Source organism: Silene latifolia, chromosome 5 (assembly GCF_048544455.1).
Source record: "Silene latifolia isolate original U9 population chromosome 5, ASM4854445v1, whole genome shotgun sequence".
In the NCBI taxonomy this organism is placed as follows: domain Eukaryota; kingdom Viridiplantae; phylum Streptophyta; class Magnoliopsida; order Caryophyllales; family Caryophyllaceae; genus Silene; species Silene latifolia.
Window position 1 is genome coordinate 6,228,031 of NC_133530.1, and position 144,179 is coordinate 6,372,209.

Genomic DNA, 144,179 nt, shown 5'->3' on the forward strand with positions numbered 1-144,179 from the left:
CATGCCAAAGACAACTTCCAGGCTCTAGAGATCTAAAACCAGGCATTACTCCAAGATTGACGGGCATTAAGCGGGAGTTGATTAAAGACAAAGCGAAATAACCAAAGCGGCTGAAAAAGATAAAGCACCAGGCCATTGCAGGCAACAAACAAGCAGTCTCATATGTTCCCTACAAAAAAGGGAAGACCAATTCCAGAAGGCAAAAATATAGGGAGCAGTCAAAGCAACGGCTAAGAAAGAAGCAACCATCTCCGGGTAAATAGGGGACATTCCCTATTTACCAGGAAAACCTAAACGGCACAAAGGGATTGAAAGCAACCACCTATAAATAGAAAGTGGGGGAAGACAAGAAGGATCATCTGAAATACCATCACTTTTACTCATATACTTTGTATTCTTAAGCAATATATTCGACTGTCACGCCTGATACAACAATACTCGTCGGGCTATACAAAATCATAGTAACAATCACTCCCGGCTTGGTGCCCGTGGTTTTTTCCCTTATTCCTGTGGTTTTTCCACGTATAAAATCCTTGTGTCTTTATTTATTAGTTTGTTTTACATTTAATTACACCAATCAGGCAAGTTATTCGAGTTAGATCACCCTACATATAAATCCCTGGCAGGACGCTCTAGATCACTGAAAATCCTGCTAAAACACTATCATTAATGAAGAAGTAGACAAACTATTGGACATGGGGATGATAAGAGAAGTCATGTACCCTAGCTGGCTAGCCAACGTAGTGGTGGTACAAAAGAAGAATGGCAAGTGGAGAGTTTGTGTAGATTACACAGACCTCAATAAAGCCTGCCCAAAAGACCCATTTCCACTCCCACACATAGACGCAATGGTGGATGCTAAAGCAGGACATGAGCTCCTGACATTCATGGACGCCTCAAGTGGATTCAATCAAATCAAGATGCACCCATCTGATCAGGAACATACTGCATTTATCACGGAAAGGGGCATATCTTGCACACAAAGAATGCCCTTTGGCCGAAAAATGCGGGGGCAACATACCAACGCCTGGTCAATACAATGTTTAAAGACCAAATAGGGGACACCATGGAAGTCTATATTGATGACATGGTAGTTAAATCAAAGAAAGCTGAAGATCATGTCAGGGACTTGGAAACAGCCTTTAAGATCCTAGAAGAATTCAATATGAAACTTAACCCATCCAAATGCCATTTTAGTGTATCCTCAGGAAAATTCCTGGGGTACATGGTGACCAAAAGGGGAATAGAAGCCAGCCCAGAACAAATAAGAGCCATACTAGAACTGGAATCCCCCAAGTCAGTCAAAGATATTCAAAAACTGACAGGGCGAGTTGCAGCCCTGAATAGATTTATTTCCAGATCATCAGTAAGGTGCAAGGCATTCTATGACCTACTCAGGAAGAACAAAGCATTCAAATGGTTGCCTGAACACGAGTCAGCCTTCCAGGAGCTCAAAACATACCTAACTACACCTCCGCTACTTGCCAAACCAAACAAAGGAGAACCCCTGACGGTCTACCTATCTCATCACGTAAAACAAGAATAAGTGGAGTCGACCAAAGAAATTGATGGCCAACAAACATCCAGTCTACTATGTAAGTAAAAGTCTCCTAGACGCAGAAACCAGGTATGGCCTACTTGAAAAATATGTACTTGCTTTAGTAATGTCCTGCACTAAACTTCGACCTTATTTTGAAAGTCACCCAATCATTGTAAGAACCAACTTGCCTATCAAATCTGTCCTGAGAAAGCCTGAGTTGTCAGGCAGAATGGCAAAATGGTCAGTACAAATCAGCACCTATGATATAACCTTTGAACCCAGAACGGCAATTAAATCTCAGGCACTAGCAGACTTCGTGGCTGAATTCAGTCCTACCCTAGAACCAGACCTCATAAAAGAGGTCAATCTTCTTGACACCCAAAAAACAGACCAGGAATGGACTCTCCATGTAGATGGGGCAACAAATATGAAAGGCACTGGCCTAGGACTAGTCCTAAAGTCACCACAGGGAGACCTGATTGCACAGGCTATTAATTGTGAATTCAAAGCCACGAATAATGAGGCTGAATATGAAGCCCGATTCTTTGGATTAAAGGTATGTATAGAACTCGGTGTAGCAAATCTCAAGGTAAAAACCGACTCCCTCTTAATTTTCAATCAAATCAAAGGAGTATATCTTTGCAAAAGATTCAAAGATGATACTCTATTTGGAATATGTCAAAAACCTTTGCAAAAATTCAGAACCTTTGACATTGACCAAATACCAAGGGACTTAAATACCCAGGCGGATGCCCTAGCCGACCAGGATCAAACTTCACCTTTGTGTTTGACAAAATACCCATCGTCCACCTGCTGGAACCAACCATAGAAAGGCCTGAACAAATTTGCCCTATCCAGGAAGATACAACCTCCTGGACTAAACCTTACTATGATTGGTTCCTACAGGGGATACTCCCTACAAATAAAAACGAAGCAAGGGCCCTGAAAATCAGAGCATCCACTTATACCATTATAAATAACACCTTGTTTAAAAAGTCTCAGGCTGGACCTTACTTACGTTGCCTGGAACCAAATGAAGCCAGCCAGGTCATAGAAGACATACATAATGGATACTGCGGAAATCATAAAGGTGGAAGGAGCCCGGCAAGCAAAATTCTCAGACAGGCTACTTCGCCAACCCCGAGAGTCGATCGCATAGCATATAGCTCAAAATGTGAAGCTGTCAAATCCATTCCCCTTATATCCATCAACCATCGAGCTACTACATTCCATCTCGGCCCCCTGGCCATTCATGAAATGGGGCATGGACATAGTAGGGAAGCTACCCCTGCACTGGACAAAAAGTCTTCATGCTAGCAATGACCGACTACTTTTCCAAATGGATAGAGGCGGACTCTTACAGGCAAGTCAAAGAAAAAGATGTCATATCATTCATCAAAAGGAATATCATATGTAGATATGGAATACCTTGAGAAATAGTCGTGATAATGGTACACAATTTGTGGGAAAAAGAACTAACTAACTCGTGCACAATGGAATATCAATCTAGTCACATCTACACCAGGCTACCCTAAAGCCAACGGCCAAGCGAGTAATCAAGTAACAAAATAGTAATCGGTTGCACTGAAGAAAAAGTGAAAAGAAGGAAAGGAAGATGGGCAGAAGAGCTTCCCCTAGTCCTATGGGCTGACAGGACCACACCCAAAACACCCACAAGGCCGGACACCATATTCCCTGGGTCTATGGTCGCAAGCGATAATACAAAGCAAAAATTCATGTGCCAACTACCGAAGCGGCCTGAACACAATAGAAGAGAACATGCCCCTATTACGGGATAACCTACTCTTAACGAGAAGAACTAAGGGATGCACCAAAGTCGGGATAGCCGCCTACCAACAGCGATCGCCGAAGTTACAACAAAAATGTCAACATCGAGTATTCAAAGAAGGAGACCTGGTACTAAGGAAAGTTTTCCCAAACACCAGAGAAAAGAACGCAGGCAAACTAGCCCCTACATGGGAAGGCCCATACTTAATTGATTCAATAGTGGGACAAGGAGCTTACAGGCTACAAACTTTGGAAGGAGAAATGATCCCAGATCTTGGAACATTTCCCACTTAAAACTATTTCATATCTGAGAAGCAGGTAAAACTACATATCCTATATACATGTCAATAGAACTTCCTGCTATGTGCTAAAGTTGCTTGCCTGTTATTCTTAGCTTCACCTAAAACTTTATTTTAAATCCTGAAAACTTGTTTTACGCCTTCTTTTCACTTATTATATGTTACACTTTAGGCTTAAACAAATGTTCAGGATTGAGGGCCACTCCACCCAACCTGAACAGCATTTCTAAAAATGCTCTAATTTGGCACCGCCCTGCCGACCGAAAATTAAACCGAGCTCAAGTACATAAAAGGACAAGTACAAAGGTGGAATAGACCATAGTACTTGTCAAAGAAGCCCTCTGACAGGTGAGGGCCATAAGCCCTCCCGACCGGCAACCACCCTCATTCTTAAAAGCCCTCCCGACAGGCAGATAGAGCCACCATTTCCCATAAACACAGGAATGAGGGCCATAAGCCCTCCCGATGGCATTACTCTAACAAAAAAATATCACATGAATGTACGGTACAAATTCCAGTCAAACACAACAAGAAAATCAAGAAAAGAAAGGATATATATATTAAAACCTACCCAGGAATACACCCTTCCCAGGCAGAAAGAACACACCGTTTATCCAGGCAAAGCCAACAAAAACCAAAACAAATCCTAAATTATTTGTTCAGGGAACATCCCCCCCTGAATAGGCCAAAACAACACAAAATCCCACAAACAGAAAAAATGAAACTAGCCCACCTTGGACACGGTAGCAGAGCCAACCCCCTCATCGCCATGACCTCCTCTTCTTCATCTCCATCCCCTTCAAACATCACTATTTTTCCTTTGGATGGAGGTGAGTCCACCTCCTCGTCGGCATGCAACTTACAAAGCTCGGGATAAGTGGTATTGAGATCAGCCAACTCCTGATCAGGATTCCAAAAAGGCGACTTGGCAGGCTCTTTCATAGCATCCACACGGCCCTTGCAAAAAAGAAATACGGCAAACATCTTTGTACCTGGCCTGGACCTCATCCCTCTCTACAGCCAATTCTTCATTTACCTTTAACTGCTCCTGCATAGCCTGCTTTTCAGCCTTCAACTCTTCCTGAGCAATATCAAACTTAGCCTGAAGAGCTTTCAGGGCATCCTGAGCAGATTTCAGCTTAGAAGACTCCACCAGCAACCGAGCCTTCCCTGCCTCATTATCCTCCTTCAAAGAATGATTCTCAGCCTTGGACACCTCCAACTCAGCTTTAAACTTGTCAGCATCTTTTTTCAAGATTTGTACCTCCCAATCCAAGGCATTCTTTAGACCACGGACTGATTCCAGTTGACAGGCGCTCCTCAGCACATCATTAACATTCTGAAACAAAAGAAAAATGTCTATCTAAGCCATAAAAAAGAAAACACACAAAAATCCACAATAAACAAAGACAATATATACCTCCTGAAGCATGGTAACCAAGTTGGCAGCATAGTCCCTGGAACGATACATAGCAGCCAAAGCACGAGCAGAAGCTTCCCTCCGCTCGATACTTGAAATAAGGATCATCAACCACAAAAGCCTGAGCCTGAATTTGATCCTTAGCAAACTGGACCTCATCCATACGAGCCCTGACCCCCCTGACCTCATGAACTCCCCCAAACTCATCCACTCTCTTCCTCTTCTCAGGACGATCACCATCATCCACAATCTTTTCAGGAGACACCAACTGAGCCCCCTGCACAGGTTCCTGAATTTGAACAGCACTATCACTTCCCGTTGCCTCACTGCTCTTTGACTTTTCCCCTGTAATTTGAGAAACCCTTGCCTTCACCAGAGACAAACCAAAGCTAGCAATTCTGGCAGAAGCCCTGGTGGCTGCACGACGAGTATCTAAAATCAGCAATATAAGCATGAATCCAATACAGGAAACAGAATGACAAAACAAGCAAAAGAACTTACTTCCTGACGAAGATGCCCTTGGAACCTTAGTGCTCTTCACAGGCTTATACGTGCTCAACTTAGCCTTCTTAAAACGAGGCATAGAAGCTTGCCCCAGACAGGCAGGCCAAGCCCTCTCCTCTTCAGGCAACGCCATAAACGCTGCTATCCGGTCAGCCGACCCCTCAGCATCAGGATCATTCACCCAATCATTTACTAAAAGAAAGCACGGGCAAAGTAAGTAAACTCTCCAAAAAATATTATTACCAAACCAAAAATAATGCAGGAAAGAAAGATTACCTCCTTCAATTTGGGTAATTGAGATAGTCCAGTCGGGGCAATTGAATCACCTTGATAAACATATAAGTTTGAGCCCGACCTTTATCATCCCCTGAATCAAAATTGGTGATCGGGTGAGCCATCTTTGACTCGACTCGAAAATTAAACCTCCCAAAGAGAATGACTCTTCGGGTGATAGACATTCTTAAAATCATCCAGGGTAATAACCAACTTATGCTTAGAACATAAATACTCAATAGAATGGACAATCTTCCAAACCATTGGCATGAGTTGAAACGGAGGAACCCTAATAGCCCTAATCACCTCAGTCATAAAAGGAGAAAGGGGAAGTTGACCACCACCCCTGAACGCCCACTCAAAAATACAGAACCAACCCGGGCTACTCCAATTAGCCCCGACAGACCATTCTCGGGAATCCAAACCTCCCCATGAGGAATAAGGCCCCCGCCCTTTATATAATGCTCAAAAGCGGGTTTGATTGATTGACCTCATGAAAAGAAACCGCCAAAGCCTTATTAGGAGAATATTCAACCCCCTTATAAGACATAGACAGAATCTCTGGAGGAGCAACAACCTCCACCACATCATCCTCAGGGATGATATCAGGGACCCCCTCAACTTCCCGGTTAGAAACCATTTCAACTTCAACAGAACTTTTTCGGCCTCGGCAGAGCTTTTGAAGTCTTTGTCTTTCCCGCCACCAGACCATATATTATTTTTTACGGAAGATGAATTTTTCAAAGAGAGAATTTTTAGAAAGGGAAAGAAGAAATTTGGAGATTGAGATATGGAAACAAACACGGCAAAGGAAGGGTATTTATAACCGCAAATCCTAAACGGCTAGAAAAGCAAGTGGTAGAGACTAATCATGACTCTCCTAGGGTTTTGTGAACCTACCCTATTAATGACAAATAACCGTTACAAGAAGTTGAACCAAACACCAATTCTAAATCCGATAGAAAGTCCCTGCACAAATCACTTGCCTGGCCCAAATTTTTATCTCCTCATTCCTGGCCAGACCCAATAAAGGAATAAGCAGATAAGGGGCAATTGTTGGGCCCTAAATTATCTGCGACCGATATGATATAGGCCAGGCAAAGCCAAGGACAACTTCCGGACAAAAGATATCTAAAATCGGGCATTACTTCAACACGGACGGGCACCAAGCAGGAGTTGATAAAAGATAAAAGCGAAAGATAACCAGCTGACCTAAAAAGGAGAAGCACCTGTGCCACCGCAGCGACAAATGGGCGATTGATATATGTTCCCTACAAAAAGGAAGACCAATTTAAAGCTATGATAAAGGAAGCCGTCAAAACAACGGCTAAGAGAGAGGCAACCACCTCCGGGTAAATAGGGCACATTCCCTATTTACCAGGAAAACCTAAACGGCCTAAGAGGAAGGAAGAAATCACCTATAAATAGAAAAGAGGAGAAGATGAGAAAGATCATCAGAGAGACACTCACTTTTACTTATATTCTTTGTATTCTTAAGCTATATATTCGCCTGTCACGCCTGATATAACAATACTCTGTCAGGCTATCTAAAACCATAGTAACAATCACTCCTGGCTTGGTGCCCGTGGTTTTTTCCCTTATTCCCAGGGTTTTTCCACGTATAAATTTCTTTGTGTCATTGTTTATTAGTTCGTTTTACACTTAATTATACCAATCAGGCAAGTTATTCGAGTTAGATCACCCTATATATAAATCCCTGGCAGGACACTCTAGATCAGTAAGAAGCCTGCCAAAACAGTTACCAATCTTCTTTAACACGCTACTTGGCGGAATGCCAATCGACGTATCTTCTTCAACACGCTCCTTATCCACTTGCCAAACGGCCAGCTGATCCACCAAACTTGGCAGCACCGACCGGGGGCAATCAAAGCATCCGGCACTCTCAACCTTGGACCCGCCGGCCAGCGACATCTTCTTTTCCACATTTGATGTCCATTGCACATCCATGCGGAGGGGGGATATAGTACGGTACGGTCAGGAGAAAGCCGAGGAAGAAGAAGCCGGGGAAGAAATCTCAACTTGCGTAGAATACGCTCAACACTCATCGAAGGTCCATACCACGGCATAGACTACGCTGGGGGCAAATTGATGGGGCATATTCTGCACCCGCTGACCGAGTCAACATATTGAGCAAGGTCAAAGATCAAGAGACAAAGAAGTCAACATGTTAGACCGCTTTAACCGACGCGCACTGTCGGCCGGTCACTGGGTCTCTACGGGCAACCGCCACCGGGAGACATATCCGCGTACTCATATCCAAGACCCCTCGGCATGGAGTCAACAGGGCCCGCCGGCCTGCCATGGGTCCCTCGACCGAGGGTAGAACAGACTTTCCACCTGCTACGCCACTTGGCCCACTTGGCCACTACGTGACAAAAGGTGAAAGTCTATAAATACTCCTCAACCCTCATTGAGGAAAGGATCCACAATCTAACCTAAAACTCACTATTCATCTGGTATAAACTCCTTATCTCTACAATATACTTTGTCAAGAACACACAACTTAATCCCTTTAAGTTCACCGACTTGAGCGTCGGAGTGAGTACGCTCGGTACCAAGCCGAGCCCTCGGTTGTTCATCGTTTCAGGAGAGACCGAGAGGAAGAGTCAAAGCAAGGAAAGACATCCATTCACCAAGCTTACGTGGTAAAACAATACTGCTCTGGAATTACACCCGGAACAATTGTAATTTTTTTAGTTTTATTTTTAAAAGAATGAATTCAAAAACTTTCTAATAAAACTCATAATTTTTAAAACAAAACTCAAAAACTTTATCTTAATGTTCAAAAATTATACCATCTGATGTAGTGTATCAGATGTATATATTAAATGTATAGTCTACTTACTGCAATCGATCTTAGTTGCTGGTGTGTCTTTATCAAACAACAAAGCTGTGGAAAATGATGAAATTACTTGTGCGTTTCCTTGTTAATAACCGGGAACAAACTATGTCCCACTTTTTTTGTTGCGTTTTATTGTCTCATTACATGTCTTTGTGGCATGCTTCAGCATGGAATTGATAGAAACTTGGACAAACTATGTTGAGACCGTCATGTGAGGGGTCCTTTACCCCATGTTAGGGGTCTCTCAATAACGCTATTGAAAGACCGTCTCTCCGGAGTTTTTGTGTTAAATTTATTACTAAGTATCGAATTATCAATTACAGTTCTCTCCTTTATACTGTATGAGTACTTTCTTTTTTTAAATAAAATAAGGTTAACGGTGTGTTTTGAAATTACTACCACTTTATTTATAGTATAAAAAGTCAAAACTGTTTTTTGATACAAAAATCCATTTCTGAAGAATAAAAATTGCCATTTCAATTTGAATAATTTGCTTATCGTTATTAAAATATTTTCATAAAGAATTACTCGTAATTAATTAATCGATACGGGTAAATTGCAAGGTAAGGCTCAAAAATAAAATAGTTTATTTGACACTTGTCCTAAGTCCTAAGTGATGAAATTCAAGTCTAAGTCGGCCACTAACCAGTCCCGCAACAAGTTGACTTAATGTATGTACTAGTGTAGATCCCGCGCAAATGCGCGGTAAATATATATAGGCCATTTAATTTTTAGTGTATTAGTTATAGATTTTAGATTTATATCTCGCAAATTTTTATAAAAAATAACTAATATTAAAATTAATGAAAAGAATTGAATAATTCCATGAATTGTGTTTTTTATAAAAATATTTTAACTACATCAAATTTTTTTAAAAAATCTTTTTTCGTCATGAAGTTAATAATAGGAGATACAGTTTTTATGTATAGATTATTTTAAATGGAAAATTAGTTTAATAAATGAAAATCTAATTTGTTTCCATATTTAAGTTTGAGCACTTTGGAGGAAAAACTTTAGAGAAGTTGTATTCTCTTAGTGTATAGGACTTAGGAGGATTTATACTTTTAAAATTTGCACCTTATTAATATTTATCAGTTCACTCCATTATATTTTGATATGAAACAAAAAAATTGAAATGGAAAACTAATAAAAAAAATTATTTAAGTTGTAAATTTTTTTAGTGAATGTTTTTTGTCACGAAGTTAATAGAGTAGTAAGCATGTGTCAAGTTATTCTCTACAGTAATAATTATTGCATTACTGAAAAATTTAGCAACTTATACTTTATAATTTAATATCAATTTTATTTTATTTTAATGAAAAAATCATAATTATTAATTTATTTAAAAAAAATTAGAGTTTATTTATAAGAATACGTCATTGCTCATTCATGTACAACTTTTACTCATTCATGTACTTTTTATCATTATTTTTCCTTTCTTTGTCCTTCTAAAAAAAAATACCAAATTCACTCCACTTCTCTTCCTCTCAAAACTCATCAAATTCGATTCAAAAGATTCAATTATAGATGATTATCTTTCATGTTGGTTAAGTAAAAATGCCAAATTCACTCCATTATGCATGAACAATATTAAATTAGGGGAATTTAATTAGTTAGGGCTAAAAAAATTAGGGTTTGTAGAATTTTGTAAAATGTTAACAAAATTAGGGAACACAGGAAGGGAGTTGTGGCCGGCGGTGAGGGAGAAGACAGTAGGGAGACAGTACTTGTGACAACAAATTAAAGTTATTGCCGGCGTTCAGGAGGCGAGGGCGGCGTTCATGGTTGTTGGCGTTCAGGAGGAGGCTGCAGTGATGGTGTGGTGCGGTCGTGCGGATGCCTTGACTCCCTTAGGGATGCGACGGGAAGGGATTCAGGGACGGCAGGGAGACGATGTTGTTGGGGCGTGTAGGTATGCTGCGGGTTTGTGGGGTCGGGGATGGTGCGGCGGTATTGAAGTGGGCCGATATGGCTGTGGTGGACGTTGCTGGTGGGTGGTGGTGGTTGTATGTGGTGGTTTTTTGGTGGTTTTGGAGTGAGTAATTTGAGTAGTTTGACAAGGGTATAATGGTCATTCATGTCCATGATTGAGTAAATCATGTCCATGAATGAGCATGACCCTAAGAATATACTCATTGAAAACATAATAATGTAATGAAAGAAAATTTTATTTATTACCTTATTTAGTTAGATGCTTTTTGGAGGGAAAACTAAGAGAATTTTTATTCTCTTATTAGTAGTAGGGGGGATTGTTCGTCGTTTATTAAGTCAACTGTTTGTAAATTAGAAAGAAGAAACAAGTGAGTTACACTCCTAATTACTTGTAAATGTCACTGATTTCGTCCAATTAGAAAGAAGCAACAAGTTGACTTAATGTATGTATTGTTCGTCGTTGATTAATCAACTGTTTTGTAAATTAGAAAGAAGAAACAAGTTGACTTAATGTATGTATTGTTCGTCGTTGTTTTTCTTTTCTTTTTTTGACAGCAGAAAAAATAAGTTCCTTACGCAGTACCTACCTGACTCTTGAAGTCGAATTTTATTAATACATTATTAGGATAAGAAATTAAACTACAGATGAGGTTGACAACGAATATTAATACTCCGAGTATGTTGAGAGAATGGTAACCGAAAGTCTGATCTTCTTATTAGAATAAGCCAACTATATATAATACAAGAGTTTCCTTAATATTCGGGATATTCCCCTATCAATATAAGGCATATTCCTAAACAAGATAATATGATTACGATCCTATTGCTAAATACAATATTACATCTAATACCCCCTCAAGCTGGAGCATGGAGATCAAGAATGCCCAGCTTGCGAAGAAGATAATTAAATTGAGTAACACCCAAAGCTTTAGTAAAAAGATCAACAATTTGCTCAGTCGTAGGAACATGAGATGGCGAAACCAGTCCTTCCGTAACAGCATCACGCACAAAATGGCAATCAATTTCAATGTGTTTTGTTCTCTCGTGAAAAACGGGGTTCTGGGAAAGGTGAAGAGCCGACTGGCTATCAGAGAATAGACGCAGAGGGGAAGATAAAGTCACGTCCAAGCTCACACAAGAAGACCCCGAAGCCATTTTAGCTCACATACAACACAAGCCACGGAGCGATATTCGGCATCAGCTGAAGAAAGGGAGACCGTATGTTGCTTTTTAGTCTTCCAGGAGACGGGAGAACCACCCAGAAAAACAAACCACCATGTGACCGAGCGACGACGTGTGAAGGGACAAGTACCCCAATCAGAATGACACCAACCAGACACAGTAAAATTACTGTCACATCGTAATAAAATGCCTTGACCTGGACTCCCCTTAAGATATTGAACCACACATAAGGCAGCCTCCAAATGTGCCTCACGCGGCTGAGTAAGAAATTGAGATAAAATGTGAACAACATAAGACAATTCAGGACGAGTGACAACATGATATACTAAACGGCCAACAAGTCGTGGATAGCATTCCGGATCAGAAATAGGCGGACAGGTATCATTACTAAGCTGATGATTCTGCTCAATAGGTGTCACTGTTGGCTTTGCACCTAATAAACCGGTTTCAGTTATAATATCGAGGGCATATTTGCGCTGACTAAGGTAAATACCCTCAGCGCGCGACTTCTAGGCCTAAGAATAATTCATAGGACCCAAATCTTTCATGTGAAAACAACGACTTAAATAATCCTTAAATGTAGCGATAGCTTGCGAATCATTATCCGCAATAACAAGATCGTCAACATAAACTAGAACATGTAGACGTACCTCATCACGCGAGTAAGTAAAAAGGGAATAATCAGAGTAAGATTGATGAAACCCGTAATCACGTAAGGCTCCCGCAAGCTTGGCAAACCAACAACGAGGAGCTTGTCGTAGGCCATATAATGATTTTTTAAGCCTACAAACCTTGTCCTCGTGACCGATGAACCTGGGAAGTTTCATATAAACTTCTTCAGCTAAGTCTCCATGTAAAAACGCATTGTGCACATCCATTTGGTGCAATTCCACTTTTTACAGGTTGCTTGACTAAAAATGTTCGTATGGTCACCATCTTGACCACAGGCGTAAAAGTTTCGCCATAGTCCAACCCTTCGACTTGGTGATTACCAAATGCAACGAGGCGAGCCTTGAGTCTTCCAATGGAACCATCCGACTTATATTTAATTTTGTATACCCACCTGCAACCAAAAGCCTTTTTGCGGAAGGAAGTGTGCATAGCTCCCATGTACCGTTATTCCCAAGAGCATTAATCTTATCTTGCATTGCACGACACCACGCGTCATCATGTATTGCAAACTTAAATGACGGTGGCTCAACTTGTCCTGTAATATTTGCAAAAAAAACTTACGTGTCGATCGAAAAATTATCGCAATTAACGTAATTAGCTAAAGTATAAGGAGTACCGAGGCGATGAGGGCGGACTCGGTGAGCTAGAGGGAGATGGACTCTTAGTAGTGTCAAGCACATAACCGCGCAATCGGGAGTTTTGAAATTTTATCCTGGCCGAAGATCAGGCGCCATGGATTCGAGAGGCGTGGCATCGAAACATCGCGGAGGAAGAAGGTTGTTCAATGTTGGCAGCAGTAGTGAAAGGCGAGGAGAGCGTAGAATCAGAAGAAGCAGTAGTAGGAGAAGGCGTGGTGGCTGCTCCCGTACTACCAGGATCCCCATCGTCATAAGGACAGAACCCATCTTCGAGGGTACCGTAACCAAGAGAATTAGACGCACGCAGAATTAACTGTAGTGGCAAAGACAAATGGAAAAATATCCTCATAGAAGATAACATCACGGGAAACAATCAGTTGCCCGGTCTCAATATTGTAAACCTTCCACCGCTTCTTATTATGTGGATAACCCAAAAAACCACACTTACGGCTTCGTTGTTCAAATTTGTTACCTCGAGTCTTTTGGTTGTGAACAAAGCATAGACACCCAAAAACCCGTAAATTCTTGTAGGAAGGGGTAATATCCAACAAAGTCTCATAGGGTGTCTTATTATGAAGAAGAGCAGACGGTGTGCGATTTATCAAATAAGCAGCAATAAAAATACATTCGCCCCAAAACGTTTTAGGAAGATGAGCCTGAAAACGTAAAACGCGAGAAACATTGAGTATGTGACGATGCTTACGTTTGACATGCCCATTTTGTTGTGGCGTACCGACGCAAGATGTCTAAAATGAATCCCATGCTTGAAAAAATACCCTGCCATGTTATTAAACTCATTCCCATTATCACTAAGGACGGTCTTCACATTTTTAGAAAATTGCGTTTTAACCATATTCAGAAAATTCATAAACATGTCTGTAACTTCTGTTTTATCAAGTAATAAATAAACCCACACAGAACGAGAACAATCATCGACAATAGTTAAAAAGTATTTAGCATCACAAGATGAGGAAATACGGTACGGGACCCCATAAGTCACAATGTATTAAATCAAAAACTTCGGTAGCAATATTGTCACTCAAATCAAAATTATGACGATGTTGTTTCTCAAGATGGCACACATCGCACACCGAGCCTTTATTCAAACTATTAGAACGATCTAAATTAAGGAATTTAACAACTTTATCACGCGGATGTCCAAGCCGACGATGCCACAAATCGTATGTCCCTCCCACTCCTACTGTATGCACCAGCGAAAACTGTTCACCCGAATGAAGAAAATAGAGTCCAACTCGATGCTCACCGCTTACTCCAATCATCGTCCTCGAGCAACGGTCCTGTATAAGACGAGAATCTTTAGCAAATTGCACAATGTAATCGTTATCAATAGTTAATTGGGACACAGAAATTAAGCTACATGTCAGGCTCAGAACAAATTAAACCCGACGTAGAGTAATATGTTGATTAACGCGTATGGTGCTATGCATGATAGTAGCCATGACACGCTGCCCATTTGGCAGTCCAAAAGGCCGCGGTGCTATCTCGATATATTCCCCGAAAATTGATAAATCACCTGTAACATGATTAGAAGCGGCAGTATCAATTATCCAAGTACATATACCAGATAGCCGTCCAGAGGAAGCGAGAGAGTGAGTATTAATAGGCGGATTCAAGCCCACACTTGCACCAGTCACGACATTAGCATGGACCACCTGTTCACCTGACCCTTTCGTCCCCTGACGCGAACCGCATGCCCCTGTACTTGTCCGTTTTCCACGGTGAAGCTCAGCCAAGGTACGAGGCCGATCGCCCCACCAATCTGGGAATCTGGTTTGCTTAATAAAACATCAATTAAGATCATGGCTGTGTATAGTACAATGAGAACAATATAATTTGTGGTGCTCAAGTTTTTCCTTTTCACGAATAGCTTTCCAATTAGCAGAAGTACGGGACATTCCGGGTACTGCAAATGCAACAACATCATGGCTAACCGGTGGCGTTGAGGCCTCCCCAAAGAGACGTTCGGCTTGCAACGCCGCGTGGTAACCACGTTTAAGGGTAGGAAGAGGATCAAGTTGAAACTGTTGAGTTCGAAGAGTACCATATAGCATGCTATCAAGACCCATGAGAAATTGATGAAGGCGTTCATTGTCAAGGCGTTTAATCCCTGAGAAGCGATTTCACATTTACAAAGCCCATACTTACACACGAATGGAGGTTCATGAACAGCAAGAGCGTTCCATAAGGACTTTAATTTGCCATAATAGGTAGTGACGGACATACCTTTAGCATGTTTGCAATTACAAAATTCGGTTTTTAAAGCATGGATCGAAGTGCCGTCAACCACCGCGAATCGTTCCTCCAAATCCTTCCATAATATGGCGGCATCTTCAACATACGGGACGCTTTCAAGAAGAGACGGAGCAATTGTCTTCGGCGATCGACTTTTACTCAAATCCTCACTTGTAGGCCAAATCTTGGCTCACTCACTAGCCAATTAGTCTCACTATAAACGGATATATTCATCTAAAGTGGAAGACGGGTCAAATATGCTTAAAGTTGTGATATTTTGTGGCCCCACCATGCAACTTGTTGCTTGTCTTATGCTTAGAGTGGGTGGATATTTGACCCGTCTATAACTATAGACGGATATCTCTCGTGTATTGTGAGAATTTGTGCCCACTAGGTTGTTTTCTTCCTAATCCATCCGGGTTGCATTTCATGGAAGGATAGTAAATTAGCAATAGGGTATATTTAGGGTGTTACCCTAAGCGCACATGTACAGATTAATAACTTATACTTCCTCCGTTTTCATATGATCTACCCATAATTTTAATAAAATGGGTAGATCATATGAAAACGGAGGAACTACTATACTTATATCGTAAGATGCACAAGAGTACAAGACATAAAAAGAAAAAATATATTCTTAATAATGATGCTAAAAATGAGTTTCTACTTAAATATCTCATGAGAATATATCTTATGAAGATTTCCACATTTAGGTTATCAATGTGTGTCCTAAGAAATATCGGTTTTATAATCCCATTGAAGTGAATTTATGTATTTGGATTTTTGCCTTAAGAAAATTGAATTTACTAAAATAAGTTATGCTAATATATGGAAAAGTGTATGGAATTCACCTAAACGGAGAGGTAACTAAAAATAGAAAAGTGAACAATAATTTCGTTTTTGCGCTAAATCAACAAGGATAAAAAAGTAATTTGTCAATGATGTTAATTAGGATGAATTTATCAAAGGGGAATTCCCAATGCATGGCGGATCTTGAAGTAAACGGTAAAGGGGGCTGAGGTTTAAACTACTAACTTCGTGGGTGATAGTTTATCCCGGCATAACTAAGGTTCTCCACTAGGAATTCCCTAGTCGTTCTTCCAACAGTCCAACTCATTTACGAAAAAGAAAGTGTAGAAAATGATGCAGGGGTGGTGTCTAGTGTTAAAACTTGGGTGAAATTCCCAGGAAATCCACGTTTAAACCTCTCTAAGAGCAAAATTTTGTGGAGCATTCTTGGCCTGAGTCCATGCTTTATAGACTTCTTCGAGCTTGTCACACTCGGGTGACTTACCAAGTATATATACGTGGTTTACAGGCTATCACATATACCCGAGGGTTTACCCAGTATGCACCGAAGGGTAGCGGCTGCGATTTCCCTCGTCACCAAAAAAAAAAACGGCGGGAGAAATAAGTAGATTACATGCATAATTCAACAATGATTCATCGAGGACATGGTCTACAATTGAGTGATGTTATCATGAATCCAACGTAAATTGTATTGTGATTAGTTGTTAACTTCTTAAATAACAACTAGTATAGAGCCCGTGCAAATGCACGGTAATTTTAGATTGTCGTGTGTAGAGAACTTAATAATTAGAGCTAATAATAATATATAAATGAACTTTGAATTTTATTTTTAATTATCTACGATTGTTAGTGTGTAAAAATACTAAGAATTAAAATAGAGCGAAATTTACATTTTTACTCGCAATAAGTTTATGATTAAAAAAATAAGATTGTTAGTTTAATTACAAAAACTTATGCTTATTTTTAAGCATTTGAAGCATATAACTATTTTTGTAATTTTTGTTACAATATACAGAGTAACAATTTAAATAGAGTAAAAAATTTAAAGATTAGAAAAGTGAAAGACACACATTGACTTTAATAATATGAGTAAAATCTGCATACGTTTTAGATATAATATTTACGACATTTAAGATACATATATTGGACTAATGAGATAATAATGAATAAAATACATTTAGCCCAACTATAAAAGCTACCGTGTTTGATAAGTTACTATGACACATAAAGGCCATATATTAGGTCCAATACATATCTAGATAAAGTTAGGCCCAATTTCTAGCTAAAAGCATTTAGGCGGGAAAATTTTTCAGTTTTCTTATTCTTTTAGTATAAGGGGGATTATTTTAATTATTTATTTTGGGTGATGTTATCCGTTCTATCTTCCAGGGAAAATTACAATCACCCACTATTGAGAAAGACATCTATCTTGTACGACAATTTATCTATATTGTACTTTTAGATGTTCATAACTAATTAATTGTTTCCCATAGTAACTCTTTTATTTTGTTTTTTCGTACCTTTTATCATAATAAGCGTGACTATTTTACCTTTGATTCACTGTAAACATAATTTCAATTACACCACTTTAATTTCTATAACTGGTATATATATGTATCTATTTTACAACTTTTGGTACAACTTTTATTTAAATAGTGATACCGTCTCTTAGTAGATTTAAGAGATCCCTACAATTTGTCGATTCACATTTATTAAGAAAAAAATAGCTGTTGTTTTTTTTTTTTTTTCCTACAAGGCCGTGTAATGGAAAAGTAATGTAAACGGACCTATTAAAACAAGTAATGTGATCCATTTAATAAGAAATTTACAAATTTTTGTACATCCATCAAAAGCTTAAGACAGCTCAAGTAGTAAGAATAAGATAAAAACGGAATGCATGAAGAAAAACAAAAGATTTGTATACGCTCAAGTAATATGATATTTGACTCGTTTTATAATGTAAATCAAATTAGTCATTTAAAAGATCGTTGTACAAACTTCTTGTATAACACCGTCTTACCCAAGAATTTGTAAGTTTATAACCAAGTGGTGTTAGTCCAGTGGTAGCCGGGTTAAACCTTGAAGCTTGCAGAAGTACAGGAGTTGAGAGGTCCCGGGTTCGACTACCAGCTGGGGCGATGATCACTTACACATAGCCCCCGGGGGTGGCTTACATGGTCCATGTGGTGGTGCGGGAATGCATGGACCCGGGGGGATTCAACCCCTCGTCATCAAAAAAAAAAAAAAAAAAAAAAAGAATTTGTAAGTTTAAAGGAAAAAACAATGGGAGCAACGACATTTTTGCACAGTATAAAGAGAGTAGCATGGTTCATGGAATATTCACAAAATTCTCTTTTCTCCCTCCAAAACTCAAATATTTTCCTAGTGTTTTCACAACGCATTTGCTTCTCCCTTTGCTTAAGTTTCGATATCTGGTACGTTACTTTGCATCCATTTTGTTGATCGAATCCTAAACGAAAATTTTACGACAAAAAAATAGCGATATATTATATTATATTTATTACAGTAGTATTTATTTATATTGATGAAGTTTTAAGAATTTTGTATGGTTTATTAAACAGTTTTATTGTTACAAATGGAGCAAGTATTATTTGATCAAGGAAGCAAACATGCGTTGAGTTACAATTATGATTGCCTATTGTTTGGTAAACATTTTCTGCATTGTAATTTTCAATCTTATTTTTAGCATATTTAATGTTCCAATTTGTTAGGTTATTGTGGATCGAAAAGTATGCATGTCTACGAAAAACATGAAATGCCATATTAAAGTGTTTTGGTGAATTGTTATAGATACGTAATTAATTGAAGCGGTTTTTCAGGTGTGATATATATCCCATTTTACCTAAAGAGATTCATTGATAAGCTCGAATAATCTTAAAAGGTTATATTATTAAATAATACAGTCGGCATTTTTAAACATAAAGTCAACCTTTTTAAACATAAAGTCAACCTCCTCCGATCTCATACAAGTTACTACAACACAAAGGTATCGACTTATCGTACCAAACAATTGTGTAAAACGGTATTATAAGAATATACGGTAAAACGGATTAGTATTTTTAATTACTTTTGCACTAATTAATATGGATCATGATTTCTTGATGGTTGTAATCCCGTATACACTACAGTAAATTAAATTAAACCTACATCCGAAAAACATGCATATTTCAAGTATATGTAGTTTTACTATATGTCTTGGAGAAAAAGGAACATACAGCGGAGGTATTACCTCCAACTTTTTTGTTTTTGAGCATATATCTATATTTTTTGAGCTTATTTCCACAAACTTTATTTGTTTTTGAGTATATGTACGTTTTTTTTGAGCTTATTAAATTTATAAGTTAGATTTTAATTTTTTTCCGTCAAAACTCAAATTTTACTAAACTTATATGTAATGTTTTTGAGTATTATTGCAATTTTTTAGAGTTTAATGTTTAAGTAAATAAACTCAAAAAATTTATATTAAAACTCAAAAATTTTAAAACAAAGCTCAAAAAAATTATTATAATGCTCAGAAACTATGAATTGGTGGTAATACATCAGATGTATAATGCACTTACTGTATATCTTGGTAATTATTCAAATTTTCGATTTTATGTATAATTTCAGATCTTGATGATACCCTTTATCCATATAGCTCTGGCATTGCTGCTCATTGCATGAAACACATTCAAGGTACACTACTTCTACTTCTACTTCTATTTCTAATTTTTAAGTAATAATGCATTTAGTATTTTGTTTAAAACATTATTTCCCTATTTTTGTAGAATACATGATTCACCAACTTGGGATAGAAGAGAGTAAAGTTCCGGACATGTGCTATAAATTGTACAAGTATTATGGAACTACCATGTCTGGTCTTAGGGTATGTATGGCCTCAAATCCTTTATTAATTCCAATAAACTTTGCTTTCGAAGATATATACGACGACTCTACTATGTAAATCCTAGTTAGATAATTAAGTACATTATTACGCATAATTAATGTGTTGATTTGCGTTTTTTCATCGACAGGCCATCGGTTATGAGTTGGACTATGATCACTTTCATAGGTACACACTTCTCCTTTTCTTTTACGTTTCAAATATAGTAACTAAACCGACTAAATATAATCAAACTCAGTTGTTTTTTCAACCAAGTCTCAACCTGAAATAAATCTTATATAAGTATAATTACGGACAATGATAGGGTGTGACCAGACATACACAATGAGGACCCCACATCAGGGAAAGTGAAATGTGTATATGGAGTCTACAATTCCACATTTTACATGTGAGAAGATGATGATACTGAAACTCAATATCACCAGATGACGCTAGCTAGCTTATTGGTTGTATATTGACTATCACATACATAGATTAATTAATGGGGAGTGTTAGGGCGACACCGGGTGTTACCGAATCTCGGTAACACCAAAGTAAAATAATATACTAAAATAACTAATAAAAAATTCTTTTAAAACTTTTAATCAAAAATGCAAAGGGCAAAACTGTATATTACCATTTAACAATCCATGTTCTATCGTTCCGGCGTCATTTGTCAGCAACAATGTAGCCGTCACACTAATAAATACTTTTCAAATGTTGAATTTAATCCAACAAATGTTTAGCGAAGAACTATATTACTCTTGTTTGGAAAATCAATCCAAAATGCTCACACCTATATGATGAATTTCGAACTTCAAGAACAACGTGGCTATTGCATTCTATTGTACCTTTGTTTTGGCTGCAAATTACATTCATATACATCCATTGGTGTGAAATCTTGACGGTTTGTGCATAAACGTGTATCCTCTCCCGTCGACCGGCGTTTCTCGTGGCTTTCGTAGTTTTAGGTTAATTTTGTGTTTACAAATTAATTACATTTCCACTTTTACCCCTAATTAATGAATTAATCTGTTTTTTTAGAAAAAAATTAGAAATTAAAATTATAGATTATTTTTACTAAAATACCCTCGGTGTTACTGACTTTGGGTAACACCGGGTGTCGCTATCTCATTTTCCTTAATTAATTAATTGATGATCCAACAGTTTAGTACATGGAAAGCTACCTTATGATCATTTGCTGAAACCTGATTTAGCTCTGAGAAACAAGTTGCTCAGTCTTCCTATTCAAAAAGTGGTAAGCTCATGCCTTCAAAGATCCAAGCATTTAACCACTTAATTTGTAATACTGCCATCGTCCCAATCATTTGCTTACTTTTTTTATTTTTTGTAGTATTTTTAACAAAGATAAACAAATTAATTGGGACGAACGTGAATAACTTATTAGAAGTTTAATTATGCATGTTATTAATTAACATATTACATCGTTTACAGATTTTTACTAATGCTGACAAGCGTCACACGTCCGAGGTTCTAAAAAGGCTTGAATTAGAAGATTGTTTCGAAAGTATTATTTGTTTTGAGACATTGAATCCTACTAACATCGACGGTGGAGATGAAATGAAGGCTTCTAATGATCACTCTGGAATATTCGACATTTTAGAGTATCAACCTAGTTCTGGTGTAATCCTTCCTGAAACACCCGTTGTGTGCAAACCTTTTGAATTGGCTTTTGAACAAGCCTTCAAGATAGCAAAAATCGACCCTACAAGAACGGTATAAAAATCGCACTTAACTTACTTGGTATCTCACTCTGTCTAACACAAGATAATGTTGATAATAACGTAACATGCATTATCTTGTGTTAGACATAGTGGTATACTAATAAGTAAGCTATGTTTTTATTTTGTACTCGTATTTTACATTGGCTAAGAATTTTAGTCAATCTAAAATACGATTTTGTCTAACACAAGATCGATGATGATGTTGTGGCATGCAGTTATTCTTTGATGACAGCGTTCAAAATGTGAGCATGGGCAAAAGTTTAGGTCTTCGTACTGTGCTGGTAAATTTATATATCTTGATATTTTGGAGGCGTTTTTCACCAATTAATTATCAAAATGGGTCGATTTTGAATTTATTACCTAAAATAGGTCCACGTAGGATCAGATTCATCAAATCTAGGCTGAGGAATCAAATCGCCACCTCGCTTGGCGACTTGATGTAGGGCTAAAAACAGAGCTTAATCCTCCCATTCCCTGTGTTCATCATTCAAAAATAAAATAAAAACCAAGTCGCCAGCCCCCTTGGCATTTTGTGTCCGGAAACTGCAAAACTCAGGTTTGGTTACTCTTTGGGTTAGGTCGCTGACCGACATGGCGATTTGGATCCAAGCCTAGCTTCGGTGTTGACGTGGATCCATTTTGGGTAATAAATTTCAAAATCGACCAATTTTGATAATTAATTGGTGAAAAACGCCTATTTTGGCAAAGAACTCAATATTTTGCAAGACTTTAAAAGACTACAATACAAAACAACGACCTTAGTGAAATTAAGTCTGCTTTCTAATATTTGTATTGTCATTTGTCACTTGTTTGTTTGGAACAGGTAGGAAAGTCCGAGGTTGTTCCTAGGAAAGCAGAAACCAGCATGTCGATGTCAGCCAGGCATTTCAATAAGAGTCGTTGGACTTTGAACAATAGAGAACCAGGAATGTTGGGTCATAGTCATAAAATTAGGTCGTCGCAATTCATGCCTAGTAACTTACCCTCACTCTGTCCCCATATATAGTTTACGTTTGGATCCGTATTTGTTTTACTATAAAAAGTTCGAATGTACTATATATGTATAAGGAAGGAATTATTGTGTGTCTTACTTTTATGTCATATTATGTAATTTAAATAAAAGTTATGGATTTTATATAAATGCGTCATAAGGTATTATAAATAGAGAAGGGAGGAATTCATAAAGCGATTATGTATTATTGATAGTTCGTTGTTGTGCCCAATAAGAGATCAGACATTTATATAGCATTCGAAATAACCTAAATCTCGACCTAGAATATTCTAAAGTAGGCCACTACAGATATTCATCATATCATTATAATATTATTACGATTACGGTATAATACCGTTATATTCTCCAACACAAAGACGGGATGCTTGCACATAAGATTGGATATAAGATGAAACAAATGATCTCAACTCTTACATAAGTGAGCTAGAAATCTCAATTAGACAATAACATGAGTTTTATTTCTTTATTATCACTCTCGAAAATTACTATTTTTAATATGTTGATGTTAGGACGACTTTCTTAACTATTTTTGGAAAATCGTTGTCCCAGACAACGACTTGGCTAGAAACTGGAGAAAAAAACATAACGCAATGATGAGGTACACCCATTTATTGTAATTAGTTTAAAATTAGCCTCATTTTTAAATTTGAATTTCGACAAAAAACTCATAAAATATACGCTATTATTTTTGCCAAAGTGATATACTAGGACTCAACACGATACTCCCTCCACTTCAATCAATTCTATACACTTGATTAAAATATAACTCACATGTATTTCACAAGGTTTTTCTTGTCATGGAGTACCTAATTTTTAGGGTCGTTTGCACCAAGGTACCTAATATATTTGTTTTTTTGCTCAGGAATACCTAATATTTATGTTTTGGTTGTCGCATGGTACCCAAGGCACTTTGGGGTTAAAAAAAAGTCAAATTTCGTCACTTGTAACGGAACTTTATAATTAATTGTTACTTTCCTCTTTTTTTCCCCTTCTTTTTTACATTTCCATCCAAAAAAACTAATTTACTTTAGCTTTTCTCTTATCCACCCACTTTCATCCTCCCTCCATTCTCTATAACCAATATCATTAACTTCCAATTAATATCCCCTTCCTCCCCAAACCAATCAATCATCATCAACCACCCCCAACCACAATCAATCTATCACGACTTAGGTTGATTAAGAGGAGATGATGGGTTGACTGTAAAGGTGAAGATGAAGTTGGTGGTTGTGGAGGAGTGGTGTTGATTAGGAGGTAATGCGGTTGTGGCGGGGTGGATGTTGGGTTGATTCAAAGTAAGAGGTTGTTTGAGGTGAAAGTGGAGAAGAAAAAGGGGTTAAGTTGAGTAACTGGAGATATGGATGTTGGATTGGAGGTGGATGTGGAGAAGAGGAGATTATGTTTAATGACTATTTAGTTTGAAATAAGTTATTAAAGAGGGAAATTAGAATAACTAGTTTTGTGGCTCGTGAAAATTCACCGGATATTTTGTTTCTAGTGTGATGTTTTTAGTGTTTCTAGTAATTGAAATTTTATAAAATATCAAAATGCATAGTAAAATCACCTCATGAATAATTCATGATAGAACGTGTACTAAAATTACAGACATAGAACATGTTAATATAAAGACCAAAGTCGGAAAAATTAAATAAGTTAGGTAGGTGAAGTGTGTGATTTATTCAAAGGTAAAATGATGAAAAAAAAGAACAAATACGAAAATAAAACATACCCTAGTTTTAAACCCGTGAAATTCACGGTCTGTTTTAAAATTTGTTGATATTTACACCATTTTTTTTCTTTTCATTTGTTTTTTGAAGGTTAAAGTTTCTGAACTTTAATCGTAAATATGTTGAAAATAAAATATTTACTTATTATCAAAATATTTTTTGCTGAATATTTTTTCAAAAAAAAAAAAAAATAGAAGTCGGAAAAAATGGTCAAATTAAAGTTCTATCTTGGAGACTATAATAAAGCAAATGAGAAGATACAAAAATGGAGGAAGTATTAAATAACGCGAATAACAATTTTGCAATTAATGTTGTCTTTTGTACAATAATTAGAAAATATAGGAGTCGTTTGGTTCATGTAGGAATTTAATTCATGTAGTAAGTTACAATTCACATGAATTGAGTTCCTATATGTAATTCATGGGAAATAACCTAAACTTGTTTGGTTGCCATTAAGTAATTCACATTTCCCATGAATTAAGTTCCTATATGTTGTTTGGTTGGAGCACCTTAATTCCCATGATTTTTGATAATAAATACTGTTTTATCCTTCGTAACATTAATTATTCTAAAATATAAAAAATAAATAAATGGTTTGAACAAGGGTAGAATAGTAATTCTCAAATATAAAGCATGTAGGCATTGGGAATGACCAAGAGGGGGCTAGGTAAGCCAATTCCGGAATTAAGTTTATGTAGGAAGTTTCAATTCCTCCATTTTAGTTAAAAAAAAGGCAACCAAACAAGTGGCTAAAATCCTAATTCATGGGATTTTCAAGTTTCCATCTTTTTAAGAGGCAACCAAACAACTCCATAGAATTTAAAGTTTGATCTTCCTCATTAACAAATTAAACGTTTGGTCTACATGGTATTATGTAGATTTGTTAAATTGACCAGAACCTAAATCATTTTTTCATCGTCATAAACCTTAAATCTTCACCTGCTACTGTAGATACCTCATTTCTACACCTCCCGCCAACCAGTGATGATTGGGCCGCATGTTTGATACGCGGAACGATTTTATGACAGTCCATAAGTTCATCGACAAGTGATAGCTCAAACAGTACTCGATTCAACCCCTTGTCGTCATCTACGCACCGATACGGTCGTTTTGACAGTAATTAAAGTTCATTTAGAGTCCGGGTCAAAAACCGCTTCATTTTCTAAAAACCGTTTAAATGCTGAGTCGGAATATTCCGGAATGTTCTAGAATTCTATGGATATTTATTCCTAATTAAAATTAATATTTTTCAAGTAAATATCTTCCGTATATTGTGTTTTATAGAATAAGGAAGTGTATATCTACCGAAATTCCATAATAAAACGCGGAAATCTTTCTTGCTGAGGAGGAAACCTCTGGGGAAATGACGCAGCAGGTGTTGTGCCTCTTCTCCAGCCCTCTTTTCACGCTTTTCAGAATATTTCCGTGATTTGTTTCCATATCCATGTCATTCCTACCGTATGTTTAGTATAAATAGAGACCTCCGACCTTCATATTTGGCACGTGAGTGTTCCGCCCCTTCTTTATCTCTCTTTGCATTCTAGACTACGCTATTGCTTTCGACGCCTACGTGCTTGATAAATCGACCACGTAAGCTCAGATCTTTCTGAGTCCCAGTCACGTTGCATAGACCGACCAATTTGACCAACTCCACACTTTTAATCAATCTAATCAATTTACTAAATCCTCTAATAATAAGTTAGATGGGCTGGTTTAGGCCCGTCTTATATTTGTATTGTATTAGTCGTACGAATGCAACCCTATTGTTGGCATAGTACTATAAGTACCGTTCTAAATATCAATAAAGAGGCAGATCGTTTTCCCGTATCTACGTTGTAATTCTAGCATGGTATCAGAGAAACCTAAAAACACAAAATAAAAATCATCAAAAACCTAAGCTCAGCCGCCATGGCAGGCGACGAGCCTCCTCCCCCTCCGTCCAAAATCGAGCCTAATTCTCCTTACTATATCGGTAACCACGATAAACCTGGTGACCATATCACTGGCACCCGTCTCAACCTAAACAATTTTGATGAATGGGAATATGCTGTTCGTACTGCACTCAAGGCGCGTCGTAAGTTTGGCTTTCTTGATGGTACCTACAATACGCCGCAGCCGCCGTGTACAAAGGAGGACTGGGAGACGATCCATTCGATGCTTATATCTTGGCTCATGAACATCATCGAACCCGAGGTAAAACGTCTCTTATCTAACAAATATGATAATGCAAAGCGGTTGTGGGACGATCTTCATGACCGTTTTAGCATCATTGATGGTCCACGCATCCAACAAATTAAGGGTGCGTTGCGAGATTGTAAACAAACCGAAACAATGACTGTTGCGGTGTATTATGGTACTTTAAATCAATTGTGGGATGAGTTAGACAAATATGAACCGATTATTTCTTGGAAGTGCGAATCTGATGTTGGAAAGCAACACTTAGCGCGCAGAGAGTCAGACCGTCTTCATCAGTTTCTACTTGGTTTGCTCTCTGATCCTTATGCGACATTGCGCTCTGTTTTGCTATCCCAAACTCCGCTACCAGCTGTCAGTCGTGCGTTCCAATTAATCAGTCAGGAAGAACGTGTGAAGGGCCTTAATAAGACTAGTGACAATATGTCCCACTCTGAAATAGCTTCCTTTGCTGTACGGTCAGCTAACCCACGACAAGGGATTGTTGCTTCTCGCCCTCCGTCGCAGTTACCACGGTCCGAACGACAGAAGTTGAAGTGTGATAATTGCAATCGGATGGGACATGATCGTAGCATGTGCTTTGATCTTATGGAAGAATTACCTGATTGGTGGTACGAACTTCAAGCCAGTCGCTCTAAAGCTTCTCGTGGTGGCAATTCGAATAAGGGGCGAGGTGGTGATCGTACTGGTGGTCAACCTCGGTCTGAAAACACTGTAGGTACCACTAAATCTGAGAGTAGCAATGACGTCCGTACTGGTTCACGTGAAGGGGATGCTGCACAGCCGCCTGTAACCGTGTATGGCACTCCCTCTCACACTTTCTCTGGTAAGTGGCTTATTGATACGGGCTGTTCGCATCATGTCACCGGAAATTTTGATTGTTTGTTCAATATTCGTACCATACCCAACCGAACAGTTGGACTCCCGGATGACACGCAAGTACAAGCTTCTCATGTTGGATGTGTTAAATTGACTCCGACTCTCTCTCTCGATCCTGTTCTATTTGTACCTCAATTGCGTTGCAATTTAATATCCGCCTCGCAATTATGTGATGCCGTCAATTGTGAATTTGTGACTAATGCTACAACTTGTCTTATTCAGGACCGTCGTACGAGGATGGTGATTGGCACGGGTGATCGGCTGGATGGACTTTACTACCTCAGACAGGAGCCGCGTATAATCACGAGTGCAGTCGGAGTTGATTCTAGCATTAATTTATGGCATCAACGGTTGGGTCACCCTTCCGAAAAAGTAGTTAAATTACTTCCGTTTGTCAGTAATAATAAGGGTGCATTGATTACACCATGTGAGATTTGTCATCGAGCAAAACATGCCCGTAGTACTTTTCCGTTAAGCAATAATAAAAGTGATGCTATTTTTGACCTTGTGCATTGTGATTTATGGGGGCCTTACGAGTCACCGTCTACTAGTGGCGCACGTTACTTTCTTACCATTGTCGATGACTATTCACGCGGTGTCTGGATCTATCTCTTGACTACTAAAACTGAAGTACATGAAAAATTCATGAATTTTATCACTATGATTAATCGTCAATTCTCCGCCATAATTAAAATTGTTCGGAGCGATAACGGAACTGAATTCCACTCTCTACAACCATATTTTGCTCAGCAAGGAATTATTTTTCAAAGTTCGTGTGTCGGTACACCTCAGCAAAATGGTCGAGTAGAGCGTAAGCACCAACATATACTTAACGTGGCCCGTGCTCTGCGGTTCCAAGCCGGGCTGCCCATCACGTTTTGGGCCGAATGTGCTCTCGCTGCAGCTTACCTTATCAATCGTACACCGTCTGTTCTATTAGGAGGGATTACGCCTTATGAAGCTCTCTTTGGTAAACCACCGCCGTTCTCGCATTTGCGTGTTTTTGGGTCACTATGTTATGCCCATAATCAGCGTGCCAAGGGAGATAAATTCGCAAGTCGGAGTAGAAAATGTGTGTTCTTGGGCTATCCTTCCGGGAAAAAAGGGTGGTATGTGTATGATTTGGATCGACAAGAATTTTTCGTGTCTCGCGATGTCATCTTCTACGAGTCACAGTTCCCGTACTTACCTCAGTCACGGTCTGTTCCAGGGGGGGTCTTAGACGAGCCCTATGATGACAGTAATGGTGAGGAGTTACCTCCGGGTCAGGCCGTGAAATCCGTAGGGCCGCATGCTGCTCAGAGTGCCCCTGATCAGACAGCAATGTCCCCGAGTAGTGACATACCCATTGGTAACTCGCCATCTACTGAAGAGGCTGTTATAGAGCCTAGTCCGTCTGCACAGCTGCAACTGGGACGCGGACATCGTCCTAAAATACCGTCTACTGCACTTCGTGATTATGTTGTTGAGAAAACTGTTAAAGGTAGTCGTTCATCCGCTTCTCATATCGCTACGCCATCACCATCCTCAGGTATTCTATATCCGCTAATTAATTATGTAAATTGTGACAAGTTTTCTGTCGAGTATCGTACTTTCTTGGCAGCTATTATGACTCACAAAGAACCCCGCTCCTTTAAAGAGGCTGTATTGGATGAGGGCTGGCGCAATGCTATGGATGCGGAAATGAAAGCTCTTTCTGATAATGGCACCTGGACACTTGAGCCACTTCCATCAGATAAGCGAGCTCTTGGCAGTAAATGGTTATATAAAATAAAGTACAAGTCAGATGGCACGATTGAGCGTTTGAAAGCACGCCTGGTCATCCTTGGGAATCATCAGACCCACGGCATAGACTACGAAGAGACCTTTGCCCCGGTCGCTAAAATGACTACTGTTCGCACATTCTTGGCAGTTGCCGCAGCTAAGAAGTGGATTCTGCATCAGATGGATGTTCATAATGCCTTTTTGCACGGAGACCTCCATGAAGAAGTATATATGAAGCTTCCTCCCGGGTTTCGGTCTGATGTACCAGGGATGGTCTGTCGCTTGCGAAAATCTTTGTATGGTCTAAAACAAGCTCCGCGGTGTTGGTTTGCCAAATTTGGTAATGCTTTGAAGAAATACGGGTTTGTTCAAAGCCTCTCTGATTATTCTCTTTTCACCTATACTAAGGACGTTGTGCAATTACATGTTCTTTTATATGTTGATGATTTAATTATTGCCTCCAACGATTCCGCTGCAATTACCACGTTTAAAACGTATCTTCACTCTTGCTTTCACATGAAAGACCTGGGTGTCTTACAATATTTTCTTGGGTTGGAAGTGGCACTGAATGATAGTGGAATTTTTGTTTGTCAACGTAAGTATGCACTCGATATTATTGCTGAGTGTGGTCTTCTAGGCTGCAAACCGAGCTCTACACCTCTTGAGCAAAATCATCATCTCGGGCTGTCCACGAGTGCACTTCTCACTGATGTGGAACGTTATCGACGGCTTGTGGGCCGTCTTGTGTATCTTGTTGTGACTCGTCCTGATCTTACTTATGCAGTCCATATCTTATCTCAGTTTATGCATGCTCCGCGCCAAGCTCATTGGGAAGCGGCACTTCGTACTGTACGCTACTTGAAGGGTACTCTTGGGCAAGGTATCCTGTTTCGTTCTGATGCTGAATTATCCCTCACGGGTTGGTGTGACTCGGACTATGCAGCATGTCCCCTTACTCGTCGCTCTCTCACTGGCTGGGTTGTCTTTCTTGGTTCTTCGCCAGTGTCTTGGAAGACCAAAAAGCAACCTACTGTGTCTCTTTCGTCTACAGAAGCTGAGTATCGATCTATGGCTGCTATTACCTGTGAGTTGAAATGGCTCAAAAGCCTTCTGTTATGTTTGGGTGTTGTTCAACCGACGGCTATCCCACTGCTTTGTGATAGTCAGTCGGCCTTACACATAGCTAATAATCCCGTCTTTCACGAGCGCACGAAGCACATTGAGATCGACTGTCACTTTGTTCGTGATGCTATTCAAGCAGGTCTCATTGCTCCGTCTCATGTTTCTACTGTGAACCAACTTGCTGATATTCTCACCAAGGCCCTTGGTTCGTCTCGTTTTCTCTCCTTGGTAGGCAAGTTGGGCATTCTTAATCCGTATGCTCCAACTTGAGGGGGGGTAATAAGTTAGATGGGCTGGTTTAGGCCCGTCTTATATTTGTATTGTATTAGTCGTACGAATGCAACCCTATTGTTGGCATAGTACTATAAGTACCGTTCTAAATATCAATAAAGAGGCAGATCGTTTTCCCGTATCTACGTTGTAATTCTAGCATCTAACGAGGGCACTTTCCACGCATATTCGAGTCGAGCAATCACTAAACGATAACTTTAGTCAATCTCGTTTCGTCAAACATGTAAGTTTGAGGGTGTAAAATCCTATTTTATTATTGTACTTTTTATTTTGTATCAATTAATGTAGATCTATATCAAAAGCACGTTCAAAAACCGATTTAAAATCCATCTTTTAAAACCGTTTTTATAAAACAGCGGAAGTCAGATGTCGAGAAGAAACGCAGCAGCAGCTGGGCCTCTTCGAAAGATCGCAACATCTGTTGCGCCTCTTCCAGACGTTGCTTGCTGCTCCTGCTCTTCTTCTTCTTCCTCGACTTCCTGCAAGTTTCTCTTTTTCTTATTTCTTTCGTTTTTCTTTGTTGTTTTAGTGTATAAATTGTATCTTTACTAATCCCTTTTAATTACAATGCTTAAATCTTCCTTAATCCCGAGTAATTTAATACTTGCGGGTTTTCACCGTTTTAATTCAAATCGATTCTTCGGGGTTTCGACTTGTTCATGTCGAGGTTCTGGAATCCTAATTTGATACATAAGTTTTCTTACTTGTCCAGTTTCGTTAATCTAACCTCAATTTTGTTCTTTTGAATTTCCGACAAGAGTTCATCATTAATCCTATCAACTGCTGTAATTTCTCGTTTTTAATTCGTTTTATGACTTGCCCAGATGGATATAATCGGTTAAAGCACTTCAATTCGAGTCTAAAATTGATAATCGATCCTAAATCTACCAATGAACGATAACAATGTTGCGGTTCTGACTTCACAGCCAGAGCCCAGCTCTAGAACAGACGCAGAAAGTGTTGCGCCTCTTCCAGAGGACGTAGCAGATGCTGCGCCTGTTCTGGGTTGGCTTCTGTTGTCTCTGAACTCTTTCTCGTTCTGACATAGCTTCTAATTACGGTTTAGATCGACTATTATTCGTATTATCGCCTCTAATCTGACATATTTTCATATTTTAATTCTAATTTTATTTTCTCTCTTTTCTTCTTCGAAATCCCGTTTTTGAGCGTGCTTCTGACGTAGGTCAAATAAACCTTGTAATCCTTGTAATTTTAATTATTTTATCATTATTCGTATTTATTATTATTTATGATTTAATTGTATGATTCTCACATGTAATTTAATCTAAACATCTACTTCGACCACATTGTTTGCTAAAATACGTGTTAACCGACATAGTCCAATTTCACATGCTAGGATTAATCAATGTTTGTTGCATTGCATGCATTACATCGACGACATCTCAAATATGAACAACTTCCCTAATCATTAGTAGAGGCCGCTATCGAGGCGGGCGGGATTAGGTGTTCGAATTAAAGAGCTTCCTAATACGTACCCTCACCCCTTACTCCAGTTATCTGTGGACATCCGTGGCATCTTCGAGAGTCATTCTAGACCTAGAATGCTAAGGGTAACGAGTTCTTGGTGTTCATGTCACTACTTCCTGTCTTGACATGACGCGAAGTATTCGAACGGTTTCCAATTTTTCCACAATAAATTGGTGGCGACTCCACAAATGCAGGCTTTTTCAACCTTTCACCGGTTTCAATGCCTCACCAATCGGTAACGGCCCATGACGTGCTTTGGCAAACTAAGGTTCCGTGAGAGAAGTGTCGCCGCCTCGAAACCAAAGAGCGAGTGGCCCATGTCCATAGCTACCCTAGAATAAGTTACAACAAAACAACTTGGTAATTCAGGACCAACACCTAGAGGTGTTAAATTCAGGCCGATCTAAAAATCTGACCCGCCTTATCTGCTTTTTCCAAGGTCAAGATCCATAAAATCTCAACCCGGGACCCGTTTAGCCCAAACTTGAAATGACCCGTTAATTTAGGGTCGAAACCCCACCCGAAATGACCCGTTAATTTAGAGTCAAAACCCAACCCGAACGGTTCGACCTATTCGATTAAAGATGGTTTTTGTTTTTTGTTAAAATAACGTTTTTTTTCCCTAAATAAAATCTAAATTTATTAAAAGTTTGATATGATACAACGTAATTATTATACACAATCAATGTCATTAAATTAGGAAAGAATTTTAGCAGTATATTATTTTTTTTGTTTAAGATACTCTTATTTACCCATAAAATGGCATGTCATATTTGGTGAAATTATATGATGTCATATCAACGGTGACTTAGAAGATGAATATATTATATGATATATGATTTTAGCAGTATATCATTTTTTTTGTTTAAGATGCTCTTATTTACCCATAAAATGCCATGTCATATTTGGTGAAATTATATTATGTCATGTCAACAGTGATTCAGAAGATTAATATATTACTATGTATATGATTAGAATTTTCTGTCAAGTCAAGACGTTATGTTGACATTTTTTGACGGAAAAAGTTAGTTGGTATTAGCTAATAACCAAAACATAAATATTAGGTACTTCTGGGCAAAAAAATAAATGTTAGGTACCTTGATGCAAACGACCCTAAATATTAGGTACACCCTAATAAAAAAACCCATTCCACAAATGTATATTCCGTATAAATGATTGGAATAGAATGAGTGAATGACTATATAATACAAGTCAAATTGTCTTAAGAAGGTTTAACCTGAAATTCAAAAATTATTTACTCACAATTCTAATCGAGTGAGACAACCCTACGGACTAAGAAAAAGGGTTTGAAAGGGGGAAAATACTTAAGTGTCCTCTAGGAGGACGTCCTCCCATCCTCCTCATTTTCATTTTGATCCTCCTCCTCCTTTGAGTATAGGGAGGACGTTTCTCCCGAAGAACACATATGGCCAAGTCTATGTTTATGGAAGATCGCAAGTAAAAATGGAGGCTCTCGTCAATGGTGGCTGGTGTAATTTACAACACAATTACACAGTGGCGGATTTTAAGTAAAGAATAGGAGGGGCTGAGTTACACGGTAATATGAATAGTCAAAGGAAACTCGGCCCCTTCCAATATAACTAAGGTCCTCCCTTGATGATCGACAATCCAAAATACCAAAATATATTATTATACAGTACAGACATGAGACATCCAGTGGTCCTAATATTGGCCCAACTATCAGTGGAGCTTGTTGAATGTTGAAGGAGGCCAGGATTTGTCTTGAAGATGGATTCATTAGTTACTGAGCACAGTCTGCATATAACTGGATCCCAGAATGACATATTGACACTGTCCAAAAATCAAAGGAATTTAATTAATCTTACAAGATCGGACAATCAACACATAAAGTGACTGAAAATCACGAGATGCTAGCATCATTCTTACGAGTCTGCAGTATGTCTTCTACATCCGTTTCATGAACAACCACATATGTAGACTGACGAATTGTCCGCAGTAGAACAGACTATACCAGATAAACAGAATTATGAAAACTCACAGCCTTACTCCGTAACTGACAAGATGAGTGTTCACAATGAATGAAGAATATTGATGTAGTTTTGCATGATAAACCATTATTGTGACAAAAGAATTAATTTTGCTAATACAAACACTAATTCTATCAATTACATATACAAACAAGTTTATGAAACAGCTGACTGTTTATTACCCTTGAGAACATTAGTTCCCCCTTCTTATTCTTCAATTAAAATGTCACAGATATGCTGAATATTGAGCCAGTCCTGCCCAGTGACATTTCTACATCTTCCCTTCAGTTCTGCACAGCCACGCCTAACCTCGAGTTTCTTGAGAGAGGTGAGTTCAGGCATCCATTCCGGGAATGACGTCAATCCCTTACAATCGACAATTGAAAGAGACTCGAGGGAAGTCAAGTGATGCATCCCATTTGGCAGATTGACCAGATGTGGGAGATCCTCAAGTCTTAATGATTTAAGCGTCTGAGCAAGGCAGCGCCATGGCACACCACCATGTTCATCGTTGGTCAGAAGACCAGCCGTCTTGCGTATGTGTAACCTCTGCAAGAGAGTCAAATGCTCCAAGCCTCCAGAAAGACTACCGAGTTTTGGACATCTCCAAATTTCTAGGACTTGGAGGGATGACAAGCAGTTCCTGAACAAATCCTCGACTTCTGATAAATTCTTTAGTTTATAGTCAGACTCTATTCGCATCTCCTTAAGACACTGGAAGTTTTCCATGGGCACCAACCGGAGCAATTCCACATTTCCAGTAGCCACTCTCATTTGTGCGGGACAAGTACTAGAATTAGAGTCTAGTGTTTTCAGCTCTAGACTTCTGTTAGCATCATAAATTCTTAAATCGTCTACAAGAGGGCACAATGGTATAAACGCCATTTTGGGGCACTCATATATCCATAATCCTTTTAATCGAGGAAGATAAGGGGATGATTCCCGAGAATTGATCTCACATGGGTTTGAAGATGGCCACCAACCTTTCAACTTAGGCAAGTTTTCTAAATAAAGATGTTCAAGACAAGGAAATAGAGACAATGTTCCTGTAGATGATCCAGGGACTGAATCTACAACCAGAATGGCATTCATCAGATACTCCAAACTTGGCAATATTTCAAGTCGGAGGAATTTTAGACAACGCAAAAGTCCGATCCATGGAAGGTGATCCAACCCCAAACACTCTTTTAGTTCGATTCTGACAAGATTGGGGAGGAAAGTTGCCAGGTTATGTTCCCTTGCCCAAGCCGGCAATTTCCCGCCATTGTACTCAACCAACCTTAAGTACTTGAGATTAGAATGTGGCCGCAGGTCTTCCAAAATGGCCTCCTCATACTCAATTGTGGCCATATCATACTCGACTGTGGTCTCTTTCCTGAATTCCTCGCGAATATAACTACGTAGATACCAAATCTCTACACCACTGAGATGTTCCAATGTACTCAAATATGCCCCACCATCAGAATGATATGGAGCAATTGGTCTTGAACGGATTTGAATCCCAAGACTGCCTTTCAGGTTAACGAGAGACATTAGATCTTTAAGCTGATCAAAGCGTTTCTTACTGGTTGGATTTACGTCACCCATCCCGAACCTATCAAGCTTCTGAAGACAGGTCAATCTGCCAAAATCCGGAGGCATGTACAGAGGCAAGAAACAGTCTTTAACATCAAGGACCCGAAGCTTAACAAGCTTGCTCAGACCTTTGGGTAGCATTACCAAGCCTCTACACCCAAGCAGGTTTAAAGTCTGTAAATTATGCAGCCTTGTGATTGATTTTGGAAGCAATTTCAGTTTCACATTAAATGAAAGATCCAAATACCTCAGATGCACCAATTTGCCTATTGAGTTAGGTAAAACCTCAAATACTGCACCCCTTAAATCCAAAGTCCGTAGAGAAGGGCAGTTTGCCAATAGATGTTCGACGAGCAACATGCCGCCGACCTTGCTAACTTGAAGGTACGTTCGAATATTAGTCTTGGTCGAACAGTTATCCATGAATTTGTGTCCCCTCACAGCAATATGGCGAACTGATTTGCTCACCTTGAGAGTGTTGGAATTTACTTCACAAATTTCCTTTGCTGATACTTTCTGAGCAATATCATGCATGAGATCATGTACTTTACAAGATAAGATCTCGCCATATTCATCTTTTTTAACATCTTGGAAGAAACATCTATTCAACAAAGTGAAAAAGTAGTCCTCAGCAACATCTTCGATGCTTTGACCACTCTTTGACGGTGTGATATAGCCCTGTGCCATCCAAAGGCCAATTAACGTGTCCTTATCTATCTCAAAATCCTTAGGGAAGAGCGCACAATATTTAAAGCAGCTCTTTAATGAGGACTTAAGATCATGATAACTAAACTTCAATATATGCATGATGCTATTATTCTCAAAACTGCAAATATTTGGCAATGCCTTTTGTTGGAAGGATACCCACTTACACTTGGGTTGGCCATACAGAAGACTTCCAATCACTCTTATAGCAAGCGGGACATTGGCACAACATTTGACAATATCTTTGCCAATTTGAACAAGCTCATCGGGAAGGGTTCCTAGTCCAAAGGTCATCCTTTCAAATAATTTCCACGAGTTCTCTTCGGACAGACCTTGTAACTCATATGTTAGACCTTTTCCTATTACTCTAGCTGTCTCTTTTGAACGCGTGGTGACCAAAACCCAGCTCCCGCTCCGACCTCCAGTTAAGAATACGGCCAACTTAATTAACTCATCGCGATTTTCATTCCATACATCATCCAACACCAGAATAAACCTTTTTCCTGCAAGATATGCACAGAGTCTTTTCTGCACATTCTCCAACGAGGTTCCTAACTCTGGCTTCCTACCCGTAGCCGATTCTAGAATCTTAACTAGAATACTTTCTAAGTTCAGCTGATCTTCATGATGATCAGAGACACAAGTCCACAACTTCACTGGAAAAGCACTCGAAACCCTTTCATCATTAAACACACATTGGGCAAGAGCAGTTTTTCCTAGACCTCCAATCCCGACAATACTAAGGAAAGAAATATCCTCTTTGACATCAGGGTTAAGCAATAAACGTACAATATTCTTGACATCAGCCTCCCTCCCAATAATATCAGCAGCATAGACAAAGGAGCTACTCTCCTCCCTTCTACACTTACTAAACTTCTCACCCTCACTATCAAACCCAAACTTGCTATGATTACTCGTGATATCATCCAACTTATTCCTAACATTCTTAATTCTACTAGACATGTTACCTAAACGAGACCGATTCAAATGTCTAAATAGAAAACACACCTTTTTGGAGAACTTGCCATCCTCCATGACCAATTCCTTTTGCTCAACAAAAGTGTTGAACTCATCAAACACATCATCCGCATCAAAAACCTCATCCTTAAGCTCGTCAATATAGAGTTGTTCCTCCATGGACAACCCTTGCTTGGCTTCTGCATCCTCAATAACAGCCTTAGTGGTCGACACGGTTTGTTGGAGTTTCAACAACTCGGATTTATAGCCTAATTTCGAAAACATTTTCTTGACTTCGGCCATTAAGCCAACTACAATTAAGATTTTTTCAACTCAAAAATGAAAAATATAATTTACAAAATGCAATTAAAGGTATTGTGATACACAAAATTATGAAAAAAAACGAGTGTTTAAATAAACACAAAGTCAAGTCAATAATTAATCAAAAGGTAATTGAAGTATGAATAAAACAACTCTTTGATACTTGATTGCATTTTTGCCCTTATCCAATCAATTGTTTCCTTTCTATTTTAAGAATTAACTGACGATGAAGCGAATTTGATCATTCAAACTCAATTTGTTCCACTTGTCATTTAGTAATTGGCGCCCTCCTCTTTCTTTGGTTTTTGTGCCAAAACCAAAGGACAACAATTGAGCGGGGCGGAGGGAGTACCTAATTAGCTAAAGTCAATAATTAATCGAGAAATAATCAAGTATTAACCCAACAAGTTAGTTGATACGAGCAGTACTTTTTCTCCCTCAGCTAAATAACTTATCCGCAAGGTAAACATAAACTATTGACTGATACACACACTCAAATATGGAATACATTAACGCGAAAGTGGTAATTAATCCCCTTAACTTTGTTCAATTGTGAAATTAGGCTCACAAGTTTCATTTGGAGTAATCAAGCCCCTTAAGTTTCACCAAAAGTGAAATTCAACCCCGATTTTAAAATTTTCACAATAATTTTTAACTAAAAACATTTTATATTAGCATTAAACAATTTACTAAATACTAAAAATTACTAATTGCAAATTTACGAATTTCTACATAATTTATTAATCATTAAAGGAAACTTTTACATACATATTTAGTAAATTGTTTATAGTTTATATAGTGTATTCATACATATTAACTAATAAATTGTCTATATACTATAAAATTCCAAAAAAAAAATTACAATATTTAATATAAATATAAAAGTTTTAAAATTATAAAATAAAATATTTTATATTTGATAAATTGTATTAAAAGTGATTTTAATTTAAAAATTTGGTGAAAATTAAGAAAATGGAGTTGAATTTGACATTTAGTGGAACTTAAGGGGCTTAATTGCCATTGCTCTAAATGAAACTTACGAGGCCTAATTTCACAATTGAATAAAGTTAAGGGGCTTAATTACCACTTTCGCGGAATACGTTAACTATTGACCGAGACGAGAGAGTAATTTATAGGAGTAACTTTTCCCCAGGTTGAATAACGTAGACGAAACAGAAACAGAAAGGTAAACAATTGATTGATACACCGAAATAAGGGAGGAATACGTAAACTATTGACGGGGACAGAAGGAGTAGTTGTTTGGGTAAAATAATCAAAGTGCGATCGATGCTGCACTCAATTAAAGCTAGAGTATAATATTCAAAATTAAGGGACTTAAAAAAAAACAAAGATAAAGCAGAAGATGCGAACCTTAGAAACGTTAATCAAAAGAAATTTCAGAGAAACAAGCAATGAAATCAGTGGGGTGGGTTTCCTCTGATCTTTGGATTTGCACAGTTGGATTTGAGGTAAGTGTTGAAGTGACAGCAAGATGGTCCAAACAAGTTAGTTGATACGAGCAGTACTTTTTCTCGCTCAGCTAAATAACGTATCCACAACAAACACACACTCAAATATGGAATACGTTAACGCAAAAATGGTAATTAAGCCCCTTAACTTTGTTCAATTGTGAAATTAGGCCCACAAGTTTCATTTGGAGCAATCAAGCCCCTTTTAAATTTCACCAAAAGTGATATTCAACCCCGATTTTAAAATTTTCACAATAATTTTAACTAAAAACATTTTATATTAGTATTAATTATTAAACAATTTACTAAATACTAAATATTACTAATTGCAAATTTACGAATTTCTACAATTTATTAATCATTGAAGGAAACTTTTACATACATATTTAGTAAATCGTTTATAATTTATATAGTGTATTCATACATATTAACTAATAAATTGTCTATATACCATAAAATTCCAAAAAAAAATCTCAATATTTAATATAAAAATAAAAGTTTTAAAATTATAAAACAAAATATTTTATATTTGATAAATTGTATTAAAAGTGATTTTAATTTAAAAATTTGGTGAAAATTAAGAAAATGGGGTTGAATTTGACATTTAGTGGAACTCAAGGGGCTTAATTGCTCTAAATGAAACTTACGGGCCCTAATTTCACAATTGAACAAAGTTAAGGACTTAATTACCACTTTCGTTAACTATTGACCGAGACGAGAGAGTAATTTATAGGAGTAACTTTTCCCCAAGTTGAATAACGTACACGAAACAGAAAGAGAAAGGTAAACAATTGATTGATACACCGAAATAAGGGAGGAATACATAAAATATTGACGGGGACAGAAGGAGTAGTTGTTTGGGTAAAATAATCAAAGTGCGATCGATGCTGCAATCAATTAAAGCTAGAGTATAATATTCAAAATTAAGGGACTTAAAAAAAAAACAAAGATAAAGCAGAAGATGCGAACCTTAGAAACGTTAATCAAAAGAAATTTCAGAGAAACAAGCAATGAAATCAGTGGGGTGGGTTTCCTGTTTCCTCTGGATCTTTGGATTTGAGGTAAGTGTTGAAGTGACAGCAAGATGGTCCAAACAAGAGACGAAACTTCTTGTGTGTTTCTCTTCTGTTGATATTCTGAGGACGACCTTCTCCTTTTGATTTACTGCAAATTCTCGCCTGTGACGGATACTATTCCGTCATAAACACTGTTTATATTTGCGACGGGCCAAATGTGATCAGTTTTTGAGAAAATATGACCATTTTTTTATAGGTGATATTTTATGAACAGTACTTGAGTGGTTATATTTAATCAAAAAGTGGTCATATTTACCCGTCGCAAATTGTGAGCGTCACAAGGGAGAATTGCTGTTGATTTACGGTTTTATATTTTGCAATAATGTATATCAATTGATTCTTGTTTAATAGGGAGTACATATGAGTAATACCCTTTTTATTTAGGCGAATTTAACAAAAATAACTCAATCTTTGATAACTATTTCAAAAATAACCCAACTTTTTAACTTGAACATTAATAATCCAACCTTTGCATTTTTGTCACAAAGATATCCAAAACCTCACCTACACAATTTTTTACCAAATATTGAGAGGATATTTTGTAAAATAGTTTCATAAATCTTTAAAGTTTATTTTGTGATTATAAATACAAAAAAATTGATAACCAAAAAACTGGAAAAAGTAAATTTCTTAATTAAACAATGAAAAATTCATTAATAAGACAAATATATATTTTTTTTTTGAAAAGAAATAAGATAGATTTTAAATTAGTAGAAATACTTATGAGAAATATAATTTTTTTTAATAAACCCACAATTTTGAGGAATCCAAAAAATTTTAAATCCATATAATTTACGTCTTTTAGGATTTTGAACAGTACTAGATTTCAACTTTTTTTTTCCATTTTCTAACTTTTTTTTCATAATTTTATATAATTACTTAATTATGGTCAATAAGTTAATGAATTAATTAATACTCCCTCCTAGTCTCTATTTTCTTCCCTTTGTTGGTGGGCACGAGTATTAAGATGAGGAATAAAATAAGAGTAAAATAGTTGAGTGGGTTTGGTGATAGGAGAGAGGTATGAATAATTATGAGTTAAATAATGAATTGTGAGGCCAAAACATTAAAGAAAGTAATAAAATATGGGTAAAAGAGTTGGGTGGCGTTTGGTGTTAGAAGAGAGATGTATGAATAAAATAAGAGTAAAAGTTTCCAAAACAAGAAAGAGAAAGAAAACCTGAATAATCCGTTTAAGGAAATAGGGAAGAAAATAGTGAATAGAAGGGAGTATATGAGTAAATTATCATTTAGGAAATATATATATAAGTAAGATGTTGGGATATTTTTGTAACATAAAAGCAAATGTTGGATTATTCTTGTTAAAATCAAAAGTTGGGTTATTTTCAGAATACTTGACAAACGTTGGGTTATACACAGCTTTTATTGCCGAGTTGAATAAAGGCGCGTTTGGTTCGCGTGTGGGTATGAGTTTGGAATCAGGAATTATAACTGGGTGGTATGAGTTTAGAACTTGATTCCTCGTACCATGTGTTTGTTTCAATTTTGGGTGGATGGTTAAACTGCCTCTCCCCCTTTTTTCTCTAAAAACACAAAAAAACCCTAGCCAAAAGATCAGCCGCCGCCTCGCCTGTCCACACACTCCGCCCTCCTTCCCCTATGCGATCGCCGGCGATGGGTCCTTCCCAAGGCCCTTCTCCGATGATCGATCACATCTCCTCCCCCTTTTGACCTGTTTTTTTGAGCTCACCCCTTTTGTTTTCATTGTTCTTCCTGTGCTACAACATCCACAACGATCGGTAATATCCGAGCTTCAAGGCGTTTCTCGGATCTGTCTTTGCAGGTTGTCGGGCTGATCAGTTGTTGTCGCCGCTTCTTTTAGGTTCCTACCCTTCCGACTCCTTGTCCTGTCACCGGTTACCTTGCATGCGTCCCAGGGGTGATCCCCCCATTTCCCCCACTCCTGGTAGGTCTTTTGTTTCCGGCTGTGAATCAGAATCTTAATGATTAATTGAGTTCGTCTGACCGGTGTTTCTCGTTGTGCCATCGTTCTGGTTTTGACCAGTCTTTTCTTTTTCTGTCGGTAGTTCCGACGTCTTTGGTCCGGTCTGATTTGTGACAGCTGTGTGTGGGCTGTTTTCGTGTTTTGTTTGTGGGGTCGGCTTGGGACCGAGTGGTGATCCCCCCATTTCCCCCACCTTTCGGTCCTTTGTCCTTGTTGTGTTGGTCTTGAGCATAGCTCAATGGGTCTGTTTGGGACTGATAGGTGATCCCCCCATTTCCCCCACCTTATCGGTCCCTTCTCGTGTGTCTTTTATGTCTTTGTTCCGGGTGTAATTCCGGAGCAGGATTGTGACCACTTGAGCTTGTAGAATGATGTCGTTGCTCGTCTCTTCCTTTCACTCTTTCCTGTAAAGATGAACAAACTGAGGGCTCGGCTTGGGGCCGAGCGTACTCACTCCGACGCTCAAGTCAGTAAACTTAGAGAGATAAGTTGTATGTTTAACTTGGCAAAGTATATTGTAGAGAGATAAGGGAGTTTTATACCAGATTTTCCAGTCTATTTCTCAATGAGAGATGTGGAGTATTTATAGACTTTCACCTTTTGTCACGTAGTGGCCAAGTGGCGAGCGGTGGAAAGATCTGTCTTACCCTCGGCCGAGGGACCCATGATGTGCCGGGCAGGGCTGGTTGACTCCATGCCGGGGGACCGGATGCGAGTATACGGATATGCCTCTCGACCGCTAGTTCCGAACCGAGACCCAGTGATGTAAGCCGACGAGGCTTTGTCGGTTAGGCCGTTTTTCTTTTGACTTGTTGTCTTTTAGCTTTGACCTTGGTCAATATGTTGACTTGGTCAGCGGGTGCAGAATATGCCCCATCAGTCTTTATAAGTTGGTTTTTGCATGTGAGGCGGTGGTCCTGGAAGGAGTCACTTGGTGAAATAGGTGTCCTTTTTTCATTTCTTGGTGCTTGCTGATATGTCGCCTCTTTCCGCGATTGTGTTTGTTGTGTCCGTTTTTTTTAGGTTGGGGTGAGGTCATGGTGGATGAGTCTCCCTTTTGAGATGTGCCTGGTAGGGGAAGCTTTGGGATTTTGGCTGTGTTGTTGGTCAGGTCTGTTGGGAAATGTGTCCTCAACAATAGTGCGATCACATGATTTAAATATCATTATTAAATCTCATTTTAAGAATACATGTGGGATGTAATATTTTACAAGTCAACTGGTCCACACATATCGGTAATGATTGGTTGACTAGAGTTTGACATTCTCGTCGTGCGACGGTGGTGATCGATTGATCCCCTTAGGTCATACCTATAGGAAATACTCTTAATTGATTATTTAATTAATCGTATACCGATACGAGTTAATTAAATTGCTTAAAATTGACGGATAATTTTGTGAGTATAATTTACGTATCTCATTGTAAATATGATTAAATGAGACACGGTCTAAGTAATCGAATTGTTTTATTACTTAGATGAAATTATTGTTTTGAGTAAACAATTGAAATGGAATGAATAAATTATTATAAATACAGAATGTTGTAGTTTATAATTTGGAAACATTTTTGGTACAAGTAATTACGAATTACTAGTCGATTTTGTAAATGACATATTTTATGAGTATGTTGATTTTTAATATGTTAAAAATACATTACAAATTCACATGTCAAGTAACATGTCACATATGTCACACTTGACAAATGACAAAATAAAATGGACCTTCCATTTTATCTTGTATAAACCGAAAATTAGGAGTATTAGTGGAATAATTATGTTGATTATTTTAATAAGAGAAAACATAATTATTAAAGTCTAATCTCTAGCCATGCCCACCTATGCTTTTGAGAAGAGCAAAAACAAAAAGTATTGGGCATCCTACCCAAGCCAATTTTCGGCCAACCATACAAGAAAAGAAAAAGAGCTTTTTCTTTTCAATTTATTCATTCATCATTTTAACATATAACATTTTCTAGTGTAAGAAAGTGGAGAATCTCTACAATATATGAATTTTCTAGAGAAATAAAATCTCACATATACTCCCTCTTGACCGAGTGATTCAAGAGCCAAAAATACGATTTATTTTGTATCAATTTTATAGCAAAAACTAATATTATTACTAGATCTAAATAATATTGGTTATTAAGATGTATTCCTTGGGTATATGCTTTTGGGAGGGATTCTACCACTACTACAATTTAAGGCAAAGAGAACGCTCCTTCAAGAACGGTTGATAGCGGAACCGGTCTCTTTGATATTTTTAGTTTGGCGGGCATATAGGATTCCAATAGAGAACGGTTGTTTGCTCAAACCGTTCTCGTACATTAACAAAGAGAACGGTTAGGTTTGACCAACTGTCTTAAAATATAAAAGAGACCGGTTATATATCCAGAACCGCTCTCCTTGATAAAACAAAGAGCACGGTCCCTATCCTTAGCCGTTCTCTATAAATCCCTAAAGACCCCTATTTACACTTTATCCCAACTGATATAGTCATACAGTCATCCTTTCCTCTTACTGCCTTTCCTCCCTTTCCACCGCCACTACCCTCATCGCATCGTCGGTGGCCATTCATACAACCGCTTTCTCGTCGCCGCTCGTCAGTTGCCATCATCCCACCGCCTCTCTCCCGTCGCGCATATCTAAAGTCAAGAACAACTAATGCGCTAGGTATGGTGGTTCTGATAAATCATTCAATCTCTTTATGAATTAGAAACTGTATCCTCCCACCTCCAAAATCTCTCCGTCTCAATCTATGTAAAACCCCCAGAAATCCCCAATTTCATCCATCAACTGCAGCTGCACTGCAATTGCAAACCCTAGTTCATCTCGTTTCCCTTCCTTTTTCCCTCTTTTTTTTGTATTCCATCTTTAATTAGCTGATTGATTTATGTGTTTATGCTACTTTTCATCAAATCGTTTGAAAAATATCTTCAATCATGATTAATTTTACCATTTTTTTATTCAATTTGTTTACTAAGAATGTTATGAATTTCGTTTTCTGAGACATTGCGTTTGCCAGTACCCTGTGACAAATTTGACGACTACCTAGCTGTCTCTTGGAATATGTGGATTGGTTCCGCTGCTTTCTAAGCCCTACCTTCGTGAATCTTGGTATTTTTCTCCAGTCAATTGAAGTCTTTTTCTTTAATCTTTTCTATCTATGCTCTTTCTCAATTATTACAACTTCATTGTGTTTTATTTCATGGGTTTTGCTTATTTTGTCTATTACTGCTGTCTTTTTGCTAGTTTTTCCTGTAAGTTCTAATGGATTCTTGTCGTATTTGGGTGAAAAATACCAATTCTTGTTTCATCATTGTTTTCTATGGTTCTAAACTCAACAAACCTTTGAATAATTTGTCTTAAGGGGTGTTATTTGTGGTTTGCGAATGGTGTGATTGTTTTCAAAAAACCTTCGAATAATTTTGAAGTCACAACCAACTAAAAAACTGATCATTCCTTTGCATTCGTTAAGCGTTTCATTTCCGAACCTGCGGATTTGTATCTTTCAAAGTTGTCTGCTTTAATCCTAATCAATTACTCTTTTTTTGAAGTCGACTGCAGACTTGAAGCCATGGCTCTCTCCCTCAAACGTTACACTAAATCACGACCAGATTTCAACAGCGGTTTATATCATTTATTGACAGAAAGGTGTTTACTTTAATTTATTCAACAATTTAGTTTTGTAATTGCAGTCTCTTGCAGTAATTTAACAGCGGTCTATATCATTTAGTAATGTTTTATTATGTAGATCACAGTTAATCTTGCAATGTAGATGAATAAAAGTTGATCTATGTTGCCTTTCTTCATGTTCTGTTGTCAGTTATTTTCTATGTTTAACGCTCAATCTTGTGTTACTAAACTTGCTTTGCTGGACTGCATAATATATTCCATGTAAAAGTTGACATCTCTTAAGGCATTAGTTCTACATATATCTCATTTCGTAGTTGAAAATCTCTCATTTCCTACATTTTCCCCCAAATCTTTAGTCTTCAGCTCTTCAATCTTTATATCTTTTCATTTTTTGTTGGTTGACGGATTTAATTACTCAAACTCGTTTATATGGTTCGAATTTTACAATCCTCTTATACAGAAAGATGTCTCCCTTATTTGTGATGTAAGTAAACTCTCTAGAATGCATGATGCTAATGAATACACCCTAAACCTGAACGGTGTTTCTTTTTCTGCCAATCAGATGGTTCGGTCATGGCACATCATTGGACGTCTTGGTTGCTGTAATTCACTGAATATGAAGGTAATAGTTCTATTCAAAATATAGAAATCCATCTCTCCAGGTAATAGTGTAATACTATTGAACTTTAATTTGGGATTCTGAAAAACTAAGGTGGAAATCCACGGGTTTCAGAAAAGTTGAGCATTTAGGAAAGACAGATATTTTTTTTTTTGCATGCCATGAATTATTCCTTTATGCGTTAACATCATTGGCGCGGGCTTGGGATCGGATTTGACCGAACTTTAGATCAATTTTGACAGAGCTGATCCCGAGGTTTCTACAAACTGTCTTAGATCATCTACTGCCGCGTGTAAGACCTGATCGACTAGCAGTGTTGGTCATCTCCACTCCCTCAAAACCATTCCAAAATATTCATGAGGGATATACTCATCTTATGTAAATTTCATTGCTTCTAATGCTTGTCATTGTGAACATCTCACAGGAGTCATTTAATAATTTAATTGTCATATTAGAATGTATAGGTACTTGATCAATCCAAACATGAAAATAGTAAGATGTTTTGGGACGGAATACGGTGTTGAAGAGCTGTCTGAGGCAATAGTTAAAGAGCTGAAGAGAAGTGCGCGTTAATTGATGCAAGTGCCGAGTATGATATGCACCTCAAGTAAGAGATTGAGACGTAATAGGCATTTATTGTTGAGCAGTTATAGTCTAAATGTTGATTCATCAACTATATTTCATAATACGAGTGTAAACTTTACGAATCTAACCCGTCATTGATTTTAGACAAATTTTGCATGTAGTAAGCTTTGAACATGTGAGCATGGTAGCTTTGAACACGAGATTCCTGCTATAGAAACTGATGCAAGCTTCGTTTTTCTACAGATGATGATTACAATTTTTTGAAGTTCGATTTATTTGCACTATGATGCGACTAAGTGATGAGGACTGAAGGATTTTTATTTATGTTTTTCACATGATAGCGTATCTTCGATATTTGTAGGCTCTTAACAACATGATACGATTTTGTATTTTGTTTCAATAGAATTTGTCTTAATGGTTCAAATTAAATCGGAAAGTTTTTCTTGTGTAAAAATTGCTAGAGTTTCTGAATTGTAACAGGTTTAATTCTTATGAGCTATACGATTCAATCGTGTAGGGTTACAATAAAATAGAAATGTTTTTTTGAAAAAAATAACAGGATCAAAGAGAACGGTTAGTACCATCACAACTGTTCTCTTTAAAAAGGTAGAACTAAGGCGCCAAAAAATCTAAAACTCTAACAAAGAGAACTGCCTTATTAAAGAGACTGGTTCTTATATGCAACCGTTCTCTTTGATATATCAAAGAGAACGGTTCTAAAAGGCAACCGTTCTGATTGTTGTTACAAAGAGACCGGGTTGACTTGATTTCAACCGTTCTCTTAGATCAAAGAGAACGCTTGGCCACAGGACGGTCCAAACTACGTATAAGAACGATTACCAACCGTTCTCTTTGATCATTTTTGTAGTAGTGTACATTTGAATCCTTGTTCTTCCATTTGGAGAGCTCAAGAACAAAAGAGAAGGAGATCTCTTTTGTGCCCATATAAACCGAAATACCCATTGTAAGAATATGATTTCTTCTCTATTTTGTTTATTTGTTTGCATGCATAAAATCCATATTTAATTTTATGACAAATTAATTAAGACATATATGAGTATGTTAGTGTATATAGATCTACATTTCCTTCAAGGTCGGATGCGGTGGTTTCCGCTACTTGTTGATGCTTGTTTTTTGTTTACCTTATTTATTGTTTTTCCAAATAAAACCGTTTACTGGCTTTATCATCCTAGCTTCATGGATATTTGGGGTGTTTTGTCCTCTTATTCATGGGTTGTTTGCCTTAGGGTGTCTTTCATTGCTTTCGGGTTGTGTTGTGTCCATCTCTCTCTGGCCTTCAGAGATGGTTTTGGCCAAGAGACTGTTCAAGTGGCTTACCCTTTTGCCACCTACCTCTTTACTCACTTGTCTTGGTTACGAGGCTCTTGTTCGCAAGGATTTTCTTCAAAGTGTATGAGTCTTTTCTCCTCTAGGGGCAGACTTTCGTGGTCTGCTTTCCGCTTTTCCTTTCTACGTCCTTGTGGCGTAAGTGCATTTTGCTCCTTCCCGATGGATCAAGGGGCTTGTTGGTTTCTGGATTATGTGTATCATAGCCTATGAGATGAATCTCCGAGACACATTTTTGTGTTTTGTTGCAGGTATTTCTCCAAAGCTCAATCCGTTAAGAAGAGTAAAGATTTGTTCGATCATCTGGCTAGCTCTATTCATCCCTTCAAGAATGCTGAGGATGTTGAAGTTGATCTTTGTGTTCAGTCATCTGTACGCCATCAACACACTTTTGTTACCCGTTGTAGTTACTTTGTTATATTAGTTTACGGTTTTACTAAAATAAGTGCATTTGACCATATGAGTCAAATGCCACCTATATAAGAACTTACTTTACCGCTGCCAAAAAAAAAAATGGGTGGATGGGGTTAAACTTCATCAAAGTTAAAAAATCTAAAATATAACATTAAAAATAATTATTTTTTATATTGAAAAATCTTGAAAATGAGGGTTTGATCAAATAAATGTAAAAAAAAAAAAAATCATTAAAATGTTCTATGTAAGTTTTTTTCATGGATTTTGGTTTTTATTATTTGATGTCAATGAGTATCAATCTCATACCCAAACAAACATCTAGTATAAGTTTGACTCATTCCAAACGCATACATCGTACAATTATGAGTTGAAACAAATACCCCCTAAGAAAAAAAAAAAATAAAAGAAAATTTGTGAGATGTCTTAATTGAAGAAGGTTAGATATTTAATTGATTGCCCTTTTAAAAGTGAGTGAACTGGAAAAATGGAATTATTTTCTCAAAATCACATGAATTGTATTTTTCTAGGAGTTCTCAATTACTCCATAATTGAGGAGTCCAACTCCCGGAGGCCAATAGGTTTTGGGGAATTCACCTGAATTGTCTAGTTATGTGTTTTGTAAAGTCATGGAAAATTATTTCTCGTATGTCAACCAAACGACGCCTTATAAGTATGATTTACTGAAGAGGAACAGTTTATAGCCCTCTTCGTCCGATCATTTCTTTACCTTTGTTTTTGGTACAAAGATAAGAAAAGATGAGGGAGTCAATTATTGGATGACAAGTAGACCCATAAATATGGAGACCGAATTGTTCATCAAAGGCATCCCCTAAGTAGAAAAAGGTAAATAATTGAGTGAAGCACCCAATATAAAAGAATAGTTTAGCTTGTCTCCATTCGTCAGTTTAATTTAATTTAATATTTTTTTTAATGAAAGTTTCAATTCAAAAGAACATGATTTTGACAAAATTTGCTAGGAATTGAGTTAAATATGGCAATGAAACTTGGTATATCCGTTTTTATATAAGACGATTTACACAAATATCATGACCCAGTTATGTAGAAAGATATAGTAATTTCTAAATATAAGCTGTGTTACAAACTTCATATAAAAGATCGTTTTAAACAATACTTTGTATAAATTGTGTTACAAACTTCTTGTATAAAACCGTCTCATTTAACAGTACCGTTTTATTCGCCTATTCAACTAAATGAAATGCTACATTTAACAATATGCTCCTTTCGTTTCAATATAAAGGGATGCGTTTTGTAAAAGGTGAAAAGGCATCGTAAATTATAAAAAACTCGTGTTTTAGGGGAAGTATTGAAAGGCAACTAAAACTACAATTAGTCTCACTTTAAACGAGTATATCCGTTTAAAGTGTAGACGGGTTAAATATGTCACCACTTACATAATAAGATAAAGTGGTGACATCTCACTTATTGTTTGTCTTATTATGAAAGTGGTGTAATATTTAATCCGTCTATAACTTTAGACGGACAATATTCGTCTATAGTGAGAATTTGTGCTAAAATTAATCAATTGAATTGTTTGGTACGTTAGCTGATTAGTTGGTATGAATGACGTAACATTTGCTACGTCAAAACACACGAAATATTTGAGAAAAAAATTGACGCTGCTGCGGTATTACGGAGTATTTACGCAAAACTAATCAATTGAATTGTTTGGTACGTTAGCTGATTAGTTGGCAACTAAAACTACAATTAGTCTCTTTCTTGTGCTATTTATTACGGAGTCGTATTTCTCACGTATCATCTTATGAGCGTCTTATGAGTCAATATACTCTTCATTTTCTAAGTAGAAAGAAAAGGTTCATTTCCTTTAGCGGTACAAATCGCTTTTGACAACATCAAACGATTATAAATTATGCATAGAAAAAAAGGAAAGTGTTAGGCGACACTGGGTGTTACGGTAACACCCTAATTAAAAAAAATATATATATATATATCCATTTTCAATTTTGCGCCAAATTATAAAGGTTATAAATGCATTTACTGTACTTGATACATAGAGGGAGGAAGCATTCCATTTAAAAATTTGTACTCCCTCCTATTCTACATAACTCTCCCCTTTCATGGAGGGCACGAGAATTAAGGGAAGGAAATATTATATGATAAAGTATTGGAGTGGGGTAGGAGATTGGAGAGAGGGAAGATATTGTGTGATTAAAATAAGTATTGTTGTGGGGTAAGGTGATTAAAATAAGGATTGTTGTGGGATAAAGTGATTAGAATAAGATAAAGTATGAGTATTGTGGGGTATTGTTGTGAGATGAGGTGATTAAAATAAGTATAAATGTTTGCCAAATAAGGAAATAGGGAGAGTATTGTGAATAGACGAAAAAGGAAATAAGGAGAGTTATTTAGAATATGAGGGAGTATAATGAATCTCCGTGATTTCTTTAACTAATATCAATTAATAAACATGAAAAATCTAGATTTGTGATTTGAAGAAAAAAAGGTAAAGCATGATTGAAGATTAGAAGAAACAAATCCAAATTTATTACTGCTTAAAAATACGGGAGGAATATTGCATTGATTGATAAACATGAAAAATAGTTCAAATTTTGATGTTTGCGTTAGTTTGCTGATTCAAAGACCCAACATTGCTTTAATAGGGTTTATCTTATTTGATTCTCATGGTCGTGAAACTTGCTATCTATAATCCCGGATTGAGTATAGAAAACAATATACTCTGTATGATATATGATTTCACAATCTATTCTTATGAAATAATCGCTATAAAGTCGATTCATTTTTGCAATGATTCTGATTTACTAATTCAAGATGAATATGATATGAAGCATATTAAAATTCATTGAAATTTGTCTTTGTCGGGTCGTTTTCGTAGAAAAACAAGGTGATGAAAGTCTATAAACTTCGCTTTTCTTGGAGTATATAGGAATTTCTCCGCAAATGTTGAAGCAATTATAGATTTTGGTCGTTTGCTTAATTTACCACACAATTGATTGATCATTTGATCCGCCACGACCACCGTCAGCCACCACTCAACAACCATGAACTACGATTATAGGAAGCGGTTTTGGTCGTGTTTCTAGTGATACTACCCTCTGATTATTGAATAATATTTTTCCCTCCTATTCATTTCAATAGAATTTTACATTTTTTTATTAATTAGGGAGTACTTTGTTTATTTTAGATTTTGGGTTTTCACGACATAATTTTCAACTCAATGTAAATGTTATATATTGAAAAATTAATATAATGTTGCAAACAAAAATTCTACTCCGTACTTCATTTTTGGAATATAAACAACTTTCTTCTACATTAATTTTCAACTCAGTGTATTAGTTATATATTGAAAAATTAATATAATGTTGCAAACAAAAATTCTACTCCGTACATCATTTTTGGGATATAAACAACTCTCTTCTACGTGATCAAACATCTTTTAAATTGTAGTATCTCTACTCGTTGAGGCTTGAACTAGACCAGCCTAGTCCAATCAATCCGTACAGTTGAGCTCAACTATTAGCAGCCAGCAGGTCGTTGAGTACACCACTAGCCCACGTCGACCCGTCAAATATCTGGGCCGATTCAAGGCCCAAGACATAGGGCTCAGCTTATTAAAAAAAACAAAACAAATATAGGTATAACAAGCCGAGTTAGCCAAGGCAGTTCATGCAACCCGGGTGCCCACGGCCCTAGACGGGCAGGTTCAGGGCTTGACCAGAGCAATCTCGCCCGCCTCGAGTTAGCCCGACCAGTGCCGGGTCTAGCGTGACCCATACCGGGCCATACTTGAAGAAACATAAGATTTAAAAGGACTCGAGCTATTATGCCTTTACCGATATCCACAATCACAAATTCTCATTGAAGACATGACATTTCCGTCACAAGCTGAAGACGGATACCATTTTACCTCACAAAGTACCCACTTTTTCTCTCTCTGCAACACTATTCATGTGGTCCCCTTTCTCCACTAACCCATTTTGTTACCATTTTATCTCACAAAATATCCGTCACAAATGGTAACCCGTCACAAGGGAGACCAATTGATCCACAATATATCTAGGACAAACTTAATCCATTGACGGAGTTGTCCCGTCTCTCTTGATTTTGGGTCACTCCTCTTAAATCAAACTAGATGGCTTGATTTTTCTTCTTGAACAAAACTCATAATTACATCTCTCCCTTTCCAATCAAACCCCATCATCTTCTCCATCACAATTTCAAAAGCCATCACCTTTAATTCTTCTCCCCACCATCATCTTCAGAATATGATACACACCCTTTCTGTCTCATCTATCACCTTTTTTTTTTAAGCTCTCTAATGTTATGAATTTTACTAACCAATGACTATTGTGTGAGACAGTCTTATACCCTAAGACGCCCCGTTATGTAAAATACAACTCATTGATTAGCATTATGAATATTGTTTTATAAAAATGAACCGTCTCACGGTGTAAGATCATCGTATTCTATAATTTATGTTAACCAAACTATCCCTTCACCATTTAAAAACAAACCACCATTTTAGTGTAAGTATATGATAATTTTACCATTTTCAAAAAATGTAAATGGAATATATGTTTTCGAGAAATAAAATAATACGAGTACGATAAACTATGATTAAAATCAACATATAATTTTGTTCATGGTATTAGAAATTTTGATTGTTGTGCTTCCTCGGATATTAAGTGTCTCATATTTTCTTACAACTACTCCCTCCGTACCACACCAAAGGTAACACTTACTATAAACGGACGTACCACACCAAAGGTAACATTCCTTATTTGGCCCACAACATTACCAAATTATCCTTATAAACATTTGATATTTACACAAAATGTCATTACATACCCCACCTACCAACCCACAATTAAACACCCAATTACATACCCCACCTATTTATTCCCTCTTTACCCTTATTTTTTCCACTTTTTCTTAAATACCCCATTTTTCCCTACGTTACCTTTGGTGTGGTACGGAGGGAGTATAAGAGATAATTATCGTTAGCCGTCAAGGCCTCCGCCTATTATTTGGAATAGGACCTCAACATTACATTGGCCGCCCCTGCTAGGCAGTGCTAGCACCACAAACTTAAAGCAAAAGTCTCTCCTTCACTAAGTTGTCTCTCTTGATTCAAAGTGTCTCATTATAGACGGGGATATCCGTTTATAGCTATAGACGGGCCAAATATTCATGCACTTGCAAAACGGGCCAAATGTCACCAGTACCATTTCCATGTGATAAACTACCTGTTGTAGCTTAGGAAATGACACTGGTGACATTTGGCGTTAAGGTGTTAACATTTGGCCCATTTTGCTTAAAGTGGATGAACATTTGACCCGTCTATAGCTATAAACGAATATGCGCCGTCTATAATGAGAATTTGTGCTCTTGCTTTTGTCTCTCCTTTTAAATCAAACTAGATGGCTTGATTTTTCTCCTTGAACAAAACTCATAATTAATTAATTACATCTCCCCCTTTCCCATCAAACCCCATCATCTTCTCCATCACATCTCCGTCACCTTCAATTCTTCTCCCCACCATTATCTTGAGAATATGATAACCACTGTATGTGGTCTAAAACACTCGAGTGGGCCTGATTGGGCCAGCTTGAAGCCTGCCACTATCATTCATACCTACGCACCCTTTTTTGTTGCTTTGGTAATCATCCGGTCCGTCATTTTAATCTTAAGTGTAAAACGGGTTAAATTTTACCCATACAGATAGATGAGACAAAAATTACCACTCCTTTGACATTCTGTTTTTGGTCTCATCTATCTATCTATCTAACCTGTTTCTTGTTTAAGACCGGATATATCCGTTTTAAATAAAAATTTATAATCTTTATTTCTCTTGCATTTTATTTTCTTCTTTCTTTAATTTGTATTCAATTTAGAATAACAATCAACCCACCCTAATTTGATCTATAAAATCTGATTAAAAGTCCACCTAAAACCTCTACTTAATGTGACATGGAAATGTGTCATGACAGACTAAATGTGACATGATAAATATGACATAACAAATTAAAATTAACTCAAGCGTTTCTAAATCTATAAAACCTACTTAAAGTATTATTATTATTATTATTATTATTATTATTATTATTATTATTATTATTATTACTATTACTATTATTCATATTCCTATTATTATCTATACAATTTACTTAAAAGGCTACTTGAAACATTTAATTTTTTTTTTTCACTTGACTCACTTAATTTGTAGTGATTATTTAATTTGATTATTGACTACATAACAACTTTGCTTTTATACAATCTTATTAAAAAAAAAACAACAAACTATTATATGTCTACATGCATTGATAAACTTTGTGTGCCTTTATATTCTAAGGTCCATTTAATTGGATTTAAATGTTTAATGCTTAGTATTCATTTCATGAAAAAGAGGAATAGTCTTAACTGAAGTTAGTCTCCTCTAATCCTTATCTTCTTATAAAATGCTCACTATTCCATGAATTTTCCTCCTCTTTGGTTTGTTTTTCCCTCCTTTATTTTAATATGTTTTTTTTTGTATTTGTTTTTAGTATTTTATTGATGGTTTAGTCTTACCATTATGTGATCAATAATATATGTTAAGGATTAATAAGATTTCCAGATCTAATAAATCGTTGACCGAGTTAGCGACTTTCAAAGTCAAGTCTACGTTAACACACTTTCATTTTCAACAACTAAAAATTTAATTTTCACCTATTTTAGTCATTTCTTTATTTTTATTTATGTAAATAAAACACCGTTTATTATGACGATAAAATCGTTTGTAAATTACGAGAGAAGTAAGTGTACATCTAATAATAATATGGAGAGGAATGAGATAGAGTTTGCTGTGGCCTGTGGGATAATTCATATGGGGTAAAATGGGTATGGTTTTAAATTGTATTATGTTACGGAGCGAGTGTTCCATTGTTTTTTCGGATCATGAAACCTATGTCAGATCCCAATTTATAATCTAATCCATATATGCTTATTATTTCGTCTAAATATATAAATCTACTAAAATTTCATGACATTACGACATAACAATTTAATGTGTATTATATTTTGAAATATATGTTTTAAATTATTAGTATATAAACTATCATATTGTCACAATATTGAACATTTTTAATCACGCTCACTTATATGATTCTATATATGCTCTTATATGCAATAATGACGTTTATTATTACGATCCATGCATTTTTTGCACGGGTTTAAAACTAATAGGACAATTAATGATAGGTTAGTGGAAATTTAATGGTATATCAAATTTTAGTTTTCTCTTATTAATTCTTTTGAGCTTTGGTATAGCAATTGCCACACCTAACACCTTGGACATACATGGGTCCGCCCCTAATTATTTGCAACGGTGTTGAATAGACCTTGACAAAGTCGTCGAAGACTTTGTAGGAATATATATTACACAAATTCTCACTTTACATGGACACTATCCGTCTAAAGTTGTAGACAGGTCAAATATCACACTATTTTTATAATAAGACAAACAACAGGTGAGATGTCACCACTTTGTCTTGTTACGTAAGTGATGACATATTTGATCCGTTTACACTTTAGACGGATATACCCGTCTAAAAGTGAGACTAATTGTAAATATTAGAAAGTGCTGAAATACTGTAACAACAGTAGTTGTTAGCATTACTCTCACTTGTTTGTTTACTGAATTAATTATTACTCCATGGCTTTTGGGACAGTGTTATCTGTAGCTCAAACCCTCTTTGCCGCGCTACAATGTTCACAGATCAAAGAAATGTGGCCTATGTTCGGTTACAAATCCGAGCTTATGAAACTCCAACAAACCGTGTCCACTATTAAAGCAGTTCTAATAGATGCCGAAACTAAGAAAGTGTTGTCCCATGAGGCACAACTCTATATTGAGGAGCTTAAGGAAGCGGTTTTTGATGCCGATGATCTGTTTGACGAGTTTGTCACCCTTGCGGAGCAAAATCGTCTGACAATCGAGGGTGGCAAGTTATCCAAAAAGGTTCGTCTTTTCTTTTGCCGTTTTAAGCATCTTTGTTTAGGAAAAATGTCGCAGACAAGACTTCAGAAGGTTAGCCATAAACTCGATGCTATTTCGAGTAATCATCGCAAGTTTGGTTTTAGTAATGAGAGTGATCAGAGTAGCAAGCGTAGAAGGGAAGACAGTTGCTCCCATGTCTACGCTGCTGATATTATTGGAAGGGAGGTTGATGTCGAGAATATTGTAAGCATACTGCTAAACTCTGATGTCGAAGAAGATGTTTCTTTTCTTTCTATTGTGGGAGTCGGAGGTCTAGGAAAAACCGCACTTGCCCAACTTTTATTTAATGATGAAAGGGTTTCGAGTGCTTTTTCAGTGAAATTATGGACTTGTGTCGCTGATCATGATCACGAGACAGAACAACTGGACTTTGTAAGTATTCTAGCTAATGTTCTAGAGTCGGCTACTGGTAGGAGGCCGCAATTAGGGTGTTCGTTGGATAGTGTACAGAAAAGACTTAGGGCACATCTTGCAGGAAAAAGGTTTATTCTTGTGTTGGATGATGTATGGAATGAAAATCGCGATGAATGGGTTAAGTTAGCTGGATACTTGACTGGAGGTCGAAGAGGGAGTTGGGTTTTGGTCACTACAAGATCTAAAGAGACGGGTAGAGTAATAGGAAATGGTCGTACTTATGAGTTGCAAGGTCTGTCTAAAGAAAACTCGTGGAAATTATTTCAGAGGACGGCCTTTGGACAAGGAACCCTTCCAGATGAGTTTGTCCGAATTGGCCAAGATATTGTGGAAGGGTGTGCTAATGTCCCTCTCGCTGTAAGAGTGGTCGGAAGTCTTTTATATGGCCAACGCAAGTCTAAGTGGGTATCATTTCAACAGAACGGACTGGCAAATGTTAGCGGTTTTGAGAATAATGACATCATGCCTATATTGAAGTTGAGTTATAATTATCTCAAGTCTCCGTTAAAGAGTTGTTTTAGCTATTGTGCGCTCTTCCCCAAGGACTTTGAGATAGATAAGGAGACGTTGATGGGTCTTTGGATGGCACAAGGATATATCACTCCGTCAGAGAGTGGTTATAGCATAGAAGATGTAGCTGAACATTACTTCTTCATTCTGCTACGTAGATGTTTTTTCCAAGATGTTAAAAAAGATGAATATGGTGAGATCGTATCTTGTAAAGTACATGATCTCATGCACGATATTGCTAAGGAAGTATCCGCGAAGGAGATATGTGAAGTAAATCCCAACACTGAGAAGAATCTGAAAGTTAGCAAAGCAATTCGCCATTTTGCTGTGCGAGGACACAAATTCATGAATAACTTTTCCGTCAGGACTCATATTCGGACATATTTCCAAGTTAGCAAGGTTGGTGGCATGATACACGTCGAAAAATTACTAGCAAACTGCCCTTCCCTACGGACATTGGATTTGAGGAGCGCAGGAGTTGTGATTTTACCGAACTCAATAGGCATGTTGGTTCATCTGAGGTATTTGGATCTTTCATTTAATCCAAAACTGAAATTGCTTCCAAAATCAATCACAAAACTGCTCAATTTGCAGACTTTAAATTTGCTCGGGTGTAGAGGCTTGAAAGTATTGCCGAAAGATTTGAGTAAGCTGGTTAAGCTTAGGGTATTTGATGTTAAAGACTGTTTTTTGCCTCTGTACATGCCTTCGAACTTTGGCAGATTGACCTGTCTTCAGAAGCTAGATAGGTTTGGAATGGGTGACCTAAATCCAAACGGAAAGAAACGCTTTGCTGAACTTGAAGATTTAAAAGCTCTGGTTAACCTGAAAGGAAGTCTCGGACTGCAAATTCGTTTACACCCAAGTGCACCTTATATTGCTAAGGGCGGAGCATATTTGAGTACGTTGGAACACCTCAGTGGGGTCGAGATTTGGTATTTACGTACTAATATCCCTGAGGAAGTCATGGACAAGGAAGCCATAATTGAGTATGAGGAGGCCACAGTCGAGTACGAGGAGGCCATTTTGGAAGACCTACAACCACATTCTAATCTCAAGTATTTAAGGCTTGTTGAGTACAATGGTAGGAAATTGCCGAGTTGGGCATGGGAGCATAACTTGGCAAGTTTTCTTCCTAATCTTATTAGGGTTGAATTCAAAGAGTGTATGGGATTGCATTACCTTCCCTGGCTCGGGTTGCTGCAGTCTCTGAAATTTCTCCGACTTGAAATATTGCCAAATTTGGAGTACCTGACTAATTCAATCCCTGAGTCAGATATGGAAACAGTTTCTCTGTTTCCTTGCCTTGAACATCTTTATTTGGAAAACTTGCCGAGGTTGAAAGGATGGTGGCCAAGAACAAATGCAGGGGAGGGCGATTGTGAAGTATCGTCCTCCCCTTGTCTTCCTCAACTCAAAGGATTGTGGATATATGAGTGTCCGGGAATGGCAACTATTCCCCTATGTCCTCGCGTGGAGGACCTCAGAATCTACGATGCTGACAGAAGTCTAGAGCTGAAAACACTAGATAGAGATATGTCTAAAACTTGTCCTAGGGAAATGAGAGTGACGACAGGAAATGTTGAATTGCTGAAATTAGTACCAGTAGGAAATTTCCAGTGTCTGAAGGAGATGAGAATCGAGTCGGACTATAAGCTCAAGAGTTTGTCAGAAGTCGAGGACTTGTTCAAAACCTGCTTGTCCTCCCTTCAATGCCTAGAAATTTGGAGATGCCCGAAACTCAGGAGTTTATTTGGAGGGTTGGAGCATCTGACAGGCTTGCAGAAGTTACATATACGCAAGAGTGCTGGTCTGCTAAACAACGATGATAATGGTGGCGTACCATGGGGCAACCTTGCTCCCACACTTCAATCATTGAAGCTGGAGGATCTTCCACATCTGGTAAATCTTCCTAATGAGATGCAGCACTTGACCTCGCTCGAGTCTCTTTTGATTGTTGATTGCAAGGGGTTATTGTCAGTGCCGGACTGGATGCCTAACCTCACATCACTCCAGAAACTCGAGGTCAGGCGTGGTTGTACGGAACTGAAGGGAAGATGTACACAGCTCACTGGCACATCCCTGACATTTTAATCGAAAAGTAATAAAGGCACTGTCCTCATTGGTAGTAATCACTCGGCTTTTACTATACTTCCTCCGATTCATTTGTTTCTTATGATCATTTGACTAAAATATTCCTCACAAAATCATAAAAATGATAAGAACCAAATGAATCGGAGGGAGTATTTGTTTGTATTTAATTTATATTCCATAGAATCGGTATTTGTATCTCAGTATGCCATTTTATTGTGACTGATAAACATTTTTTATGTTACAGAGGATAATGAAATTATTGCCAATGAGTTACTATCAATTATGCACGAAACTCGAACATCTGTATTTTTTTTGTACCTCTACTGAAATTCCGACTTTTTTTGTCTGTCACTTTTTTATGACATTTTGGTAACTGCTTAGTTTTCATCCTTAGTCATGACAAGCATTACCAAACTTTTCTTGCGTGTATCCATGCCCTTTTGTTTCCCGAATGTGTCTGTTAGTCGTTACTCGAGATTCAATGATCTTCTGTAAACTTTACACTTCTCTGAATTAGCTTCTGTACATCCACATAGCAAGGTGCAAACATTCTGCAGTAATGAAGAAAATGATTAATGTTCTGATCATGGATTTCTTCACTGGTTTGTAATTTTTACGTCTCTGCTCACATTCTTGAAGCTTATTGCATCAGTAATTCCGACTACTGATTAATATTAAACAGTGAATTTCGATTAGGAAAGCAATCCTTGACGACAGGTAAGTAATAAATTAAGGAGGAGTAATAAATTGGTGATTCAGAAAAAAGGAGGCAAATGCAGTAATAAATTCTCATGATAATAAGATTTGCTAAATTGGTGATTCAGAAATCAGAACTCATAGTTTCTCGGTTTTGTTGCTCCAGTGCTCCTTGACCGCAAGGATTGTGCAGGGACGTCTTTGATTCAAGCGTACTTAAACATGCTGCTGAAGGTCCGAAGACCCCAGCAAATTGCAAACATGGCGTATTATAAATTCACCAACGCTATGTAAACCTCAAGAAAAATAGGATAAAATGAGCCAAGCAAATACGAAAGGTATTGGAAAAATAGGATAAAATGAGCCAAGCAAATTGCAAACATGGCGTATTTATACTCTCCCGCCTGCTAAATTTCTTTTGTTTAATTGACATTATTTTTCATAATTTATTTACTCTATTTTATCACAATGCGCCAAGTGATGAAATTATTCTGGTGTACAAGCGTAAAACAGCTGTGAATACAATAGACACGGCATCAAGCAAATAGGAAAGGTATTGGAAAACCGAGATAATTAAGTGCAAGAGTAAACAGAAAGGTGACTTTTATTACTGAATCGGATAGTTACACGCCGAGAAGAAGAAAAAGGTGTAACTAAAATAAAAACTAAATCTTTCATAATCAAATTTCAACTTCTAAATAGGTTAAAATACAAAAACTATCAACATCTTCATAATTGTATACGATAGTAATGATGCGGTGTAATGATAATGCCTTTACAAAAACTATCAACATCTTCATAGACTATGAATAATAAAATAGTATAATACATGATAATCGCCACTTCTACATCCTCTTCGCCTCATCAAACTCCCATTTCTTCACATAAGAACTAATCATAACATTCTTCTACGAGTCCAAAACAGGAGCTAAATCCCAACACCAACGTCACAATCGTGCTGTCTTAGCGAAGATTCATCCGCTGAACTTTCTTCAGTAGCCTAAATTAACAAACATGAGGCTTTTGCAATCTCCACCTGAAAACACATGAATCCTTATTCATTTATTTTAATGTGTTTTCAGGTGGAGATTGCAAATGCCTTATGTTTGTTAATTTAGGCTACTGAAGAAAGTTCAGCGGATGAATCGTCGCAAAGACAGTCACAATTGTCGTTGGTGTTGAGATTTAGCTCCTATTTTGGACTCATGTATTATAGGCAATAACAAATAGCGAGGATAGCCATGGAGCGCATATCGAACCGATCTCTGAGATTTAAGGGAATTTGGAGATTTGGAACAGTAATTAAAAGAAGAGAAATCGGAGATTATTGAAACAAGAATGTTGAGGACTCTAGGGTTTTGACTTTTGAGGTAAATTTATAGGAAAAGTAGATCTAAAATTAGGTCATTAGAACTCGAATATTGCTGTAAAACGGGCCTAATTAAGCGGGATATCTCATAAAATAAAAATAAAATATATATCCAAATTTTCAGCCAAGTAAAATCCCACTTAAAAAGGGAAGTTTACATTATTTTGTTCAAAGATATCTTCCTAAAATATCTCCTAATATAACCACCCACTAACAATTAATCAATTATTTAATATTTAATAAAAAATAATCTACAATATAAAAAAGATTAACTATCCATAAATAAAATATTTACAAAATATAAGAAGTTTCAAAGTTGAAAATATCTTAACAAAATTATTTAATTGCGAGATTATAGGCGTTCAAACTTGAAAACAAAATCTCGGTTTTATTAGGTAATTAATTTTAATTTAAGAAACATAATAACTATCAACTAATGCACTATATAGATATGTGAACTTTCCTAGCACAATTGGCCAACACTAATTTCGCAAACTAGCACCCGCGAAATTAATTAACCATGTATAGTAAACCATATTAGTTAAATTACTAATCTACCCTTAAGTGCATCAATTCCTAATTAACTAGAGTTTGACCCATGGCATCTTGCTATTGGTTGTGTGTACCAATCTTTGGTACACAACTAGTTTTACTCCCATGCAAAAAAAATGCACGGGTCGATTTTAAATTATAATATACTGGCCTTATATGAATATTAATTAGATATAATATTTATTTTATCAACAATTAAATAAAAAAAATATGAATTGAAATTAAATTAGAGAATTGACATTGAATTAAATTAAAATGTAGTAAAAAAAAATTATTCAAACAGAGAATTTGTTGGAAATTTTAATTAATTGTGTTAAAGATCATGGGTAAGCCCCGTATTAAAAAATTACCTTTTTACCCCTAAAATTAACGGCCAATCACAATTCTCCAAAAAACCTGGCTTTTATACTATGTAGATGTGTATCCGTAGCCTTTTCGAAAAATCTCTAAACCTACTTTTTCATTTCCCAACCTTATAACCTCTCAAACTAATTAGTCTTTTCTATTATAGATGATAATTTGAATCTGAAACATGTATTTTAATTAGGTAATTGCAAATTATTTATCAAAGTAATGTTTATGTCTCATCATCATTTGCTGAGATATAGAAGTATAAGCGGTAAAACGGTGCTCCATCCGTTCGTTTTTATGCAGTTCTTCGTCATGCAGTTTGCACTGATGTTACGCTCTAAAAACAATTTACAAGGTGACTACACACATTTACCATGTACCAAGTTGTTCCCAATAGATTTTCATCAATAAATCTCAAGCGTAAAATAGTTACAATCTACAAGGCGACTACATATTTACCATGTACTGAGTTATTCTTAATAGGTTTTCATCAATAAAAATCTCAAGCATAAAATAGTTACAATTGAGTTGTTCCCAATAGATTTTCATCAATAAATCTCGAGCGTAAAATAGTTACAATTTACAAGGCGACTACACATTTACCATGTACTGAGTTTTCAATAGATTTCATCAATAAATCTCAAAATGTAAAATAGTTTGTTTACAAGATTTTCATTCAAATTAATCAAACTGCTTGATTAATTATCACAAGAGTACTTTTACCCACTACAGGTGTAATTTTGATGTGTTGGTGAGTTTTTGGGGATATTTTTTTTTTTTTTTTTTTAATCAGTGTAATATAATTGGGTGGTAGGTTGGAGAAAAAAAAAATAAGAGGGGTAAAATAGCCAAAAGTAAAAGTGTAAACTTGAGATTCAATGATGTTTGTAAACTTTACACTTCTCTGCATTGCAAGCTTCTGTACATCCAATGATCCAAGCAGCAAGGTGCAAACATACTGCAGAAATGAAGAAAATCATTAATGTTCTGATCATGAATTTTTTTTCACGGGTTTTTAGGTCTCTGTTTACATTTCTGAAATTTACATCAGTAATTCCGACTATAAAGGGCAAAGAGCAGCCCGGTGCAGGATGGCGTACCTGCAAGGCGAGGGTTCGAGGAAGGGTGCCACCATAAGGGTATAATAGGGGTAAGCCTTCCCTTGCCATTTTGGCAAGAGGCCGCTCCAAGGATTCTGACTGCTTAATATTTAGACATGATTTCTATTTGGGAAGCAATCCTTGACGATTGGTAAGTACACTGGTTGAGTTTGTTTATGAATTATGAACAAACTGTGGAATTGAGGGCTTCTTGACTGTTAGAACACATTGGATTGATGATGCCAAATCCCTTTGTTATTTGATTGTTTGCTCTTAGTTGAAATAATTAGTGATTGAAGCAATCAAATGGACTTTCAACAATGATTCAAGATGATCAAGCTAATCAAGGAAGTCAAGACAATGATATTTTCCAAGCCTTAGTCGATATATGTAAGAGTAAGTGTAACATTCTCATTTAAGTCAAGTAATGGCAAAACCATGCAACAAAGATTGTTTGATCTTGTGGTTTCTGGTACTATCATACGGAGGAGGAATTTCGACCAAATGTTTTAAAGTGTCAAAACTTTGCAAACTTTAAACCTTAAACATTTGAATTTTCAAAAGCTTGAAAATAATCTGAAATTTTGGAGTCACAAGCCCACTTGTCTAAGCCTCTAGATTTGTGCAAACACTTTTTACTAAAATGGCAAAAAAGACTTGTCAAACTTCTAAAGTAAGAAAACCTTTTTGCCATTTTGGTAAATTGTCACATGTTGAGTGTAGAAGCTTAAGTTTTCTGATTTCTTAAGCCCCAAGCCTATAGTCTAACACTTACCATCACTCAAAGCTATCATTTTAATATTGGATTTAATCTTTCTAAGTTGTACTTACCTAAGACTAAATCCACTATAAATAGAGTGTCTTAGTCACATTTATTTCTTAAGACTTCCAAAACATTTATTGTAAAAACCTTGCAAATCATTTGTGCATTCAAAGCTTTGTTCTTCAAGCATTTGCAAAACGTTTTTCTGATTTTAAGTCTTCAAAATTGTTTTCGAAAAAGCTGTAAAACCTCCAAGTATCAGTTCGCTGTACTGTGACATAATGAGTTTGTTCCATGATTCTCGTGTTAGATCTTCATTGTAATCTCCATGTTCATTTAAGTGAACTCTTGAGATTCAAGATTCTGTAACACCTTGAGATAGAACCCATAAACTCTTGAAGCGGAGTAGCTTTAAGTTTGAGTGCAACCGGAGTAGGTTGGCGAGTTATTTTCATTGTAATGGGTTTAGTAAGTTTGAGTAAATTTCTAAACAAGCAATAAAATAACGGTTGGACGTAGGCCTCGGAGTAGAGGCTAAACCAATTTTTTAAATGTCGTTTGTTTGTTCATTTACTTTTACGTTCTTCCACTTTGCTATTTCTCGCATGTACCTAATCAAGCTCGTGTCACGTCACCTATCTTTGTGACATAGAATCTTGCTGTACCTTCTTGTGAACTTACATTCAATTAAGTTTCTCAAGTCTTGTACTTCTTTATTCTTAGCTTAAAGTAACTAATTAACTAAGTTAAGGATAAAATTTTTAAAAGGTACACCTAATTCACCCCCTCCCCCTCTTAGGTGTTAATCGTTCTTAACTCTTCAATTGGTATCAGAGCCTCGTGCTCTTGATATTGGTTAAATCCAAAGAGTTGATCCTATTGTTATGGACGATTCAAAACACACTAAGTATCCCATTTTCAAGGGAGAAAACTATGGCTGGTGGAAACATCGCATGGAGCACTATGTCAAAAGTGCGGACTATGAATGTTGGTTAATCATTCAAAAGGGTCCCCTCAAAATCGAAGTGACTAATGCTGATGGCACTAGCTCCTTGAAAATTGAGGATAAGTATGTTGAGGCCGACTATAAGAAAATCGAGAAAAACTCTAAGGCCATGTCCATTCTTCAATATGGGATCGGTAACCAAGAGATTAATCGTATATCTCTGGATGTGCTTCGCCAAAGAGATTTGGGACACCCTAAGCCTTGCTTATGAGGGAACGTCACAAGTCAAGAAATACCGTATTGATCTTCTCATGCAACAATATGAGATGTTCAATATGGAACGAGATGAGTCAATTAATAGTTTGTCTTCACGTTTTTCTAGTATTGTCAATGACCTTAAGAGTTTAGGTAGGAGTTTTCAATCCAAGGATTTAGTCCGTAAAATCCTTCGTAGCCTAACTGAAAAGTGGCAACCGAAGGTTACGGCTATTGAGGAAGCTAAGGACCTTTCATTGCTCACCCTTGATGAACTTATGGGCTCACTTATGGCTCATGAGTTAACTCTCATGAAGCGTTCTAGTGAAAGCTCTAAAGGGAAAGGACTCACTCTTAATGCTCTCTCAAGTGATGAGGAGGATGAAGATGATGAGTTTGCAATGTTCACTAAAAACATTGTTGGCATGATCAATGGTCGAAACTCTCAAAGGTATAGCAACAACTCTAGTAAACGCCGTTTTCCTAAGAGAAGATCTAACTCCACTATTGGTTGCTTTAAGTGTGGCGACAAAGGTCACCAAATCAAGGAATGCCCAAAGTGGAACGATATCAAATCTAAGGAAAAACGTGACTTTGCAAAACGTGATTACAAAAACAAAGTAATGACTGCTATTTGGGGCATCGATTCAAGAGGACGATGTCCTTGAGGATGAATTAGACGCCAAACTTAGCATCTCGACCAGTTCCTCAAAAATTGTTTCCAAATCATCAAAGAAAGAAGACATCAAGTGTCTTATGGCTCACTCCGCAGATTCAGACTCTGATTCAGACCATGAGGTAATTAAGCTCAAGAAAAAGGTTCGATCTTTCTCTAAAGACAAAGTTTGTCTCCTCCTAGATCAATTCATAGATAAATGACGTGTCCAAACTAATAAGTTGGAAGCTATGCAAATCGAAATTGAGGACATAGCTGAGGAAAATGTAGTCCTAAAAGAAAGTCTAAATGAAAATGATCAACCTAGTTCCATGTTGAGTCTTGAGAAAGAAATCAAAAAGCTTCGAAAACAAAACTTGTTTTTAGCCAACAAAATTGATGAAACCGGTGCAACAGATCCCTGCACTGTTGCATCCAGTTCTAACAAAGGAAATGTGTCATCATTAACTCGAGAACGTGACCAACTTTTGATTGACTTAGCTACTCGTAACAACGAAAAAGACGATCTTGTTAAAATTGCTGAAATGTTAAATGATGAGTCTAGTCATGTCAAAAGTGCCTTAGAACGAGCTCAAAAATCAAATGATGACCTTCTTGCTCAAATTGAGATGTTAAAAGAGTGAACAGGACTCATGCCACAGAGGTCTCTAGTGTGGCATCTGAGTCGAGAAAAGAAGTAGATACTCTCACAAAATTAGTGTCTTCTTTAACTAAGGAACGTGACACTCTTCTAGCTGACCTCAAATTATGTCAAAGGGATAATAAACAATTGGAACAAATTGGGATGTTACTTAGTGACGAAGCAAGACTTGCAAAACAAGCTTTCGACAATTTAGGTAAATTGAATCTTAATCATCTTGCTAAAATTGAAACATTGACTAAAGAGCTAGATGAGGCTAAGATGTTCTACTTAAAATGGGAAGGAAGTCAGAATGTTTTGGAGTTTCTCTTGAAACAATCACAAGAATATGAAAAATTTGCAAAGAATGCTGGACTTGGTTTCAAATGCAACAGTAGCACACACTGTTGCACTCGAAACCAGGATCCAAGTCAAACTGACTTCTGAAGAAGAAAGTATGCTGGTCTTCCTGAGTACATCATTTGTAACTACTGTGGCAAATTAGGTCATGAGTTTAATGGTTGTAACAAAAGAGTCTGTGACTTAGAAAGAAACACCAAAAATGCTAAACAAGTGTGGATAAAGAAAGAGGAAGTCAAAAAGGTTGTTGTCAAGAAGGAGCCCAAACTTGTTTGGGTTCCTAAACTAAATGTTTGATTTTTTATAGGCATTAGTAAGGGGCAGCAGCAATTGGTACTTAGACAGTGGATGCTCTCGTCACATGACGGGAGATGAAAACCAATTCCTCTCGCTAGAAGCCTACGATGGTGGCATGGTGACTTTTGGCGACAACAAGAAAGGTGAAATCATTGGTATTGGAAAAGTTGGTAAGTCAAAGTCATTATGCGTGGACAAAGTGTTGCTTGTCAAAGATTTAAAACACAATCTTTTGAGCATTTCACAACTATGTGATCGAGGTAATATTGTTGAATTTCTTGCTAGTGAATGTAGAATCATCAATGGAAAAACTAGAGAACTCATACTTGAAGGTAAACGTGTCAAAAATGTCTACATGACTAACTTATATTCATTGTCGGGTCAATCATTATCATGCATGAGTGTTCAAAAGAACGACCCTTGGCTTTGGCACAAACGACTTGGTCATGTAAATGCTAAGACACTTAACACCCTCAAGAGACTTGATCTAGTTGACGACATTCCTAACATTAAGTTTGAATTTAAATCACTTTGCGATGATTGTGTTAAAGGAAAACAAGTTAAATACTCTTTTAAATCCAAAAAGGTTGCTAGCACTTCCTTACCTCTTGAACTCATTCATATTGATTTATGTGGTCCCATGCGAGTTGTGAGTAGAGGTGGAAGTCGTTTTATTTGTGTCATTGTGGATGACTTCACAAGATTTGTTTGGCTTCTCTTCTTAAGTTCTAAAGATCAAACTTTTGATGAGTTCTTAATTTGGGTCAAAAAGGTTCAAAATAAATTTGGCTACAAACTTGTCTCATTGAGATCCGACCATGGAACCGAGTTTGAAAACTCGTCATTTGACTCTTATTGTAATGAGAATGGTGTTAGTCATAACTTCTCGGCCGCAAGAACCCCACAACAAAATGGGGTTGTGGAACGAATGAATCGAACTCTTGAAAATATGGCTAGAACCATGCTCATTAGCTCTAAAGTTCCTAAGAATTTTTGGGCCGAAGCCGTAAACACATCTTGTTATATTTACAACCGTGTCATGATTAGAAAAATCATTGGGAAAACTCCCTATGAACTATTACGAGGAAGAAAACCTAACCTTTCACATTTAAAATGCTTTGGTAGTAAATGCTTTGTGCACAATAATGGAAAAGACAACCTTGGCAAATTTGATGCTCGTAGTGATGAAGGAGTTTTTGTTGGTTATTCCGATCATAGTAAAGCCTATAAGGTTTATAACAAAAGGACTATGAAAATGGAAGAAAGCGTTCATGTAATATTTGATGAATCTAGTCTTTTTGTGTCAAACACACAGATTGATGATGAGGATGATGAATATGATGACGATTTTGAGATTGGTTTGATACGACATGATATGGATCAAGTGGTAGAAGAGGTGAGCAACACGTTGGAGCCTTTGTTGCATGATGAGGATGTCCAAAACTCGGGGGAACTAATCGTCCTCCTACACAAGATGATGCTACCTCATCCAGGGGAACAAGGATGGTGAAGAACAGCCCAATCTAAATATAAATGAACCACAATCACCTCCTTCAAACAATCCTCATGCAACGCAGTCCCCTCTTTGTTGCGGACGATTTAACAAACCGAATCCTCTAACTCACTTATTCCCAAGAAATGGAAACACCAAAGCTCACATCCTTTATCAAACTTAACCAGTGACCTAACCTCTGGAATAAAAACCAGATCATCGCTTCAAAATTTCGTGCACACAATGCCTTCATCTCAAAATCGAACGAGACCATGTCACAAAGAGCCTTTGATGATGAATCTTTGGGTGATTGCAATGCAAGAGGAATTGGAGCAATTTGAAAGAAACAAGGTATGACATCTTGTCCCTAGGCCCTCCCAACGTCATCGTAATTGGTACACGGTGGGTCTTTCGCAATAAGCTAGATGATGTTGGAGAAATCGTAAGGAATAAAGCTAGACTAGTGGTGCAAGGTTTTAACCAACAAGAAGAAATTGATTACGATGAAACCTTTGCACCGGTAGCTAGGCTTGAAGCCATACGAATGCTTGTAGCTTTTGCGTCTTTTCAAGGTATAAAGCTTTTTCAAATGGATGTCAAAACCGCATTTTTAAATGGATACCTTGATGAAGAAGTGTTTGTTGAACAACCTCCGGGCTTTATAAACAACGAGTTTCCCAACCACGTTTTTAAACTAGATAAAGCACTTTATGGTTTAAAACAGGCTCCTAGGGCTTGGTATGATAGGCTTTCAAAGTTTCTATTGGAAAATGGTTTCATACGTGGGTCCGTGGATAAAACGTTGTTTATCAAGTCACAAGGAGATGAACTGTTGCTTGTGCAAGTATATGTCGATGACATTATTTTTGGAGCAACTAACAATGTTCTTTATAAGTACTTTTCTGATTTGATGACTTCGGAATTTGAAATGAGTATGATGGGAGAACTTGGATTCTTTCTTGGTCTTCAAATCAAACAATGTGAAAATGGAACGATGATTCACCAACAAAAGTACTTAAAAGAAATGCTAAGTAAGTTTGGGTTGACTAATTCTAATCCTATGCCTACACCAATGGTGTCTAAAGTCAAGCTTGACAAAGACGAAAAACGGTAAGAGTATTAGTGAAAAGGTATATCGAGGTATGATCGGTTCCTTACTTTACTTAACCGCTAGTCGACCCGACATACAATTTAGTGTGTGTGCTTGTGCCCGTTTCCAAGCAAATCCTAAAGAATCTCATTTCAAAGCCGTCAAACGGATTTTTAGGTATTTGATTGGAACACAAGGGCTATATCTTTGGTACCCAACTCACTACGAACTTGATCTTGTAGGTTTTTCGGATGCGGACTATGCCGGTGATACATTGGATAGGAAAAGCACTTCGGGCATTGCTACTTTCCTAGGACCGTGTCTCATTTCATGGGTTTCTAAGAAGCAAAACTCTTGTTGCATTGTCCACGGCCGAAAGTGAATATGTGAGTGCCGCTCTATCTTTGTGCACAAATTCTTTGGGTACGTCAACAATTGCATGATTATGGCCTTACTTTCGAGACTACCCCTATTTTTTGTGACAACACTAGTGCAATTAATATATCAAAGAATCCTATACAACACTCACGAACTAAACACATCGACATACGACATCATTTTCTACGTGATCAAGTTGAGAAAGGTCATATTTGTCTAAGCTTTTGTAAAACGGAAAATCAAATTGCGGACATTCTTACAAAACCGTTAGAAAGAGAACAATTCGAAAGACTTCGGTCGGAAATTGGTTTATTGGGTGGCATACCGCTAAATTAGATTACTTTTTCCAATGATTGATTAGAAGGAGGATTTACATGTAATTAAATTTTAGTTAATATGGTTAAAATGCATGCAAATGTCGAACAAGATGAAATTAACAATTGTCTATGTGCACTTGAGTTATTTTTGCATTGAGCTTCCCAAGTTACTTTATGTCCCATCATACCTAAAGCCTACACCCTAGCCTCACTCTCTTAACACTCAACCGTCCTCTCACCTTGATTAATTACACCAACCCATCATTTACTTCCATGTTTCCACTAACACTCCCTATTACCCACTAAACAAAACCAACCCTCACCTTTTTCGGATTCCCAAAACCGTCAACACCCTTTCCCTTTTCACTCTCTTAAAATGCCTCCAAGATTTTCAAAAGAAGTTCTTCAACTCAGAAATACTTTCAATCCAAAATATATTGCCAAGAAGAAAATGGCTCCCAAAACCGCTGCCAAAACTAATGATATCAGCCCTGCTACTGCCAAGCCAACCGTTGCACGAAAAAAGACAACCGCCAAAAGGGGCGGTGGCCGTGGCAGAGGAGGTAGAAGTAGGAATCCTCCTATCTCTCTACAATTATATGCTGCGGTGGACTATGACACCGATGAGGAAGATTCCGGTTCTAAGGGAACCAAAAAAGATGAAGACACTCGAAAATCAAGTGATGTTGTCGAAACAAGTGAAAAGGGAGATCACTCAAGTGAGATGAAAGAGGGGGAACTTGAAAGTGAGAAATCAAAAGAGGGAAAAGAAAGTGAGGAAAAATCAGAGGGAGACAATGATAAATCAAAAGAAAGTGAAGAAAAATTATAGGGAGACAACGAAAAATCAAAGGAGAGTGAGGAAAAATCAAAAGAAAATGAAGGGGACTCAAACGAAGAGGAAAAGAAGGAGAATAATGAAAATGAAAATGATGCTACTGAAAAGAATGATGATGATGTGCTGTTGAAAGATTTGGTAAGTGAAACTTTAGAGAAGGATGAAAGGAGTGGAATTGATGCAACTGTGGCTTCCACTGTTGAAAGGGAAATTGGTTCCAATGCTGAAAAAATTGATGAAGATCCAAAAATTGATTCAACAAAAAACGGGCATGAAGAGGTTGTTGATGTTGAGGATCATGGTGATGCCACAGTGGTGTTTGATGATGGGCTTGACCCATTATTTTCAAAACCCGCATCACGAACCCGGTCCAAGCGAAAGATGCTTGAAATATTCGGTGATGATGATGAGGATGTGACACCGGAGGCATCCCCTCCAAAACCCAAAGTCACTCAAAGGAAAAGGGGATCCGGATCCAAAACCAAAGCACCCAAATGGGCTCGTTATCATCGAGATTTGCCAAGCATAGATGAGAATGAGATCATTGAGGATAAGGTTCCACTCAACACATGCATGAACCTTGTTATTGCCCCTTATGCCGAATCATTCAAGAATGACATCCTCAACCATCTTAGTTCTCTCGATCTTCCGGAGGAGATCTTCAAGATATGCCATGGTATGCTGATTTGTTGCTTCCACAGTGGAAGGCGTTATAAAAAACCTTGGTATGACACCTCTCTTGCTTTTAAATACTTCAAAGAGGCTATATATGCACAGGGTTGGGTGAATTTGTTGGACAAATATAGTCCCATGTACTTGTCCGAAATCATCCAATTTTATGCAACAGTCAAGGTAGATGTTGAATCTGGAACTCTCTCTGCCTTTATAAATCAGAAACCCCTTGTCCTTACAATCAACCAACTTGCTGCCCATCTGGATATATGTGATGTCGGGCTTACCTCCTTCCCCAAACGTGATTGGGGTGAAGTTGACGAGGTTATCTCTACCCAGGTCATGAAGGTTCTTCGACCTCATGATGACGATGGCCCAACCAACATATATGCTTTTGAATTAACCGCACCCATCCGGTTCATCTTTAACCTTGTTTTTCGTAACCTAGTCCTTTCCAACAATAGCCGTGGGAGATGTTCTCTCCTTGACATGCTCCTTATTCATCACATTGTCAAGCACAAACCCATTAACCTTCCTCGCCTTATGTTTCACCGAATTCTTGAGATGTCCACTGAGTTCCAAAGCGGGAACTTTGACAAAAATGCCGTGGTTCCTTATGGTATGTGGCTCTCGATCATCTTTATGAGGGAGGGGTTAGTGTTGAAAGGCAGCCCTGCAATTGAAAAACTAAGTGATGAGATGACACCGGGCCTTCTTTCTCGGATGAGCTTGGAGATCAAGGATGGGAAATTGGAAAGGAAAAACCAGTCGGGTTCTACAGCAGGTTCTACTGTTGAATTGGGTGTGGTGCTCGCAAAGTTGGATGAACTTCTTGGTATTGTCAATCGGTTGGTCAAAGATCAGGGCAAGCTAAGGGATGAGGTGGGTGATCTTCGCACTATGAATGAAGATCTACTTGAACGTCTTCATATCACCAAGCCGAATGCCTCCTAAGCTCATGCCTCTTTAACCCGTCTCTCCTTATGAACTTTGGCTCTTTGCTGTTTTTTAAAAGACACTCTCTTGCACTTTCGGATGTTTGTTATTATCTTGCTTGAACTATTTGTGTGTGTTTAAATCGTGTTGCTTGACTTTTGGACATGTTTTATCCTCCTTTGACGATGTCAAGAGGGGGAAGTAGTTTAATTATGCTATGTGTGATCTTCTAACTCTTAGGCTAACGTCCACCTTAATTATGTCTTAGCTTCCATGATTAGATGTTTTACTTTGGCCAAGCATGTTGCACCTTTCGACTACCTTGATCATGTTTATAATCATGTTTATGTTGAAATGACCAAAGACCGACTAACCATGGGCTAAGGGGGAATATCACACATGTTTGGACTTGTCATCATCAAAGGGGGAATTTGTTAGAACACATTGGATTGATGATGCCAAGTCCCTTTGTTATTTGATTGTTTGCTCTTAGTTGAAATAATTAGTGATTGAAGCAATCAAATGGACTTTCAACAATGATTCAAGATGATCAAGCTAATCAAGGAAGTCAAGACAATGATATTTTCCAAGCCTTAGTCGATATATGTAAGAGTAAGTGTAACATTCTCATTTAAGTCAAGTAATGGCAAAACCATGCAACAAAGATCTGTTTGATCTTGTGGGTTTCGGTACTATCATACGGAGGAGGAATTTCGACCAAATGTTTTAAAGTGTCAAAACTTTGCAAACTTTAAACCTTAAACATTTGAATTTTCAAAAGCTTGAAAATAATCTGAAATTTTGGAGTCACAAGCCCACTTGTCTAAGCCTCTAGATTTGTGCAAACACTTTTTACTAAAATGGCAAAAAAGACTTGTCAAACTTCTAAAGTAAGAAAACCTTTTTGCCATTTTGGTAAATTGTCACATGTTGAGTGTAGAAGCTTAAGTTTTCTGATTTCTTAAGCCCCAAGCCTATAGTCTAACACTTACCATCACTCAAAGCTATCATTTTAATATTGGATTTAATCTTTCTAAGTTGTACTTACCTAAGACTAAATCCACTATAAATAGAGTGTCTTAGTCACATTTATTTCTTAAGACTTCCAAAACATTTATTGTAAAAACCTTGCAAATCATTTGTGCATTCAAAGCTTTGTTCTTCAAGCATTTGCAAAACGTTTTTCTGATTTTAAGTCTTCAAAATTGTTTTCGAAAAAGCTGTAAAACCTCCAAGTATCAGTTCGCTGTACTGTGACATAATGAGTTTGTTCCATGATTCTCGTGTTAGATCTTCATTGTAATCTCCATGTTCATTTAAGTGAACTCTTGAGATTCAAGATTCTGTAACACCTTGAGATAGAACCCATAAACTCTTGAAGCGGAGTAGCTTTAAGTTTGAGTGCAACCGGAGTAGGTTGGCGAGTTATTTTCATTGTAAGGGGTTTAGTAAGTTTGAGTAAATTTCTAAACAAGTAATAAAATAACGGTTGGACGTAGGCCTCGGAGTAGAGGCTAAACCAATTTTTTAAATGTCGTTTGTTTGTTCATTTACTTTTACGTTCTTTCACTTTGCTATTTCTCGCATGTACCTAATCAAGCTCTGTGTCACGTCACCTATCTTGTGACATAGAATCGTTGTACCTTCTTGTGAACTTACATTCAATTAAGTTTCTCAAGTCTTGTACTTCTTTATTCTTAGCTTAAAGTAACTAATTAACTAAGTTAAGGATAAAATTTTTAAAAGGTACACCTAATTCACCCCCTCCCCCTCTTAGGTGTTAATCGTTCTTAACTCTTCAATTGGTATCAGAGCCTCGTGCTCTTGATATTGGTTAAATCCAAAGAGTTGATCCTATTGTTATGGACGATTCAAAACACACTAAGTATCCCATTTTCAAGGGAGAAAACTATGGCTGGTGGAAACATCGCATGGAGCACTATGTCAAAAGTGCGGACTATGAATGTTGGTTAATCATTCAAAAGGGTCCCCTCAAAATCGAAGTGATTAATGGTGATGGCACTAGCTCCTTGAAAATTGAGGATAAGTATGTTGAGGCCGACTATAAGAAAATCGAGAAAAACTCTAAGGCCATGTCCATTCTTCAACATGGGATCGGTGACCAAGAGATTAATCGTATATCTGGATGTGCTTCGGCCAAAGAGATTTGGGACACCCTAAGCCTTGCTTATGAGGGAACGTCACAAGTCAAGAAATACCGTATTGATCTTCTCATGCAACAATATGAGATGTTCAATATGGAACGAGATGAGTCAATTAATAGTTTGTCTTCACGTTTTTCTAGTATTGTCAATGACCTTAAGAGTTTAGGTAGGAGTTTTCAATCCAAGGATTTAGTCCGTAAAATCCTTCGTAGCCTAACTGAAAAGTGGCAACCGAAGGTTACGGCTATTGAGGAAGCTAAGGACCTTTCATTGCTCACCCTTGATGAACTTATGGGCTCACTTATGGCTCATGAGTTAACTCTCATGAAGCGTTTTAGTGAAAGCTCTAAAGGGAAAGGACTCGCTCTTAATGCTCTCTCAAGTGATGAGGAGGATGAAGATGATGAGTTTGCAATGTTCACTAAAAACATTGTTGGCATGATCAATGGTCGAAACTCTCAAAGGTATAGCAACAACTCTAGTAAACGCCGTTTTCCTAAGAGAAGATCTAACTCCACTATTGGTTGCTTTAAGTGTGGCGACAAAGGTCACCAAATCAAGGAATGCCCAAAGTGGAACGATATCAAATCTAAGGAAAAACGTGACTTTGCAAAACGTGATTACAAAAACGTGAATCGAGTCGGACTATAAGCTAAAGAGTTTGTCAGAAGTTGAGGACTTGTTCAAAACCTGCTTGTCCTCTCTTCAATGCCTAGAAATTTGGAGATGCCCGAAACTCAGGAGTTTATTTGGAGGGTTGGAGCATCTGACAGGCTTGCAGAAGTTACATATACGCAAGAGTGCTGGTCTTCTAAACAACGATGATAATGGTGGCGTACCATGGGGCAGCCTTGCTCCCACACTTCAATCATTGAAGCTGGAGGATCTTCCACATCTGACAAATCTTCCTAATGGGATGCAGCACTTGACCTCGCTCGAGTCTCTTTTGATTGTCGATTGCAAGGGGTTAACGTCAGTGCCGGACTGGTTTCAGCACATCCCTGACATTTTAATTGAAGAATAATAAAGGCACTGTCCTCATTGGTAGTAAACACTCGGTTTTTAATATACTTCCTCCGATTCATTTGTTTCTTATGATCATTTGACTAAAATATTCCTCACAAAATCATAAAAATGATAAGAACCAAATGAATCGGAGGGAGTATTTGTATTTATATTCCATAGAATCGGTATTTGTATCTCAGTATGCCATTTTATTGTGACTGATAAACATTTTTTATGTTACAGAGGATAATGAAATTATTGCCAAATGAGTTACTATCAATTAGAAGTAATACATATGCAATTTGATGTTATTAATTCTTGTTGATCCAAATTAGTTTCACTACATTGCACGAAACTCGAACATCTGTATTATTTTTCTACCTCTAGTGAAATTCAGACTTTTTTAGTCTGTCACTTTTTTATGATATTTTGCTAATTGCCCTTACTTTCCATCCTTAGGCATGACAGAGCATTACGGAACTTTTCTTGCGTGTATGGCTTGCTAGATACGCTAAGGTCAGGGATATCCTTGCCCTTTTGTTTCCCAAATCTATTTAGTCGTTACTCGAGATTCAATGATCTTCTGTAAACTTTACACTTTCTCGAATTAGCTTCGTGCATCCGTGTAGCAAGGTGCAAACATTCGCAAGATAATGAAGAAAATGATCTTCGTAGAAACATTCGCAGTGATTCGAAAAAAGGACGCAAATGCAAATAATAAATTCTCATGATAATAAGATTTGCTAAATTGGTGATTGTAAATCGAACTCATAGTTTCTCGGTTTTGTTGCTCCAGTGCTCCCTGACCGCAAGCATTGTGCAGTGACGTCTTTGATTCAAGCGTACTTAAACATGCTGCTTAAGGTCTGCAAATTGCAAACATGGCGTATTATAAATTCACCAACGGTACGAAAAATAGGATAAAATGAGTATATTCACAAGGCTTTCATGGTCCATTTGATAGAAACCGCATAGTTTTTGGGATTTAACTATTTCCGTCTTGGAAAAGATATTTTCTTTGTTCAAATGATAAAATAGGATGAGTCCAAAATAGGAGCTAAATCCCAACACACGTCACAATCGTGATCGATTAGCGAAGATTCATCCGCCGAACTTTCTTCAAGAGCCTAAATTACATTGTATTCATGAATACCTTATTCATTTATTTTAATGTGTTTTCAGGTGGAGATTGCAAAAGCCTCATGTTTATTAATTTAGGCTATCAAGAAAGTTCGGCGGATGAATCTTCGCTAAAATAGGATTTAGCTCCTATTTTGGACTCGTCCTATTTTATCATGTTGTATATTATGAGATTCCCCCAAACTTTATCTTTTATGTGAAGAAAGGGGAGTTTGATGAGGCGAAGAGGACCTAGAAGAATGTTATGAGTAGTTCTTATGTGAAGAAAGGGGAGTTTGATGAGGCGAAAGAGGATGTAGAAGTGGCGATTATCATGTATTATAGGCAGTAACAAATAGCGAGGATAGCCATGGAGCGCATATCGAATCGATCTCTGAGATTTAAGGGAATTTGGAGATTTGGAACAGTAATTAAAAGAAGAGAAATCGGAGATTATTGAAACAAGAATGTTGAGGACTCTAGGGTTTTGACTTTTGAGGTAAATTTATAGGAAAAGTAGATCTAAAATTAGGTCATTAGAACTTGAATATTGCCGTAAAACGGGCCTAATTAAGCGGGATATCTCATAAAAATAAAATATATCACAAATTTTCAGCCAAGTAAAATCCCACGTAAAAAGGGAAGTTTACATTATTTTGTTCAAAGATATCTTCCTAAAATATCTCCTAAATATAACCACCCACTAACAAATAATCAATTATTTAATAAAAAATAATCTACAATATAAAAAAAGATTAACTATCCATAAATAAAATATTTACTAGTTTTAAACCCGTGCAAAATTGCACGGGTATGTATTTGGGCCAGTATTAATGTTTTTGGATGTATATTTGTTTTTGCATTTCTATCGGTAGCCTATCATTGTCATCTTCCGAATTCGGAATGCGAGACTGATAGTAAAGTTGCCAGAATTTTTGCTCCAAGTACATAAATCCTCGGTGATGAACGGTTTTCTATACAGATCTGAGAGGATTATTTTTTCTAAAAAGAACATATTTTAAAGTTTTTCTACTGTTAACTTATCGTGGTGTTATTATTAAAAAAATATTTATTACAACAATTGCGAATTATTTATTTAAATTTTTTAAAATTTTATTAAAAAAAATTTAATCACTTGTAAATTAAATTAAAATTTATTTGTTTTTTTACAGTAAAAAAAAATTAAAATTTTCTTTAAATTCTAGTTGAAAACTAAATTAACTCGCGGCTGATAGTTAAGTTGCCGAGTTTTATATTCCAAGTAAATACTCCGTCATAATTGATTTTTTAAACAAAAAATTTTGTACCATATAGTTTTAAAAAATTATGTTGTGATGTTGTTGCTGCATGGTACAATAATATTAACCAAAATCTATATATATATATAAAAGAGAGTTTTTTCGATCGATTCTAGAGCGTCCACATCATCAAAAATTAATTTAGGAAAGTTTTATAAATAATATTTTCCACATAAAAAATAAAGTGGAGAATCTTTTATTTATTATAATATCTATATTTCCTATTTATATTCATGAGAAGTTTCTAATTTTTATATAAAAATTTTGACATTTCATTTGGCAAAAAAATGTTCTTATAAAAATTATGAAGATAATATAATTAGATTCGTGGTAAAAAATGCTTTCATTAGAGTATAGATTTCATATGATTTGCACATACGAGTAGTAAAGATGGTGTACTTCTTTTAATATGTTATATGTCCCACATTGAAAAACAATGTTAGTGTGGTGATTATAATACGTATAAATTATAGAATTGTCTCACATCGAAAGATTAACATAAGGTGGGTGATCCTATGATTATAAATAGGAGTCATCATTGGAACCTATATAACAACCAAAAACCTTTTGAGTCTCTTCAGTATTGTTTTGGAGAGCTCTTAAGAGTTTATATCATTATCTTCACAGTATGATATATTAATATTTTTTCTATATTTCTATATTATGTATTATATTCAAATGATGTTTATAATCTTTATATAAAAACTTATACATCTTATTTGCCAAAAAATTATTAGTAAAAAAACGTACGAATATTAATAAATAGTACTCCCTCCATTCAAAACCAAATACAACATTTTCATTTACACACTTGCCAAGACACAAATTACAACGTAAATATCTTTAAGTTTACATTATAAAAAAATTAAAAATTTGATATTCTCATTGTACTTTATAGGTGAAGCAAATAAGATCCCACATGACCATATTTTGTCTTACGTATTGCAAGGAATCATAAAGATTCTATTCGTTCATGAATAGTGTAAAAAAAAGGAATGTTGTATTTGGTCTTGAATCGAGGGAGTATAGTATTTGCTCATTATTATTAACCCGAGTTAGATGTCGAATTAGGTGCGAAAAAGATGGTGTATTTTTAAGTATGTTATTTGTCCCACATTGAAAAATATGTTGGTGTGGTGAATATATTACGTATAAATAATAAAATTGTCCCACATCGAAAGTTTAGCATAAGGTGGGTGATCATATCCCTACATCTTAAAAAGGGAGAACTTGGTGGTACTGTAGCTATGAATAGTATCACCCAAGTTCTCCCCTCTACCGTTGATCTCCCCCTTCACATCTCATCCCTCCATTTATCTCTATCACTCACAGCCACTCCTTCATACATCTCTCTACTGACTACTGACTCTCGTCCACTCAAAATCCCAAAAACTCAACTAAAATAAATAATCTAAAATCCCCTCAACTCACAGCCACTCCTCGCTCCTCAAATAATCATCGACCTCTCCAGCTCAACTATAATCGAAAATCTCTTTCAAAGGTATGTTCTCTTTTTGCGATTCAATTCCATTTTTGTTGTTTATCAGTTTGATTTCGTTATTCATAGGGTAGTATACTGATTATTTCCATTTTTGTTGTTTATTTAGTTTGATTTTGTTTGTTTTAGGGTATTGATTTACACATTTGTTCTGGATTCCTTTATTTCTGGGTGGCCAATATTAGCAGTTATCAATGATTTCGTTTTGGGTGTATAGACAACATCATCGCATTTCGGCTCGGGTTGTCATCACACTTCAGCTACAGGTTTTATTCCCGTCTCACTCTGTAGTTATTCGTTGTTTCGGTTTGATGAGCTGTGTTAATTTTGTTTTCGGCTGAGTGTTCATTTACTGTGTGTTGTGGATAGTTTCTTAAAATCGTTGGTATTTAGTGTTCAATTTCTCCCCCTTTTATCATCAAATCAAGGCTTTTGATTCTTTGTTGAGTTTATTATCACCTTATATTCTTTATTCAATCATGTTTTAGTTTGAGTTTCCTGGGTTTTTCTCTCTTTGGATCTTGAATGCCCCTGTGTTATTTTTGGTCCGTTTACCCTAATTATTGGTTGTTATGTTGTTGTTGTTTAAGTGCAGGCTTTGTTAGTTCCTCAGGGTGGGAATGCTCTTGGGGCTGAAATTCCTCAAAGTGCTCTTAAAAGGTTAGTGAGCTCGCAGTCTGTTTGTTGTCAAATTTGTTGGGTTTTTCGTTGGTACTGATTTCATTGTTTGGACAACATAGCTTTGTGGTCATATTTTGAGGTTTTTTTCCTATTTTTTATTCTTCGAATTCCGCTTTATTGGTGTTAATTTGTTTGTGTTTTCTCGAATGGCGATGTACTGTTGTGTTATGTATACTAATCTGCTTTATTTGTGTTATTTTATTCTGATCTTTGTTGGACAACCTTCTCCATTTATTGATTATATATGAGATTTTCCGTTGGTGGTGGCAGTTGTTGCTGGGATGGCGAAAGTTGCCCCAAAGTTCAGTCCGTTGGTTATTAAGCTCGTTTAGTGCGCTGAAAGAGAGTAATTGTTTTCTGCTTTCATAACCGTTTATTATTAAGCTCGTTTGTTATCTTTGGATGGTTTACCTCCCCTTATTGTTTACTATGTTGTCCTTCATATACAGGGTTTGTTAGTTCCTCAAGATGGAGGCATGGAAATGCTCCCGAGTGCTGGAATTGCTTGTAGTTCTTTTAAAAGGTTAGTGAACTGGGAGGGTGTTTATTGGCAAATTTGCTGATTTGTTTGGTGGTTTATGTATTAACGCTTTACGGTATCGTTTAGTGTTTTTCTAATCATTCATTATTAACCTCGCTTGTATCTTGGGTCCGTTTACCCCGCATATTGTTTATTATGTTGTCCTTTAAATTCAGTGTTTGTTTGTTCGTCAGGATGGATTCATGGAAAAGTCAACTCCCTGGTCTTAGGTTAATTCGGGCACATTACTGGTTCTTAGGAGCAGGTTTTCTACTTTACATTTGCAAACTACCTTCCCACATGCATTTAGTTTTTTCAGAGTCGTATCTTAAAGCTGATTAGAAATTTACTATTTGATTCTTATTTTATTTACTTTTAAAACTGTAATTAGCTGCACCATGTCTTTGAATGATCTTGCCTAATGTCTATCTATTTGGCAGTCCAAATAAAGGATAAAGAATATATTTGAAGCATACGGAGTAGTGTCGTAAATTGCAGGAACCCAGAATCTTTGTTCATTTGGTGTAGGTCTACATAAATAGTCTACGTATAAGATGTGTGCCAACATCGTCTCTCGCCTCACATACTTATTTGTGTTCTTTCTTTAAAAGATGTGTATCAACATCGTCTGATGTATAGTGTAAGGGAGTTAGTATATTTTTCCTGGCTCATTTGTGTTCTTTAATTGGTTTGTGAGTTTAAACCGTTGATTTTTCTATAATGTGCTGGTCATTAATTTTTTTTTTTTTTGTTATTTTACTTTGATAGCGTATAAAGTTCATGTGCTCAGGTCTTGCAATTGATGTAGTGCATGTTGTGTGAGTATCAGGTGCTTCTCCTGTCTAAAAGTTAAAACGATTCTTCTCTTGTTGTTAAAGTGAAACAATTATTCTCCTGATCTTAAAGTGAAACGATTGTGCAACTGTGGGCACTAGGTGTGTGTTGATTTTGCACATTATTATCCACACACAAAACGAGTACGTTCTACACTCCCCTTACAACACGTTGTCCCGTGTCATCTGCTCCCTTCTCTAAACTCTTAACAGGAGAGCACCTCCATAGTTAATCTCAACTACTACCCAGCAACTCTCCACCTTCCCGTCTTAATTATTGTTTTACAAATCTAGCTGCACTCTGATGGGTTCATCGATGGTGTTTGTAGTAGGCAGGTGTTCTATGCTCGTTGGTGTCGATCGTTGCTGGAATAGTTCAGGATGGTTGTGGTGTGACTGGTGATGGTAGTGGTCGGTGGATGTCACAGACTCCATAGATAGCCCCTTCAGTAGCTCCGCCTCAACATTCCTCAGGTCATTCTCTCATTTTAGCTCCCTTAAATTAATTTTATCTTGATTGTTTTTTTTTTCGAGGTTAGAGCTGATCTTCAACATTCTAGGTACCGAACTACCCTCGTTCCCAAATGCATCGGTTTTGAAAGGGTACTGGTGGGGCTTTTCTGTTAGGTATCCTCATTTTTCCTTTCTCTTTTTAAAATTTAATATAGTTCTTGGTTGATTTGGTCATAGGTCATTTGTTTGATTAATTAGATTGTCCATAGTTTATGTTGTTTGAGATTTTTACATTTTGACATTATCCATAGTTATTTGATTTTGTTGTTTTTAATTTCTGTATTTTGAGGACTGATTTTGCGGGTTCTTAGAAAAGAGCTAGGAGGTAAAATTTGTAGTGATTTTTCATATTTAGTAGCGCCACGATTTTATGAGTTTTCGAGTCCCGACCATCTCTACCCTATTTGCTCATTTCTCATCTGGTTATTCTGCTTTCTCGGAGTCTCTTCCTTCTATTTACTTGGGGTTTCACCTAATTTGGGATTCCATTTTTGTTCCCTCCTTTCATTAGTAGAGATAATAGGAGTACTGATTTTTGATAATGAACAACCCAATATTATTTTGTAGTTCGGTAAACGAGCGATGCAATTTCATCTTTAATTTCCAGCCTATTAAGCTTAATTCATTCTTCCATTTTGTTTAGTGAACAACCCAGTATTCACTGTCTTCATGAGGTCTGTACACGTGGCTGAGGGAAAATGAATCAGAGAAGGTCGGGAGGCCAAAGGCCACTAGGAAAAGATGGCCTGGGACAATTTTATGCTGACCTTTAGTGTTTTCCCCATGATAACACCCTCCCAATGGCGATCCATCTTACTTTACCATTTCATCAAATGCTTGCATTTTCTTTTCAGACGGGATCGCTTTCACTCGCTGGTATAAAACCGTCTTACTCGAGTGTTATTATTAACTCTCTTGTTTTTTTAACTACTCTGTGGCTTATTGGGTGAATAGAATAGAATAGAATGCGGTTTTATAATACGTTGATTGATTGTAAAACCGTTTTATAACAGACCTTCTCATCAACACTATGACCCAGGGTTTCTTATTTCTGATTAGCTAAGCTACTATCTCAGTTCTTGTGGAATACGCCTAGATTTCGCTATTGTTTCAGTTTAATTAAAACCGGTGTGTAGATTTTGCTAATATTGTTGTTAGATCAGCCATTTCAGATCCAATTTTTTCATTTAATTTGTTTTTGATTAATACTTGATTGAATTTGTTTGTTTCGACTGATTGTAGTATGAATTAGGGTTACTTGCTGGTTTTACTCTATTATTTCGTAAATCATTTGCTCACCTCCTTGTAATGTGAATCATTTGTAATCATTTCGCTATATGTTTGACTACGTTTATGTTTGGTCTGCTGTTTATGACAACACCTGCAACTGCTGTTGTTTCGATTTCATGTATTAAACAATTGCTATACATTATCGTGTAAATAGTAGTATATGTTCCTTTTTTAGATCTATTTTCTCTTTTATATTGTTTGAGGCTTTCATTGCTTTCGTTTGTTATTTTGATTTCAGGAAGATGTACATGGAAGAGCACCCTGATTCCAAGGGTATTAAGGAGCTTGCTACGGATGCTGGAGCTAAGTGGAAGGCCATGACCGATGAGGCTACTTCTCATCACAACCTATGCGCCCTTTGCAATTTCCGTGGATATTAATTTAATTGATTTCTGATGATGGATTTAATTATTGCAATTTACTGTGCAGGAAAAGAGGCTCTATATGGACAAAGCAGCACAACTGAAGGTAGAGCATGAGAAAACCATGGAGGATATAATGCTCAGAAAGAAGAAGTATGCAGATAGTTTCCGCTTGCCTATGAATATGATTCGGCTTTTTTTTACTGAACTAAACTGTGTATTTGGTGTCTTACCTAAATTCTGGGTTGCTCATTGATTAGTGATCTGCTGATTTCTGATTTGCAAGCTGAGGAATTGTGCGATGAAGATGCATAGGTCTTTGGACAGGGAACCTGAAGAATGTCGAATTAAAAGTACTTTCGGATTATCCGGAATTGTAAATTTTGACTTTTAACTATGAATAGCAGAATTTAGCAGTAGTTATAGTTGTCTTGGCACTCGGCTTATGAAGCTCTTTGAAAGCATCTTATCAGTATAAATTCATTGCTTGGCCAAATGTTTGACGGCAATTTTTTTCGTTTGTACGTCATATTATCGTATATGGCTACAGATGCTGGATTCAGCAAATAGACGATGAGCATTTTTATTGGAACAACTTTTATGTTGTATTCTGAATCTGATTTGCCACTTTAGATGGTTGTTTGAAGTTTGAATGGTGCTTCGTACTTGTATTGATTTGCCAATTTAGATGGTTATAGTGTTGTATTTAACTTCAACATCTGTTTCCAATCGTGGATAATCTGGTGGTTGATCTTTGGCTTTTGATTGCTTACATTGCGAAGCTAACAATGTTTTTAAAGGGCTGGAGTGCAACAAAAGAGGACTTGATTGTGGACCATGGCTGAACACCAAATTCCGAGAGTTTACCTGATGTGTTACCGCTGGCAGACCAGCCGGCAATGGTCACTGGTCAGGTATGGTGACTGACATGAGTAGAATTCGAGATCATATTCAACACATTAAAGGTACTTTTTGTAGGTCGTTAACATGAACCATGAGTGTGTGGCACATTGGCCCATAGGCTTGACAATTTAAGATCAGGAGTTTAGGACACTTCACTATGCACTATTTAAGAGTAGTTTCAAACTTTAAGTGCCTTTATATAGTCAATATGTTGAGTACATAAGCCATACCCTTGTACTTGGACTTGCTATAATGTCAGCGAATCAGAATTGAAGCGAGAAAACTTTGTGGAACATTGGGAAATACGACGACAGTGATGATGCTAGAGATAGCGGTGGGGATGAAAATGGGGTAATGCTGAGAAAATAAGGATCGATCCAAAATCCACAAAGTTTTTAATGGTTGCTTACTTGCTTTCCTATGGTTCTTCCGAGCGGAGCGATAGGTATTGATGTTGGCATTACCTATTGATGTTGGTCAGGATAAATCATAATCCCTAAATTATATTATCGTTTATCGCTGTATGTTTGTTAGCCTCGTTGTTGCGTGCACAAGTGTAGTGTCTATGTTACCCGACTCCTCAAAGTGCTGAAGTTCTTATGCCAATATTCTCGCGACCTAATGCCTATCTTAAATTCAAACTGTAGCACTTAAATGTCACAAATACTTACGTTGCACATTTGATCTAAAACTGCCCACACTAGATAGAAATATCGATCTTCGGGCACTGCGATTCCCAACATCAATAGCAGCAAATTGAAATGTGTAGTGGCAGATCTCGCGTATCGTTATTATTGTCCCAGCATATTTTATTTAAATACAGGTGTAAATGAAGTTTAAATAAATTCCCTGCCGTATAACAGTCACATGAACATTAAAAGAGCCTAACGTTCTAATGTGTTTTCAAATTTCACTACGATATTTGATAATGATATAAACGATTTATTAAATTGGGGTACCGCGCCCGGTAGGGCGCGGTGCAACAACTAGTGATTATAAATACAAGAAATCCTTAGAACCTAAATACCAACCCAAAAACTTCTGAGTATCTTAAGCATTGTCTAGGAGAGCTCTTAAGAGTTTATATCATTATCTTCACGATATGATATATATATATATTTTATATTATGTCTAACAAATTAAAGTAACATAATTTTTTTTTGAAAAATTATATAATTAGATTCGTGTTAAATAAATGCTAGCATTAGAATATAGTATCATATTATTTGCACATATTTTAATTACGATAGAAGTTAAAAAAATATACTATACGAATATTAATAAATAGTATAGTATTTTCTTCTTATTATTATTAAACTGGGTTAGATGTCGAATTAGGTGCCAAAAAGATAGTGTATTTCTAAGTATATTGTTTATCCTACATTGAAAAATGATGTAAGTGTGGTAAATATACTACATATAAATAGTTGAATTGTCCCACATTAGAAGATTATCATGAGGTGACGTATCACATGATAATAAATATGAGTCATATTTGAAACTTAGGGGTATCAACCAAAAATCTTTTGAATCGCTTGAAAATTTTCTTATAAGAGTTTGTATTAGCGGCAAACCTTAGTTACAACAATACTATACAGATATTAATCACGTAGATATTTATAAAAGCGATTATATATTACTATATTAGTGATATTATATTGTTTATTTTAAGACAATCGATAGTATAATAACTTTATTTAAGACAAAATCATAATTAAAAAATAAAATGGATGCTAAATATACATAAATTGGTTATTAATGTGTCATATAATGATAATCTCGGCAATAAAATAGAAAATTTATGAATTATAATACAATCAAGTGTTGCATAAAAAGATCTTGAATCAACAAACAAATCAATAATGAGCTTTTTTACTTTGATAAATAGTAGAATTAAATATTTTTAACTTTCAAATATAGGTAATTATTATGCCTCATTACATTTGAGTAACTAAAACACATCATAATTTTTAACCAATAATCAAAATCGCACCAGAAAAAGAAAATATTTTGCATTTGTTTATACATTTGATTGCTCCCTCAATTACACCTTAAAAGTCGTGTTAGGAAAAAAAATGTAATTTAAATCATATCATTTGTACATATTTTAATTATGACAAAAAATGGAAAAAAAAACGTACGAATATAAATAGATAGTATAATATTTTCTCATTATTAAATCGGGTTGGATATCGAAATAGGTACAAAAAAGATGGTGTACCTTTTCGTGTGTTATTTATCTCACATTGAAAAATAACGTAGGTGTGGTAAATATACTACATATAAATAGTTGAATTGTCCACATCAGAAAATTATCATAAGGTGGGTGATGTTAAAAATTAATTTAGGAAAGTATCATAAATAATATTTTTTGATGTAAAAAAAAAAGTGAGAATCTTTTAATTATTATAATATTTATTTCCTATATTATATTCAAGTGATGTTTCTAATTTTTATATAAAAAAATTTTACATTTCATTTGGAAAAAAATATCATTAAGAAAATTATGAAAATAACATAATTTGATTCGTGGTAAAAATGATATCATTAGCGTGTAGATTTCATATATAATTTGTACATATATAAAATTGTGTACTTCTTAGTATGTTGTTATATGTCCCACATTGAAAAATAATGCAGGATTATATAAAAATAATAGAATTGTCCCACATCGAAAGATTAACATAAGATTAGTGGTCTTATGATTATAAATATTAGGCATTCTTGGAACTTAGGTATCAACCTAACATCCTTTGCGTCTCTTAAATAAGATGTTTTGACTTTTGATCATATCTAAATAAATGATTAGACATAAGATGTAAATATTAAGACCTTATAACCATTTTTTTTTGCTAAGCTAATTACCCCGTTGCAACGCACGGGCATCCAAACTAGTACATGAATATTTTATACTCCAACTAAATACTCCGTCAAGATTTATTTTTTAAACAAAAAATATTGTACCATATAGTTTTAAAAAATTATGTATGTAATTCATTTGCGTTTTATGTTCGATCCCGTATATAAATGTTATTCCTTCTTGAAATTATGTAATTTTATTATTATGTAATTTTGCTTTAAAAATTATGTAATTCAATTTCATTTACTCGCATTTGTAATTCATTCTGCGTATATGTTATTAATTTTATTTACACGGAATGTATAAAATTATTTCATAATATTAATTCATAGAATTTTTTCATAATATTATTTCATAGAATTTGTTGTAAGACGGAATTTATCGCATGTTTGAAAAGACGGAAATCTGAAGAAATAAATACATTACACACTCACGGGTTCCACCATAACATGAATTTCAAAAAAAAAAAAAAAAAAAATCTTGCATTAATGACGTGGCGCGCTGAGAATTGAGTATTGTCTTTTGTATTAATATAGATAAGATTACAAAATATAAGAAGTTTCAAAGTTGAAAATATCTTAACAAAATTATTTAATTGCGAGATTATAGGCGTTCAAACTTGGAAACAAAATCTCGGTTTTATTAGGTAACTAGATTTTAATTTAAGAAACATAATAACTATCAATTAATGCACTAAATATATATGTGAATTTTCCTAGCACAATTGGCCAACACTAACTTTGCAAACTAGCACCCGCGCGGGTTCGAACCCTACTAACAACATTTTTTCCTGTTTCACCTCAAAACCCGTCATTTTGGAATGGCCTAGTTTTTTTGCCAAACACATAGTTTTCTACAAAATTTCTTAAAAGCTAAAAATTCATATTTTTGCTCATAGAAATAGAAGCAACTATTTGTTGTTTCTGCTTTTGAAAAAAACTTTTGGAAAATTAAGCTTGAAAAACAAAAACTTATTTTTTGAGAATCGAGGCCAAACATGCTCTAAGTAACTATAAATAATTAACCATGTATAGTAAACCATATTAGTTAAATTACTAATCTACCCTTAAGTGCATCAATTCCTAATTAACTAGAGTTTGACACGTGGCATCTTGCTATTGGTGTGTGTACCAATCTTTGGTACACAATGTGTATCCGTAGCCTTTTCGAAAAATCTCTAAACCTACTTTTTCATTTCCCAACCTTATAACCTCTCAAACTAATTTAGTCTTTTCTATTATAGATGATAATTTGAATCTGAAACATGTATTTTAATTAGGTAATTGCAAATTATTTATCAAAGTAATGTTTATGTCTCATCATCATTTGCTGAGATATAGAAGTATAAGCGGTAAAACGGTGCTCCATCCGTTCGTTTTTATGCAGTTCTTCGTCATGCAGTTTGCATTGATGTTACGCTCGCTCTAAAAACAATTTACCAGGTGACTACACACATTTACCATGTACCAAGTTGTTCCCAATAGATTTTCATCAATAAATCTCAAGCGTAAAATAGTTACAATCTACAAGGCGACTACATATTTACCATGTACTGAGTTATTCTTAATAGATTTTCATCAATAAAAATCTCAAGCATAAAATAGTTGCAATTGAGTTGTTCCCAATAGATTTTCATCAATAAATCTCGAGCGTAAAATAGTTACAATTTACAAGGCGACTACACATTTACCATGTACTGAGTTTTCAATAGATTTCATCAATAAATCTCAAAATGTAAAATAGTTTGTTTACAAGATTTTCATTCAAATTAATCAAAACTGCTTGATTAATTATCACAAGAGTACTTTTACCCATAACCCACTACAGGTATAATTTTGATGTGTTGGTGAGTTTTTGGGGATTTTTTTTTTTTTTTTTTTTTTTTTTTTTTTAATCAGTGTAATATAATTGGGTGGTAGGTTGGAGAAAAAAAATAAGGGGTAAAATAGCCAAAAGTAAAAGTGTAAACTTGAGATTCAATGATGTTTGTAAACTTTACACTTCTCTGCATTGCAAGCTTCTGTAATCTGTACATCCAATGATCCAAGCAGCAAGGTGCAAACATACTGCAGAAATGAAGAAAATCATTAATGTTCTGATCATGAATTTTTTTTCACGGGTTTTTAGGTCTCTGTTTACATTTCTGAAATTTACATCAGTAATTCCGACTAGAAAGGGCAAAGAGCAGCCCGGTGCAGGATGGCGTACCTGCAAGGCGAGGGTTCGAGGAAGGGTGCCACCATAAGGGTATAATAGGGGTAAGCCTTCCCTTCCCATTTTAGCAAGAGGCCGCTCCAAGGATTCTGACTGCTTAATATTTAGACAGGATTTCTATTTGGGAAGCAATCCTTGACGATTGGTAAGTACACTGGTTGAGTTTGTTTATGAATTATGAACAAACTGTGGAATTGAGGGCTTCTCGACGCATAAATTAAGAACTGTAACTTAATCCACAATACATGGAGAGCCAAAAAAAAGGATACAGCCGGTATAAATTCTCACTATATTTGTAAATTTCAGGGAATCCTAAGTCATGGTTTCTTGGTTTTGCTGCTCCTGATCGCAATCGCAAGCATTGTTCAACGACTTCTTTGATTCAAGTGGTACTATAATTTGATCAAGTACAACTACGGATGATGCAAAGGACCAACGAATTAATAGAAAGAAAAGAAAAGAACATACGAGAAAGGGAGTAAAAATTACATCCCCTTACCTTAGTAAAATCGGGATTTAGGGTAAAGCTCACAAACCTGTATAATCTCAAAATACCAAACATCTGGTATAATATGTTCTCCTGCAGGCAACTCACCAGTGTTCATATACTGTTGTTCATGAACCGGATGCAGAAAACATACTCCGACCCATCCGTGCGATTGTCAGATTGTCAGTGACTCGTAAATCACAGTTACTTTACTTGCTGCTTCTAGTTTGATACATCATATGTTATGATGGATTTTCTGGTCTTGAGCATTCTGACAATGCAAATAAGGTTATTCCACAGACCGATAAACTCAAAACTAACAAATTCTTCCTCACATACATGACATACAATTTGGTAGCAAGTGCATTCCCTACTATCTTCATACACCAATGACATGTTTTGTAAACCGACTCAGATCACATCTTACAATCTATCTGATAGATGAACCATCTCAACCAAAACCTTAAGGTGATGGTTGAGGCCCAACTATTATAAATATTCCTATTACGCTCCCTCACTCAAATGCCCGTTGGGCTTGAAGAGTGGTTAGTTGTGCACCGGCTCCCCCGTACCGTGTGTTGGGTTTCCACTTCGAGTTTTTGAGGAGTTTTGAGGTTGCCAGGATTTGAACCCGTGACCTTCGGTCACACTGGTTCTGATACCATGATAGATGAACCATCTCAACCAAAACCTTAAGGTTATGGTTGAGGCCCAACTATTATAAATATTCCTATTACTATCCTCTTCTGCTAAACGAGTACCAGTTTAAAATACTCTTTTCATATGGAGTCTGTAATAAGAGAAGTCACCAAAGAAGAACAAACGTTCCTGTGGCAAATGTTGTTAACTGTCGCGAGCTTGTTTTGGCCTGCCAAGGAGGTAACAAAACAATGCTTCGGCATATAAGCTGCAAAAAAGACAGTCATAACCCACACAACCTTTACCCCATTTCTGAAGAAATTCTAAGCAATACTGACCCACACAACCTTTACCACAAATTCCTCCGCAGTCAGAAAATTAAGGTGATGAGTACTGTAGTAATTTCTGAAACTACTCAACGCATCAAAATGTTTAATATGAAGGATTGATGAGAGGTTGAGGAGACGGATCATACAAATCCCAAAGATTTAAGACAAAGTTAGATTTAAACAAGAGCTGCTTCAGGTAATTCTATAATTTCTGCTTTTACAGGGGAGATTAGCATTCTTCTGCTTGCTGTCATTTTTTTCTCAGCAAATTTATAATCAACGTGCGTAAAATTCACCGTTGTTATTACTCTCCACCTGCGAAATTCCTTTGGTTTAAGATAGTCACAAGTCTTGATAATCTAAGACCCTTGTTGTTTAGCTTGACATTACTTTTCATAATTTATTTACTCCATTTCATCACAATGCGCAAAGTGATGAACTTATACTGGTGTACAAGTGAAAAAAGCTGTGAATGCAATAGAACCGCTTCCAGCAAGTAGGAAAGGTATTGTAAAACCGAGAGAATTAAGTGAAAAAAAGCTTTGAATCCAATAGAACCGCTTCAAGCAAGTACAAAAGGTATTGTAAAACCGAGAGAATTAAGTGCAGGAGTAAACAGAAAGGTGACTTTTATTACATGCTAAGAAAAGAAAGGGTGTAAATAGGTTAAAATATAAGTGAGGGGATGTGTCGGATGAGGGCCAAGTCCTCACCATATGGTTGTTGGCATCTTTCCTCGAGCCTCTTGGAACATCTTCGAAGTTGCAGTTCCCGGAGAGAGGTGAGTTTGGGAATCCATTTGGGCAGACATTCTAGCTTTGGCCAGTCCCGAACTTTTAGAGATCGGAGGGAGGTGCAGTACTGCAGGCCCTCTGGTAATTCCTTTATCTCTTTGAAACCCTCCATGCACAAGGACTGGAGGCTAGAAAGGTGTTGCCATGGTATCCCATCTGGCAGCAGATTAGGACAGTCGGATATATTCAAGCATTCCAAGGCAGAAAGATGCTCCAACCATTCTCTCACGCTCCTTAGTTTCGGACAACCTTTGATGCCTAGGAAACACAGGGAAGGCAATAAAAGGGTTGGCAACAACTCCTTTACCTCTCCCAAGCTCTCCACTCTTTCCTCACTCTCTATCTCTATTCCTCCAATAGACTGAATATACTCAGTTGGCATTGACTTGAGAAACTCCAAGCTGTTGACTCTCAGTAAACTCCGTTTGACAAATGAAGAAAGATGGCGAGGTCGTCTGCTCAAAAAATTAGACCAAAACAATGTTCTCCTGGAATCATACATTTCCAAATATTCAAGACGGGGACATACAGGAATATGCGTCATCTTTTGGCAATATTCTATAACGAGCCACTTTAGTAGAGGGAAACAGGGAGATGATACCCACACTAGCTGCGGTTCTTGGTTGTTGCCACCAAAGTTTTCAGGGTTGACCGCATGTAACCCAGGTTCAGATCTCCCCCACCACCCTTTCAACTTAGGTAACACATGAAAACGGAGTTCAACAAGGCTGGAAAAGGACGATCCTTCACCTGAGCCAGGCGTTTCTGGGTCCCTATCCACCACGTACTCCAGATTCTGCAATTCCATAAGTTGTAGCATTTTAAGATGGGGGAGTTGTGCGACCTCAGAAGGCAGAGATAGCAATTCGCAACATTTATAGATCTTCAAAGTGACAAGATTAGGAAGATAAAATAATGTCGCGTTATCTCCCCTTCCACGCCATCTCGGCATTGACTCACCATGATACCCTTCTAACTCCAACTTCCTAATATCAGGATGAGGCTGCATCTCTTCCAGCAATGCTTGCTCATGATCCTCGCTTCCATACTCCTTTCCCTGTTTAAATCTAACAACAATCGTCTTCAGGTTTTCCTTGCTGCTTAAATAGGCACCCCCGCCATGTTCTTCCTTCACAAATTTTGCATTTTTAAGCACTCCAATTCGGATCTCTAAATTCCCTTTTAATTTATTCAGGTGTTTTAGGTCATCCAACCCATCAAAACATTGCTTTGAACTTGAACAGCCACGTACACCCACCACAAACTGGCCAAGAGTTTTCAGACAGTTCAACATACCTATGCCTCTAGGCATACGACTCAGCGTATCACATCCGGCTACATTTAAGGTGCTTAAATCAACTAGCTTGCTCACATCATTTGGCAAATTTTCTAACCTACTGCAGCAATGTAAATCTAGAGTCTGTAGATTAACTAGTTTTGTTATTGATTTGGGAAGAATTTTCAGATGGATACTCCATGAAAGATCTACATACCTCAGATGCAAAAGTTGACCTATTGATTCTGGTAAACTTTCGGCTTGGATTTGTCTTAAGTCTAATGACCTTAAGCATGTCCACCTTGGTATCGATTTACTAGCTAATTGGTTCGCATTACCCATATAAACCTTCTTCACTTGATGGTAAGTACGGATATGAGTCTTATTGTAGATATGGTTTGTATAACAGTCATTCACAAGAGAGAGATGTCGAATTCTCTTACCTACATTAGAAGTGTCAAAACTAAACCTACAAATCTCACCATCCGCTACTTGTTCAGCAATATCATGCAAGAGATCATGCATCTTAAAGCACACAATCTCACCGAATTCATCCTCCACAACATCTTGGAAGAAACATCTTTGTAGCAAGATAAGAAAATATTCCTCGCCCAAATTGTCGAAATTAATGTAGCCTTGTGCCATCCAGAGCCAGATCAACATTTGCTTATTAATAGTCCAATCCTTGGGAAAGATAGCACAGTAAGAAAAACAGGTTTTCAAAGGCGGGCTAAGTTGATCGTAACTTAGCTTCAATATGCGGTTCACCGTATCATTACTTTCACTAATACTCTCTAACCCTTTGTCATAAAATGATAGCCACTTAGATTTGGATTGACCACGCAGAAGACTTCCGACTACTCTAATAGCAAGCGGGACATTGGTGCACTTTTTAACAATCTCTTTGCCAAGTGCAACTAAATCATCATCTCTTTCTTTTGCTTGGAACGCCATCCTTTGAAACAAATTCCATGACTCCATTTCAGACAAACCTTGTAACTCATGCACTTGATCACCTCCGATCATTTGGGCAGTTGTTTTGGAACGCGTAGTTACAACTATCCGACTTCCCCTTTGACCTACCTTCAAGAACCCTTCCAACTGCTGCCATTTATCATAACTTTCAGTCCACACATCATCTAGCACCAGCAAATATTTTTTCCCTCCCAATTTTTCCCTAACTTCATGATGTAGCTTCTCCAAAGAGGTCAAGTTATCAATGGGTGACCCTCTCACCACCTTTCCTAAAAACCCTTTCAAGTCCCACTGTTCCTGATTCTGATCAGCAATGCAAGTCCAACTCTTCAATTCAAATGCCTCGCTAACCCTAGGATCATTATAAACAAGTTGGGCAAGAGCGGTTTTCCCCAAGCCTCCCATGCCTACAATGGTTATGAAGGAAACATCTGGTTGATCAACAACATCAGAGCGCAATAACATACCTACAATCCTCTCCACATCTTCGTCCCTCCCGATGATTTTATCACACAAAAAAGAAGATGTCTCCTCCTTTCTAAATCGCACGCCCTTATTCTCAAGCTTAAAGCTGAACTTACTACTATTTGTTGCAACACTGTCCAGCTTCTTATTAACCTTTTTGACCTTGTTATAGAGATTATGATTAAGAAACTTAAACCGAGAAAGGAAAGATCTCACCTTATTAAACACTTCATTACCAGCCACGTCTAGTTGCTTCTGCTTGGCTAGAGTGAGGAACTCATCCATCACATCATCAGCGTCGTACACAGCATCTTTGAGCTCTTTGATGTAGTTCCTCTCTTGACTGTTGAGTGCATCCTGCTTCGCCTCAGCATCCTCGAGAACAGCTCTGATGGTTTCAACAGTGCTTTGGAGGTCTTCAAGCTCGCGCTTGCAGTCAAAAATGAAGGAGATTTGTTGATGTTGAACCAAAGTCTGGATTGCAGTAAGTATAGTTTGAACAACACACATCACAGTTGCTAAGTCCATGATTGAGGTTTTGAAAAAATTAGAGATGAGTATAGTATTTATTGAAAACAGCATTTTAGTTAAGTAGACCATTTAGATCAAGTCCACATCAAATGAATTAGCACCCCAAAATTGAAAAGTATACTCTTAAGTCTTAAGACTTTTTGATTACTGATAGTTACCAATTAGTGACGGATTCAGAAAACTTTCTTCACGGGTCCATATTTCAATAATTGAAATACACTATTGTGCAAAACATACATTTTTTTAAAACAATTTTTTTTTTTGCACAAATAATGGCCATCTTTGAAAATAACATTAGAGTACCTGATATAACCAATGGGGTTGCTCGAGAATGCAAGCCTGCAAAAAAGGGACAATTTGGAGAAATTTAATTGGAAATAATTATAATTAATAAACTTTAGGACATAGATTTAGTTTTCTTTTATGTGCTTATTTAGTTAGCGGATGAGCACTACAGTAATGTCGAGAGATTAACATCTTTTTCATAACTTCAGATGAGTTTTAAGTACTGCATACCAAGTACTAATAAGTGGTTTTAATACAACTACTTTTAAATCCAGTAAAAATTTCAATATAATAAAACAAATCCTAGAGACTTAAGCCAAACGACATTTTAGCCTGCCTGTATTGTATTGATGTTAATGTTCTTCTGCTTGTTTTTCATTCGGAAATTTTCGCTCAGGGTATAGCTTAATACTAGAGGAATGCCAAAACAGGACAAGTCCTGTATAAATTCCCATTAGAATGCAACTTTTTTTTAAAAAAAAAAAATTGGGGACTCCTAAGTCCTAACTCATGATTTACTAAAAAAATAATTGGTCGAGTGTACTTAGGTGAAACAAAACGGAGACGACAAACCGTTGTGTAAGTTTCCGAATTCAAGGGCAGCTACATGCATTTGACTTAACCCTAGTTTTACCAGTTGATTCAGTACTCATTATTGCAAAAGCATCTGTTACATAGTCTTTTCGAGAGTTTTATTTTTAATGTAGGCATGTAGCTATAATGATAGTTTGCTTGTGTTATGGAGGTCATCAAGCTCACGCTTGCAGTCGGAAATAAAGAACACTGGTTGGAACTGATCCAAAGCCTGAATTGCAGCAGTAAGTAAAGTCTGAACAACAGACATCACAGTAGCTAAGTCCATATTAAAGGTGTTTTTTCTGGGTGTGAAAACAATAGATACAAATATCAGAAATGAGCAGAGCTGTTCAATTAAGTAGACCAGTTAATTGCTGGTGTACTTAGCACCACAAAATCCGAAGTTCACTCTTGAAGACTTTTCAACTGAAATTATCTTTAGAGATAATCTCTCTGAAATACTTTTCAACTGCTAAGACCAATAGTTCCACAAAATGAACTGAAATTTTAACTCAAAACATATTTCCGCCTCCATCCCATTTATATTACCCTATTTGACTTTAACTAGCAACCGGGATCGCTTTTTTCAACACTTAGGGGTCGTTTGGTTGCATATAGGAATTTGTATTGCCTAGGATGTCATAAAACACGTGAATTTGGAATTCATGTGAATTGCAAAAAAATGTTTGGTTGCCATGGAGGAAGTGCAATTCATATAGGCATTCTAACTTACCTAAGGGGGCCTAGGTAAGCAACTTCCTCCATTGTGGAGGAATTAGAATTCATGGGAACTTCCAATTCATGTGAATTGGGGGTAACCAAACAACATACCCACTTTGCAATTCACATGAATTTAAGTTCCTGCATTGTTTAGTGGGTAACCAAACAACCCCTTATTTAGAAAGGATGATATGAAAATAGTTAGTATTTTGATAAAGTCAGACACGACACGACAAATTTGACATTGTACTTATACATAACATTTTGAAAGATTATGGTGAAAGTTGACAATCAAAGTAACATTAGAGTACCTGATAGATCAATACGGTTGCTTGACAGTGCAACCGTGTTGCTCGACCAATCAATCTTCAACCGATCCAACTCTGCAAAATATGAATGACTAATTAGTACTCGTAACTATTAGAAGCAATAAGGTTAATTATAATTAGACATTTAATGTTACTAGGGAGGAAAGATGAAAAATAATAATCAGAAATAGCAGCATTCTGTGTATTTGCTATATTGATTCTGGTACTAATATCGGAAAAAATAGAACCAAATATGCTTCAACAACACAAGAACATCCAACAGTCCTTGGTATTGCAGGAGGGTGGATGTCAATATCATACCCCGGATTACTAGCGTCTTAATGGTTTCAAAACCAGATATCATCTTTGGTCCAAGCGTCAGGATCAGGCCTGCGGTCCTCCAATTCCTCTGATGGAGTCAGAATACAAGTGAGGGGAAAGTGTTGGATGAGGGGCCAGTCCTCTCCATTTGGTTGTTGGCATCTTTCCTTGAGCCTCTCGGAACAATATAGAAGTTGCAGCTTCAGAAAAGAGGTGAGGTTGGGCATCCATTTCAGCAGGCATTCCAGTTTGTGGCAATTCCAAAGAACGAGAGATTGGAGGGAGGTACAGTACTGCATCCCCTCTTGTATTTCTTGAAATCTCATCAAACCCAAGGATTGGAGGCTGCCAGGAAGGTGTTGCCATGCGATTGCCATGGGATATCTCGCAGGTCAACATTACGACAGTCGATTTTACACAAATACTGCGAGTCAGAAAGATGTTCCAACCATCCACCCACAGTCCTCAGTTTGGGGGACCTCATGATTCCTAAGAAACACAGGGAAGACAAAACGCAAGTCCGCCTCAACTCCCTTACTTCTCCCAAATCTATCCTCATCCTGTATCACACTCGCTGCAGGAGACTGAAAATATTCAGTTGGCATTTTCGTGACCACATGGTTGATTCTCAAAATCCTGGGTTTGGAATAAAACTGGATGGCCATGGGGTATGTGCCTCATGTTATTCCAGATTTCCAGGTCAGTTTTCTACCAGAATCATATATTACTAGATATTCAAAGGAGGGACATACAGGAACATCGACTTAGGCAAGATTTTATACAGGAACATCGACTTTAGGCAAGATTATATTACAAACCTCCTGAGATGCATTCTTCTCTTTTAATTTCAAGGGAGTTCAGCTTGAAGCTTTGTCCAAGACTTATCATCTGAAGAAGTTACAACTGCTGGATTTGTTCCAAACCTGCGTGTCCTCCCTTCATGCATCAGAAAATAACTAGCTTATCAGCCTTGCATCAGAAAATAACTGTATTTCGGACACTAGCTATGGACATGCATCAGGAAAACAGCTTATTACATCATCAGCATCAGATTCTAAAACCTGTCCAAAAAAATGAGATGAGAGTTGAGTCTGACGATAAGCTCAAGAGTTTGTCAGAAGTCGAGGAATTGTTCAAATTGGAGATGCCGGAAAGTCAGGAGTCTCTTTGGAGGGTTAGAGTATCTGACAGGCATGCAGAAGTTACATATACACAACAACGCTGTTCTTCTAAAAAACTATGATAATGGTGGCCTATCATGGGGACCGCCTTGTTCCCACACTCCAATCATCGAAGCTGGAGGATCTTCCACATCTGGCAAATCATCCTAATGGGATACAGCACTTGACCTTGCTCGAGTCTCTTTTGATTGTCAATTGCAAGGGGTTGATGTCAGTGCCGGAATGGATGCCTAAACTCACCTCTCTTGGGAAACTTGAGGTCAGGCGTGGTTTATTTCATCATCAGCCTCTATCTATCTACAGATTGACTAACTATAGTCCATAAAAGATCATCCACATATGCCTGGAAAGCATGCATCATCCACTACATCCATGCACGGCTCATAGATACTGCAGTATTGAAGAAAATCATAAATGTTCTGATAATTGATTTTTCACTGGTTTTTAGATTCATAGATAATTAGATACTGCAGTAGTCAAAATAAACCTTACATTACTAGCTTTATGATGGTCTCAATACCACTCGTCTTCTTCAGTCCAGGGTTCATGACCATTATTGTAAGATGCAGGAAATATGAAGTAATTTTTTTCGCTGAGCGTAAAAGGGAATCTGCTGAGCCTAGCAAGCAGAAGTGCTACACAATGTTTGGACGTACCTAAGTGATTGAACTATTTGCATCTTTAATGTTGTTGAAAACCGCGTATTTTCTGGTGATTTAACTATTTTCATCTTGACAGTAATTTTTGCTGTTCAAACAGAGAAGGAATCAATGCACTGTGGCGGTCTCTATCCACTATAATAAATTTTCGGATGCATTACACCGACTTCCTCAGTAAGGCCAGGATTTAAGGTAAGGTCACATACCTGTTTAATCTCACAATACCAAAGATCTGGTATAATCTGTTCTTCCGCAGGCACCTCGCCAGTCTTTGAAGCTAGTTATTCATGAACTGCATGCAGAAAACACACTACAACGGTACAACTCCTAAGCGTGCTGTCAGCAATTTGTATATCACGGTCACTTGCTGCTTCCAGTTTGATACTCCATATCATATATTATGATGAATTATCTCGTCCTGTGCATTTAGACGATGCGATTAAGGTTATTATTTGAAGTAACAATGAGTGATTTGATGTTACAGTTCACTAGTCACATGGGATGCAAAATATGAGTGAAGTGAATTTTGCCGGGGACTAGCAGTTCTTGCAAAAATAGAACTCCAAAGACTTACAGTTCAAACTAATTTCTCAGATGAAATACAATCCGGCTGTAAGTGCATTCCCTGCCTTCTTCATTCACAAATGTTTGCTACAGACATGTTTGGTAAAGCGACTCAGTTCACGTCTTACACTCTGCTCCCTTATGCTAAACAAATATCACTCCAAAATACTCTTCCAAATGTGATAAAAGAAGTCACCGGAGAAGAACAAATGCTCCTCCCGGCAAATGGTGTCTACTGGAGCTTGTTTTGGCCTGCCAAGGAGGTAACAAAACAATGCTTGGGCATACATGATACAAAAACACAGTTACGACCCACACAACTATCACCGTTTACTTTCCGAAGAAATTATAAGCAATAATGAGTATTAATGACCATAAAAGTGCCAGCTTCGGATCAGGAATGCACAAGTTACTCGGCAGTAAGAAAGTTAGTACTGTAATTTCTGAAATTACTAATAACATATGAGAATGTTGATGAGCCTCTTTTCACGACTTCAAAGATTTAACTATAAACGGTCAATGAGAAATCGAAATGTATCAAGTCATAAAAATCCCAAAAATTTAAGACAAAGTCACGCTTAAACAAAAGCCGCTTCAGGTAATTCTATAATTTCTGCTTTTATTCTTTACAGAGAGATGAGCATTCTTTTGCTTGCTGTCATCTTTTGCTCAGTAAATTTATACTCAAGGTGCATAAAATTCACCGCTCGCGAAATTCCTTTGGGTTAAATAAATCTAAGACCCTTATTGTTTAGCTTGACATTATTTATCATAATTTATTTACTCCATTCTATCACAATGCGCAAAGTGATGAACTTATTCTGGTGTAAGAGTGAAAACAGCTGTGAATGCAATAGACACCGGCACACCACTTCAAGCAGGTAGGTACGAAAGGTATTGTAAAACTGAGAGAATTAAGAGCAAGAGTAAACAGAAAGATGACTTTTATTACTGAATCAATGAATAATTACACGCTAAGAAGAAGAAAGGATACAAGTAAAACAAAAACTAAATTAACCTGTAAAGAGGTTAAAATATAAGTGAGGGGATCATAGGATGAGGGGCCATTCCTCCTTATATGGTTGTTGGCATCTTTCCTCGAGCCTCCAAGAACATCTTCGAAGTTGCAGGTCCCGGAGAGGGGTGAGTTTAGGACTTTAGGCATCCATTTGGGTAGAAATTCTAGCTTTGGTTAGTCCCAAACTTTTAGGGTGTGTTTGGATAGCAAAAATGGAGGGAAATGGAGGGGAGGGGGAAGGGGGGAACGGAAAGGGGGAGAAAGGAAGGGGAGGGGGAATGGGGTATGGGGTATGGGGGTTTGGATACAATTTCCCTCCAAATCTTGCCTATCGTGGAAAGATTTTGATTAGGCTTGGAGGAGGGAAATTAAATCCCTCCAAATCTCTCCCCCTCCATTTTCCTCCGCCCTTATTTGCTATCCAAACAAAGGATTTTAAATCCCCTACTCTCCCTCCCTTTCTTTTCCCTCCAAATCACTAAATCCAAACACACCCTTAGAGAACGGAGGGAAGTGCTGTAGCTCTGGTAATTCTTTCATCTCTTAGAAACCCTCCAAGGATTGTAGGCTAGAAAGGTGTTGCCATGGTATCCCACTTGGTAGCACATTAGGACAGTCGGATATAGATGCTCCAACTATCCTCTCACGCTCCTCAGTTTCAGACAACCTTTGATGTCTAGGTTGGCAATAACCGGGATTCTCCGATTCTCGGTAAACTCGGTTTGACATAGACGGGGACATACAAGAATCCGATTCTGGTTAAACTCGGTTTGCCATAGACGGGGACATACAGGACATACAGGAATGTTAACCTAAGTTAACATTAGATGGGACATACAGGACATACAGGAATGTTAACCTAAGTTAACATTAGATGCAGAACCGCAACATATTGGGTTGCAACATATTGGGTTAGGAAATTGAGATGGTGTTGTATATGATAACTGTATTCAAATTGAGTATTGAGTTGAGATGGTTAGAAAATTGAGATGGTGTTGTATATGATACAGTCTTCAAATTGAGTTGAGATGGTGTTGTATATGATACCGATTAATATCTTGCCAATCTTGCTGTAATCATATCTCGATGTTTTAAGAAGACTATCTGTTAGAATGTTGAGAGACCCTACGATTTTGTACAGAATATGGTTTTGTACAGAATATGGATAAGGGATAACGGTATTGTATATGATAATGTGACACCTAAACCCCTCTACCGTTTTGATCATTATGAATAACGCCATTGAAATTGGGAATAAACAAAACTAAAACATACCCGAAGGGACATCCAAGTTTAAGGATCTTGGCAAAAAAAACCCAAAATCGTAACGGCCTAAAAGGCAGTAACAAATAGCGAGGATGGCCCTGGAACGCATATCGGATCGGGTACCGGGTAACTCGAGATCTCTGAGCATATTGGATCGGGTACCGGGTAAATAGAAAAGAGTACCAATGTTGAGGCAAACTATTTTTTTGAAGGTTAAAGTTTCAAACTTTAATCATAAATATGTTGAAAAAATAAAAAATTACTCCATCTGTACCACATCAAAAGTAACACTTACTATAAACGGACGTATCACACCAAAGGTAACATTCCTTATTTGACCCACAACATTACCAACTTATCCTTATAACCATTTGATATTTACACAAAATGTCATTACATACCCCACCTACCAACCCACAATTAAACACCCAATTACATACCCCACCTATTTATTACCTTTTTACCCTTACTTTTTCCACTTTTTCTTAAATACTCCATTTTTCCCTACGTTACCTTTGGTGTGGTACGGAGGGAGTACTTATTATCAAAATATCTTTTGCTAAATATATGGTCAAAGTTCTGTCTTGAAACCATAATAAAGCAAATGAGAAAAAAAAATGGAGGAAGTATTAAATAACGTCAATAACACTTTTGCAATTAATGTTGTACTTTGTATAATAATTAAAAAAAATTAGAATTTAAAGTTTGATCTTTCCCATTAAAAAAAAATATACGTTATTAGTCTACATCTATGTAGATTTGTCAAATTGACCAGAATTACAAATATGTCTAAACCTAAACCATTTTTCATGTTCATAAACCCTTAAATCTTGACCCGCTAACCAAGACTAAGTTACAACCAATGACGTAGCTACCTTAGGGCCAGGGTGGACCCTGACCCGGGTAGGTTTAAAATTTATTTTCAGTACTTTCTAACATAAACTAGTTTTGTACCCGCGAAAATCGCAGACTTGTTCTATTTGTCCCATTTATTTGCTTTTGTTGGCGTCCATCTTTAACTAAAATATAAAATATTTTTTTTTATCGCAAATAAGCTATAAACCAAACATTTGTAAATATTTACTTCTTTTAAATTATTTTTCATGATCATAGTAATATAGATAGAAATTTTAATTTGAATTTTATTTCCTGTTCCGGGTGTGAATTCCGAACTAGGTTTGTTTACCACGCTAGCTTTGTCGAATAATGCCTCTTCTAGCCTTGACTGCTCTCCTCGGCCTCTCCTGCAACAATGAGCAAACTGAGGGCTTGGCTTTGTGCCAAGCGTACTCACTCCGACGCTCAAGTCAGTGAACTTATTGTGATTAAGTAGAATGTTGCTTGATGACGTGTATTGTAGAGAGATGAGAGAGATAATACCAATTTAAGTGGTTCTTAGGTTGGATTCTGGATCCCTTCCTCAATGAGGATTGAGGAGTATTTATAGACTTTCACCTTTTGTCACGTAGTGGCCAAGTGGGCCAAGTGGCATAGCAGGTGGAAAGACTGATCTACCCTCGGCCGAGGGACCTATGGCAGGCCGGCGAGCCTGGTTGACTCCATGCCGAGGGTTCTTGGATATGAGTACGCGGGTATGTGCCCCTGGCCTGGTAGGTTGCCATGCCGAGACCCAGCCGGGCAGCCGAAAGGTCGCATCGGACGGGATGTCTAAGTCATTGGCTTCTTTGTGGATATCTTTGACCTCGTTCAATATGTTGACTTGGTCACGGCATGAGAATATGCCCCATCAATTTGCCCCAGCCGTAGTAGTCTATGCCGTGGTATGGGCTCCGATGTATCCGAGTGTATATTCTGTGCAAGTGAAAATTTTCTGCCCCGGCTTTTTCTCCCTCGGCTTACTTCTGTATAGGCCGTACCGTATCCCCCCTCCACATGGATGTGTAATGGACATCAAAATGTGAGAGTGCCGGTGTATTTTTGATTGCCCCCGGCCGGTGCTGCCTAGCTTGGTTAGTCGTGTTGCCGGCGGAGAATAGATACTTTAGGAGTTTTGCTGAGGAAGATGAATAGGCTAAGGGATATGAAGGGGCGTGTTGAAGACGCTTGGTTCCGTTGCTTTGATTGACATTCAATCGTTGCGTCGATTGACATTCGTGTACGCATGCCGACATGTGTCTCTTCGTTGATTGGCCGACGCTTTATGGGTCTGCGTTTTGATTGGTCCTCCTTTATGGGCCTTTGCCTATAAATACCAGATCAATGAATGAAATTGGTTAATAATTTCATTCATTCTAAAAAATTTTCTTCTCTCCAAAATTCCAAGTCTTTCCCTCTTTTCCGATCTTCAGAATTTTTACGTCGGCGTAGCACTTTTCTTCAAGGTAAACCGAAAAACCTTTTCAACTTTTTGTTTTGTTTAAGTAATTGTTGTGAACCATGTCTTCTACCGATGCCGGTCCCCCGTGTGCGGGGGTTCCCCGTCGCGTTTTGATGAGGAGGAGGTGGTAGCCGCAATTCCGTTAAGGTCGAGGGGCCCTAGGTCTCCTTCCCCTGAAGTTGACCGCAGAGTTCTGGAGCAGTGGGAAGATGATGTCGATGATGAGGGAAGGAATCCTTCCGGTGCGGAGAGGGCGACAGTCTTGCATCATTACGATGTACCGCACCATCGGCCCCAATCGTGCTTGGACCGATGGGCTCGCCCGCCGCTCCTGGCTCGAATTTTTCGAAGAGCACTTCTTTTTGGCAAGGGGTACAACATTGTCATCCCTGGAGAGGGTCAAGCCGTCTGTTGCCCTCCCCCGGGTCACATCGGCGTATATATGAGGCACTTGGAGTATGGTCTCCGGTTTCCTCTCAATATGTACGTCTCTTCCATAATTCAGGCGATGAACGTTGCGGCGGCGCAGCCTTCACCCTTTGGCCGTTAGGACTATAGTCGGCTTCGTGTGGTCGTGTCGCCTGTGGGGGGTGATCCCAACGGTAAACTTATTCCGCCGAATTCATTTTCTTCGAATGAATGTTCAAGGTGGCCGGGGGTGGTATAGCATCCAGACTGAGCCAGGCTATCTCACCGTGCCTAAGCTCACCTCTTGCAAGGGCTGGAAGGAACGGTGGGTGTATGTTGAGGTCCCAGATGATTATCCGTTGCCCCGGTCTTTTCAGCACCACGTTAACTTGCGGTGCGAGAGCAAAGGGGAGCGTGAGAAGATGATCCCCAAGGGAAAGAATAAGATGGACGCCGGGAATGTCTATCTTAATGAGGACGAGAAGCGAGTGCATCGAAGCTTTTCGAGGTCGATGATGATGGGGCGCCGAAGGTTTGGTTGCCCCCGACGCAAGTCATCTTGATGGACGAGCCGCTTTGCTATGTCGGCCTCATACCGGCCCTAGCACGGGGTGAGTGGGGTCGGTGTGAGGCCCATTTTCGCTTTAATGTTTTTCGTTGTTTGTTTCTTGACATGTCCCTTTGTCTAAGTTTTACTTTGTTTCTTTTACAGAGCACTTTGGTCCCGAACCGCCCGAGCAACTCCTCGAGAAGATGGGGCTGGACAAAGACGGAAACGTTAAGGAGAAGAATCCGAAGGTCGATGTGCATGACCGCCGTCCGTCGCCATCGACCTCTTGAAGGGCTTGGACGAGGCGGCGGCCCAGGCCAAGGTAGTCGCCTTGCCTGCCTCGGTCCGAAAAGCCGGTCTGGCGGCGACGGTGTCAACCTCGATTCCGCCTCCACCAGAGGTGGAGGTCGTTGACATTGTCGATGGAGAGGATTCCGATCTTGAGGATCTCCGCTTAGGCGTAAGAGGAAAAGATCTACCCATGCCACCGATGCTTCGGCTTCCGTCGCTCATGTTAATGCCGGTCGAGGAAACGGGTCAACCGGCCAAGAAGAGCAAGCCCTCCGTGACAGTGTCTAACTTGCGGCTCAGATTTAGCCGGCTCATTAGATATACCCGATGACCGGCTCTCTGGTATGTCCATGAACGTTGACGTGGACTCTTTGGTTGAATTTTTGTAGATCAACCGGCGCGATCATCCCCAATGCGAGCGGCGAGTTGAGAAGAGGCCTATGCAGACGGCGGGAAAAATGCCGACTCCGTACTCGCGTCGATATCCAACGACCGGCTCATAGCGGAGGGTACAAAGTCGAGCAAGAAGGTTGGGATTTGGTCCGAACCGGTCGGCTCTCGTATTAGGGAGCAAGAAAAGGCCTTGGCCGAGACGGGACCGTTGATAGAGCGGCCCGAGGCTCGATGTTGTTGCCGCAAAGGGGTGGCCGGGAAGGCTAAGCTTGACCTCCTTGCCGCACAAGCGCGGGTCGAGGAAATTGAGAAGCTGTTGTCGGCCGAGAAGGCCAAGGTAGAGGTCGCCGATTCTCGCCGCCGCCAAGTTGAAGGAGGAACGGGACAGTACAAGGGCGGCTACGACGTTGTTGTCGCCCAAAGGGAGGAGTCGAAAAGGGCGTATCGGCTCCAAGCGGAGTCGCATAGGGAGACTAGTGCTATCCTTGCCCAAAGGGAGAAGGATATTGAGACACTTCAAAGCACGATTCTCCCTCGCATGTGTGCTCGCATATAGGGACCCGACCGAAGAAGCTTTCGGGAGGTGATAGATGAGGTCTATCCGGATGGCTCCTTTCTGTGGACAAAATTTGACGAGCTGTTCGACGATAGGCTCGAAGCTAAAGAGAAGGCTGCGGCGGATAAGGCTGCCGAGGATGCGAGGGCCAAGAAGGAGGAGGAGGCGACCGCTGCAAAGGCGGCCTTTGCAGAGAAGACGAGGGCGGCCAAGGAGGAGTCCGCTAGACTGAAGGCAGCTGAGGATGCTAAGGCTGCTAAGAAAGCTGCGGCGGATAAGGCAGCTGAGGATGCTAAGGCTGCCCAGATCGCATCTAAGTCGCTCACCGAGGGTAACGCTGCTGATGGCGGTAAGGGCAAGCAGCAACAGGCATAGGGAGACGGGCGGTCGTCACCAGGCTCACCCGGCGTCTCGGATAGCTTCAGCTATTCGGGGGCCAACTATTAAGCCTTTTCTCCCTGCCATCCTTTTGGCGCTTTCAAAGAACCAGTCCGAAACCTTTTGCTTTTTCTTTTCCTTGTATTTTGTAAGACCTTGGTAGGTAGAGTCTTGGCTTATCCCAAAGGGGACGGCCGTCGTCTGTGTTTCTCCTTCTTGTAACTCGTTATCTTTTTCTTAATGAGAAATTGCTTGCTTTGCCTCTGGCTTGGCCGAGGCCTTTGATTTATTCCTTCACTTGTCTTCTTGCGTTAATTAATTGAGCGCTTTTCGTTTTTACCTTTGGCTTCAGCCGAGGCAGTTTAGAATGCGTATCTCAACTGTGTTTAACGTCTTCAAACTCGGTCTTAATTTGCCGAGGGCAGTTGCGTTAATTAATTGAGCGCTTTTTCGTTTTTACCTTCGGCTTGGCCGAGGCAGTTAGAATGCGTATCTCAACTGTGTTTAACGTCTTTAAGCTCGGTCTTAATTTGCCGAGGGCGATTGCGTTAATTAATTGAGCGCTTTTTCGTTTTTACCTTCGGCTTGGCCGAGGCAGTTAGAATGCGTATCTCAACTGTGTTTAACGTCTTTAAGCTCGGTCTTAATTTGCCGAGGGCAGTCGCGTTAATTAATTGAGCGCTTTTTCGTTTTTACCTTCGGCTTGGCCGAGGCAGTTAGAATGCGTATCTCAACTGTGTTTAACGTCTTTAAGCTCGGTCTTAATTTGCCGAGGGCGATCGCGTTTCACTCGTCTCTTCCCGCCGATTCCGGGCAACGGAGTTTACGTTTTGACCGTTGAACATATGTTAGCATATCGCTCGTCCCCGTCACTCCGTTAAAGGCCGGGATGATCGAGATTTTGGCTCTGTCTGCTGTGTACATATGTTAGTATGCCTTCTGATTGGGGTGGATTAACACTTTGATTGAAAAACTTGGATGACTCCTCATTAGATATGAATATGTATTGGGGTGCCAACAATTGTTTTGGGCAACTCATTGTTATACAAAGTATTTTTCGAGATTGTCGGTGTTCCAATGGCTCATCAAAGGTACATCTCCCATGTCCGTCAGCCGGTATGTACCCGGCCTCATTTCTTCAACTACCTTGTAGGGACCCTCCCGATTGGCCGTCAACTTGCCATGGATGTTTCCTTTGTTGGTGGCGGCTGACTTCCTTAGGACCAGATCTCCTACTTTTAAGTCCCTTTTGTGGACTCTTCGGTTGTAGGCCCTTTTCATTCGGCTCGATATCCGCTAAGTTGAGGCGTGCCGTATCTCGGCTTTCTTCGACCAAGTCCAGGGAGGTTCTTAGGCCTTCCTCGTTTTCATCGGGGTTAAAAGTGGCCGTTCTGAATGTTGGCACCGTTGCTTCAATCGGCGGGGATCGCCGGACCCGTAGACTAGGTGAAAAGGACTGTACCCCGTTGCTTCTTTCTCCGTGGTCCGGAGGGACCATAGAACGCCGGGTAGCTCATCGGCCCATCTTCCCTTGAGGTCTTCAACCGTCTTCTTCAAGCCGTTGAGGATCGTTTTATTGGCTGCCTCCGCCTGTCCGTTGCTCTGGGGGTGGCAGACGGAGGAGTATGCAAATTTGATGCCGAGTTCTTCCAACCAGCTCATTATTGTGTCAATCCAAAATTCTCGGCCATGGTCGAACACCATGACTTGGGGTAACCCAAAACGAGTTATGACATTTTCCCAGATCACCTTTCTTACGGCCGCCGCAGTTTTCGCAGGCACTGCCACGGCCTCAACCCATTTGGTGAAGTAGTCGACGGCGACGATTAGGAACTTTCTTCCTCCGGACGCCGTTGGAAATGGCCCTAGTAGATCCATTCCCCACAGACGGCGCCAATTGTTCCGGGTGTGAATTCCGAACTAGGTTTGTTTACCACGCTAGCTTTGTCGAATAATGCCTCTTCTAGCCTTGACTGCTCTCCTCGGCCTCTCCTGCAACAATGAGCAAACTGAGGGCTTGGCTTTGTGCCAAGCGTACTCACTCCGACGCTCAAGTCAGTGAACTTATTGTGATTAAGTAGAATGTTGCTTGATGACGTGTATTGTAGAGAGATGAGAGAGATAATACCAATTTAAGTGGTTCTTAGGTTGGATTCTGGATCCCTTCCTCAATGAGGATTGAGGAGTATTTATAGACTTTCACCTTTTGTCACGTAGTGGCCAAGTGGGCCAAGTGGCATAGCAGGTGGAAAGACTGATCTACCCTCGGCCGAGGGACCTATGGCAGGCCGGCGAGCCTGGTTGACTCCATGCCGAGGGTTCTTGGATATGAGTACGCGGGTATGTGCCCCGGCTGGTAGGTTGCCATGCCGAGACCCAGGCTGGCAGGCCGAAAGGCTGCATCGGCTGGGATGTCTAAGTCATTGGCTTGCTGTGGATATCTTTGACCTCGTTCAATATGTTGACTTGGTCAGCGGGCACAGAATATGCCCCATCATTTCCATATATTTTAATACATGTTAATATTTTGTAGTCAACAATTTAATGTAGCTAATTTTATAACTATAAATGTTTGTTTAATTTTTTTACAAATTTGTTATTTTTATGTATTTATGATGTACGTCATAAATAATTAAGCTAAAAACGGCTGCGTGGTTAGGTCGATAAACAAAGCACTCCAAGATCACAATTACATATCTGATATGTTTTTTTAAGAAAGTTAAATAGACACTATTAATTTAACTTTTCCTCAAAATCTATACTTTTTATCAAAAATATACATGTAAAATAGAAAATCTCGCCGATAATGAATGGTGATGCTTTGTAAGCCAACTAAAAGAGTAAAAAATATGTTTTCGTTTTTCACATTTAGATCCAAATATGTAATCTCCACTTTTTAATAGCCTCCTCACAATCAATAATCTGCAATTTGTGATAGTTAAAATTAAAATTAAAATTAATTAAGCATCATCTTAATTACAAAACTAACTATACAACTTATTAAACGTTTAAAATTTTAAAATCTCAAAAGATAGAAATATGGAGTACTTTTAAGAAGAATATGAACGTTTGAATCACATGCACATATACACCTTATTTTTCACTTTTTCGCAAGTGTGCTAATTACAATATTTAAGATGGTTTTGAAATAAAACAAAAGTAACAATATGAGAAATTGTGAAGCTTTATAATCCAAGTTATTGGATTTTTCATTTACCACATATAAGACCTTTTAGCTACTATCTTTATTACTAATGAGGAATTATATGGATAAATTTTACGATTTAAATTTTAAATAATGAGAGTGAATTCTTAATTTATTTTTGTAATTTAGTACATGATCTTATGGTTTCCACTAAAAAAATATTATTAGTAGCTTTATAATCCAAATTATTAGACTTTTTATTTACTACATATAAGACTTTTTAACTACTATCTCTATGGTTAATGAAGAGTTAGATGGACAAATTGTACGATTTAAATGATGAGAGTAAATTGTTAATTAATTTTTATAATTTAAATCATGATCGGTATTATGATTTTCATCAAAAAATATTAGTAAATCTTATGGAGAATTTTAATAAATAAGTCTGATGTAGCCTTAATATTAACCAATATAAAAATGACATGTGAATTAAAATTAGATATTTTAAGTAGCCTTTTAACTATATTGTATTTTTTTTTGTACAAAAACAGTTATAAAAAAAACAATTTACTAAGATCCTCTAAATCGAATTAAAAACTAAAAATGTTTTGTTTTTATATCAAGTGAGACAATTACGTACCAAATAAGTTTTAATATCATTAGAACATGGTTCAAGGACGGATATCAAGTTTTTGTTCAACTAAATCCTTCTGTTGCCTACACATTTCCCATGTAGTTTTTTTTAACACACTATGTTAATATTATGAGAAGACAAAGGAAGCATCACCTACAAAAAAAGAATAAGAAACAAACATACATTTAATGATAATTCAATTAATCTTGTAAAGAGGGTTTACATAAAGATAGTATAAAATAAATCTACCACAAAGCGATATTAGTGGATAAATTAAAAAAAAAACTGTGCATTTTACAATAAGCTTATATAAATTACACAAACAAAACTCGTAGAACATACCTTATGTATAACGTAATTAACTGCACAATCCAACTTTGCAATAATAAGAAAATTGTACCATTCCATCTGCAAAAATAAATCAAGGTGAGAAATACAAATTGACATCAATAAAAGTTATTTAAACAATACCAAATAAAACACAAATCTTATGTATGATATAACTTTATTTTTTTCACAAATGCAAATGATTAATAAAAATTATATGCAATGGAAAGTTCCAATAACATATGAATATGCCAAAAGGTTAGAAAAAGAGGATAAAAAATAAAAGTGCTTATTTTAAAGACTTTACTTATATTAACTTAGCATCAAATAAGGAGTTAAATTTTAGGGGAAGAAATGAATCATCAAAAAGGAAAAGGAAGAGCTAAAGAGAAAATGAAGAGTTAGAGATGAATAAGGGGTCATAAACGTGATAATAAGTATTCTATCTTAATTCTACGAATGAATATTATTAATTAGTCACATATTATCAAATGAAAGTTTCTTAGTAATTCTACACTGTCGCATGTCTTATACATATGCTCAAGGTAGCCTTTTTATATTATTGTATAGATATGACATGTAGATTATGATAGGTAATTTAGCATGCCTTTAAGTTAGATATATAGATTTTGTATTTAGATAATAGAGTTATTGATTTTTACATACATAAATATGGAGCAAGGAGAAATGTAATGTAAAAGGTTTGCATGAGAGTGGTTTATAAATCAATCAATCAATCAATCAATACATATATATAAAGCAAGAATTTTTCGAGCGATATTAGAGAGTCCAACTTTTTTAGAAATCCTAAAAAGAGTAGATTTCGAAAAAAAAAATTGATAAATAAAATAAAAAAATTCAATAAATTGAAATCCTTACAATAGTAGATTTCGAAAAAAAAATTAATAAATAAAATTATCTTAAGAAAAGTAGATTTCTTAATACTGAAAATAAATTTTATTAAAACTATCCTAATATAAGTAGATCAAATATATCTTAATAAAATCATCCTAATATAAGTAGATTAAAATGATCAAATAAATAATGGACATTCGTAATAGTTCAAGTTATCATTTTTATTTTTGCCCCACTTATGGTATCATACGTTTGTAGTTGGTATTTTAGAATTAAAATAAATTTAAGGAGTTGGTGGATAAATAATGAATTTATTTGATTAAAGTGTTATGTTAATATGATGTAATGTAATTTTACGTAGTTACACGGATCCATCAAAATATAGTCACTAAATAATCATTGAAGTGTGTATATAAATCGTAAATATCTCCATATACATTCAAGTGATCAATGCATATAAAACAATACATCGATCTATATATGTTACTATTTTTGTTTCAACAATTTACTCTCTATAAGAATGTAGAGATAATTAGGTGGAGAAACGAAAGAATTAAAATAGAATTTGGCAGCTTGGACAACTCAAGGCTTTTTGTAACAATGAAGCAACTCATAGTATTATTCATATGATGAATTACAGGTCATTTCTAAACTCACACAGTAGTCTAGATTTCGAATAAGATTAAGTTTGAAAGAGTTTTAATAATTTATACTACAAATTATTAAAGGCCTCAAGAGTAGGGGTGGGCATAATCCGGTTCGGACCGAAAAAATGGACCGGTCCGGACACGAATCGAGTTGACCGGGACCAGAATTAAATCCAGGACCGGTACTTTCTGGTCCGGACCGGTTTGGACCGGAATGCCCGGAATTATTGTTATTTTCATTTTTTTTTCTTAAAATTGTATTTTTATTCCGATCCAACCGGTCAGATCCGGTCTAATGAACCGGAATTTGAAAAAGTGGATAATTTCGGTCCAACCGGTCTGGTCCGGTCTTGGGCCGGAATTTTTGTAATCTGGTCTGGTCCCGGTCCATGAATTTTTTCGGTCCGGTCCGGTTTTGAACCGGTGCCCAGCCCTACTCAAGACTGTACATATGTTATGGTCATTAATTAATTAAATCAAAAGAACGCACATTATGTTTTAGTTTAACCTTATACTACAAATTATTAAAGGCCTCAAGAGTAGGGTGAGCATAATCCGGTCCGGACCGGGAAAATGGACCGGTCCGGACCCGAATCGAGTGGACCGGGACCAAAATTAATTCCATGACCGGTATTTTTTGGTCCGGACCGGAATGCCCTGAATTATTGTTATTTTCATTTTTTTTCTTAAAATTGTATTTTTGTTCCGGTCCAACCGGTCCGATCCGATCCAATGAACCGGAATTTAAAAAGTGGATAATTTCGGTCCAATCGGTACGGTCCGGTCTTGGACCGGAATATTTCCGGTCCGGTTCCGGACCGGAATTTTTGTAATCCGGTCCGGTCCCGGTCCATGAATTTTTCCGGTCCGGTCCGGTTTTGAACCGGTGCCCAACTCTACTCAAGACTGTACATATGTTATGGTCATTAATTAATTAAATCAAAAGAACGCACATTATGTTTTAGTTTAACCAAATCTTTGCTTGTGCACTACGTAGTATTTACTCAACCATGTATCTTTGTGTTTTAGTATTTGTTTTACATACTAGGTAGAATTCTATTTACTCATATTTTTAATTAAATTTATATTTCTTAGATTTCTATGTATATAGGGGTAAAATTTGAGATAGATGATCAAAGATTATGCAGCATTTGAAAGATTTTAAAGTATATTGATTTTTTTGAATTTTTGATGTATTCGAAAGCTTTTAAAGTATATTGATTTTTTTGAATTTTTGATGTATGTATATATTTTACTAATTAACCGAAAAGTAATTGAATTTTTTGGTAAAATGACATAGTAAGTACTTCATATTTTTTTGGTACAAATGAGGGGTGAAGCCCCGAAAACTAACTACTAACTATAACACGAGGAAAAGCGACACCAAAAACTTCCTCCCGAAGGATCGAACATAGCTCAGGAAGAGGAGCGTCTAAGTGCGTAATGAAGGAACCCGAATTGACCCCAAAGTTTGCTAAGAAATCAGCGGCTCTATTAGTTTTCCTATAAGTGTGTTCCAGCTTGACTGTCCACCTCGTCTCTATAAGTGCTTCATATTTATTATTATAAATAGAAGAATTAAAAAATTGGTAGCTTTCTCATATGTTACTCTTATTTTGGTAAATAATTTATCTACCAAATACTTACAAAAAACTAAGATAAATGAAATTTTGGTCAAAAACTAAGATAATTGACCGCATGTAACCCCGATTCAGATCTCCCCCACCACCCTTTCAACTTAGGCAACACATGAAAACGGAGTTCAACAAGGCTGGAAAAGGATGATCCTTCACCTGAGCCAGACGTTTCTGGGTCCCTATTCACCACGTACTCCAGATTCTGCAATTCCACAAGTTGTAGCTTTTTAAGATGGGGCAGTTGTGCGACCTCAGAAGGCAGAGATAGCAATTTGCAACATTTATAGATCTTCAAAGTGACAAGATTAGGGAGATAAAATAATGTCGAGTTATCTCCCCTTCCATGCCATCTCGGCATTGTCTCACCATGATACCCTTCTAACTCCAACTTCCTAATATCATGATGAGGCTGCATCTCTTCCAGCAATGCTTGCTCATGCTCCTTCCTTCCATACTCCTTTCCCTTTTTAAATCTAATAACAATCTTCTTCAGCTGTTCCATACACCTTAAATATGCACCTCCGCTATGTCCGTCCTTCAAAAATTTTGCAATTTTAAGCACCCCAATTCGGATCTCTAAACTCCCTTTTAATTTATTCAGGTGTTTTAGGTCTTCCAACCCATCAAAACATTGCTTTGAACTTGAACATCCTCGTACACCTACCACAAAATGGCCTAGATTTTTCAGACAGTTCATCATACCTATGCCTCTAGGCATACGACTTAGTGCATCACATCCGGCTACATTTAAGGTGCTTAAATCAACTAGATTGCTCACATCGTTTGGCAAATTTTCTAACCTACTGCAGCAATGTAAATCTAGAGTATGTAGATTAACTAGTTTTGTTATTGATTTGGGAAGAATTTTCAGATGGATACTCCATGAAAGATCTACATACCTCAGATGCAAAAGTTGACCTATTGATCTGGTAAACTTTCGGCTTGCATTTGTCTTAAGTCTAATGACCTTAAGCATGTCCACCTTGGTATCGATTTACTAGCTAATTGGTTCGCATTACCCATATAAACCTTCTTCACTTGATTGTAAGTACGGATATGAGTCTTATTGTAGATATGGTTTGTATAACAGTCATTCACAAGAGAGAGATGTCGAATTATCTTACCTACATTATAAGTGTAACACCCCCATATTCAGAGGAGCCTTAACTAGGCCTTCATTAGCATATAAGGGCGTTACCATCTCGGTTGCCCGAGGATAGTAATCATCAAATTTCGATAAGAGAACTATTATGTTATATTACAAGTGATTTAAACCAACAAACGATATAAAGATACAACTCAAAGCTACACTCTAATGCTAACAAATCTCGTGAAGACTCATCCCGGCCCGGACTCCAGCTATCAACAACATCAACACCTGCTAAGACCGACTGCTCACCATAAGGGATCACGGAAGACACATAACAAACAAAACAACCACACAAGGTCAGTACTGAGATAAGATACGACAACAACAACATAGCTATCAACACGACACGACACTATCAATCTCACACACAATCACAATAACCCAAGCAACCTCCGTCACTCACTGTCCACTGGACCAGCCCTGCCAGTGGGGGACCGCAGTCGTTCCCACCTAAGCCCCGCTCATCGTATCGGGCGATAACCCTGTCCATTAATGTGCACATCCCCTTTCGTGGCGGGTTCCATGAAGGGCGAAACTAGGGCGTGAAGCCACTCCCGCAAGTGACTCCACTCAGCCGAGAACGCATCTCGAGAACCAGAGACAACAATCACAATCACCATCACAACCGTCACAATACAATTACGATAATAAACAATCACAATATAACTACAACGACCGACACACTAGACCATCTACAGAAACTGAGTAGGCGAACCTATCTTTAAGCAACTGCAACCAATCCATGCCGACATACAACATATCCAGCAATCAAGCAATGCCTATAACCACAATACAATCATCTATTACTATCAAGCAAACCCTAACTGTAAAGATGAGGACACGGATGATGATTATGACATACCTATAGGGAGAAACCCGGCAAAAGACCGCTACCCGACTCAAGTGACGCTCTCCTAAGGCACAAGGATCTTCAAAAGGCTTCCATGGAGGTTTCATGGTGAAGGGAAGGGAAAGAGGCGACTGAAGGATAGGAGGAAAGTGGCGGAAATGAATTGCGGATATAACAAAACGCAATATAAAACCCTCGTTGAAAACTCGGTACTCGATCGAGTACCCAACATACTCGATCGAGTGGCACCCTACTCGATCGAGTAACCTAGCTACTCGATCGAGTAGCCTCTACTCTATCAAGTACCACTCTTAACACGTAACCCAAGATAGTTTTGGCACGCACTTCTAAGACTATTCCCGCTCCCAAGGTCAGTCAACGCTGGTCAAAGGGTCCCTAAAAGGGCGGGTATTACAATAAGTGTCAAAACTAAACCTACAAATCTCACCATCCGCTACTTGTTCAGCAATATCATGCAAGAGATCATGCATCTTAAAGCACACAATCTGACCGAATTCATCATCCACAACATCTTGGAAGAAACATCTTTGTAGAAAGATAAGAAAATATTCCTTGCCCAAATTGTCGAAGTCAATGTAGCCTTGTGCCATCCAGAGCCAGATCAACATTTGCTTATTAATAGTCCAATCCTTGGGAAAGATAGCACAGTAAGAAAAACAAGTTTTCAAGGAAGGGCTAAGTTGATCATAACTTAGCTTCAATATGCGGTTCAGTGTATCATTTCTTTCACTAACACTCTCTAACCCTTTGTCATAAAATGATAGCCACTTAGATTTGGATTGACCACGCAGAAGACTTTCGACGACTCTAATAGCAAGCGGGACATTGATGCACTTTTTAACAATCTTTTTGCCAAGTGCAACTAAATCATCATCTCTTTCTTTTGCTTGGAATGCCATCCTTTGAAACAAATTCCATGACTCCATTTCAGACAAACCTTGTAATTCATGCACTTGATTACCTCCGATCATTTGGGCAGTTGTTTTCAAACGCGTAGTTACAACCTTGTAATTCATGCACTTGATTACCTCTGATCTTTGAGCTCTTTGACGTAGTTCCTCTCTTGATTGTTGAGTGCATCCTGCTTCGCCTCAGCATCCTCGAGAACAGATTTGATGGTTTTAATTAATAGTGCTTTGGAGGTCTCCAAGCTCGCACTTCCAGTCAAAAACGAAAGAGATCAGTTGATGCTGAACCAAAGTCTGGATTGCAGTAAGTATAGTTTGAACAACACACATCATAGTTGCTAAGTCCATGATTGAGGTTTCAAAAAATTAGAGATGAGTATAGTATTTATTGAAAACAGCATTTTAGTTAAGTAAACCATTTAGATCAAGTCCACATCAAATGAATTAGCACCCCAAAATTGAAAAGTATACTCTTAAGTCTTAAGACTTTTTGATGACTGATAGTTACCAATTAGTGACGGATTCAGAAAACTTTCTTCACAGGTCCATATTTCAATAATTGAAATACACTATTGTGCAAAACATACATTTTTTTAAAACAATTTTTTTTTGCACAAATAATGGCCATCTTTGAAAATAACATTAGATTACCTGATATAACCAATGGGGTTGCTCGAGAATGCAAGCCTGCAAAAAAAGGGACAATTTGGAGAAATTTAAGTGGAAATATAATTACAAATAATAAACTTTAAGACTTAGATTTAGTTATATTTTATGTGCTTATATATTTAGTTAGCGGATGAGCCCTACAGTAATGTCGAGAGATTAACATCTTTTTCATAACTTCAGATGAGTTCTAAGTACTGCATACCAGCTACTAATAAGTGCTTTTAATACAACTACTTTTAAATCCAGTAGAAATTTCAATATAATAAAACGAATCCTAGAGACTTAAGCCAAACGACATTTTAGCCTTCCTATATTGTATTGATGTTAATGTTCTTCTGCTTGTTTTTCATTCGGAAATTTTCGTTCACGGTATTGCTTAATACTAGAGCAATGCCAAAACAGGACAAGTCTTGTATAAATTCCCATTAGAATGCAACTTTAAAAAAAAAATCGCTGACTCCTAACTCTTGATTTACTAAAAAAAAATTGGTCGAGTGTACTTAGATGAAACAAAACGGAGACGACAAACCGTTCTGTAAGTTTCCGAATTCAAGGGCAGCTACATGCATTTGACTTAACCCTAGTTTTACCAGTTGATTCAGTACTTATTATTGCAAAGCATCTGTTACATAGTCTTTTCGAGAGAGTTATTTTTAAATCTCGGTATCGGTCGCGATCGCGGTCGCGGTGTCACGGAATCGCTCTTGAACCGCTTGTCGCGGACCAAACTCGCTTGTTGCGGTTGATTTTTATTTTACAATGTTTTATAGCTATATTTTTATTTTTATAAATTTCTGATGTTATTATATGTCTAAATATTTATAAAACAACGTTTTTAAGAGTATGATGAAAATCTCGGTTGGTATAGTACATGTTTAGCACTTTAACTGAACAAGTTGAAGCAAATGGAGGAAAAAGTAGGCGCCAAATGAAAAAGAAAATAAATCAGTGGAGGGTGAAAAAGTAGGCCCCATATTGACAAAATTAAATGTAAAAACAATTATCATAGTGACTCTACCAAAAGAACACTACCTTGGTTTACAATAAGCCACGACATATCAATATTTAATTTTAGAAACTTAAACAAAGTACAAACCCCCCAAACCCCAACGCACCAAATCACAAATTTTGGTTCTCTCTATCTTCATCCCTGCCAACCCAGAAAATTAAACCAACCCAGAAATTTTGGTGCTCTGCTCAGCTCAGCTCTTACTGTCGACCTTCATTATTCAAACCCACGTCCTCCACTCTTGGAATCCCCAAAGAAAAAGCACCCCAGTCAATCTCACCAATGTCCCAAATCTCGAAGTCACTAATGTTTAGGTCATCAATGTTACCGACTTACAGCCATACACACCAAGATAACCATGACCACCCTCCACACCAAGATCACCATAGCCAGCCTCCACACTAGGACCACCATAGCCAGCCTCCAAACCAAGACCACCATCACCAGCCTCCAAACCAAGACCACCATCACCACCCTCCACACCAAGATCACCATCAACAGCCTCCACACTAGGACCACCATAGCCAGCCTCCAAACCAAGACCACCATCACGAGCCTCCACACCAGGATTACCATAACCAGACTCCACAGCAGTACTACCATAACAAGCCTCCAAACCCGTACCACCATCACCAGCGTCCACAGCAGGACCACCATCACCACCCTCCACACCAAGATCACCATCAACAGCCTCCACACTAGGACCACCATAGCCAGCCTCCAAACCAAGACCACCATCACGAGCCTCCACAACAGGATCAACATCACCAGCCGCCTCCACATCAGGACCACCATAACCATGACCACCGTGGGCAATGGGCCCAGTGGCTATGAAAGAAAGTTTGGCAACGCTGCACAAGTCAACAATGTTGACAGCACTGACAAAAGTCCACCAACTGTCCGGTTGTGGTTCCTTAAACGCATGGACTTCATGGAGACTCCAACCCCTCCATTTCGTAATCTTCTTCTCATTGAAATGAATGGCAAACTTCAGTCCGAAACTAACAATTCTATTTACCAAAATCACCCCTTTAGAGAAACACCTCCCCTTCGCCTTTCTTGTAACATAATCTTCTTTCCCTTGATTCTTCCTAGCCAGAAAATAGTAAGCGCCCTGCTCGGGATGCTTCCAGGCACAGTACTCTGGACGTACAAAGCAACAAAAAGTGGTGTGTGAAAGAAGATGATCAAACATTAGCGAAACGAGATACTCATGTAACGTAATTAAACATTAATCGATTATCCTAATTAAAACGCTTATCAAACACTCATGTAACGTAATTAAACATTAATTGAAACGATATATGATTATCAAACACTCATGTAACGTAATTAAACATTAATCGAAACAATCTAATTAAACAAACCATTAAACAAACCTAGATACGATTATCAAACACTCATGTAACGTAATTAAACATTAACTAGTTTTGGAGCCCGTGAAAATCACGGGATCGTTAATAATTGATTGCGCTTAAGTGTTTAATTTGATAACTTATATGGAGTAGTCTCTCTCTCAATCATTTTTTTAATCTATAAAATATAATTAAAAGGCTAACCTAAAATGACAAATAAACGCCACATAGACATACCTTAATTTTTTTAACTTACATTTTTTAATTTTTTTAAATTGGTAATTGATGTCACTTTTTTTTTTGTCATGTCACATTAAAAGTTGCCACATCACAATTAAACTTGTCATGTCACGTTTTTTATATTAGTCTTTTAATAAGATTTTATAGATTTTTTGAATAAAATTGAAAATTATGGTGAATATAATAGTTATATATATGAAAAATTCTATTACTAATTATCTCAATTTTATGAATGAAAGGAAAATAAAAAATATGGTACACAACTACTGAGTATATATAGTAATGATGAAAGGAAAAGTTAAAAGGTCATTTCATTAAATAAAAGAAATAATAGTTAAATAAAATTGATATGCGTGGCAATAGGGAGTATGTGCGTGGCAATTGGAAGAGTGTGCGTGGCATTTTTCTAAGCCAATGTGGCATTCGTATTGCACGCATGGTTTTTTCTTCGCCTACGTGGCTTTGTCTACATGGCCTTTTAAGGTTACCCTTTTAATATAGTTTTATAGATTGAAGCGATCTAATTAAACAAACCTAGATACTATTATGAAACACTCATGTAACGTAATTAAACATTAATTGAAGCGATCTAATTAAACAAACCATTAAACAAACCTAGATACGATTATCAAACACTCATGTAACGTAATTAAACATTAATTGAAGCGATCTAATTAAACAAACCATTAAACAAACATAGATACGATTATCAAACACTCATATAACGTAATTAAACATTAATCAAAGCGATATAATTAAACAAACCATTAAACAAACCTAGATACGATTATCAAACACTCATGTAACATAATTAAACATTAATCGAATGATTATCTAATTAAATTATTACGAGTTGACAACCCGGAATCATTATTCTAATTACATATTAAACGAAACAATTCTTAATTAAACGAATATAATTGATTAAAATACTACCTTTGATTTCATTAGGATGAATCTGCGAAATAACGCGTCCAAAACTATGAACGAGATGATCATGATCTGGATCTTGTTCCTTCAATTTCGCGTAGGCTATCTTCTCCACGTCATTTGGAGCAAAACGCACCCCCGGATGAAAAACCGGTTCGTCATTTGCAGAGAAATGACGCATGCCTTCCAGAATGCTTGTACGTTCCATCACCATCGCCATTTTGATTGATCAAGAAAACTGAGTTGAAAGATTTTACTGAGAATGTGAGTTGGAAGATTTTACTGAGAATATTCTTTTGCAAATGAGTTGAGTTGAAATTTTTTTCTGAGAATGTGAGTTGAAAGATTTTAGAGAGGATATTCTTTTGCCGCCAGTATTAGACTATTAGGGCCTTACGGGTAGCGCTAGTAAAAGCTGATCAGACTCGAGGAATCCGGCCCGACCCGTCCGAAACCCGACCCGATACAACCCAAAAATTGGTGAACCGAAACCGACCAGATAACTGATAGCAGCCATATTTTCTTCAACTGAACCCGGCCTGAACAGACCCGACCCGACCCGTGACCTGATATTTTCTCAACCCGGTAGATAACCCGATAATGAACTAGATTAATAATGGTTTAAATAACACTAAATTGACATTCATCTTAATTATATTCACTTAAAACTAAAATTACCATCTAAAACTAAATATATAAGATAAAATATATACTGATTACCCGACCGACACAGACCCACTAATGACCCGACCCGACTTGCCACCCGTTGATGACCCGACCCGAAGATGACCTGACATGAACCGAACCGACCGAACCTACCACTGACCCGACATAACCCGAACCCGATATGACCCAACCCGTTTTGACCCGAGTGACCTGATTGCCACCACTTATTAGGGGTGAGCAAAAATTTCCGAAACAGTTTTTTAATACAGATACGATACTATATATGGTTCTCATTATACGATTTTCCATATATACGTTTTTTTTCCCGTATACTCGATACGGTTTTCTACAAACCGTTCCGTATCCGGAACAAGATATTCCACCTGATACATTTTGCACTTTAATGAACAAGATATTCTACCCGTTCCTCGACAAGTTCGTGGTGGTATATCTAGACGACATTATGATGTATAGCGACACTTTGCAGGACTATGCGGAGCATCTTCGACAAGTATTCCAGGTCTTGCGGGAGAATGAGTTATATGTCAAGTAGAGAAGTGCTCTTATGCTCAAGATGAGGTGTCTTTCTTAGGACACCGAGTTCGAGATGGGTCTATTATAATGGAGCAAGGTCAAGGAAATCAATGAACTTGAACTTGAACAGCCACGTACACCCACCACAAACTGGCCAAGAGTTTTCAGACAGTTCAACATACCTATGCCTCTAGGCATACGACTCAGCGTATCACATCCGGCTACATTTAAGGTGCCTAAATCAACTAGTTTGCTCACATCATTTGGCAAATTTTCTAATCTACTGCAGCAATGTAAATCTAGAGTCTGTAGATTAACTAGTTTTGTTATTGATTTGGGAAGAATTTTTAGATGGATACTCCATGAAAGATCTACATACCTCAGATGCAACAATTGACCTATTGATTCTGGTAAACATTCGGCTTGCATTTGTCTTAAGTCTAATGACCTTAAGCATGTCCACCTTGGTATCGATTTACTAGCTAATAATTGGTTCGCATTAGCCATATAAACCTTCTTCACTTGATGGTAAGTACGGATATGAGTCTTATTGTAGATATGGTTTGTATAACAATCATTCACAAAAGAGAGATGTCGAATTCTCTTACGTACATTAGAAGTGTCAAAACTAAACCTACAAATCTAACCATCCGTTACTTGTTCAGCAATATCATGCAAGAGATCATGCATCTTAAAGCACACAATCTGATAATTCATCCTCCACAACATCCTGGAAGCAACATCTTTGTAGCAAGATAATAAAATATTCCTCGCCCAAATTGTCGAAATTAATGTAGCCTTGTGCCATCCAGAGCCAGATCAACATTTGCTTATTAATAGTCCAATCCTTGGGAAACATAGCACAGTAAGAAAAACAGGTTTTCAACAAAGGGCTAAGTTGATCGTAACTTAGCTTCAATATGCGGTTCATTGTATCATTACTTTCACTAACACTCTCTAACCCTTTGTCATAAAATGATAGCCACTTAGATTTGGATTGACCACGCAGAAGACTTCCGACTACTCTAATAGCAAGCGGGACATTTTTCTTTTGCGACATTACTCTTCCCCTCTTAAAAGGAACTTTGTCCCCTAAGTTCACTATCAAACAACTCCCCTGTCCCTCAGACCGATACAAACGACATTACTTTGACATTACGCATAAACCACCAAAACAACATTGATTCACGCTAACAAAACCTACTCCTTGACATTACTTAATTACAACTCATACAACATAAACCATTGAAATTACGTACTACATCACGGATATGTATTGTGACAAACTAGCAGCAACCCAACAATTATATATTATACAACTATACTGAACAAGCGAGAATGTTATAAACGTAGTATTCGATTCATCGAATTTGACCGCATAACTTTACTATGTGACACAAATACCAATTAAAACTGTGTAAAGTGGCCATCATGCATATCCGACTCATGAAAAAAACAACACCTTTCTTAACATTACTAGAGCACGACCCATGTGGTATAGGTATATATAGACAAATATGAACTTAACCAACATCACTTGCACACTAAGTTCCTGCAACAATATGTCTTATTGTCCCGACGCATCTATATCGCGTAAAACTTTACTCGTAACTCGACCACAAGCCAATACATTACCAACGGTGAAGCTAAAATATGTTACTAAACACCAACAACCATGACCAATATAAAAAAATCCAAAAATATGAGGATTCAAACATCGAAATTTGCCTGTAACAGTGACACTCGATCGAGTTGGTCAAGAACTCGATCGAGCTGGCTCTACTCGATCGAGTTCATCAGCTATTCGATTGAGTAGCCCGAGATCAAAATACTCTCCCACTGATACACCTGCAGCTACTCGATCGAGCGAGGGCACTCGATTGAGTTGCTACAGGTCGATAAGTTCCCCAATCAGCCTATTAACCATCAAATCACCTATAAACATGATTTGGGAAGCTTCCCCGACTCCAAAATCCAGCATATCAAGTCTAAAAATACTCAAGTACGGCCTTACGACCAACCATACAAATCAAGTTCGAAAAGTACCAACCGAAAACGAACCAATTTCCCACATAAACTATAAAACATAAGAGAAGGAAATGGAGTATCATCACTCCTGCTGCTGCTCATCCATCACTGCATCCTCGTCACCACCGCCACCCGAAGTGCCTGCTCCCGACGCGCCAAGACCCGCATCACCACCAGCTCCAGCATCTGCTCTCACGTGCCAAGGGGTCAAACAACCATAGGGGTACGACTGAAGCTCTCCTGGGCTAGGCGGGCCATGGCCCGGTTAAGATTTCAAAGAATAATATTAAATGCATAAGATTGGAAACAATCAAGTGAAGTTGCCTCAGTGGTTTTGTTAATTGTTGAATTGTGAACTACCTCGCTGGTGGTCTGAGGTCGCGTGTTCGATGATTAGCAGCCACATATTTTTATGTATTCGTTTTTCTACAAATTTCTCAACTTCATTTATCTTGTTTTTTTAATGTCACCAATAGTTCTTTAAATAAAAAAAAGTTTATAACTACTAGTAGTAAATAAATATTTGCACACTGTTTTATATTTATAAAACACGAACTCATAATTTTATAGTTGGGAATGGTTCTTGTTTAATAAATTTTATTTTATATAAGAGGATTGTATCATTTTATGTGTAATTCGATAATTAAAAGAAAAAGAACATTGATTTGTATGTTATATATAATAATGTAAAAATTAGACCGTGTATTAATTGACAATACTGTCTCAATGACGTGATTTCTACGATGAGTCGAGAAGTGAATATACACCAACGAAATGAAAACCGGCCCCAGTCCCTATTTCGTCCTAGCTTCGTCCCTGCTCTCCCCAAGTAGACATATCCACACCATAAGAGTGGAAAACCCCACTGCTGTCCCCGACTCCCCTCCACCAAACCGGCTGAGGTCACGTGGTCCCAATACCCTGAACATAAGCCATCTCATGCAGGTTCCGGAGTGTCAAGGTAGAGGACACTCTCTCGCCAAGGTAGTTCTCACGCATCTCCGGGCTAAAAGGAAGGGTAACCAGGGAACTGATACTGTGGTGGCACTGGCTGCTCTAGCCGAGTCTCAGCCATCCTCTCCTGCACTCGACGTGCCCCGCTCCCCACTCTAGGTCGATCCTCCTCCGCTCCCACATTCTCCCATTTCCTTGGCTCGGGCATAAACTGAAGAATCTTTGGGTTAATGAGGTACGTCTGTCTCGCAGGACGTCCCTCCCCTTCCTCATCCTCGTCAGAGTCGGCATACACCACTGCCGCGGGTAAAGGCTCTCTCACTGGGAGGTGCTCAGGAGCTGGTATCCGCATCCAACTCATACCCCACACTCTCCACGCCAAACTACCATCCCCCAAGGTTCTCAATCATTTCTGGTTGAGGAAATAGTTTCGGTCCAAGCTGGGCACCGTGGTGGTCAGAGGGGTGTCAGCCGAGGAGGCCTCAAAGGAAGTCAGTCTCTCCACCCAGGGGCGGACCCATGTACACCCTTGGTGTAGCAAGTGCTACACCATAATCTAAGAAAATTAAGAGAAAATTAAAGTTTACTACATCATTAAATTTCCTAATTTGTCATTAATTATCTTTATCCTTCCTGTAATACTTGTCCACATCTTCTAAATGACTCTTTTCATTTATTTGCTCATTTATTAACATCACAATTTTCATAACACATGGATTATTAAATGCATTAATTGCTTAATCACTTTACGCTTCTCAAATTCTCTAAGATGGAAACTGATCAAAATTTCTTTGTAGAGAATATGTTCTTCATTAGCAGCCTAATTTTTTACGGGGTTCTGATAGTTTTTTTTTTCCATAAACTTTTTTGTGTTTGTGTTTAAAATTTGATTTATTGTTGTTTTCTTTTAGCACCTACTCCGTAATTAAATATAATTCATGGCCTCATAGGACAACAATAAGTTTTTACAGAAAAAAATAGCAAACACTTGAAATTTATGGGCTTATTAGTAAGCGATATCGTAAATTTAGACCGATAAATAATTTGTTTTTAGAATTGTGTTATTTTATTTTTTTCCAAAAAAATCTCATTTAAAACGACAATATCCATCTTAAGTTTAAAACGTGTGAAATATCATACCATTTGCAAAGATAAGACAATAACAAAATGCTTATTATTAGCAAAAGACTTGTGTTATCTATACATGTGGTAGATTTTTGACCCGTGTTATCTTAAGACGGATATCCGTCTTAAGAGACTTATCGACTTTTTTTTTGCTACACCGAAATTTAAATTTTGGGTTCGCCCCTGTCTCCACCAACCGAGTGGCAATGGCCCCACAACTCAGGAAGCGGGTGTCGGAAGAAGCCATGAGCGCTAAACTGGCACACACCATGGCAGGGGCACTAAAGGTCACTCTCTGAGACCGCTCGGGGTTAAGGTGCGCCATCAGCAACATCAACTCATGTGAGTTCAACTTACTCACATCCTTTCTCTCATAAAGAATACATGTCAAAGCACGAAGGAAGATCTTCAAAGTGACATGTTGAACATCATTAATCAACATGTTACTCGAAGTGGGAGTTGATTTCCCGGTAAGGCAAGGCATGAGACTACTAACCCCACACTCCGTTGGTATGTCCCGAAGAGCTCCCTTGGCGGGTTTAGCATGGCCAAGGTGAGTACCAAACAGGTCCATGGTCAAAATAAAGTTGGTGTTCATTAGGGGGAACTCCACAGTTTGTTCCACCGCTTCGTATTTAAATGAGCTCATAAACTCAAGAGTAAAAAAGGCATACGAGTGCTTTCGGAGGTGATACAGTCCAGTCAACCCCAAAGTCTCAAAGATGTGCCTGACATCGGACTCAATTCTCAGGTCATCCAAAAGGATCGTATCTATACAGCGGGTAGGTCTCATCTTACGGTTCTGCAAAGCCACAAACCTCTCCTACGGGTATTCGGGTACAGCCGGGACTACCGGTCCACTCCTCTCTCCTACCTCGGGCTCAGAAGCCATCCCCCTCTTGCTCTGTCGGGTTCCCACTGTTAGTCTCGGCATCTGTTTCAACATATAACTTAAATATACAACCACATATATATATGAAAAACATACAAGGCATTCATGTATGATCATAGAAAGAAGCAACTAGGTACACACTATCACCAACAATCCAAACATTATAACTAAAATTCTCAATTCTAGTCATCAGACGATCTCTACAACTGTAAAAATTGTAACAAGTTTGGCATCCTTTTACATTACAACTACTAATTTTGAAAACTTGACATACAAAATAGCTTTACCAACCAACAAATTTCACCAAGAAGTAAGACGAATTTCAGTTTGGGGCACTTTTAAGACGGAGTTTTTAGGCAGATTTTTGAGGGAAAATCATCAAAATCATCTCTAGACATGATGTGTATAACATATATCACCCAATTTTCATCCTTTTACATACAAAAGACAACCAAAAATCAATTCAAATTCTCAAACCCTAAAACATTCGAGTCACATAAACCCCTATTTTGATTCTTGTTTTTTTTTTTTTTTTTTTTTTTTTTTTTGCATAACTATCAACAATAATCATCAAAGGAAAACATCTAGATCATATTGCAACAATTAGAGGCAAGATTTAATTCATATAAATCGATTTTCCAACAATTCCCAACATCCTACATGTTTCTAATTAAACCAAAAACATCAAAATAAGATAAACCTTCATACCTTGATTGACTGGCAGTTAAAAGAATGAATTAAGCAAGAGAAAGACAAGAGTTTCAAGCACAAAATCACCAATTTGAGAGCACAAGAGAGAAATATAGGTTGTTAGGGTTTTGGGTGAAAGAAAGAATGAAGAAGAAAGTAAGAAAAGAATTAGGAAATAAAGCTTAAGATCCCGTGTTTAAGCGGTACTGTAGCAACCTACTCGATTGAGTGGCCTCCACTCGATCGAGTTGGAGCTACTCGGTCGAGTTTTCACAGTAAATTCCAACTTTCTCGACGTAATAGCTTCCTAATTAGATTGAATGAGGTATACTCGGTCTAGTAGGCACTCGTACTCGGTCAAGTAAGGCTAGGTACATGGTCGAAAATATAAGATTAGCTAGAGGTTCCTGCAAAACAGCAACGCTTGTCGATTCCAAAACTGAATTCGGATATCGGCACAGATTAACATACTCATTCACATCGTATTACTACTACACAAGTACAACGTATAAAACCAACAAATACATTACCTCATTCGACTCTTCATTTTTTTTTGTCTATACCCATCATTATGCAACCAAGTGACCAAACTTTCAGTTTTCTCATGCACACTTTTAACACATTTCTTTCACTTATAGGCATACAATTGTGACCTCAACAAAATAGCTTCTAACCATATTACTTTAATCATACATCCAACACTTACCACACACTACCTTGATTACTCAACTAAATTATACCACACGCGGAAGCATTCAATCGTTCATCTATCACATTTACTCCCACACTATTTTGATGACCATTACAACAACTTACAACTTACTAATCATCACTATTGCTACCACATACAAGGCTCACAAACTTTTATATCAGTTACTAATATCAACCATGTGGAACAGGCATTACCAACACCACACCATGCACACTATCTCGTATTGCAAACACGTCACCACTTCCGTTACTATCCAACTATAGATTTTCACAGTTCTAATCACAACCATACACATTTAGCATCCATAAAGACTCCGCTACAAACATCTCTACATCACTATCATACACACTCTAGGCACATAATTCCCGACTCAATATCCCCTTAATCAATTACTGGCTTAAGCATAATGGGGCCATGATTTTGAAATGAGGGCGCCTACTCACCCCAAAATCTAGCATCAGCTGGGGCTCCCAATATATATACACCAGGTTCATTTTATTAGACTCACTACATTCATTAGGCTCATTTGTTACAGGTTCCAAAATCGTCGCTCTGATACCACTTTGTAATACCCCCATATACCAAGGAGCCTTAACAAGACCTTCCCTAGCATATAAAGGCGTTACCATCTCGGTTGCCCGAGGATAGCAATCATCAAAATTCGATAAAAGAATAATTATAGTTTATTAGAAGTTTAAACAAAAGTACTGATATAAAAGATACAACTCAACATCCTTATGTGAACTATCCCTGTCGTAACTCGTGAAAAACCCATCCCTGCCAAGACTCCAGCTAACATCCAAGACATCACCTGTTAAGACCGACTGCTCACCATAAGGAATCATGGCAGACACAACAGAAGCAAACAAGAAACAACCACACAAGGTCAGTAACTGCGGATAAGATATCAACAACAGCCAACTCACTACAGACACAACAAAACACACACACAAGCCACAACTACTCCAATCAATCACCGTCATCGACTATCCACTGGACCAGCCCTACCGGTGGGGGACCGCAGCCGTACCCACCAAATCCCCGCTCATCATAACGAGCGATAAACCCATGTCCATTAATGTGCACATCCCCTCCTGTGGCGGGTTCCACAGAGGGCGAATCAAGGGCGTGAAACCACTCCCGCAAGTGACTCCACTCAGCCAGGGACGCTCCCCGAAGATCACGGATAGCTATACAACAATCACAATGACGTCAACCGAGACAACACAGCACCCACCGATTATCACAATCTATCAATCACACAGACACAACATTAACCAACTCATATCAAAAGACACACTAGACACCCAACAGTACTGAGTAGGCGAACCTACCTCTAGCCAACCGCAGCAATTCCGAGTCCGACCACAAGATATCAACCAACCAATCAACCCACCTATACAAGCAGTACAAAACATCTATTACTATTACTACAACCCTAAAAGAAACAACAACGACAATGATGACGATGATGACATACCTACGCATAGCATACCGGCGTCAAGACCACTACCCGACTCAAGCAACCCATCCCTACAGCACAAGCATCCTCAAAGGCCTCCATGGAAAGAACTAGGGTGAAAGGGAGAAGGAGAGACAACTTTTAGGTTTTTGGGAAGAGGCGGAAATGATTTGCGATTCTACCAAAACACGATTATAAATCCCCGCTGTAAAGACGCCACTCGATCGAGTAACCAACTCGCTCGATCGAGTGACCCCTACTCGGTCGAGCCTCCCACTTACTCGATCGAGTAGCCTCGACTAGGCCGAGTACCACTGTAATATTCCGTTTTGGTGGTTCATCTTAGCTGGTGGATTGTCTTGTTATTGAGTTTGCTTGTGTATGTTATGGAAGTAAGACAGAGTTGGCATCACTTATGTTGTGGGTATCCGATAGTATTATGGAGTTAGTATCGAGAGGCTACGCTGTAGTTGAGACGATATCGTGAGCCGTGTTGTGGAAGTGAGTTTGGTTGGCGGAGTTAACGTTAGGTGTCCATGTTTTATAGGTTGGGTTTGAACTTCGGGGACGAAGTTCTTTTTAACGAGGGAAGACTGTAATACTACGGTTTCTTAAGCCTGGTACTCGGCCGAGTATGGCCTACTCGGTCGAGTAAAGTGTGTCGTTTATCCTATTTGGCTACTGCCCAGGAACACTCGGCCGAGAATGTGGAATACTCGACCGAGTAGAGGGTACTCGGCCGAGTGTACTCGGCCGAGTATACTCTATACTTGGCCGAGTATCCGGTCGGACGAGTGTTTTTCCGCGGTTTGATTTGGAGATGGTTAGAATTATATAATACGTGTAATCAGTTTCTAATTACATTTTTATAAAACCTAAACACTCAACGACGCTCTAATCCTCTCCAAATATCCCCTATTGTGTGGATCATTCGTGAGTCTAGTTCACCTTTCCTTGCGTCGATTATGTCGGTAAGCCTCTGATTTCGTAAGTTTCATTAATTTGCTTTTAGGGTTTTGCCCTAAATTGTGATTTGGGAGAAAGGGGTTTTGGCATGTGGTAATTAGAATTATGTGATTATTGTGTGTAGGTAACGGTGTCATGAAGAATTACTATTGATTGCTTGTGTGTGCTTGGATTGCGAAAATGTAGGATTTCCCTAATTAGTTACTGTTAATTGATTTAAGATTGTGATTGTATTGTGTATGATTGTTGTCTGATGATCATCGGAGTGTTGGTGTGGTGGTGGTTGTGATGATGTTGTGATGGTTGTGGTGGAGTCACTTGAGGGAGTGGCTTCACGCCCTAGTTCGCCTTCCGTGGAACCCGTCACGGGAGGGGATGTGCACATTAAGGGACATGGTTATCGCTCGTTGATGAGCGGGATTTTGGTGGGGATTGGCTACGGCCCCCCACTGGCGGCGTGAGCTACCTGTTGCGATGAGTAGTCTGGCATGGCTACACACTTCGGTGTGTAGTCGGTTACTGTGTGAGATCGGGAGACCGGAGGAGGAAGATGATCAGCTGATTACCTTATCGTACTTGTCATACTTTGATTATTCAGTAACTGACCCCGTTGTTGTTTTATAAAATCTGTGGTGATCCATTCGGGGATGGTGAGCAGATAGATTGTGACAGGTGATGCAGATGTTTAGCTATGAGGCAGTCATGGGGAGTCATCACTTCGAGTCTAGCCTTTCGCTGTTACGAGTTTAGTTGTCTTTGATTTCAGTTGTAGTGAGATCCTTATACTTTTATTTGGAGTTGGTCTGGGATAATGTAATCGCTAAATCTTTATACTTTAATAAATGTTGTTTGGAATTGGTAACTTTGATATACTAACCTCGGGAAACCGAGATGGTAACAGCCTTTCATGCTAGGGTAGTCCTTGGTAAGGTACCTTGGTATGAGGGGGTGTTACAACCACACTCCCAACGCTCACCATGACACAAGATATCTCTCGTAAGGTTTCCTTAAAGACTATTACATGTCACTAAGGTCGGTCAACGTCAGTCAACGGTTCCCAAAAAGGACGGGTACTACATACCCAATATTTTTATATATAATCTTATAATCCGGTTATTTAAATGAAATAAAACAAAAAAGATAAATTCACAATTATATATAGGCTCGTGTCATGAGCTCGAAAGCTCTAGGTTGGGTTAAAGCTTGCGAGTATGATAACGAGCTCAAGTTTTTCAAGCTCAGATAAGTTCGAGAATGGCGCTCAAGAATGACTCGAGCTCGAGTTTTGTTTCATGAGTAAAAGTCGAGCAAGTCCAAGCTCCGACTTGGCTCGGCTCGTTATCTCCCTCGTGGTAATTATGAAATATCCTACTTGCGATTTCCTTGTTGAACACGTAATAAATTCTAAAATTACTCGTTTTCACATTGGTAAAATCGAAGCGTGTAAAAAAAATAATGACAATAAACGGATTTATTTCCCGATACATTTTTTTACCAATCTGGCACTTGCACTTCACTTTTTTTACCAATTTGTCGGATGTGTAGTTTTTTTTACCAATATGTCACATACTTGCCACTTTTTTTACCAATATGGTTATTTGGCCGTTTTAAACCTTAATTATATAAAATTCTATTTTTGTTAGTTCTTAAACGTGACTTGTGAACTTGTGATCAGTGATCACCTTCGTCATTGCGATAAACTCTACCCGTGCTTCTTATTTCTTGCGACTAAAAGAGCAAGTGATACGGAGGAGTATATTAAAAGAGCTCTAAGAATATTTATTTTGCATATATATAGTGGGCAGTCGCCAGTAGTAAGTGGATTATACATTTGATGCAGTACATCAGATGGTATAGTTTTTGAGTATTAACATAAAGTTTTTGAGTTTTAATTTTAAGATTTTGAGTTTTATCATAAAGTTTTTGAGTTCATTTACTTAAACATTAATCTCAAAAAGTTACATTATAACTCAAAAGAATTACATAAGATCAGAAAATTTTGATTTTTGAAATCATAAAACTAAAATGTAATTTATAAACTCTATAGAACTAAAAACAATACACAAAAACTCAAAAATTCATTAAGTGTGATGTAGTACATCCGATGTACAATCCTTTTTTTCCAGTCGTCAGTCGCTCATGAAGTTGTGATTCAGTCTAGCTATTTTGCACTAAGTATTTTATTTTAGATGTCTATTTACTAAATTCTTCTGCCAGCCAATGTATTATTCTGTATGTACGTACGACTAAAAACCGAGTGACACATTAAATGGGTTGTTCTCTCATGGCCTTCGCTTCAAGTCTTCAACTATTTATTTAGGCTCCGTTTGGCAAGACATTTCAGATACCTGATTTGGTCATTGTAGTTTATTTGGTCAAAATTTCAGGCAACTTATTTTTTTGTAAGCGTTTGACAAGTAACTTATTTAACCAAATAAGCTACCTGAAATGAAATGCTACCTAGATAGAGTAGCATTTGAGATTTCAAGTACCTGATTTGATTTGTGTTCTGTTTTTACCCCTTAAATTGATACTATTAAATAATTATCAATATCCTTTGACGTCATTTCATTAAAATCAGTTACATTTTCAGTTGGTTTGACAAACACTTTTTTATATAATCAGCTACCTTATCAGTTTCTAATTTTCAGCTACCTTATCAGTTACCTTTCCATGTTTCAATTAGCTTTTCAATTTTTAGTACATTTTGAGTTAATTTTACCAAACAGAGCCTACTTTACTAGAATTTGGTTAGACCCATATTCCAAGTAAGTTGATCAATATTGCTTTGAATTTTAATTTTTTGATTCTATAATTGAGAAAAAAGAAAAAACTTTTTCCTTAAGAAATTCTTACGCGATGAAATTTTAAAACAAATTTTATTACCTTTATTGACAAGTTTCATGGCTACTTAAACCACAAAGAGATGGATGATTATAAGGAATAATGGTGATTATAAACAACTTCGACGCCATACAATCTTTAAAATGAGGTTTACTTTCATGCTAATAGTTTTATGGGTTTTTCTAACATGTGCCCTACCACATTTTAATAAGTTAATTAGAGAAACTTTGTTGAGAATAAATCATAAAAAATAGATGTACAAACTCACATTTACCATAATTAGTGAAATATTCTCAACAAACTTTCTATAGTTTTATATATAGCATATCATTGTTCATGAACTTATCAAACAGAGGCGGTATCGACTTATATGAAAAAATATAGTTTAGTTAGACAAAATGTATGATATATAACATTAAATAAAAAATGTTTAATACAAGGATAAAACCCATGACCTTTAACTAAAAAATAGTCTTAATAACCACTAAATCCACATAACTAATATGCTACTTTACTAAAAAATACTGTAATTATTTTTTGAAAAAGGGGCGCAAATGAACCCCGCCAAAAACACCTCTGTTACCAAAGATTCCCTCATAATATTGCCTCAAAATGTCACCTCTTAATTTGTGGTGAGTGGTGACACGCTTCATTTCATTTTGGTCAATTTGTACATTTAACAGTAAGTGGATTATACATCTGATGTATTATCACCAATTGCTTGGTTTTTGAGCATTATAATAAAGTTTTTGAGTTTACTATAAAGTTTCTGAGTTCATTCAATTAGATATTAAGCTCACAAAATTACAATATAACTAAAAAACATTACATATAAGCTCAGTTAAATTTGAGTTTGACGGCAAAAAAATAAAATGTAACTTATAAACTTTTAAAAGCTCAGAAAAAATATACAAAAGCTCAAAAACTAAGGAGGTTTGAGGAAGTACATCCGATGTATGTTCCTATTTCTCGTACAATTAATCATTAATTTCCAAAACTTTCAGTTGATTAATAAGAGGTTTATGTAAATTTAATGATACATTATTCTATGAAAGTAATAAATTATACTATGAAAGTAAATACCAAATAAAATTATATACGTCCGTGCATTTTGCACGGGTATTAAGCTAGTATGATCATAAAAGTATATCCATATGAAACGGATACACATTTGCGCGCAATATTCAATTGCCAATTGAATTAGGACTTTATAAATCCATTTGACAGTCGACATATATACATATATATATGGTTATTAATGAGCTTATAAAGCTGAAATCTATCCAAATCGTGAATATTGAAAATAATTTATAGCTATCCAAGTTTACTTGACTTTGACTGAATCTCGACTATATACACTTAAATGAAACCACTTATAAAATCACCAACAAAATATTGGTGATTTATACTAAATCCATGTTCACATAATGTTGTGATCTTCACGCATTGTTAAATTCAACAACGAGCCTGGACCGCACCCAAACGGAGGAGAAAGAGTCCACAACTTAGGCCCAAGAGGATTCCACTCTAAAACCAATTAACAATAGAGGGATTAGCCCCTTGCCTTATAAAGTGGTAATTATCCTTCTCTTTTATCAATGTGGGACAACCCTCACATGTGGGACTTTGGATTTCTTCACACGCATGCTTGATAATGGTACCAGAATAGATTCTTATTGTATTTTCATTATAAATCTCATTAGCATTATATTCGTAACAGTATTGTATGTCATCTGACGAAGAAATTGTTACTTCGAATTTACGTGTCTAATGTTACTAAGGCAGCAAGGGAATGTAATGCAACCGAAAATCTAATAAAAAGTCTATATCTACAAGGAACTGTATAAAGTTACACAAACTTGTTTATTATATAGTTAAACAAAAAACCACTTATAAAAAGTTTTAAAGTGCATGCATGATTCAGCAGCCTTAAACATAATAAAATTACCAAATTACAGCATTAAGTATTGCTTTAAATAACAATATCACAGTATTACCTTATAGCTGGTTCACCATGTCACTCATTTCTTCTTCAAACCCTCGTCGTTGTCTTTTTTGACAACCCTAATTTGATGTCATGCGTTTAATCCATCATCGATCAAGTGCTTTTGTTAGTTCCTGAGTAGATGGTAAGTAGGAGTTTCGTATAAGATATGGTTTGGTCAAAGGTTTGCTTTTTATTTGAGAAGAAACAGATGAAAAAAAAAAAAAAAAAAAAAGAGTTAAATAGACGAGAATAATTCAAACTATTGTCCATCTAATTTCAAAATAAACTGAACTTTAATTACCCTCTTGTTAAAATAGACTCGGTGACTGCCTACCTAGACAACTGGTAATCTATATTATGGGGGTGTTTGGTAAACGGCGGATTGTAAAATTTTCAGCATATTCAAGACTTTTAGCATGTTTGAATCATCAATCTACTATTTTGAGTGTTTGGTAAATGACATATTGAAAGAGTAGATTGGAGCTCAATCTACTGTTTTTCAATATGCTGCTCTACCCAACTTATTCACATTAGTAGATTGTGAAATATAAACGCGTCAACAATTTATACATACATACAACAATCTATTAACCAAAATCTGCTAATTACCAAACACTTCTACTAAACGCGTCAACAATGGAAAGTTGGAGACAAATTAAAGGTTGAAGAGAATTTTTTGGGTAAATAGGGTCATTTAACAAATTAATTGGATTTTTGGAGTCGGTTTCAAACTATTTGGGGTCAATGGGTCCACATCATCACTTTCATTTTCCCCCCTTTTTAGGTAAAGCCGTTGAGTTCTCTAGCGGCTTGTATCCCTACCATTTTTATAGTACCAACTGCAAGTTTTTTTGGTTGGCCATGAAAGCCGCCGACTTTCTTGACGTCTTTGGCTCTTTGCATACTAAATTTCAAAAAGTTGCATGTTTTCATCATCCTTGGTATATGCCATTTTGTGAAGCCGCTAGGAATTATAGCGGCTTCACTAGCTAGTTCGATATTTTTTAAAGTTTACACTAGCTACCCAACATGGTAGAGATACAAGTCGTTAGGAATCATAGCGGCTTTACTTAAAAAATGGAAAAAAAAAAAAATGAAAGCGGTGACGTGAACCCATTAACCCCAAATAGTTTGAAATAGACTCCAAAAATCCAATTAATTTACTTAATAACTCTATATGGCCAAAAAATTCGGTTGTTACCATGAGAGACAAGTGAAATTTAGGTTAGATGTGTGTCATTTTATATGACTTATTAACAACTAGTAAAATGTTGGGCCTACAGAGTGTATTTGGCCCAATCGGTGTTACAACTTAATGGTCCAGAACCCTTGTGTACAATTATAGTAACTCGGGAAAATTTTAAACATATCCTTTTTCGGATCGGATACGGATATCCGAAAATTTTAAAGTTGATATCCATATTCGATCCGATATTCGGAAGTTTCATTTCGGATATCTGTATTCGAAACTATTTTCGGATTCGATATCCATTTTTTCGGATTAGATACGGATTGAATATCGGATCGGTTCGAGTAATCGGATTTTTGCTCAGCCCTATATTATTATTATGTAATTGATTTTCGCAGTACAATTTTTACTCATTATATTACTTTTTGCCCCAAATTTTCCATTTGTTATCCATGTCTAAAAAACTTCAAACCTACCTCGCTCCCCCTTCTCTCTATTGTTAAATCCTTAATCTCCTTCAACCCCTTTCAAATTATTCAGTTATGAACGATAATTCAAGTATAGAGCAGGTAATGAATTCATTTGTCCATTATAAATGATTATAACTTGACTCTTTGTTATAGTTTTGTTCTTTATTAAATTAGGGTTTATGTTAGAAAAGAGTTAATTGTATGTCGCCGGAGAAATGGGAATATAGTCGTATGTGGTTGTGTTGGTGGGTCGATGACAATGGTGCTACGTTTATTGCATTTACGTACTACATTTCAAATTAAAACCAAAAAAATAAAAAAATAAAATAAAAATAGCAAAGTTCAGCTTTGGTAGTACACAAGGACTTTGCATAGTATAAAGGGCTAAAATGTATACATGTAATACACAACATTAGAGGTAAACTGACAAACCGAACAGTGAACACCAACCCCCACACACCACCAAGACCCACCTATGCAATTCCATCGCTGGCGAACCTCCTCCCTCAACGACGACAACAGTAGTCGGAGATAGAATGTTATGAAATTAGAGCAGATTGATATGGGAAATTAGAGGGAATGGATTAGAGAGAAATCGAAGAGTGAGAATGAAAGGGGAAATGTGGGGGGTATAATTGTAAAAGTTGTTAATTCTTTTGGATAATGATCTCGGTGCCACCTTCCCTTATGCACCCTTCATTATTGAGGTCCCCACTTAATATTAATGGGTACACCCATTATTATAGGGGTCCCCACTTATTATATGTGAGAGGGTGGCGCTGAGATTGGGCGCTACCGGGTGACGCTAACTCATTTTCCTCTTATATGTGCTATAACTTGTACGCATGTTCATAATTTAATAACCTATTTACCACATCTAACCAAATAAATTAGTATACAACCACCAAATCCCACACATACCTAAACCCAGATATACCGATTTACCTCGTCTAAGCAAATAGCGAAATCAATTATTGATCGAGTAGGATGACATGACCACGAAAGGAAGCGTGAATATCCCGTGTTGGGCCTCTGCTGCACCGGTGTCCACTGTCCATAATAGTACGATATTGTCCGCTTTGGGCCAAGCCCTCACGGATTTACTCTTGGGCTCCTTCCCAAAAGGCCTCGTACTATATTTTCTGGACACTTATAAAGATGATCTTCCATCTTTATTTTACCGATGTGGGACAAGGGTTTGCACCCTAACAATCCTCCCCTCAAACCAAGGACCATCGTCTTGACTCGGACCTTGACCTCCATGGAGGACTCTCCCACTCTACAGCCCCAACTCTAGACACCCGAAACATCACAAGTCTTGATAACCTCCCCTTAGCCGACACACCATGCTACCACGAGCCATGTCTTGCACCACATGTCACCGCCTGGTCAAGTGCGTGCCCTCACATGCTCCTGAGCTTGCATGTCCATGTGCCCTTCCTGGGAATTTGCTACACATGCATATCGAACATCCTCTGCATCCAATATACCCTGGACCGGGTCCGTCACTTCAGAAGTCCTAGAACACAAACGGTCTCTGGCATCCAACCTGGAAAGGACCCACCAGACCTGTGGCACCCAATCTGATAAGGGTCCACCTGATCAACAGTTCTAGTACACAAATGGTCTCTATCCCACAAGACCTATGACGCCTTTTATCCATTTAACCCTGGACCGGGCTTGCTCAAAGACACACCCGAGCTAGGAGTTCCATGCCTTACCGTGTACAACTTCAAGTCTTGGGCCTGCTGATGAATCCTCATGTCTAGCCCAAGTCGAACCTTGGGCTCTGATACCACTTGTTGTGCGGAAGCGTGAATATCCCGTGTTGGGCCTCTGCTGCATCTATGTCCACAACCCATAATAGTACGATATTGTCCGCTTTGGGCTAAGCCCTCACGGATTTACTCTTGGGCTCTTTCCCAAAAGGCCTCGTACTATTATATTTTGTAGATACTTATAAAGATGATCTTCCATCTTTATTCTACCGATGTGGGACATGAGTTTGTACCCTAACACATGGGTTTGCAACAACTCTGATGCCTAAAGCTCCACATGAAATTGTTTTTAGAAATTATGTGCGCGTTTAAGCGTACTAGTTGTGTTAAATTCTTAAAGATAATTTTTCCCTGAATTTTTTTAACATTCTTTGAAATTCCATTGATTCAACTTACTCAACACTAGAATCTAAATTAGCTTTTTTTGTCAACTATAATTCTTTTCACAAAATAATTATTGTGTAAGACCGTCTGTTATTGAGGAAGACGGTCTCTCACACTGTGGGATTGTCCATTTATAGAAAAAATACTCATTTATTAGAGCAATTGTAATGGGAGGTATTTTGTCTTGGGTTTGTAAATAAGAACTTTTAGAAAAAGTTTGTCCCATTGCAAAATAAAATTTGTTCTTAAATGAACAAACTAGGTTTGAAAAGAAAAACCAAGTTCTTCCCAAAAAAACAAGAAATTATAGAAATAGCAAATTAATTATTGCCCCATGCCCCCATTAAAGAACTTTATTTCAAGTTCTTCCATTGCACCAAAAAAACTTGATTATTGAAATTGTCAAAATCTTACATGACAATTGCACTTGCTCTTAATAACCATAAATGAATGGTTTTCTTACACACAAGAATTGTGTTATATGTGAGACCCTCTTAGACCTCGCAAAATTGACTCGACCCGTACCTGACCCAACACCCGAGCTCAAGACCTAAAACCCGAATTGACCCGACCCACTATAATCCGACTCAAATGTTTATTGTTGCAAATTGATTATCATCCATGAATAACTCGATAAAGTTGACTCGAAAATTACCCGAACCCGAAATAACCTGGCCCGACCCGAACCCGACCTGGTTGATCCGTTTGCCAGGTCTAAACCCTCTTATTCTATAATTTGTGTCCTTTTCTAGTATTTTTTCTCATGATGCTTGTGAAGTTATTTTTCCGTTTGCTCTTTTATCGAGTTAGTCTTGAAGTTTTGACGTTTTTTTAATCTCTATGGATGTGTTTGGACTTGTTTGGTTGACATAAGGGAACTAAAGTTCCCGGGAACTTCAAGTTCACATGAATTTCCAATTCATGTGAATTCCCAAAAAGTGTTTGGTTTGCATGTGGGAAGTTAATTCATGTGGGAAGTTCCAATGACTAGGGGGGCTTGGTGAGTGACTTCCCACATAATGAAGGAAGTAGATTCATGTGGGAAGCTCTACTTCCCATGATTTTGGCAACCAAACAACATCATGGTTTTACACTTCCTAGGAAGTTTAAGATCCCATGATTTTAATGGGCAACCAAACAAACCCTTTGTCTGATGTTATGCTATTGTAATAATCCAGTTTCTTTTACTTATGAAAATAAAAATTCATGTGCTTGATAATACACGAATGAATTCAAAAAGAAACAACACAAAAATGGGTTAATTGTTACATAAGGTGGCACTAAAGTCACTTGACCAAACTTCCTATGACTTCCAATCCACTGATATATGTAGTGTTATGAGCCACGCGTGATTTCACATAAAGGGATAAATTATTCAGTTGGTCTCTCTTGTAATCGTAATAGTGGTAATTAGGCCCCTTAATTTTGTTCAATTGTGAAATTAGGCCTCATAAGTTGTATTTGGAATAATCAAGCCCCTTAAGTTTCACCAAAAGTGAAATTCAACCCCATTTTCATAATTTTCACCAAATTCTTATATTAAAATTACTTTTAATACAATTTATCAAATATAAAATATTTTGTTTTATAATTTTAGAACTTTTATATTTATATTATATTATTGAGAATTGTTTTATTTTGAATTTTATAGTATATAGACAATTTATTATATATCTATGAATATTATATAAATTATAAACAATTTACTAAATATGTATGTAAAATTATTCTTCAATGATTAATAAATTATGTAGAAATTCGTAAAGTTACAATTAGTTATTTTTAGTTATTTAATAAATTGTTTAATACTAATATAAAATATTTTTAATTAAAATTCTTGTGAAATTTTAAAAAATGGGGTTGAATTTCGTTTTTGGTGAAACTTAAGGGGCTTAATTGCTCCAAATAAAACTTATGGGGCTTAATTTCACAATTGAACAGAGTTAAGGGGCAAATTATAACGGATTTAAATGTGACTATTTTAAGATAAAAAGTAAATACTCATAAAATATTATCTATTAAATAATGTCACATTTTTTCATTAAAATGTTAACATTTAGATTTGTCCCAATTTTGTGACGAAAAAAGAGACTCTTACAAAAGAGAATTTGCATAAATTATTAACACCCTGTTCTTATTTCTTTCACAGACAAAAATGAATGGTGGTCCTAGTTGAAGACAGAGAATTATGTCACCATAGCGCTTCAAGTTGGAGATTTTGATACGTAGAATCAAAATCTTGATAATTTTGTATTTGCATTGCACTTTTCTTTACACTTTTCACTTTTCACTTTTCACTTTTCACTTTTAACAGTCATTTTTTATTGGTCGAATAAGTTATTGATTCTTGCTTGATATCTAGTGTTGTAGGAGTATCTACCAAGTATTTGATTTCGCTTTGAGAGAGAATGATTTCTGGCGTTATGTCTACCAAGTATTTGATTTAGCTTAGAGTCATTGATTTCATGAGTGATGTGTACCAAGGAGGAGAGTTTCTCTCCATTTCCTAAAACGAAATGGAGATGCCACTTTCTTTCGGTGGTCCAGATCGTATTCTAGCATTATTGAACGACTCAAAATTTATAGGTAAAAATAAATGGATAATTAAGTTTGGTGGGAAAAATATTATTAAATGAGGTTAACAGAGAAAATGGAGAAGAAATGAAGAGAAAAAAATGGAAAGGTTCCATTTCCTACCAAGGGGTTTCATTTCACATAAAGATGATGATTCTTGGTGATATATCTACCAAGTATTTGATTTCTCTAAAAGATATAGAGGTGGTCCTTTATATTTTTATGTTAATAATGTGATTGAACATGCCCCAGTTGATAATATTCTT

General features: G+C 37.4%; 5 protein-coding genes and 1 long non-coding RNA gene across 29 annotated transcripts; 3 read left to right on the forward strand and 3 right to left on the reverse strand.

The window, feature by feature from the left end:
* The first annotated feature begins 18,526 nt into the window (after positions 1-18,526).
* LOC141654729 (suppressor of disruption of TFIIS-like) lies at positions 18,527-22,971 on the forward strand. The gene is made up of 9 exons (XM_074461845.1): positions 18,527-18,609; positions 18,757-18,840; positions 19,805-19,870; positions 19,963-20,060; positions 20,209-20,246; positions 21,225-21,315; positions 21,513-21,794; positions 22,018-22,083; positions 22,626-22,971. The coding sequence occupies exons 2-9, from the start codon at positions 18,771-18,773 to the stop codon at positions 22,806-22,808; spliced, it is 894 nt and encodes a 297-aa protein (XP_074317946.1). The 5' UTR covers positions 18,527-18,609; positions 18,757-18,770; the 3' UTR covers positions 22,809-22,971.
* An 11,120-nt stretch (positions 22,972-34,091) lies between these two features.
* Positions 34,092-40,465, reverse strand: LOC141656529 (putative disease resistance protein RGA1). Of its 5 annotated transcripts, none has more exons than XM_074463444.1 (2): positions 39,217-39,351; positions 34,092-37,835 (listed from the first exon to the last, which is right to left on the reverse strand). In XM_074463444.1, the coding sequence occupies exon 2, from the start codon at positions 37,825-37,827 to the stop codon at positions 34,495-34,497; it is 3,333 nt and encodes a 1,110-aa protein (XP_074319545.1). In that variant the 5' UTR covers positions 37,828-37,835; positions 39,217-39,351; the 3' UTR covers positions 34,092-34,494. The 5 variants fall into 5 exon arrangements, with proteins under 5 accessions (XP_074319545.1, XP_074319547.1, XP_074319548.1 ...); XM_074463446.1 differs by having other exon boundaries at positions 34,092-37,817; positions 39,217-39,329; XM_074463447.1 differs by lacking the exon at positions 39,217-39,351 and adding an exon at positions 40,284-40,465 and having other exon boundaries at positions 34,358-37,817.
* Positions 40,466-56,388: 15,923 nt separating this feature from the next.
* Positions 56,389-91,492, forward strand: LOC141656532 (putative disease resistance protein RGA1). Of its 2 annotated transcripts, XR_012548522.1 has the most exons (3): positions 56,547-60,026; positions 77,858-77,964; positions 91,449-91,492. XR_012548522.1 is itself a non-coding variant. In XM_074463467.1 (2 exons), the coding sequence occupies exon 1, from the start codon at positions 56,643-56,645 to the stop codon at positions 60,003-60,005; it is 3,363 nt and encodes a 1,120-aa protein (XP_074319568.1). In that variant the 5' UTR covers positions 56,389-56,642; the 3' UTR covers positions 60,006-60,039; positions 60,135-60,200. The 2 variants fall into 2 exon arrangements, 1 of the variants encoding a protein (XP_074319568.1); XM_074463467.1 differs by lacking the exons at positions 77,858-77,964; positions 91,449-91,492 and adding an exon at positions 60,135-60,200 and having other exon boundaries at positions 56,389-60,039.
* Positions 80,644-85,492, forward strand: LOC141655835 (uncharacterized). Of its 3 annotated transcripts, none has more exons than XR_012548202.1 (10): positions 80,644-80,800; positions 80,927-81,063; positions 81,393-81,457; positions 81,749-81,824; positions 81,928-82,001; positions 82,193-82,263; positions 83,161-83,305; positions 83,392-83,458; positions 84,873-85,149; positions 85,257-85,492. It is a non-coding gene; the product is annotated as an uncharacterized LOC141655835 (long non-coding RNA). The 3 variants fall into 3 exon arrangements; XR_012548203.1 differs by having other exon boundaries at positions 81,015-81,063; XR_012548204.1 differs by having other exon boundaries at positions 80,652-80,800; positions 83,164-83,305.
* LOC141656530 (putative disease resistance protein RGA4) lies at positions 90,375-103,509 on the reverse strand. 17 transcript variants are annotated; one of them, XM_074463456.1, is made up of 6 exons: positions 103,377-103,509; positions 101,094-101,335; positions 98,680-100,937; positions 98,362-98,433; positions 96,773-96,808; positions 92,459-96,412 (listed from the first exon to the last, which is right to left on the reverse strand). In XM_074463456.1, exon 6 carries the CDS (start codon positions 96,221-96,223, stop codon positions 93,095-93,097), a length of 3,129 nt encoding a protein of 1,042 aa, XP_074319557.1. In that variant the 5' UTR covers positions 96,224-96,412; positions 96,773-96,808; positions 98,362-98,433; positions 98,680-100,937; positions 101,094-101,335; positions 103,377-103,509; the 3' UTR covers positions 92,459-93,094. The 17 variants fall into 17 exon arrangements, with proteins under 17 accessions (XP_074319551.1, XP_074319552.1, XP_074319550.1 ...); XM_074463455.1 differs by lacking the exon at positions 103,377-103,509 and adding an exon at positions 102,102-102,344; XM_074463464.1 differs by lacking the exon at positions 103,377-103,509 and having other exon boundaries at positions 98,680-99,615; positions 100,726-100,937; positions 101,094-102,344.
* A 12,054-nt stretch (positions 103,510-115,563) lies between these two features.
* On the reverse strand, positions 115,564-118,518 carry LOC141654730 (putative disease resistance protein RGA1). Its single transcript, XM_074461846.1, has 2 exons — positions 117,975-118,518; positions 115,564-116,417 (listed from the first exon to the last, which is right to left on the reverse strand). Exons 1-2 carry the CDS (start codon positions 118,516-118,518, stop codon positions 115,564-115,566), a joined length of 1,398 nt encoding a protein of 465 aa, XP_074317947.1.
* Positions 118,519-144,179: the final 25,661 nt, after the last annotated feature.

What these genes read in the sequence shown, in the direction of transcription:
- LOC141656530 (XM_074463450.1), bottom strand. Translation starts at nt 96,538, where the DNA reads ATGGTCTACTTAACTAAAATGCTGTTTTCAATAAATACTATACTCATC.
- LOC141654729 (XM_074461845.1), top strand. Translation starts at nt 18,771, where the DNA reads ATGGAGCAAGTATTATTTGATCAAGGAAGCAAACATGCGTTGAGTTAC. An exon ending in TTATGATTGCCTATTGTTTG is followed by an intron (nt 18,841 to 19,804) that starts GTAAACATTTTC and finishes GTATAATTTCAG; the next exon opens with ATCTTGATGATACCCTTTAT. An exon ending in CTACCATGTCTGGTCTTAGG is followed by an intron (nt 20,061 to 20,208) that starts GTATGTATGGCC and finishes TTTCATCGACAG; the next exon opens with GCCATCGGTTATGAGTTGGA.
- LOC141656532 (XM_074463467.1), top strand. Translation starts at nt 56,643, where the DNA reads ATGGCTTTTGGGACAGTGTTATCTGTAGCTCAAACCCTCTTTGCCGCG.
- LOC141656529 (XM_074463444.1), bottom strand. Translation starts at nt 37,827, where the DNA reads ATGGCCGAAGTCAAGAAAATGTTTTCGAAATTAGGCTATAAATCCGAG.
- LOC141654730 (XM_074461846.1), bottom strand. Translation starts at nt 118,518, where the DNA reads ATGATCGGAGGTAATCAAGTGCATGAATTACAAGGTTTGTCTGAAATG. An exon ending in TGCTGAACAAGTAGCGGATG is followed by an intron (nt 116,418 to 117,974) that starts GTGAGATTTGTA and finishes TGAGGTATGTAG; the next exon opens with ATCTTTCATGGAGTATCCAT.